The sequence below is a fragment of the Hesperophylax consimilis genome, chromosome 27, assembly GCF_061612785.1.
Source record: "Hesperophylax consimilis isolate HC1 chromosome 27, BYU_Hcon_1.0, whole genome shotgun sequence".
NCBI lineage: Eukaryota > Metazoa > Arthropoda > Insecta > Trichoptera > Limnephilidae > Hesperophylax > Hesperophylax consimilis.
The window spans coordinates 25,416,369-25,541,277 of NC_142862.1; the positions used below are offsets into that span (position 1 = coordinate 25,416,369).

The 124,909-nt window shown below is 35.3% G+C and overlaps 4 protein-coding genes across 5 annotated transcripts; 2 read left to right on the forward strand and 2 right to left on the reverse strand.

The window, feature by feature from the left end:
• The first annotated feature begins 16,169 nt into the window (after nt 1-16,169).
• On the forward strand, nt 16,170-25,446 carry mdlc (RING finger protein mdlc). Its single transcript, XM_089648383.1, has 7 exons — nt 16,170-16,278; nt 16,584-16,741; nt 17,661-17,822; nt 19,136-19,263; nt 23,782-23,843; nt 24,520-24,700; nt 25,180-25,446. Exons 1-7 carry the CDS (start codon nt 16,176-16,178, stop codon nt 25,358-25,360), a joined length of 975 nt encoding a protein of 324 aa, XP_089504509.1. The 5' UTR covers nt 16,170-16,175; the 3' UTR covers nt 25,361-25,446.
• A 4,074-nt stretch (nt 25,447-29,520) lies between these two features.
• LOC149410833 (cysteine dioxygenase type 1) lies at nt 29,521-97,071 on the reverse strand. Of its 2 annotated transcripts, none has more exons than XM_089647760.1 (6): nt 96,956-97,071; nt 77,372-77,691; nt 71,362-71,508; nt 56,512-56,846; nt 37,906-38,075; nt 29,521-32,232 (listed from the first exon to the last, which is right to left on the reverse strand). In XM_089647760.1, exons 2-6 carry the CDS (start codon nt 77,614-77,616, stop codon nt 32,197-32,199), a joined length of 933 nt encoding a protein of 310 aa, XP_089503886.1. In that variant the 5' UTR covers nt 77,617-77,691; nt 96,956-97,071; the 3' UTR covers nt 29,521-32,196. The 2 variants fall into 2 exon arrangements, with proteins under 2 accessions (XP_089503886.1, XP_089503885.1); XM_089647759.1 differs by lacking the exon at nt 96,956-97,071 and adding an exon at nt 82,587-82,779 and having other exon boundaries at nt 29,522-32,232.
• A 4,075-nt stretch (nt 97,072-101,146) lies between these two features.
• On the reverse strand, nt 101,147-110,265 carry LOC149410834 (protein arginine N-methyltransferase 9-like). Its single transcript, XM_089647799.1, has one exon. The coding sequence runs from the start codon at nt 110,003-110,005 to the stop codon at nt 107,792-107,794; it is 2,214 nt and encodes a 737-aa protein (XP_089503925.1). The 5' UTR covers nt 110,006-110,265; the 3' UTR covers nt 101,147-107,791.
• Nucleotides 110,266-110,499: 234 nt separating this feature from the next.
• On the forward strand, nt 110,500-117,661 carry tsu (40S ribosomal protein S12 homolog tsunagi). Its single transcript, XM_089648391.1, has 4 exons — nt 110,500-110,651; nt 111,561-111,784; nt 113,872-113,985; nt 116,179-117,661. The coding sequence occupies exons 1-4, from the start codon at nt 110,591-110,593 to the stop codon at nt 116,287-116,289; spliced, it is 510 nt and encodes a 169-aa protein (XP_089504517.1). The 5' UTR covers nt 110,500-110,590; the 3' UTR covers nt 116,290-117,661.
• Nucleotides 117,662-124,909: the final 7,248 nt, after the last annotated feature.

Genomic DNA, 124,909 nt, shown 5'->3' on the forward strand with positions numbered 1-124,909 from the left:
AATAAGGATTTTACTAAATAAGGAAAATTAATTAGTTGAAAATGAATGCAATTTTTTTTTTAAGTGTGATTTATTTCTCTATTTTGTTAAACTCTGATAATGTCAGTTTGGTATGACGTTTTCCATATTATTTTAAACTGAAATTATGTAAAAATCATTAATTAATTATTTTTTAAGTATGTTTTATTTCAATCGATTTTGCTATTATATATTTTGTTAATATCTGATAATGTCAGTTTGGTATGACGTTTTCCATATTATTTTAAACTGAAATTATGTAAAAATCATTACTTCATTATTTTTTAAGTATGTTTTGTTTCTCTCGATTTTGCTATTATATATTTTGTTAAACTCTGATAATGGCAGTTTTGTATAACGTATTGTATATTTTTTAAACTGCAATTATGTAAAAATCATTACTTAATTAGTTTTAAAGTTTGTTTTAGTTCTGTTGAATTTCCTAATGAAAGTTTTTAAAAATGTCTGAAAATAAATAAATTAAAATGTGAATTTTTTCAAATTTGTTTTTATTTTACCAAACAATGAATTTGTGCAAAATTTTATTAAAACACAAGACTTGTTCAATATGTGGCTAAGGTAGATTATACTACAGCTACTGCCGGGTACATTCCAGAGTGGAAGACGTGACTGGTAACCCCATGGGGAATGGCGACCATTCAGGAAAGTATCTTCTAATCTATTTACAATTTGGTACTGCCACCCCGGGAACCATTTATTGGATAACTACACCTCTGCCATAGGTCACCCCAAGTGGTTTGGTGACTGTGCCCGGGTTCATGGGGTGAGGTTTGCTCGGGTCTTGGCGGTGGATGTGTCCTCCAGCTACGTGGAAGGCCGGAGAGACAGGTTGAGGGAAACCTTTCAGGCAGAACTCTTTGGGAACATCGTCTTGCACCGCAGTGGGAGGGATGGATTCATACGTCCGTCACTCCTGGACCCACAGACCCCACCCACCCACCCCTTATCCTTCCTCTCCTTCCCTTCCTTTAAAATACCCTCCACACAGCATCTTCAAAGATGACATAGGCCTGAGGGAAAATATTTTCCTCAGGGCTTCCTGTGTGGAGCTATTGTTAAACAAACAAAAAAATGGCTCAGTAACATAACTAGTTCGAAGGTCGCGGGTTCGAACCCGGCGTGCGCAAATAAATTTTATTTGATTAATTTGTGTTATTTCACAATTAATTAATTAAAATAATATATAGTATATTTGCGGCACGTTCCAGAGTGGAAGATACTACCAGTATCGCCCTGGTGTAAGACCACCATTCAGAATTGAAACGTTGCTCCAAATGGGTTTAGCCGTGTTTAGTGACTAGATCTGAATAGCCAGGTACTTCCCCACCTTCCTCTTTCCCTTCCCCACTTACCCTCAGCCTCACAACATCCCCCAATTGGGGATGCCATATTCTCACTGGCTCCAGACGGGAGCAGTTGGGACTCTTGTGAGGTATTCACTATAAAACAATTCACTATAAAACAGTTCTGAATATTTCAATTAATTGAGGTTAATGAGGGCGTACTGTACAGGGCCCGCAAATACTTGAATAGTACACAACTGCTAACCCTGTACAAATCACAAGGGCGCCCCACGGTTGGATTTGGCAGCCACCTCTGGTGTGAAGCCCAAAAATACCTGAAAAAACCCTCGACTCTGTGCAGAAACGGGCGGTCTGTTTGATAGATTCTCCCATCTTAACAAACGGATTGCAATTTTTAGAGCATATGCTTGTTCTACCGGTATTTCTATGGAAGATGCTCCGAGGAACTAGCATCATTAATCCCTTCAGCACCGGAGCATAGTCGGGAAACACGCCAAATGCATGCCCAACATATGTACACGGTTAACATTAGTCGCATGAGAACGGGTCGTTTCTACGACTCGTTTCGGTGTTCAACGGCTCGGCTCTGGATCAAATTTCCGGCCTCTGTGTTTCCTCCCTCATATGACATGGGTCTCTTCAAGACACATGTTCACTCCTTCCTCTCCTCAAAAAGACCCTCCACACAGCATCTTCAAAGATGACATAGGCCCTGAGGGAAATTATTATCCTCAGGGCCTCTTGTGTGGAGTAAATGTAAAAAAAAAATCAAAGATTTATTCCACTAAAAAATAATAATAATATCTTTATTTAGGAAAGTTTACACATTACAACTATACATACATATTATGGTGTACATTGATTTGTAACTTTTATATTTAAGGTTATAAAATTAACAAAAATGAAGAACTATTAATACAAAATATGTATTAATAGTTATTATTATACACCAGCACAAATATTGTGTACAAAAATCGTTTTCTGAAAATCATATAATAGGTATTTTATAATAAAAGGAAAGAAAACAACTCAAATAAATCAGATTTTATAAAATATACTTCCAATAATACTGTAAACACAATACTAATATTATTGAACTTTGGTATTTTAATTGTAAATCAATCTACATTTTCAAATAATAAATTAATGCTATTAAAAAGATAGAATATCTTATAAAAGCCTGTTCTACAAAACTAATTTTAAAATAATTAATTCAACTGTAAACGTAATATAAATAAGTTTTGATTGTATAACTTTACTTTTAAATAAACCCGCAATTTTAAATATTCGCGCCAAACGTTCCAATGCATTACGTATTTTCGAATATTCAACCAATAAATAAATCTGTTCAAGTCCGTCCAAACAGAAGCTCGACAGAAGGACAAAAGATTTGGCAACATTGCATATCAAGTAAGTGCTTTCATAAAAAAGATCAACATGCGTTCATGATTTAATGATGAAAATTTTGTGAGCATATGCATAAAATAGCTGTATATATAATAGCTGACCACATTTTAAATTTATTTCACAAAAAAACATGTTGCCACGTAATTTACAGCGTTATATATCACATGTGAAAGGATGATCAAGAAAGGTGGTTTACTCAAAGATGTTCCAATAAGTGTTGTCCGATATAAATATATATATATATATATATATATATATATATATATATATATATATATATATATATTTATCCAGTTTGGTTCATATAAATCAATAATAATTTTACAAACCAGGACTATATTACAGACTATATTGCAAGGCCTCGATTCTCGACGAAATCATTCCACTCGAACAACGAGTGGTTCGACCCACTCGTTCGTGTGGAATGACTTTTGACGTTTGGCGTATCTAGTTATGTACCTTTGACGAGACTCAATAATAAGATTGTTGACCAATGTGTGTACTTTCGATGGCGATTGCGAGCGGCCTGGATTGAAGAATCGATGCCCTGGTCTCTCCTAGTCAATTCCACACCACTGGGTTATCATGTTCTCAACTGTCCAGATTACCTGTTAATAGAATTAATGCGGGTGGCTAGTAGCTAGGTGGTACATGCTACAAATTATTATTGGACATTATTTGACAAGTTGGAGTAGGACCTTGTATGTTAATGTTGTCCTTATCAGTTAATAAGGTAAACACAAGCAATCTGTTAGCCTTAATGGCCCTATTTAATGTAAAGTGTTATTGCGTGTTAAAAACGATGGTATTTTCAAATAGGAATGATGGCATTAAGGAGATGTACTTGATTGATTGCAAGTTACATTATAACCAGTAGTTATGCGAACAGTTTAGTAGACCTCGATTCCATAAAAGTATGTTTCTAATTTTCTCTTCTTTCTGCTCTTATACGTAAAGGGCAATGTTCGTATATTTGTGCCATAGATTAAAAAACTACTGGACCGATCTAATTAAATATTGTTGTGTTCGTACAAACAGGTCTTCAACTCGTCTTGGAAGGAGTTTATAAATAAATGGTTCTTTTAGATTAATCAGGGATTTATTAATACTCCGCGTATTATAAAGGTGACTCGATAGTCGACCTAACTAGTAGCTTGCTAATTGGAATCTAAAACGGTAAGTTTCTCTGGGAGCCTTCCCACTGGCCCTGGCGACTACTGGCCACTGGCTCCATCTTGCGGACTTCCACGCAAGCTCTATGCACTGCCATCTGTGCGTGCATCTATGAAGCTCTTACTTCCCAACAATAGTGAAGTCTGTTCTTATTAATGCCAGGAGTATTTAGAGAGAAGTGTGGAGGCTATAAAAAGTCGGGGACAACCAAGGAAGACTTAACGCATTATCTCTGCACTGGAATGAGATATGGAGTTAAATCGTAAAATTAAATTCGATATAATGCAATAAGGTATATTTGATAGTCAGTTTTGGCCTTAGAAGTATGGGCCACGCATATCAGATCATTGTTTGATGTGAGATATCGCTACATCAGTCGGTTAACTTCAAAATCTGACATGCACGCTGAGATATTGTAAAAGTCGTACTGGAAAATATGGGGAAAGCAATGGTGTAACCTTTCATCGGTAAGTGGTTTTAACATAATCAGTGGTCGTGTAAATTGACTTATTAATGTTAAAAATTCGTGGAGCGCGCGGCCGCCGATCACATTCGATTTGTTCGTTGAGTTCATTAGCGGTCGGAAGGATTCGGGCAACATCGACAGCCGCCACACCCCCCTTCCCACTTCCCGCACGGGAACAATATTTCACGCTGATATTGCAAGGAATGACACAATTTATATATAACTCATTTATATAATGTGCATAGTATTTTTAACAGTAACATTGTGATATACGGCAGTGAATGGTGGAAGAAGTCAGTGATGTCCGAGGAAGAAATTTCTGGGTCCGCTAGTATTTGATAAATCAAAATCAAAATTCGAATTATTATTAGATATATTATGTACCTTTTTTCAGATAAGAATTTATCTTGATAGTTAGGTACCATTATATTGATTATTCCGATTTGACAGCTCGTAAAAAGATCCATCACAAATCTGAAAATATCCAATACGGCCACCACCTGAGCGTACAAACAAATTTACAGACAGACGAAATGCAAAACGGTTGAGTTAAATAAAATAGGATATAGCTATGCTCAGTCTATAAATAAATTTCAATAAATTATTGTTGTGGTTACAGAGTTAACTGCAAGAAATTCAGCGGTTAATTGTGGAATAATTCTTGTAGAATTTGCTGCGTTCTTTTCGTAGAACTAATATTGTTAAAAAATCTGCACAGCGTTTGTGTGGTAAATAGTTGTTTTAAATTCATGATATAACATTCCTTATAAAGTAACTGTGTAGGATATCTAATTTTTTTCTTGTGCATAACTTTGAGAATCAGTTTTTGGGCAATATTAAGTGGTTCTGTTACAGTCTTCAGGCAGGAGCCACTATATTATAAGAAAGTAGACACTGAATTATGGCAAAATACACTGTTTTTATTTTTCCTTGTCTAGTACATGTCTGAGATCTTTAAAACTATAGATAAGTCTCCTAATTTTATTTACCAACATTTCTACATGATCATTCCACCTCAAAAATGTATCAATTTTTACCCCCAGGTATTTGATGCTGTTTACACTTTCCAAGGGGTTGCAGTTACACGTTTGCACACAATTGTCAATAATCAAATTATAAGAGGTAGATGGCTGACTTTTATAAGATGTGCTAAAAGTGATGTATTTGGTTTTTTATGTATTTGAATTTAGAATATTATTACCTGCATCACATTTTTCAAAAGTTTCATTCCAATTTTTGCTCTCAAATATGAAGGCAGTGTCATCTGCAAAACTAACAATGTTACCTGAAATTTTTAGACTGCATAAATCGTTTATATAAATCAGAAATAATATTGGCCCGAGCACAGTACCTTGTGGGACTCCAAATGAAATTGATTTACTATTGCTTAACATTTTATTTATTTCTATTTGATGTGTTCTATCACTAAGGTAAGATCTGAACCAACCCATTGCTTATTAATGCCTAGATATAATAATTTCTTAAGAAGCAGCTCGTGGGAAACCGTATCAAAGGCTCTTAATAAGTCCAAAAATATTGAAATGATTGGAAAATATTGAAATAATTCTACTACAAGAATTGGCTCTGGTCTGAACTTTATGAAAATTCACCCTAAATTCTCATTTGGGCAAAGACATCATTTGTACCAGGCTCCACTTCCATTAAGTCGTCAAATTCCTTGAGTACATTTAAAAAGAATGTTAAATTATTTGTGCTATCCGAGGATTTCCAACATATTCTTTCATCTGTGTCCTTTTGAATTGTGGCATAATATTTTGTATATGTATATTTTTTCATCCTTTTCCTTTTAAATGTTATTTTTGTCTCTTTCTTTTTTCTCACCTTTTAGGCCAGTGCAATTAGCGATTCGCGATCGAAGTAATTCCGGTAGTCCCAATTTTTTTATATGTTATATAAACTGGTCTCCTGATGTAAAATCTGAGTTTCCGACCTTGGCGCACCTGTGCTTGCGCCACCATTTTGAAAAAACTGGCCGAAATCGGGCCAAAATCTAGTTTTTCCCAAATATCTCATTTCCAATGCAAATTTTGGCTAAAGTATCTTAACAAGTATAATAGAACATACAATAACCTACAACTTTTTTTAAAAACAAATTTCTTCTATCTCTAATAGGTACCGAGGTAGAAAGTCGTAAAGGTGCGTATATTTTTGAAAAAACAAGTTTTTTGCGCGACTAGGTTTGGTTTTTTATAAATACCTCGTTTCCAGTACAATTTTGTGAAAAATTTATTGATGATAATTTTGTAGAAAATAAAATTTCGTTAAGGAAATAGGTATATAATTTATATTTTTTATCTCTATTACGTATCCAAACTCTAATCCACCAAAACCAGGCCAAAAATTGAAACAGAGGTTAGGTGTTTTAAACTTGGTATTCCTTGATTTTATTTTTCTTTAACAATTATTGTTCTAAGAACATATACGTTGACAACAATCGTCATGCCTGTGTCAGACCTAGCTATAAATATAGAAGATAGACTTTTCAGCATATCGGTCGCCATACATTCCCAATGAGAAGACCACTAAAATTGGCCAAGCCACTACATTTGTGCTCGCAGCTTGGTCTGACATGCCTATCAACGTAATCACAACATACATTTAAGATTATTAATACAATTAAGATGATAAGGTACATAAAAAAGATAAAAAATTGGTATTTTCGTAAAATTAACATTTATTGACATTCTTTTCTTTGTTAGTTAAGTTGTCAGCATAACAAAAAATAAAATTAATGGTAGATCAGTTTAGACAGAAGTACGAGCCCTCGACTATAGTTTCTTACTTCTGGCCCTGAATAGCTTCTTCATCTGTCTCATCACCCAAATTTGTGGCGACTGGGTCATCATATTCCTCGTCATCGTCATCAACGAAGGCTTCTACAGCATTCTCGCAGGAGTTGCCATTGCAATGAATGCAGAGTAGGGAACATTTCAAACCCGACTTTCTGCAGGTGCACTTTCCAGCACAACCTTTTTTGCATTGACATGATATGAAGCTCAGCAAGGCCTGAGGTGCAGCTTCCTTCAACATTGTTACTGGAGTAAGTAACCCAACAGCATTCTTTTTCCACCCCCATTCAGTCGGATCTTTATCGTGACCAAGCCAAGTCTGCACTTGCAAGTATGTTTTTGAAGCGTGTTGCTGGACTGCATCTTTGGTGGGTGTTAGCCTGGATAAATTGTATTTGTTCTTTTTTACTCCTTTGACAAAAATGATGTAGGTACCTTAAATTTACCAAATTTGATTTCTCGTTGCCACCATACAAAAGTGCAAATAGTTGTTCGGCAGCCAAAGTGATTGTTTCTGTCTTTGCTTTTGGGTCTTGAAATACACCAAGTTCATTCACTGAGTTTGTGATATTTGTGTTTGCCTTGACCGAACGGAGCTCCAGTTGTATCGCAACCACTTATGGCATGAAGGAATAAAATGTTTTCAACTATTTCAATGTATTTAAAACATTTGTTTGAGTACAACGTGTTAGGTGATTTACCTTTTCCAACTTTTTTGGTAATATACGTTGGGAGGTGAGAGAGCTGTGAGGAGTACCAGCAGATCAATATCCTGACCAACGATTATGACTACATCATGTTGAGATGACAACGAATTTGCTGTGTTCACTATGAGAACGTCAGCATCCTCTTCAGCTTGTACTGTCGTTATGTGGGATCGTGCAAATGAGGTTCTGAGTAGGGAAATAAAACGAGACTTGTTCTTCTCATTTCCCAGAAACTTTTCCTGTGGCACTTGTGGGTGCATGCTTTCAAAAAACAAAACTTCAGCAGAAGTTGTAACTCTGGCACGCCGTGCTCTTTCCACCCCTTTAGTGCTTTTCTTTTACATAGAATCTGGGTATCCATCGAATACCACTACTGCATTGGATCCATAATGATTTTGTACATACCTGACATATTGCTGGAAAATTACTGAAAAAGGTTGAGCACGACCCCATACAACTTTGTGCGGTTAATATCCTTCATCAATTACGTTTATTTTACTGCTTCCCAGTTCTGTATTATTTGGTAGAGGGTTGAATGATGAATAAAATATAGACTTCGTTCCTTTGCGCATGCCTTCCTCTGAGAAAAAAGACAATGGTACAGGAGAGAGTTCATATTGAATAGCATTAATGGATCTATTGCCATAGTCACACCCTGATTTTTGACACTGCTGGTCATCGCCGCAAGAGAAACTATCGCATCATTACGTTTCAAGTGTAGGTTTCCAAAGTTCTGGTTGATAACTTTAGACATAGCTAATTTCCCCATATTTTCAGCCATGTGACAAGTGACTTTGCTATCCCCGATTGTGCCACTGCTAATAGACATAATTACGTTTGTTTTAGGAAATGGTTCATGGCAAGCAAACCAATCAATGAGAGTTTGAACGTCTCGATCATCCCTCTTAATTCTTGTAGGCCTCATCTCTACATGTTGCTCTGACGTTCCTGATTCAATCCCACAGAATGACTCGATACCCTCACAAATGTTATGCAGATAAACGAATCCAGCAGTCCAACGAAGGATGGAACTGTCTGTGAAGGGAACCGGAGGGGAGGAGTAGAAGGGGGGGGGTAGCCCCCCCATACCGAAGTGCCCTCTAGTAAATTTATAGATGTATGTATTTAAAAATGCAAACAATAATCTAATAATGTGATAATAAACCGTGATAGATTTTCTGTGCGTACCTACCTAGATTTGTTTATTCTTTATATCGGTAAAAAAAACTATATAAACATAAAAACTGCACAGCTTTTTTTAAATTTGATGTTCTACATAATTGGTATCAATAAAATTTTCATGAAATTCCACTGGAAACGAGGTATTTATAAAAAACCAAACCTATTCGCGCAAAAAACTTGTTTTTTCAAAAATATACGCACCTTTACAACTTTCTACCTCGGTACCTATTAGAGATAGAAGAAATTTGTTTGTACAAAAGTTGTAGGTTATTTTATGTTCTATTATACTTATTGAGATATTTTAGCCGAAATTTGCATTGGAAATGAGATATTTGGGAAAAACTAGATTTTGGCCCGATTTCGGCCAGTTTTTTCAAAATGGCGGTGCGAGCACAGGTGCGCCAAGGTCGGAAACTCAGATTTTACATCAGGGGATCAGTTTATATAACATATAAAAAAATTGGGACTACCGGAATTACTTCGATCGCGACCCCCTTTTTGGCGCTAATTGCACTGGCCTATTTTAAAAATAATAGTTTATTACATTTTTTCTTGCAATTAAATATCAATGTATATCATGGTCACCCTATATGTTTACTACATTATACTGTAATGAATTTGCTTGGAATTACATTAATAGGTACCATGTAGGTACCCAATTCGCAAAAACGTTAATGTAACAATATTGTTCTCTTAAGGCGATGCCATACGTAGTAATGCAAAATCACGTGTTTTTGGTTTGAAAATTTGGTCGCCTTGAAATGTTTCAGATGCTTTAAGTAAATACTGCGAGTAGAATACATCTTGGCCTTTAAAATAATCGAGTATTTTTTAGATAAGTCTTTTTATAAGCCCAGAAAAAATAATGTATAAGGCCTATGAAAACTGCTTTAAAGTTCAAAATCTCCTACTTACGAACCCATTTTCGGTTATGATTTTATTGTATAATGTGGCAAATTAAGTTATTTATAAAATGATCGAAAAAAAAATATTTATGCCTGAACATCCACAACATAAAATAAAAGGCACTTTTTGGCCATGTTTTTTTCTTGCATAAATCAAAACATGCGGATGGTGTTAACCGGGAATTTAAACCTTTTCGCCATCTACGTAAGGGTTGTTATTGCTATCGGCTCAATTTAAAATATTACACGACGTAGTGCATCGCCTTAATATATATTCTTTGTGCTATTTTTTATTTTTATTATTTTGTAAAATTATTAACCTCAACACAGGCTTGTCCTAGTGGGGTTAAAAATTCTAGTGTAAAAAAGATACAACGTAAAGAAACAATAAATAAATAAAATAGCACTCAAGTGTGAACTTCATCAACCTTTCCCCCTATCCTATTAGGGTCTATAATATGTATATTGTCAATAAACTAAGGATAGGGACATTGACCTATTAGGTTCTAGGACCCATCGCCTGGTGAGGCGCCTCGCCACAGTAGGCCCAGTGAAATATTTCGTGATGATAAATTTGTAAGTACTAACAAAAAAAATATTTATATTATATTACAGTAGGATTTATTTATATTTATAATGGGTTCTTACAGATGTTCTCGAGTTGTAAAAACTCAGTTATTATACAAACAGGAAGATAATATTACTGCGTCAAAAGATATATATATATATATATATATATAAAATTATAAAATACAGATTACAAGTACAACATACACTACCGAGAAGCAAGAGACACAAGACATACAAGAGACACAACAAGCAAAAGAGATACAAGAGACACAAGAGACGCAAGAGACACAAGGGATACAAGAGACACAAGAGATACAAGAGACGCAATAGACACAGAAGATTCAAGAGACATAAGAGAAATAAGATACATAAAAGACATAAGAGACATTAGAGTAACAAGATACACTAAATACACAAGACACACAAGAGATATGTAGCGGTACGCCACTACTTCATTTGAACGGAATTCCAGAAGTTTCGATATTTTCCAAACAAGATTCTTGGATGTTCTTTTATTATTTTTCATTTTTGTTTGGCAAATTATACATAGCAACCAAATTGTTCTAGAAGCTTTAACTTATAAAAGCGGCAGCGTGAAGGAACTCGCCAGTATTCCGTCTCCAAACCGCCAGCCAAGTTGACCTAAATATCGCTAGCATTTTATTTGTGAATAATAAACTAGATTTTTATGTTGTACACTAAGATAACTACAGATACAATAGACACTAGAGACACATGAGACACAAGAGACAAAAGAGACACAAGAGAGACATGTGGCACAAGTGATAGGCATGTACATAATATAATTAACCCAACATATTTTGAGCAATAGCAGGACATTTTTTTCTGAAATTGTAAAAATTATCGACCAAAGTGTCTACTTCAGCACACTCTAACTAACTCTCATGGATGTACCTATGACATTACAGCGACATTCTCGCTTGGATATTGGATGTACCTTCTATAATATAAATAACAGTGATATTCTCGCTTGAATTTACCTACGAATAGTGATTAACTGCATCCACTCCATCGCTACGTGATTAAAGGGGTGCTTTTCATTATTTCAATTTTTGTGGAATAGAAGATTTTTTACTGGAAATTCGTGGTAATGGAAATTGCTTTAGCTTCCAATCACCCGAAGAAATATGTAAAATTCTATGAAAACGGATATTAGAATAATCTTTATTCATTAGTTCCTAATCTGAATGGTAACTGTACCAAATTGTCCAAATTGAATCATCAATACTACAATCGAATTCAATCAAGCATCTAATTTGTAATTCCAGACAATCTAGGTCAATTACAGATAGCATTTGGATATTTTCAGGTTAGCTAATAGCACTTCTCGCTGGGCAAACACTCGGAACGGGTCTAATTAGCTTTCTGGTCGGAAATAATCCCTTATAAGCTGTCAAGCGTCAGCTTTATATCGTAATGATCGTCACATTTCATTTAATTGCGTTACGAGCGCACGCACATAGATGGCAGTCCAACAGTTAAATAATAATAAAAGGGGTTCGGGGCTCGGCTAATATTTACTTCCGACATTTTTGCCTGTCAAGAATCAATCACACGAAAGTATTACGATTAATCGAAAGCGGTCGAATGTCGAATGAGGTAGGGGTGAGATTTAAAAAATGGTGATGTTATGAAAAATTTGTGGAAAAGCAGCGTTATTCGAATAACGTTAATAATCTAAACCAACAACTTCTCCAGATGCAGTGCTTTGATCTCATACATACAAGGAACAACATTAAATAAACACAAATTGAAATTGTTAGGTATGTTTGGTGACTTAGCAGGAGTGCCTGGGCTTATGAGGTGAGGTTTGTCCGTGTCAGAGGCTGGATGTGGAAGACCCTTCGACATCTCCCGCAGGACTCTCTCGACCCCAACGCATCGCATTTGGAGGGATGGTTTGATACGTCACTCCTGGATACCCTGAAACCCAGATTCTTGCGCATTTCTCTTTTCCTTCCTAGAATTACCTTTCATTCCTTCTCTTAAAAAAACCCTCCTCACAGCATTCCCAAAGATTACATAGGCTCCAGAGGGAAATGGCTTTTCTCCGGTCCTCCTGTGTGGAGTTAATGTTAAAAAATGTACTTACCTATGTCAATTACGATTTTTTTTTAAAGATTTGTTTCCATATTTTGTGTTTAATTTTTGCGTTATTATACCGTGTAGCGTTTCTTTCTTCTTGAGACAACGTTTGGGAGAGCTTTGCAGTGTCCATCTGCCCTGAATTTCATACTCCTAGGCGTTTAATAATTTATCAATAGTGTCCAACGTCGTGATAGGACTGCAAACTGCGATATCTTTACAACTGAACGGTTATGAAATTGTAATAACTTCTGGTACTTTGATTCTAGGTACGATAAAATAGACTTCGACTACCTGTCCCGACGATGAACGCTGTAACGCTGTTCGAGACGTTGGGTAAAGTAGGAGGAAGCAAACTTGGCTTAATAATCTCAAAATTGATCGAGACAATCATTTCATTAAAATTTCATATTTTTAGAACAATGATCACAATTGTAAATTTCACTATTTTTTATTCTTAAGAGGAAGCTACAAGTCAAAAATGTGTATATTCTTGATATACCTTATATTCTAGGTAATAGGCATTAAAATCGTTTGACAAACGGAGTCTAGAAAGGTTCGATTTCAAGCACAAAACGGGTTTTTATGTGGTAAATAATTTTATAAGAAAGCAAAAAAGTGAATCAAGTGAAACTGTCACAGAAAATCCTAGCTAGTTGTTTCCTTGGAATTCATAATGTACACCAATTCGTTATAAAGATTATGTGATATTAACGAATAAATTTTCTTTTACTCTTCAAAATTTTGACATTTTCGATTTGCCGCCAAAACGACATGTTCGATTTTATTCGTGAATTCGGCGGCGTTGACTTCACGCCGGGCAACGGTGGTGACAGCCGTCTTACCAGCCAGTGACCATGGTACTATGTCGCAACGATGTTGTAGCCAGTTGGAACCGTTTCAAAATGTGCGGTTTAAAAAATATATATTATTAATGAAAATATTAAAAACACACATTTACAATACACAACGATCGGAATCAGAAAATTAAACTTTAAATTTTCCACACATTTTTAACGGTACTCATAATTCCAGCATCGAAAACGCAGAAAACTAGATTTTTTATGATATGTAATAATAATAAAAGAATATTGTCAAAATCTTGATTTTTAAGACTGAACGACTTTTAAACTCAGAATGATCGGAACTGTAATTTTGCCAGCCCTGCTACAACCAGGTTAGGTACCAATCAAATAATGGTATTTGATTTGTGATAATGCAAATTGGAATTGCTAGCAGGAAAAAATTAATATATCGCCAGCGCGAAGACAGGACAGATGTAGGCAGGTATTCTATGCAAATAGGGGGCATTTATTTGTCATTTATTCCCCGATAAGATTGCGTGCAAATTAAATAATTCGCGTAACGGCGGCCGTCTGTCACGTTTGCAAATTGGTCGATTAGGGAGTTTAGTATTATTGTATGATACAATAAATATTATTATCTAGCAGCTTACTTATCTGCTGCAGGCATCTGCTCGCACGCGTTGCACAAATACGACCATAACGTTGGCATTAATTGGACATTTTGTTTGCCAACATAAGAGTGTGTTGAATTTTCTGTGCTTGCTCGGTACACGGCTATCAACAGAACTCTCTGCCTGCAATGTATCCTGAGATAATTTAAACCTGAGAACTCGAATGTAGACTCGCGGTCATTGGGAAAGTGATTGGCGGGAGCAGCGAAAAGTAGAGGAAGATGACCGATACGTTGGATACGGTCATTGGGAAAGTGATTGGCGGGAGAAGCGAAAAGTAAAGAAAGATAACCGATACGTTGGAGTGATGACAGGTGCCAGTAACGAACAAGATTTCTTTTCTGTGATTGCTTATTGCCGGAAATCGGGATATTTTCACAAACAATGAATACAGTTTTTTTTAATCAACCCCACACTTGTAATCTTTTAGGATACTGTATGGAGGGTCTTTTTTAAGGAAAGGAAGGAGATGAAGTTCTGGGAAGGTAAAAGGTATGAGAGCTGGGTAGGAATCTAGGTATCAGTTTGTCCAGGAGAGACTGACATATGAATATATATCCCTTCCACTGCGGCGCAAGGCGATGGGTCGAGAGACTAGTTGGAGAGGTCAAAGGGTCTCAATACCTCACCGGATGAACCCGGGCACCCCTGATAAATCATCAAACGTAGTTAACCACTCGGAGTGACCTATTGCAGAGCTGTTGGCCAACTTATAAATGGTTCCCGAGGCGGCGGTATCCAAAACTGCCTCCTAAATAAACATTCGTGGTTGAATTGTTTTACATATATTTATCGATAAGATAAACAGCGCATTATTTTATTGTAGGGGTGATCTCATGCTCGGCGCCTGTCAGGAATAGATTACGCAAGCTGCATAACTTGGTATCTGTGCAAATGGCAAATTTTAGGCGCAATGCACAGAGATAAGTTAGGTTAATTTATGTTATATTATTGTCATAACATTATTAACTTATGATTGGTTATCGACAGTCTTCTGCAACTCGCAGACTTTGATAACAACGACGACAGCTGTAACTGTAAAATTTTTGGTACGGTCTGACATTTTAGAATACGAAAATTGAAGGCGCTGCTATCGTTTAAAAGGTTTTAAGGTTAAACGCAACGCTCGTTGTATTCTACGTGTTCACAGATGGCGTTAATTAATTAATTTTGTTTAAATACGCTTTTGCAAGGTATTGCTTTACAGTATTAAGACAAATTATTTGTTTGCGCCCTCATATACGCAATATGAATATGAATAAATAGTTTTGTCCATATAAAAACTCAATTCTATCGAGAAAGGCATACAAATACAATATTGGATTGAATCATCGGTAAAATATTGTATTTGTGTGCCTTTCTCGAAAGAATTAAGTCTTTAAACGAACAAAACTATTGATTCATATTCATATTGCGTATATACGGGCGCAAACAAATGATTTGTCTTAATATTGTAAAGCAATACCTTGCAAAAGCGTATTTAAACTAAATTAATTAATTAACGCCATCTGTGAACACGTAGAATACAACGAGCGTTGCGTTTAAAAAAAACACAGTGGTCCAAGCGCATATTTAACAAAACGGTGTTCAGTTGTTAGTGGTACGTATAAACTTCATTAAAACGATGGAGTTCCATCAAGTAAACATTTGTAACAAATTGACAGTCTAAAAAGTACACTATGTATTAATTGTCGCTTTCCAAATAAGAAAACTACATGGAAAGGATAATTTTTGTATTTCTGAAATGTACGTATCAAAATTATTAAACTAAATGTTTTCTTTAAAATCGGGTTTTACTGTTTTCCCTTGTTTGTATAGAAATTTCAAACTCGAATGTAAAATGTGAAGAAGTTTGAAAATAAATTTCAAAGACAACGTAGCTTGGTGTATCATAACATGCTCTAAGGTTCGTAAAAAATTGACCATGCCCAACTATTTACTTGGGTACCTACTTAAAATTAGGAAAATATATTATTATCAAAATAATAACAACCCAGTTTTTAAACAACTAGCAACAATCTAATCAAAAATGGCCGACGGCGGGAGCGAAGTGTCAAACACTGGTTTTAAAAAGAGATGTTTCAAAAACCGCGGAGGAGCCCGGAAAAGAAACAAATCTAGCTCCGATAAAGGTAATTCATTCGATAACACTCAATAAATACATCTTTAAAAACCATATTCAGCTAGTTTTTGAGATCTCATTTGTGTGGTTATGTGTTTATTTACAACTGTCAAAATTCCATATACTTTTTCACTTGAAGACAAACAATAGGGATTGGAAACGTAATTTGATAATCTGATCTAAATCAACACAGAGACTCCCTTTATAAGGGTTTTAAATTCAGACGGCTACAAATCGGGCTTACTGAGTTAATTCCAATTGTTTTATAATTTGAGTATAATGAAGGATTATTTTACCATCTTTTGACGATTGCAGACTCAAGCAGTAGCGGTGAAGATGGCCACATTGTTCTGCCCGGCAGGAAGCAGAAGAAACAGAATCCCAACATCCAGAGCACGTCCAAGATAATGCCAGAGAAACTCCGACAAACTGTTGCAGCAAAAGATTCATCTGATGATGAGGATAAGAAAACAGTAAGTGACTTTTCAAACATGTATACAATTGATTAAAAATCATAGTACATCAGCATCACTGTGCTGTTGGTGGCTATAATTCCTAACTCCGGGTAAAATTGATACCCTCGGGTTAATTTAAATCCCTAAAAATTCTTTGTGGGCTTATTGGCCGTACTATGTGCAAAATTTAACTTCTGCATACACAGATTGTCCTAAAATATATTATGGAATTATGGATACTATCTATGTACAAATATATTATCGGCTGAGTCGTGTAGTTGCAAAAATATGCTCTTTAAGTAAATCTTTGAAATTCATTGAATGCTAAAATATGTAGGTCATTTGTAGGAGTCGTTCTTGAGTTCAACGCTCGGCTGTGAAATGATTTGCCGGTCTCTGTGCTTCCTTCCTCCTACAACACAGCTCTATTCAAGAATCAGTTTCACTCCTTTCCTTTTCTCAAAAAGATCTTCCGCACAGCAACCCCAAAGATGACATAGGCCCCCTGAGGGAAATTGTTTTCCACAGGGCCACCTGTGTGGAGTAAATATTAAAAAAATATAAATTAATATTTTTCGTATATCAAATTTTTTTTTTATTATTTAGACTTTTAGACATTTGACATAAAATGAAGTTCTTTTTATATTCAAGGTGTTTCAAATAGTTTTTTGGGACTATCTTCAAATTTTCCAAAGCGGGTTTTGCATCTCTAAGGTTTAAATGGCTACAAGCATCTTTTACCATCATTTCGACTTGCATAACTGTTACATTTACAAAGTTATGAAAAAATTTATGTTTGCGTTGACATCTGAAGACTTTTTCAAAAGTTGATTTTTCAAAAGCAATATTTTAAGAAAAAATATCCAATGTTTGTATGCTATTTTTTATACATAAAACATTGGCTCATATTTAATTATATTTTGTGTATCATTTTCAGGTTGGCGTAGCGTACAAGTCAGCGGGCACGGAGCTGTCCCGCGGCGACCAGAACGCCACGGCCACGTACGAGATGGACACGGAGATAGACCGCGACGCGCAGGCCATCTTCGAGAAGTCCGTCGCTATCAATGAGGGCCTTGAAGGTCAAGCAGATGACAAGGTGATACTAAAATTTATACAGAGATGTCCAGACATTATTACTATTTAATGTTCAGGCAGCATTCTGCTGATTCGCTCATATCCGTATAAATAAGTTTAACAGTAATGGAGATGTTTTAAATAGAAAATAAGTTATTTTAAATAATCCTCCTCTCCAAATAAGAATCCAACTAACTAACCATCACACTGTTTACCGCAGGGTTAGGCAGAGAGGACGGACTGCCAAACAACTCGGTCTTGGCACACACTTCTTGCCTCATTCACATTCATACTCTTCTATTATTCTGACTCTTGACAGTGCCCGACTCGAGTATCTGATTCACTTGATCGTGCCATGTCTTCCTCGGGCGTCCCCGACTTCTGCTACCATTCACATTAACATCATATATTCCCCTTACACTCCTTTCTTCGCTCATTCGCTCTACATGCCCAAACCATCTAAGCGTCCCTTTCTTAATCTTACTCATTAAGCTTACATCAGCCTTGCACTCTTTGCGGATCTCCACATTTCGCACACAAAAATTATTGTTAGCGCCTACCACGTTCAGTCCTCCATTAATGGAGTTACCTGCATTTACCCTGCTTTCAATATCTCTGTCAGCCTTCCCATCTCTCGTAAACATACTTCCTAAATACACAAACTCATCCGCCTGCTCCAAGTATTCCTCATTCACAACTATATTGCACACTGTTTTCGTACTCTCTCTTTCAAACATATTACTTTAGACTTACTTACATTCATCAGTAACTCATTCTTCGAGCTTTAAATAGGTTTATACTAGTAGCATCGATGACTTGTTGTGGAAGTTTGTTCCATGCATCCACTACTCTATTTGCAAGGAAGTGTTTCCCAGGATTGAATGCAAAAGGTGTTTTGTTTATTTTTTTGAGCGTCCACGGAGATTTATATTTTTGTTTGTGGTGAAGATTTCTTGGATGCCAGGGTTTTGTTATTGGATGTCAGACATTTTGAAAGTGTTAATCAAGTCACTCCTTTCTTTTAACGTTGGTAATCTTAGTTCCTTGAGTAGTTTAATAACGTTGACGTTGGTAACCTTAGTTCCTTCTTAAATAAGACGTTAGAAAGAGAAATAATTATTCTTTTCAGTTTGTCACAAATTATCAATCTGTACAAATTGGCGGGATTTTTTCGTTGAAAGCTTAAAAATTATTTACATATATTTTTTTTGTTGTATAAACGGCATAAAAATTAAGTTTAACAGTTTTCTTACTAATTTTTACTTCGAACAGCAGATTACTGAGAGAGTATTGTATTATCAAAGCATGAAATAATAAGCATTTTATCCTGTCCAGATTTACAGGGGAATCAACAACTATGCAATGTACTACAAGAAGAAGGACACAGCAGCTGGGAATGCCAGCTCTGGATTGGTCAGAAAAGGACCAATCAGAGCGCCCGCTAATCTCAGAGCAACTGTCAGGTAATTTTTTTTTTTCATGTTTTAAAGAAAGAAACATTCCCGGGTTACGGAATAACCTGAAAATATTTTAATAATTCCTACTATGTACAATCATTGTGAGTGGAAGATGTTGCTTGTGCAAAGATGGAGGACTTAGCTAGCAGAGGAATTGACCCTAAGATCAGTTTGTGGTTTACCTTTTTAATGAACACCGTTATTACCTAAAAATCATCTATCAAAAATATACAGGGTGGCCACAGACCTGGAAAACCGGGAAAACCGGGAATTATCAGGGAATTTTACCGAACCGGGAATTATCAGGGAAATGTCAGGGAATTTTAAAATATTCTTAAAATATCAGGGAATTCCAAAAATAAAACGAAATTCGTTATTTACGATTTGTGAAGTCCCAAAGTTGTGTTTTATTACTTTTACTTGCGGCGTGTGTTTTTTTTTTTTTATTTTTTTTTTATTGGTTTTCAAGTTACAATCCCGTTAAACTTCAATAAAGCAGTTTGTCAACAGTTTGTAACAAAAGATATGCCGACAAAGACAAACTAGATAAGTAGGTATTTTTTTATTATTATTTTCGTAAATAGCCCTTGCAACACAATCATGTCGTAAACCACCCGCCTTGGTTTTTCCCCTATACTATGTAGGTGCGAAATCTGTAAAGAAAAAGCTAGCAAAGTTACAACAAAGTGTCAAAAGGGTCGGACACCCAGTACGGTCGTAATAAAATTTAAAGATCATCATTATCAACATTTTTTCAAAGTGTCAATACAGTAGAACCTCGTTAATTTGAAATCCACGGGACATCAAAAATCAAATTTCGAATTAACGAATTCCCACGTAATTCGAATTTTTATGAAAAAATACGCCGAAAATCGATTTTATCGGCCGCCTCTTCAAATCCGGGTGGTATTTTAGCTGTAAATTCGTATTAATACCAATTATTTCTTTATTTTCGCGGCCGATTACCGTAGCGGCGGGCCCTTTAAATTCAGATATTCGCAATAAATTCGTAAAAATGCTATATTTTTACGCGTAAATCGAGATTTCGCTGCCGATTTCGGTCGCGGCCTACCCTTTAAATTGATATATTTAAAAATACGATATATTTCCGCGTAAATCGAGATTTCGCGGTAATTTTCCGTCGCAGCTGGCCCATTATTTCAAATATCTGAATTTAAATTCGTAAAAATACGATATATTTCCGCGTTAAACGAGAATTCGCGGCCGTATTCCGTCGCGGCCGGCTCTTAAAATTCAGAGTCCAAAAAAATTTCGTAAAAATACGATATATTTCCGTGTAAATCGAGAATGCGCCGCCGATTTCCGTCGAGTACGATATATTTCCGTTTAAATCGAGAATGCGCGGCCGATTTCCGTCGCGGCCGACCCTTTAAATTAAGATATTTGATGTAAATTCGTAAAAATATGAAATATTTCCGCGTAAATCGAATTTTATCGGCAATTTTTCGTCGCGGCCGGCCTTTTAAGTTCAGATATTTGAAGTAAATTCGTAAAAATATGTCATATTTCGGCGTGAATCGAAATTTTTCGACCGATTTCCGTCGCGCCGTATTTTTTAACTCGGATATTCGAAGTAAAGTTAGTAAAAAGACGATATATTTCCGCGTAAATTAAAATTTCGCGTCCGATTTCCGTCGCGGCGGGCCCTTTAAAATTCAGATATTCGAAATAAATTCGTAAAAATACGATATATTTACGCGTAAATCGAGATTTCACGGCCGATTTCCGTCGCAGCGGGCCATTTAAATTCAAATATTCGAAATAAATTCGTAAATATACGATACATTTACGCGTAAATCGAAATTTCGCGGCCGAGTTTCGTCGCGGCCGACCCTTTAAATACAGATATTTGGAGTAAACTCGTAAAACGTATTTTCTCGGCCCTTCAAACTCGGATATTCGAAATAAATTTGAAAAAATACAACATTCCACTGTAAATCGATTCAGATTTACAAAATAATAATACTAATTAGGACGATGTATAACCACGTAAAAATACATTTTTTGGCGTTTTACCGCCACGGCTGACTTTTAGATTCAGATTTACGAAATATTATGATTTATTTTCGTTAAAAATCAAATTTTTCGAATTTCACGAACAAATTTTCGTGCGCGGACAAAAATAAATTTCGAATTACGAATTTCGAATTAAAAAAATTTTTGTATGAAAAAATTTTTCTGCGGAAATTTTTTTGGCGAAAATTTCGAATTACGCGTTTTTTCGAATTATCGGGGTTCTACTGTACTTACTTTTGTTTATTTGTCTGGTCTTTTCATTTGTACACAAATTGTCTTCAGGCGATATATCATAAATTTGTAATAAGTGTATTTTGTTTTGAATAAATCATTGTGGTGCAAGGAAATAATAAATGCTTTAGATCAGTGCTCCGCAACCGGTGTGCCGTGGCACACTGGTGTGCCGTGAGCCGGATACAGGTGTGCCGCGGTCAAATTCAATGTATTTGACATTTTATAATTTTTCATTATGTATTTAATACACAATGAAAAAATATTTTTCATAATATTGTCTATTTTTCATTGTCTGCAGATACTGTTAAAAGACGTATTTACAACATATTAGAAACACTGATTAGAAAACTGTTATTGACTGCACTTCAGATCAACGAAACAACCGATATAAAAAATAAAGCACAGTTGATACTGTTGATAGCTATATTGTACTTTTCGTTGCGAGGACTTTATTAAAGAACATTATTTATTTTGTAAGGAGGTTCCAGAGCGAACTACTAGTGAAGAATTTTTTCAAGTAACCGATGATTTCTTCAAAATATATAATATTACATGGAGCAATTGCATTGCTGTTTGCACGGATGGCGCTGCAGCAATGGCGGATAGTAAAAAGGGTTTCGTCTCTTGTGTAAAACAAAAAAATCCAACGTTACAATTTATACACTGCTGCATACATCGAGAAGCATTGATGGTCAAAAATTTACCGGAGGAACTTTTGAACACGATGAATGAATGCATTCAAATCGTAAACATAATTAAATCAAGAGCCCTAAACTCGCGAATCTTTGGAATACTCTGTGCAGAAATGGGAGCCGAATATGAATCCTTATTGTTTTATACTGAAATTCGTTGGCTATCCCGAGGCAAACTTTTGGCTAGATTGTTAAAGCTTCGTAACGAGGTGTGTAAGTTTCTTTTAAATCAAAATATGCCCAAACTATATCAGCACCTCGATGATAATTACTGGATAGCCAAACTTGCATACATGGCTGATATATTCGATCATTTGAATGAACTTAATAACGAACTTTGGCAGAAAGAGTTGCAAAAAGGATGTATAGAAATGTACCAAAGGATCAACCATAGTACAATTGAAAACAAACAATTAACTGTGGATCTGGCCCAACAACATTTAAGTATGCTTCAGCAGAAATTTGGTCAGTATTTTTATTCCATTAATACGGAACAATACGATTGGATTCGAAATCCTTTTGCAACCAATGCAATAAATTCTACGGAAGCACTGCCTCTGCAAATTCTAGTGGAATTTACAGATTTAAATAATGACATTAAAACTTCACTTCTCCGAAGATCAATAAGATATTTTCTGGATTTACGTTAAAAAAGAATATCCTCACATTTCCGTGAAAGCATTCTTAACACTACTTCCATTTTCAACGACATATTTATGTGAGCAAAGTTTTTCAACGCTTGTATTAATTAAAAATGATAGGCGGTCATGCTTAAAAGGTCTTGACCAAGAACTTCGGGTTGCGCTGTCAAAAATCGAGCCGAATATGATACTTTTGTGTTCACTGAAACAAGCGCACGATAATTTAACAATTAATCGCTCATTAATTTATTATTATTTTATAATAATTATTAAGATTGCGTAAAAATAAATATGTTATATTTATATGTATAGATGTATACTTAAAAAAAAACAAGAAATTATTGTAAAATTTGTGTATATATCTATATATTTTAGCTTTTGGTGTGCCGCGGAATTCTAGGAAGAAATTTGGTGTGTCGTAGGTGAGAAAAGGTTGCGGAGCACTGCTTTAGATGACGGAATTCCCTTTATTTATGTATCTGTTCTAATTTTCTGGCGTAGATGAAAATCGTATTTCAAAAATAAAATTTTGAAAGATATGTCCTTATACCAAATAAAACATCAGGGAAAAATATAGAAACTGCCCTGGAAAACCTGGAATTATCAGGGAATTTTGAAATCCGTTTTTTGTGGCCACCCTGATATAAACAAACGAAATACACTTTTCATGTGTAGAATTATTAATTCAAAAAAATTATTTTCTGATTATATATAGGTACCTACTTTATCGCTTATCTAAATTCGCACAATCATCAGTACCAATTTTAAAATTTGAATTCATTACGCAGGAATATTCACATCATGCACTGCATCACAGACAACCGAAATTAGTATGTTTGATTGTGTTAATCAGACATTTAAATTTTACAATTAAGAAATATTAATACATAATTTATTTAATTAATGTATTTTGTTTTCAGATGGGATTATCAGCCAGATATTTGCAAAGATTACAAAGAGACAGGTTTTTGTGGCTTTGGGGGTATGTATATTATTTTTTAAAAGTGTTGTCCATCGGTTGCAATTTGAAATTTAAAATTCCATTTTGTTACCTTTCCATTTCAATACATTATCCTCGCAATTTTATTTAACCTTTCCACAACTGAAATATGATTAGCACCACTCTACGTAGATTTGAAGATTTTTATTAGCAAGTCAATGATTATTACAGTCTCTCAATGATATTGCATGTTTATGCATGCTTATACACAAGTTCTACAATTTTTGCATAATTTCTACACCCCAATTTATGAAATTTATATTACACCACTCCTTTTCGCTTCTAGATTTTGTTTCCCTCCACATCAAAACCAATTCCCTAGCTTTTGTTTAATTCTTTTGAAATGGAACAAATTCAAATATATTGTGACAAATTTACTTAGAAATCAGTACCTGTCCAGATTTTAGGACCTACCTTGTAGGATAGTACAGTTGTTAGTTTGATTTCTGCAGTGTTAGAATGAGACGGCAATAGACATTGCTCTATATACAGTACAATCTCTCTTTATACCTAGAACTCTTCCAGATCAGACGTGTATAATAAACTTGCCGTGTACTGAAGACTATTTTATAAATCCTACACTCTCACCTCTAAATAACATACCCAAATGTCAGTAACACTCGTATCGTTAAATTTAATTTGTCTGCATTATTTGTAGACTCGTGTAAGTTCTTACACGACCGCGGGGACTACAAACATGGATGGCAGCTGGAGCGGCAGGAGACGGCGGCCGCAGACTCGGGTGACGATGGGCGTTACGAGATCGACAGCGACGAGGACCGACTGCCCTTCAAGTGCTACATCTGCCGGAAGAGCTTCAAAGACCCTGTCATCACCAAGTGAGACCCCATTTAAAAAATAATGTGATCTCCGTACAAACTTTCTGAACTGTGAGACTTTAGGGAGTGAGCAGGGGAAGGAGAATAGCAAGATTACCTGGCTACTTTACTACAAATCTGGTCACAAACACGGCTAAAGCAAATTTAAAGCAACGTTTCGTTTCTGATTCGTGGTTTTTAGTAACCCATTGCGAGTAGCCAGGTAATTCCCAACCTTTCTCTTCTCCTTTTCCTCGCTATTTATGTATGTCCAACTAGCTGCGAGTCTCTTGTGAAGTGCCTTTCAAATCAAATTTTTAAAAATATGTTGCTCAATGATGCTTTCACGTTGCTTTGTAATGGACCTTAGGAAACAGTAACCAGATAAAACAGGACATGACAAAAGAATAGATTAGATTTGACACATAGCTCAGCTTGCTTTCCATGCCACAAAACTCGTTGCTAACTCCTTAACTTCTCAATGATTCCTTCCTCCGTAGATGCAAGCACTACTTCTGCGAGGCGTGCGCCCTGGCTCACTACAAGAAGTCCACCCGCTGCTACATCTGCAGCGCGCAGACGGCTGGCGTCTTCAACCCCGCCAAGGAGATCTCCCAGCGGCTCGAGGACGCAGACAGACCCCCGGCGGAGGGCCATTCGGAGGATGATGACAGTGATTAGATAATATGTAATAAAAAAGTAATTGAGTAAAAAAGATAATTATCAACAACAACAAAAACTTCCTTGACCTAACACCTGACTGTATTATATAAGATTGACTAAAGCAAGCGTCTTATAATTACATATCATCCATGGTTTGACAGAACATTGTAAAAATACTGAATTACCTACTGGAGTGTTGTATCCTTGACAATAGGATACAAACATTGTATCCTGTAAGAAAACTGTAAATACACTTTGAAATGTATTGATGTTTGAAATAACATTGTAAAAAATCTTTACCTTCTTTTAAAAAAGGTATTTTCACTTTGTTTTATTCTCGAAAAAATGAAGAAACAAAATTACGATACATATTGAAGAAATTTTAATTTTATTTTTAAGTTGAAATATAAATTTTCTGTAACGATTTAAAATGTGCCGCTTTCGGTTTGCCTCCAAAATGACACGTTTATTTTTATTCTTCAATTCGGCGGCGCTGTCATCACGCCGAGCGTAGTTTGTGACAGCCGTCTCTTACCACACATTGGCGGTTTCTATGTCGTAATGACGTTGTAGCCACACATCTGCCCTGATAGTGGACACTGTAACGTTGTCCGAAACGTAGGCTAAAGAAGCAGTTAGCGCAACACGGCATAACCCCCCAAAAAAAAGTAACAAAAAAAAAATGTTGTAGCCAGTTGGAACCGTTTCGGAATGTGCAGTTTTAGATCGATTTTTAAACCAATAATTAATTATTAACTCTTCCACAAATTTTTAACTGTATTCGTAGTTTGTAAAAATACCCTTCTACCTGGCAATAAAAATAATATTTTTTTACAATACCTACCTTTATATAAACATTACCTTAAGAGGAAAACTTTACAATTGAATATTTTATTATAAAATATGCCGTGCTGACAGAACTTCATAAGAATATTTTAGACTGGCAGAACATTATAAAATGCTTGTTTCCTAATTAATGAAGAAGATAATAAATCAACAGCTCTCAATTAAACATGAAATAGAAAAAGACACAAAGGCTTGAACCCAGATCCTCTAGTTTTATCTTGTATAATATTGCGCAGAATGGCAATGCATGCCCTGGGATTGTTTTTATAATGTACGCCGTGAACGGTGAACCGGTTATTTCTTTAATACGTGTAAGGGAAAGCTAACTAACCAACCATTACGCCGTTTCTCCGCAGGGGTAGACAGAGACGATGGACCGCCAAACAACTCAGTCTTGCAACATACTTCTTGCCTCATTCACATTCATACATACTCTTCTATTATTCTGACTCTTGACATGGCCCGACTCAAGTATCTGATTCACTTGGTCGTGACATATCTTCCTCGGGCGTCCCCGACTTCTGCTACCATTCACATTTGCATCGTATATTCTCCTTACACTCCTTTCTTCGCTCATTCGCTCTACATGCCCAAACCATCGAAGCAACCCTTTCTTGATCTTACTCATTACGCTTACATCAGCCCTGCACTCTTTGCGGATCTCCACATAGTGTTAGGGATATCTGTGATAATGATTGCATTTTTCCTTTGGGGGAAGCAGCCATACTGTTGGGAAGTAAGAGCTTCACAGATGCACTCATAGAGGGCAGTGCAAAGAGCTTGCTTGGAAGTCCACAAGATGGCAGTTAGTAGCCAGTAGTCGCCAGGGCCAGTTAGAATGCTCCCAGACAAACTTGGTGTTTTCAGATCTCACTGAGCCAGCTCCCAGTTAGGTCGACTATTGAGTCGCCATTGTAATACGCGAAGTATATAATAAATCCCTGATTTAACACAAAGAACTTATTCTTCATAATCTCCTTCCACAATGAGTTGGAGAACTGTTTGTGGGAACACAACACATACATACATCTTTTGTCTCATTTTCAACAGCTCTTTCTTACACTCTATTATTTAGTGTGTAAGAAGGAGCTGTTGAATTATTGTGATGATGCAGCAGCTCTTTCCTACACTCTATTATTTAGTGCGTAAGAAAGAGCTGCTGAATTATTGTGATAATGCAGCAGCTCTTTCCTACACTCTATTATTTGGTGTGTAAGATTTAATATTTTGTGATAATGCAGCAGCTCTTTCTTACACTCTATTATTTAGTGTGTAAGAAAGAGCTGCTGAATTATTATGATAATGCAGCAGCTCTTTCCTACACTCTATTATTTGGTGTGTAAGATTTAATATTTTGTGATGCAGCAGCTCTTTCTTAAGCAGGGTACTCACCTAACCGTGTAACATGTAACGTATCTGATAATGTATCAAGTGAGTACGTAGGCGCGAGCCGCTCGTGGGTGGAGCGCAGCGTGCTCGCAGCGACCCGCGGACGGCGGTTTCACTGCGAGCACACTGCGAGGACTAAAGGCGGATCCGGGAGCTCGTAGCTGGATACGCGGTTACCGTGGACGAGCCGTACCCACTTGCAGATTGATAACAGTATCAGTTACGTTACATGCTACACTCTTGGTGAATACCCTGCTTATCACTCTATTATTTAGTGTGTAAGAAAGAGCTGCTGATTTATTGTGATAATGCAGCAGCTCTTTCCTACACTCTATTATTTGGTGTGTAAGATTTAATATTTTGTGATGCAGCAGCTCTTTCTTAAGCAGGGTACTCACCTAACCGTGTAACATGTAACGTATCTGATAATGTATCAAGTGAGTACGTAGGCGCGAGCCGCTCGTGGGTAGAGCACAGCGTGCTCGCAGCGACCCGCCGACGGCGGTTTCACTGCGAGCACACTGCGAGGACTAAAGGCGGATCCGGGAGCTCGTAGCTGGATACGCGGTTACCGTGGACGAGCCGTACCCACTTGCAGATTGATACAGTATCAGTTACGTTACATGCTACACTCTTGGTGAGTACCCTGCTTATCACTCTATTATTTAGTGTGTAAGAAAGAGCTGCTGATTTATTGTGATAATGCAGCAGCTCTTTCCTACACTCTATTATTTGGTGTGTAAGATTTAATATTTTGTGATAATGCAGCAGCTCTTTCTTACACTCTATTATTTAGTGTGTAAGAAAGAGCTGCTGAATTATTGTGATATTGCAGCAGCTCTTTCCTACACTCTATTATTTGGTGTGTAAGATTTAATATTTTGTGATAATGCAGCAGCTCTTTCTTACACTCTATTATTTAGTGTGTAAGAAAGAGCTGCTGAATTATTGTGATATTGCAGCAGCTCTTTCCTACACTCTATTATTTGGTGTGTAAGATTTAATATTTTGTGATAATGCAGCAGCTCTTTCTTACACTCTATTATTTAGTGTGTAAGAAAGAGCTGCTGAATTATTGTGATAATGCAGCAGCTCTTTCCTACACTCTATTATTTGGTGTGTAAGATTTAATATTTTGTGATAATGCAGCAGCTCTTTCTTACACTCTATTATTTAGTGTGTAAGAAAGAGCTGCTGCATCATCGTGATAATTAAATGTTTAACACTTCAGGCTAATTTGTTCGGTTATAGAAACAACTCATATGGTCTCACGGAAATCGTTTTGTCTCCCTTACTGTTGTGATGAGAAATATGATCTAAACAGTGTTAGAAAGAGAAAACACCACGCTTTATACTCAAATCTGGAAATTAACCTCAAAATAATTAAAATTTACATCTTTATGAAACCAAAGGATCCGAAAGCAATTGGAAATTTTTTTTTTTATCAATTGTTTTTATATGAAAGAACAAAAAAGTGAGGTAACAATAGTGTTTGTTATACATTGGTCTAATAAAATGAGTGTGTTTTTTATTTATTTTTTCGTTATCAGTAACTTTATTTACAGGAGTAAATATAAAAACATAAAGTGAGCTATTTTATTTTTTATGTTTGCATTCAAAATTTTATGTTATTTTCTAATAATAAAATTTGGAAGCGTATTTTATCACCTTAACAAAGCAGTTTTCGGTTATATTCAGAAATATTCCATTTATTGGGATTTTATTAGAAAGCGGAAATACTCCGACCTTCTGACAGAATATGCCAGAGGCCTGAGGAGTTAAGAATGCATTCCTCTTGAGAGTTGTTAATATAATCTTAATTGATTAGATGAAATGAGGTTTATATTATCTTCATTAATTAGATGAAATGAGGTTTATATCATCTTCATTGATTAGATGAAATGAGGTTTATATTATCTTCGTTGATTAGATGCAATGAGGTTTATATTATCTTTATTCATTAGATGAAATGAGGTTTATATTATCTTCGTTGATTAGATGAAATGAGGTTTATATTATCTTCATTGATTAGATGAAATGAGGTTTATATTATCTTCATTGATTAGATGAAATGAGGTTTATATTATCTTCTTCATTGATTAGATGCAATGAGGTTTATATAAGCTTCAATAAGATTCCTAACAAAATTGAAGGCTTATTCCTGACAGGATATTGTGAAACTGCCTTACATCAAAAGTACAACTCTTTACAAATGTAAATAAATAAACTAGGCACATGTTTTACAATAAAAAAGCTATGTATTTGCAAAAATTATTTTTATTCATATTTACAATAAAAATTATTGATCATAATAATTATCAATGTCACATTATGTAAAATTACAAAATAATTAAATCTATTTTTTCCACAAGGAATGTCTACCAAACAAAAACAAAACATTTTTCTTATTTTATAATATTTAAGGCACCTTTTTAAAATTATAAATATCATGGAATGTAAATCAATATAGTAAACTTCGCATATCCGAAGAAATTACTTGCATCCGTAGGTAATAGAAAAGGGAGATGTAAACGTGGCGACTATCGCCAAACTACTACGACCAAACTGCACGGACCATCAAAGCGGCTATGCGTTTGATGTGTAGGTAGAAACATAGGCGGAGTGCCGCTGCGTGTTTATGTGTAGTGTGGTTGAATGATGTTGCAATATGTACCAATAATGGTTCATCTCCCTTGTTCTATTATCTATGCTTCTTTCCAGTAGTAGCAGAAAAGCTATTATTAAGCTACATTAGCAAGGAATATGATCTATCACTTAAGTAGAACGGAAACGATCAATATCAATTGTCAATAATTATATCAATTAAAGTAATTTATGCAATTGATGATTGCTAATTTATCGTTTACTGAGGCAATTGGAGCGATTGACGAGACTTCCCATTGACAGGGGGATGATATTTCGCTGTGTGATTGATAATCGTTGGTTCAATTGCTCTATCAATTTCATCGCGGAAAAAGCTTTCAAAAATTTCTACTTGTGATTGTCCAGAGTTATGGAAAGGAAAATCCAAATTTTATCAATGTATTTGCAAATTTTAGGTTATGTTTCCGCAGCCGATTGAAGTTCTTGAATGCACATTGAGAATGACGTAAGCGCATTGACAATTGACATTGATTATCTCCGGTACCTATTAAAATCATCATTCACAACCTTAAATTATATTTCGGTGCGTAGAAAAACACTTTAAATACACAATTTTCATTTGAGCGGGAATCGAACCTGCAACTTCCGGGTATAAATTCATGCATTATAACCGCCACACCGCGGAGGCGATATCAGATATTAAAGTTAAATTTAAAAAATAAATTAAAAAAACTTTTTTTTTATGGGACGCCACACGATTTCTATTACCCACAGCCAGTGGATCTATAGCAGCGATGTGAATATGTCAGATCCGGTCACTAATATAAATGTACTGGTACCATAAAATCAGTAAAATATTGTCAATTATTGAAAAAAAACTTCATGGTTGTTACAAATTGTGTTTTTTTTAAAGAATATTATTTTTGATATAAATTTCAAAAGCATTAAACCCTTGATTTCGTGTTTGCAAAACAAACACGCGTCTGCTTTACCATAGGACATAGGATAGCGTTTTTAAAATCAAATCTTTTATAAAAATCTCTCTTATGCAGCAAAAAACGCATTTACAGTGAAACTCTCTTATAACACATGTTTTTTTTTTGTCCTTTGAAAAACCTTATAAAGAGGTTTCACTGTAGGTGCAAGCAATTATGACAGTTCTGAAGCTATTTTTGCAAAGTACCGTTCACCCTGACCAAGTGACAGTATTAAATTTCAAAAGAGATTTTAACTTAGATTTATTTTTTTATTTTAAATTATCGTAGGATTTGTAGATTTAAAAAAAAAAAAAAGAATTTATAATTGAAATATGTAATATTTTTAACATGCCGAAACAGTTAAAATATTGTCAAATTAATAAAATAAAATAATCAAAAATAGCCAGTCATATTTTTTAATAATGAAAAAATTGTCCTTGTTATATTTTTAGTCAATAAAAATTGGCTTTGTTATATTTTTAGTCAATAAAAATTGGCTTTGTTATATTTTTAGTCAATAGAAATTGGCTTTGTTATATTTTTAGTCAATAGAAATTGGCTTTGTCTTATATTTTTAATATAAAATTTGGCATTGTTATAATTTTAGACAATATAAATTGGCTTTTACATGTTTTTTTGATAATAAAGATTGGCATTATCATATTTATTGACAATAGAAATTGATATTGTCACTATTTTTTATAATAAAAATCGGCTTTGTCATATTTTTAGATGGTTAAATTTTTTAATAAAGTCAATACATCTGATTAGGCTAAATTTTATGAATTGTGTAGCCTTACCAATGTAAAATTACACAAAACTAAGCAATATTTTTTCGTTGTTATGTAAAGTTACACCTGTAACATTATCATTTATTTTCCCAATTTGGAGGGGACTCTGCAGTTCAGATCTAGTCACTGAACCTTGTCGAGGATATGGTGGCCAATAGCGATCATCAGCCACAGGAGAGTTGTCAAGTAGCGAAGTGAAAAGGTGGATCATTTGTGAAATTTTTTGTTTTCTTTGAAATTGAGCGCTTTAGTTGTCCTCGGGGGCACGGCTTTCTTGGATTTCCTGAAACAAATTACAATTTCATTAATATTGAGAACCATGGCAACTAGAAAGCGAAGACAAATCAAGTGTGGTATAAATAAACGTCGCCTGTTCTAAAGATTTTATTCATTTCAGTCAATAAGCAGAAAATAGAGACACGCTTAACACATTTCGGCCGGGAAAGGTAGTTCTACCTTCTGCGCCCGCCTCATTTCAATGGCAGAAAAGACGGAATTATTCAATGTTTTTACATGAATATTATAAACCAATCTCTTTATTTATTTATTTATTTATTTAATATCAACGGTATAAATATACCATAAACAATGATAACATGTCACAGTTAAAATTGTAGAAATATTTTTAAAAAAGAATTACAAATATATGTGGCATTTGATTGTGAAATGACGTTAGAGAGTAAGTAATTTAGTAAACAAGAGATACAAGTACATAAGTTTCCATAGTGCAAATAAGGTAGAATTAGATTAAATTAATATTGATTGAAAAGATTTGATAGCAAAGCCCTCTTGTACCTACCTTGCGTGCAGTTAAATAGATCTGCGTATTTATTACTAACTTCATGCAACTAGGTACAAGCGAGTGTTTGGAATACTCAGTCCTGATATTGTTGCATTTAAACAAAATTTTAGAACGAGTAGCTCTCGTGGGTATATGAAATTCAACGAGGTTAATTAAATCAGGACTGTCTATACTACCATTTACAATTTTGAACATAAATATTAAGTCGGATATAATTCTTCGATCTGAGAGTTTTAATAAATTTAGATTTTTCATCAAGTAATTATAATTTATATTTTCAATGGGAATACCGAGTTTAAAATTAATGTGTCTTAGGAATTTATGTTGAATTTTTTCGATTGAATCTGAATGTAATTTGTAGTGGGGGGACCAGATCGAGGAGTTATATTCGACTTGACTACGAACCAGGGATGTATACAAAATTTTTAATGTTGAAATATTCTTGAAACCTCTGGAATTTCGAAGAATGAAGCCTAGCATTTTCATTCCTTTATTATTAATATTATTTATATTCGATATAAAGTTTAATTTAGAGTCGAAAGTTATCCCCAGGTCATTAATTTCTTCGACAGAGGTAAGGATTGAGTTATTAAGTTTATATGAATGAATAATTGAGTCGTGTAATTTCTATACCCGCTATATCAACTTTCATTGATTTGGAGAAAACCGCAAAAAACTGTCAAATCTCTAGCGTACATAAGTAAATGCATTAAAATTTTTTATATAATGAATTGGAGTAATAAAATTTCGAAAAGCATTTATTTTTCTATATATGTCTAGCAATAATTAAGTAATTTCGATAAATAAAATGGATATAGCGGATTTTGATACTCACTTCGTGATTTTGCAAGTCAACTGAGGCGACATGGCGGGTTTAGAAACTCACGCGTAGATCATTTTGACACACGACGTGGCGTCAGAGCGGCGGCCATATTGTATTTTGGCAAAATAACTGCTTGTGATTCGTTGAATCCGATATAGCGGGTTTTGATAGTGACTTTCTGTATGATATAGCGGATTTGGTTTCTCACTCGCAGTTTTAACATGGTTTTTGGTCGTGATAAGGAGGGTTTTGAAACTCAATTTTAGGCTCCTCTTGTTCCTCGCAAAAATGTGAACAAGATGTCATACTCAGATCATTTTGTCAAAAAATCGGATATAGCGGGTATAGAAATTATAGGATTCAATTGGTTGATTTATTCTGTAAAATTTAATTGAATAACACTTATTTATGTTCAGATGAAGTTTGTTAAGAGAACACCAATTAATTAACCTGTTCAAATTATTTTGTAGACAGATACAATCTTCAGCGCTTTTGATTATTTTAAATATTTTTAAATCATCTGCGAAAAGTAACGTATTAATATCTTCATCAAATATATTTACAATATCATTTATGAACAGTAAAAATAATATTGGGCCTAAATGAGACCAAACGGTCCCAACTATATGAACATATTTATCGAATCGTAATGCAAGTTTTATTTTTATATTTATCTTCGTGCCTTTCGTTTACATCGGTATTTCAACAAAAGGATAGCATATTATTTGTTATTGTAATAATTCAATTAGTGGAATGAGGGTTTTTATGACCGTGAAACCTGAATCAAATCTTTTCTTTGCTCCGCCCCACTCAACTCCTATGTGCAAGAGAGCGAGAGATGTCGAGAGTATTTAAAGAAAGCAGGTATGGGCAAATACTGATAGGCGGACCGTAATAAACATATTACAAGGTTAATTGAGTTGCATTTCAAATAATATTTGATTATCGTTTAGTACTTTATAACTTGGGTATGCTGAGCTACTACGTAGAAATTTTTATTAAAATATTTTTGATTTAAAACAAATTTAAAAAAATCGCGCGGGACCTTTATTTTCGCCTGGAGACACAGTGTAGCGCCAGAGCAAAAAATACCTGCCAGAAATGTGTTAAAATGCATTATTTTTCCATTTCCAGAAGCCGATTTCAGTATTTACTTACTTCTCATTATATATTATCTAATTACTACAAAGTTTTTTTTAATAATAAAATTTGCACATTAAGCTATTTTCTGTATATTTACCCATGTTTCTTCATTAAAACTTGTCTTTGGTCACCAAATATTGATTCTATAGACTAGGGAGTAATCTCATTCGATTCAGCACCCATGAAAACATAGTAAACGATACCTCACTCGACGTAGTTCATAAACATGGATTTTTCCAAAATTACCCCCCCCCTCCCATCATTCTTTGGGTGGACTGCAGATCTTCACTGATACTGCCAAGATGAATGTATGACCAAAATTTCACGAATGCACCAATTAACCCTTATTTACTTGTACTATAATCCGAGCCTCTTAACTCGCACTAATAAATCCCCTCCTACAGCCCCTACAGTAACCCGCCTCATAACTCTGTCCAACCAGGCGGCGATATAGTTCACGTTTTTTACGTGAATATGGCATCCCCAATTAGGATTTGTCGTGAAGATGAAGATAATGGCGAAGGGAAGAGAGGATGATTGGAAAAGTACTTGGCTATTCAGAATGACAATCTTCCACAAAGGTGTATCTATCACTCTGGAAAGTGCCGCAAATAAAGTGTATATATTTTTTTAATATTCATTTTTATATTAATAATAAATATTAGTGTATAAATTCAATTTATTCGGATGCACCAAGCTAGGAACCCTTTGCTTTCGATCCACAGTCTAGGACCTTAATCGCTCAACCACGGGGGTCATCATTTAATTTGTATTTAAAGAAATTAACCGATGTAATTCACACATTTCTTATTTAGAATTTGCATGCAAAGGAAGTGTTAATCACAAAGCAGGGATTTTATTTTCTGCAGATATAAATTCATTACTTACCTTCTATCATTCTGTCAGACATGTTAAAAAATATATAATAGTATAAATTTAAAGAATCAAAGGAATAAGATGAAACATTCAGGAAATAGCAAAATGGGTCTTTTTGTGCCCGTAGCGTAGTAGATTATTCTTGTGCAAGTCCCACCACCCTTTGTGTTTATATTTAAAAGTTTACCGTGGTAAAATTTGTCAAAGTTTGTTTTATTATTTATTTTTATATGAAAGAAAAAAAGTGAAGGACAGTAAGCTTTAAAATTAACTTTTAAGTAGTGGTATTTTTACAATTTAAAAGAAACAAAAAACAATCTGTAAGCGAAAAAACAATTGTAAATAAATTCCTCTATTTTTTTAAATAAAAAAATTGACATTTTTAACTTAAAAATCTTAAAGAGTCTTTCATCTGCTTTAAAAAATAGTATTTCATTTTGTGATACCTTCAAAAATAGTAAATTTGTTGGAAAATTAATGTCAACCAGGAATATTTCTAAATAAATTATGAATCTGACAGATCATTTAAAGTAACTTGATAACAAAATCAGGGGTAAAAATACTTTAGGGTTTAATATGTTTATGGGAATTTAGCACTGTGTCAACATTAAATGATATTAGTACAACCAACGATTAGGCCCAGTTGTTTTGCAGAAATTCAAATGTAACATTGTCATCAAATGGCCATTCAACGCCATTTTGTTTTCTTGACATTTGAAAGGTCCCCGTTAAACGCCAATTGTACGTGAGTTTCAGCTTTCAATCAAACTGTAATAAGCTGACAAGCTTAACAACTTGATAGTTTTCCTCTTCTGCTGATCACAATTTTTTCAAAAGCTGAAACGAACTCAGAATCTGCGTAACGGGTACTTTTCAACTGTAAAAAAAAACAAAATGGCCCTGAATTTACGTTTGATGACTTTGTCACAAGTTAATCGGCGTGAACTGGGCCTTAGTATCCAGTAACTTTACACTTTTAACTTTCCTGGCACTTTACTGAAGTACAGGGCGTTGTCGTATAACATTGTTTCTTGAAATTTGTACTGATCAATGAGCTTATAGTACATGTGGCTTCTACAATAGTCCATTGTTAACACTAATGATAATAACAATCTATGGAACGGGCGGTCTGTTTCATAAATTCCCCTATCTTAACGGATTGCAATCTTTAATGCACAGGCATCAGATAGTAGTTACGCTGTTCTAGTTCAACCGGTATTACAATGACAAATACTCTGAGGAACTAGCGTCATTGATCCCTTCGGTACCGGTGCATAGTTGGTGTTGGGAAGTAAGAGCTTCACAGATGCACTCATAGAGGGCAGTGCATAGAGCTTTCGCGGAAGTCCGCAAGATGGCAGTTAGTAGCCAGTAGTCGCCAGGGCCAGTTAGAATGCTCCCAGACAAACTTACTGTCCGAGATCTCAATTAGCCAGCTTCTAGTTAGGTCAACTATCGAATCACCATTGTAATTTGTAATACGCGAAGTATTATTAAATCCCTGATTTATCACAAAGAACCAAGTATTTGTAATCTCCTTCCACGACGAGTTAGAGAACTGTTTGTGGGACCACAACAGTTGGGAAACAATGAAACGTTGACATGTGACCCATTCGACGGCCGGCATAGTCCAGTGGTAACGCATTGGACTGCCATTCCGAAGGTCGCGGGTTCGAACCCGGCGTGCGCAAATAAATTTTATTTGATTAATTTGTGTTATTTCACAATTAATTAATTAAAATAATATATAGTATATTTGCGGCACGTTCCAGAGTGGAAGATACTACCAGTATCGCCCTGGTGTAAGACCACCATTCAGAATTAAAACGTTGCTCCAAATGGCTTTAGCCGTGTTTAGTGACTAGATCTGAATAGCCAGGTACTTCCCCACCTTCCTCTTTCCCTTCCCCACTTACCTTCAGCCTCACAACATCCCCCAATTGGGGATGCCATAGTCTCACTGGCTCCAGACGGGAGCAGTTGGGACTCTTGTGAGGTATTCACTGTAAAAAAAAAAAAAAAAAAAATTCATTCATTCATGACTCGTTCTTGAGTTCAACACCTCGGCTGTGGAATGATTTGCCGGCCTCTGTGTTTCCTCCCTCCTACAACGTGAGTCTCTTTAAGCCCATGTTCACTCCTTCTTCTCCACACAGCATCCAAATTCTTTTCCTCGGGGCCTCCGTGTGGAGTTAATGTAATTTTTTTTTTTCAAACACAGACACAAAAAATTAGTAATCTACACCGCAATTAGTAAGACCACCAGTAGTTAGTACGCAACACTACTGGAGTACAAAATGGCATCACCTTACCCTGTTTCTCTTCTGGCCGAACTTGGACCAGAAGGTGACCTGGCACTTTGTCTTGCGCCCGGTCTGCTGGTTGAACACGTGGCACGCGTCGAAGGGCGGGCAATACAGGTGCAGCGACACAGCCGGGTCCACGTGGGAGGAATTCTCCACGCGGTGCAAGCCCATGGAATCTGCAATTAATAAAATTATTATTATTACTTTTTATTGTTTTTTTTATGTAACTCCCGTCCCTCTTAAAAATCTCTTTTCAGCGGGTTGAACCTGTGACCTATTATTTTGTGGAAACGAGCAGGCAATACCAAAAATTGATAACATAAATACAGCAGTATTGATAACATAACTAAGAAAATTTTTAAAAAAGTTGGATTCTTAGATAGTTGCAAATAGTGCGCCACAGGGGTCGCCTTTGGAACCTATGTTATTTATTAATGACATTGTAAATGTTTTCAAAGATGTTAATGTTTTCCTTGTAGCATATGTGTTATGACCTCAAAATATTCCCACAATTAAGGACTACAACTTAATTCATTTATTTGAATTATTTTCATAATTGGCGCACCAATGTACTAAATATTATTATATTGGGATTTTCCAGTTAAACAACGCACGAAGTATTGATTAGGGGCTTTTATAATTCCTACAGCTACGGCACGACAACGGCAAAAACAAAACATAAATGTACCTCCGCCCCGGGAACCATTTGTTCCAAAATCAAATCAACATTTCTGGCATAGTTCACCCCAAGTGGTTTGCTAAGTTTGGTGATTTAGCAGGGGTGCCCGGGTTTATCGGGTGAGGTGTGTTCTGGATGCAGCTGCCCACCAGCTGCGTGGCGTGCCAGCATTAACTTTGTGGCTCGTCATAATTTACAATAAAATAATTGGATATTAATTTTAGTTTTCATTGATAATAGTTTGACTAGTCTATGGTTAGTAAGTAATAAGATAGATCATTGTAGAAATGTATTATATGTTGTTTTGCGCCCTTGTGGTGATTTTGCACAAAAATGGCGCAATACAAATCATCCAAATATCATTATTACTATTCAAAACCAATTCCTGACCTCAGCAGATGGTTCCAAGAATGTGGAGTCAGCTCGTTGAATGATCTGTCCCTAAACTTCGCCACATTCATACAAGGAGAGGAATAACTCTTAGGAGAGAATCTTTAACTCTGGGAATATCAATGTCGGTACACATAGAAAATGTATAAACATTATCGGCTATCAACAATAATTATGGGTGATTGATAACCTCTGAGCTTTATAAAAATATTTGCAAAATGGAAAAACACATCTGTTATTAGTGAACAATAATATGTCTTGCATCATCTAAAATCCAACATTTTCACATAACAACTAATTGATACTTCGAATAAAGATTTTAAGATGAAAAAATATTTAAAAAAAGATAAGTCAAAACAGCAGCAAGTTAATTAAATAAATCCTTTCACAGGAAGCAATAACCTTGTGGACTGATTTTATAAAAGAAATAAAACTCTTTTTTAACTTTAATTTAGGGTTATTGGTAAAATAATTGTAAAGAAAATGATTGTAGTCAAATGATCGTAGTCAAATTATCGTAACTCTCAAATGATCGTAGGCAAATAATAAGCAAATAATTGTAAGCTAATAAAATGTGAAGAGGATGAAGAGACTCCAATTCACCTATGGTGCCAATGTCCTGCCCTGGTGGGAACTAGGCTCAGATACCTGGGGAGACATACAGTAGAACCAGAAGACATAGCCACATACCCAATGACAGCCCTGGGGAACTTTATTAAAGGGACTGGGTTGTTGTTAAAGGAATGAGGTAAAATGGGAGATGGCACAATGGGCCTATGGCCTAAGTGCTCACGGGAACTACTTGTAATAAGCTAATAAAAGTGTCTGCGTCTCATGTTAAAGTAAAAAGATTTGATATGATTTCATTCGTAATCATTTATTTTATGAGATAACTAGCTGAACTCCCCAGCGTTACTCGGGCTTCACACAAAAGTTTTCATAATCAGACTTAGACAGTGACCTTTCTCTTGTTTTGAAGGTCAAGTGTGCAAATTATCATCAAACTCGGAATAAAACTGTAGATTTGTATGCAAATCAAATCAGCGCCGTCCGCTCGCCCACTCGTCCACCCGTGACAATCAACTTTATATAATAGACGTACAGTTTACGGTCAAATGTGCTTACGTTCAAATGATAATTACAATCATTTTACGTACAATGTTTTGCATAGAATCTTTTTGCTAACGAGCATTTGATTACGATCAAAACGTCAGTTACCTTAATTTAACACTGAAGAGATAAATTGATAGAGGTGTGTAGGGGGCGTGACCAGAGGTGATTCCTTGGTATGTGCATTTGTGCATTGCACTGCTTGTCTTCAGTCTTCACATAACTTATAACGATATTTGTGCCCCGGTCATCAATATACAAAAGTACGCTCCAGTAATTCCCGCCACATCATTATTTGAGCTATCTTCATGTACAAGACTCCCGCGCAGGTGCAAACGAGACGTGCATATTCCCAAGTGCACAAAACTTTGTTTTACCACACTAGAGAGACGGCATCGGGCGGTATCGAGACAGCTAAAACTGAAACTGATTGAGTCTATTTTCTAAAATATAAAGTGATATTTTAGTGTGGTGCGTAATTTATACGACAATTGTAAAGGGGAAAACTACTCTTTTAAAATATTCAGTTTTTATAAACAAGTAAAAACCTTTTCTAGTTATGGCTAAGGACGGCGAGGAATTCACGCAACATTGTAAAAAGGGACGGCTATTCATAAGCAGATTTCATTATGGAAGACTAAAATACTCGACTGCAATGTGAGTTGCCTGCAGACTGTCTGATTCATTTATTAGCAAATCACTGATACGTAGACGCCCACAACCACCCCACCGCCCTGCTCATGTTAGTTTGTTCCCCGCACCTTTTAGTTTACCTGTGTACATTTCTTTCTTCAACCATTTTCTTTGGTCTGTCTAGGGCCTAGGAGTCGAAACGTATTTAGCAATGCATAGTTTTAATGCCGACTAGCTCCTCAGACCTCGGCCATATTTCGACAGAACGTCCAAGTATTTCCACTTATAATAAAATCCAAATAAATGGAATATTTCTGAACGTATCCGAAAAGTAAAAACTGTTTTTAAAATGTTTCAAATATTATTATTAGAAATAAACATATTGAAAATTTTAATGCAAACCTAAAAAATAAATAAAAATATCACACTTTACGTTTTTTGTAACTAAAATTACTGAGGTTAAAAATTCTAACGTTAAAAAGATACGATGAAAAGAAACAATTAAAACAAAAAAGTTGTTAGAAAGAGAAAACACCACGCTTTATATTCAATTCTAGTAGTTAACCACAGAAGAATTATACTTAGTATAATTCTATAAGAATTGTACACCTCTATGATATCAAAGGTTCCGACTGCAATTTGAGAACAATTTATGAAACAATGAGGTGGCAGTAATTTTTATTATTCATTTGTCTAATAGAGTACGTGTTTTTTTATTAATGAGGTGGCAATAATTTTTATAATTAATTTGTCTAAAAGAGTATGTGTTTTTTATTAATGAGGTGGCAGTAATTTTTATAATACATTTGTCTAACAGAGTATGTGTTTTTTATTAATGAGGTGGCAGTAATTTTTATAATACATTTGTCTAATAGAGTATGTGTTTTTTATTAATGAGGTGGCAGTAATTTTTATAATACATTTGTCTAATAGAGTATGTGTTTTTTTTTCGATACCAGTAATTTTAGTTCAGAGTTTAGACAAAAAAGTAAGATGTGCCATTTTGTTTCAAAATGTATATGTTTATTTCTAATGATAAAATATGACAGAGTATTTCATCACCTTTTAAAAACAGTTTTTAGTTTTCGGATACATTCAGAAATATCTCATTTGTTTGGTTTTTATTGAGAAGCGGAAATACACACAAATTCTGATGGCATCTTTAAGAAGTATAACGGTAAATATGTCAGAAGCCTAAGGGGTTAATTGTGTTCTCTGTATGTATTGAGCAGATCTGTATATCGCAATATTCCCCAAATTTGGTATGCAACAGTTCCCTCTAGCTCGATAAAAAATGTATAGCCCCCATCTTTGAATTAAAATAGATTAACAAAATCCTTTATAATAAATTTTATTTACGTAGATGTGGAGATCCGTAAAGAGTGCAAGGCTGATGTAAGCGTAATGAGCATGATCAAGAAAGGGACGCTTAAGGCGATGCCATATGTAGTAATTCAAAATCATATGTTTTTGGTTTGAAAATTTAGTCGCCTAGATGTGTTTCAGATGCTTTAATTAAATACTGCGAGTAGAATACATCTTGGCCTTTGAAATAATTGAGTAATTTTTAGATAAGTATTTATAAGCCCAGAAAAAAATAATGTAAACGCCTATGAAAACTGCTTTAAAGTTCAAAATCTCCTACTTACGAATCCATTTTCGGTTATGATTTTATTGTATAATGTGGCAAATTAAGTTATTTATAAAATGATCGAAAAAAAATTTAATATTTACGCCTGAACATCCACAAAATAAAATAAAAGGCACTTTTTGGCCATGTTTTTTTCTTGCATAAATCAAAACAGGCGGATGGTGTTAAGCGGGAATTTAAACCTTATCGCCATCTATGTAAGGGTTGTTATTGATAGCGGCTCAATTTAAAATATTACACAACGTAGTGCATCGCCTTAAGATGGTTTGGGCATGTAGAGCGAATGATCGAAGAAAAGAGTGTAAGGAGAATATACAATGCAAATGTGAATGGTAGCAGAAGTCGGGGACGCCCGAGGAAGACAAGTGATTCAGATACTTGAGTCGGGTCTTGTCAAGAGTCAAAATAATAGAAGAGCATGTATGAGACGATGTATAAATGTGATTGAGGCAAGGAGTGTGTAGTGTGACCGAGTTGTTTGGCGGTCCGTCCTCTCTGCAAATCCCTGCGGTGAAACGGCGTGATGGTTAGTTAGTTAGTTATTTACGTAGTATTAGTTCCTCAACATATTTCAATGTGTCCATTCATCGTTATTCATGCGACGTCTTCAATTTACAAAACAGATTTCAGAGCCATTTTTCAGTGCTGAGCGTAGTGTGTATCATATACAAGGAGAGGGATTTTATTACCAAATTAAGGGCGCGCAGGAGCGCCAAGAAATTTTAACGATAGGTATTTGTAAAAATTATTTCTATTTCGTTCATCTCAGCGGGGACAGCAAAAGCGCTATCGGTGTATTGGTGAACCCCAATGCGTGTGTGTGCCTGCTGTTGACTCATCATCTCAGTCACATCGCAACTTGTGCGTAGGTATATACATGTGACTGCCTGCTCCGAGCTCATCTTCTGCACACGCACAAGTCTTGTCAAATGAGACTTGTGCGTGCGTGTATACAGGTTGCTGCCTGCTGCAACAGATAAGTCAATACGCGTCGCGACTTGAGCGTGCGTATTCCTATATAATAGATATCTTCTGCGCTCATAGTTCATTCATCTTGTTACTATTAGTAAAGTAAGATGCACGCTGTTTTGGTTTAGTAATATCGGGAGATTCATACCATCTTTTTTTATAAAACGGCAGCATAGGCGCAGTAGGTCCTTTTTTAATTAAACATATAAATATCGCTAAAAATGTTGTTGTTTTTTGGCTCTCCCTGAATAACGTAAATTCATCAGTTTTGACTGTATGCATAAAGTGCATTAGTGCAAGTCGGTACATTTGTTAACATATCTAGTAACCTATAATAAATATTATTCTACGTCTTAGGCTGCGTATACACACGCCAGCCGAACAACGGATTATGGGAAAGGAACGAAGCAAAAGCAAACTGCCCGAAACGCTGCGCCGCTTGCGGTTGCTTCGTACCTTTACCATAATTCGTGGTTCGGCTCGCGTCTCTGTCCGCAAAGAGTGGCGTGCACTGATTTTTCAGTGGGCTAGAATCCTAAGATTGAAAATACGACATTAATGATGTTGTCGTAGCTGAAAATTATTTTTTTTCCGAAATTTCAATTTTCAAATTCTGTACACGCCACTATTCGCAAATATATACGTAGCATAATATATGTGTATTCATAAATTGAGTTACATAAAATCGACTACTATATTACCTACCTTCAAATCAAAATTTTTTTCTTACAGATAAATAATGGGTAAAAGAAATGGAAACAAAGCGCGTTTGTTTTTATCTACTAGACGAAAAAAACCGATTATTAGTATCAAACGACAGATTCATGTTGCACCACGTTCGACATCTAGGTAAGTCGAAATATCGCTTTCCTGTTACTCTTACTACTGAACCTTCCCAAGGTTACCTTTACGTACGTAAAGTTTTTTTCCCGTAAGTTGCTCACATAAGAGAGTTATGGCAAAATTACCAATGGGTATCGTTTACATTGATAATTTTGCCATAACTCTCTTACGTGAGCGACTTACGAGAAAAACCTAAAGATTTATGCTATGAGAGCCGTGTATTATGTAGCATGTATAACTGGAAAATGGGATGGACAAATTTAAATAAATAAATCATTTGCATTTACAGGGATATGGATGTCATCGATACTACTTTTGGAAACTTAACTACATCTTCACTAATGCATGAAACTTCCATGAATGAATCGTTTGCTCCAAATATAGACGAAAACGCAAGTTCATCATCATCAACAACGCTTGATGATTTGGTGATAGAACCAGACCATATTGATGAAACCCATAATTTCGAAGGTCGCAGAATTGTGGATATAAATTTTTTTTTTCGGAGATATCAAATATAAAGCACGAACACACCAACTGCACATTTTCCGATTTAAAATTTGTGAAGGAACGACGAAATGGTCTTCTAAGCCAGTATGTTTTCGAGTGCAAAATGTGCAAGAAAATAGAATACGCACACTCCGAAGACCCGAAACGGAAAATGTCTATAAATACTGCTATCGTCGAAGGAGTGATGTGTACAGGAAATGGGTATTCACAATGGAATGAAATTTGTGGGGTTTTAAATATGCCAAATATGGATTTTAAGACTTACACGAACATAGAACAATGTTTAGCGCCAATAATTGAAGAATGTGCCTTAGAAGAAATGATCGCAGCTGGTGAAGAAGAAAAAAGGCTAGCCATTTTAAACGGTGACGTAGACGAGGGTGGCTATCCTTTGGTAACGGTGGTTGCAGATGGCTCCTGGGCAAAGAGGTCGTACAAAAGTGGATTTAGCTCCTCATCTGGCGCAGGGTGCATAGTTGGACTACGAACTAAAAAGGTTTTATTTCTGGGAGTGCGAAACTCATACTGCTGCATATGTGCTAGAGCTACTAAACTACACATAGTTGCTTCTGAGCACAGGTGCTTCATAAACTGGTGTGACAGTGCTAATGCCATGGAAGCCCACATTATAGCAGAAGGGTTCTCGAGAAGCATGGAAATGCATGGATTGAAATTTAACAAACTGGTTGGTGATGGCGACTCCAGCATCATGAAAAAAATAATGCAACAAATGCCATATGGTCCTAACCTTATAGTACAAAAAATAAAGTGCAAAAATCACTTACTCCGCAATTTTTGCAACAAAATGAAAGCACTTGGAAAAAAAACAACAACGCTAAAGGCTTTGTACCAGTTCATATAAGGAAAAAGGTTGAAGCAAACGTTTTACGCATGAGAAGAGCTGTAGTTGGAGCAGTAAATTACAGGAAAGAGCAAGAAAACACAGTACAAAGTGATAAAATAAAAAATTTGAAAATGGACATAAAAAATACCGCAAATCATGTGTTTGGTGATCATAAAAATTGTGAAATGTGAATGGAAAAGAAAATGAAAGCCTAGCAACAGAGCAATTTTCAAAAAAAACAAGTTTGCAGGTATCCGCTTGTGGGCTATTTATCGATAAAACCAAAAACTTTTTAGCGGCAAGTCCGGATGGCCTTATCGGTGAGGATTCTATAATTGAAATTAAATGCCCTTATAGTATAGCAAATATGTCACCAGAAGAGGGAATTGCACAAAAGATAATTGATTACTGTAAATTAGAAGACCATTCTTTAACATTAAAACGGAATCATAATTACTTCTACCAAGTACAAGGCCAGCTACATATTACTCGTCGTAATTATTGTTATTTTGTTGTGTGGAGTCCAAAAGGTTTGCTGTATGAAAAAATTGAGATTCACGATGAAATCTGGCAAAAAATAGTTCCACTGTTAGAAAATTTCTACCACCAATGCCTTTTACCAGAAATAATTGACGGTCGCATACCAAGAAATTTACCGGCGAGGGAAAGGTCTGGACCATAAATTGTTTTAATTTCATTGTGTAGATGTTAAACAGTAATTTTTTTTACAATAAAGCGTTTAAAAACAAAAAATATTAGATCATTGAAGAAGATTGAAAATGTCAAGTGATGTAGGAGGTATTCCCAAAAGTGCATTTTTCTGTAATAATATAACGTATTAAAAAAGTTAAATAAATAAACTAGTTATGTGTATGTACCTAATATGTAGCACAATAAACAATATGGTGCCTCTTATACATAGATTTCAATATTCATTTGTATAATTATAATAACATAATCGATTCAACAACATGTGGTAGATGCATGTACCACTGAACATACGCTGTACCAGCATTCCATCAAACGATCAGTGGTGTATGTACTTACCATCACACATTTTCTTGTAAAATATAATTTTTTTTTTTTTAAATCTAGAACAATATATTTAGTCAAATACAAAAGTTTTTTTTTGGTTCGGTAGTTGTATCTTAAAAAAAGTGTCCTGTAAAGGGATAATATTATGTTGAGTACAACCTTCAAAAGTTATCAAAAATATTTTAATTAATTTTTGTGTTCCATATCCAACTCGGCAATACGGAACGGAATCATCTCGGGGTCTGTCTGTAACAGGTGTTTTTTTTTTTCAATTTTTTCCATTCATTTATTTGACGTAAACAAATTAAATTTGTCACAATAACTTTAGTAAATAAGCTCGGTAAGTATTGGCACACTCAAGATAAGTCACCAAACAGAAAAATAATTTAAAAAAAACATCGATAACTCGGGACATGACAACACTAGTGGACTAGTGTATCGATATAATTATTGAGAATGTCACATCACTTCGTTGACTGTATACGTATTCAACAAAACCCTCTCCGCCCCCCCTCACCCCCGAATACTGAGAGAAAGAGACACATGCACCTCAGCCTGATAATACCTAAATAAAATTGTCAAAATCGAGGTTTTGTAGTCCTCATTTTTCTACTCCAAAACTGAACCGATTTCCAAGATTTTTTTTACTAAATGTATTGGAAGAAAACATTCTATGTCTGTACGTTTTTCTTTTTTTAAAAATACATCGTCTTATTTGTATACTGAACGTTTGTTGATGGCGTTAAAAAAAGGCAATTTTAACAATTTTTGAAGGGTTATAACTCCTATAAAAAGTAACTTATCAAAAAAATCAAAACGTACCAACACGCTTGCGGTCAATATTCATATTATGTAAAAAAAATATTTTCTCTAGTGTCAAAATCCAGAGAGGTAAATGAGGAATACGTTTGTATGGAAAAAACACCACCCGGTTTCCTCTTAACACACAACATATCAGAACAAACTGATAACCGGGTCATATTGGTCTGATAAACGAGAAGTTTCCATTCAAATAAATCAACCAAATTAGTCCAAGATTAATTCATATTAATAATATTTACTTGCTAAATAAAGTCAACTATGGACAGAATATCTAGTTTCAACTGAATGTTTTAACATCATTATTCTATACTAATGTTAATGAATGACCTGTTAGTGTGTTAGATTGTTGGCGTGTTGATAATTTAATGTTAAGCATTTAATGTTAATAATTTCAAAAAATGTGTCATTGTACATAATATTACTCTTGCTACATTGCAAATTATAATCTTCTAAATCCACTCGAGGGAATTTTGGCCAAGTTTGCAAAAACGTTTTGAGCGATCGCTTATTTATAGATGCTAAAAATATGGGATAGACGGAGAAATCTAGATGGATTCATTGGCTTTAAAACGCAGTAAGCAGTTCATATGTTTCCATATTAACACTATATAGTCGGGCATTTTACCGCCAAATTGGGGGCGAAGCGCGGGTATTTTTTTAAATTTTAGTGCCAAAATTAGACTTTACGAAAAATATTCATATCTTATGATCTATTTGATATTTTTCGATGAAACTTTCAGTGTTTTACTTTAAAAAGATGTCTCTATTTATTTACTTAGCAATGTATGTGTAATTCTTTTGTTTATGAACAAAAACTTTCTACTTTCTTGGGAATCATAGAAAAACAGTATTTCACAATCGAAATAACATATCTAATACATATCTAAAAAATAATATATATTACAAGATTATTTAGAAATTTTCAATACATATAAAAAAAACTATAACCTAATAGTGCTTCAATGTGTGATAGCGTTCGAAACACTTTCCTTTATGCAGGGGCACATTGCAAAACTTGCACATGTAGCGCGTTTCACTGTGTAGTTTGTGAGCGGAACATACGCGACAACGATTTTATTTTTTTGTGGTGATTCAAACTCATTGTATTGACAGGTAAATAGATTGGGTACCGACGACAATAGAAAACACATGACCCCGTACCGGGCCGTACCCATTTAGAACCCCTTGTTTACAAGTTTCCCGCTCCTTACCGCTTTGCGCAACAAAACGAGTAAACTCGTCTCCCGCGTCTTACTGTAAAAAGACGTATGACGAGTTTTCTCGTTTCCCGCCAAAAATGTGTAAATATCTTGAGGAATGATGTTAATTAAATAATACGGTAAATGTATACATATATAAAACCAATCGCTTAAGTGTATATTCATGTTAAGTACTTACAATCCTTGGTTAAAAATCCGGAGATCACAGCACAGGCACTTCCTCATCTTCCCCTTCCTATTTACTTCTTCTCTCCACTATTTTCAGTCTCACAATATACCCAGGTTGGGGATGCCATAGTTTCACTGATTCCGGACAGTTGGAAGAAGTTGGGACTAAGATTGGACAAGGGATTTGTTGTGTTTTTATGTGAAAACCGCCAAGAGTCCCAACTGCTCCCAACCGTCTGGAGCCAGTGAGCCTATGGCATTTCCAATTCGGGTATGTTGTGAGGCTGATGTTAGAGGGGAGGGGAAGGAGATAGGGAAGAGGAAGGTGGGGTAGTAAATTAATTTAAAAAAAAACACAAATTCATAACTAACTAACTAAACATCACGCCGTTATCTGCAGGGGTAGGCAGAGAGAATGTACCGCCAAACAACTCGGTCTTGGCACACACTTCTTGCCTCATTCACATTCATACATCGTCTCATACATACTCTGGTGTCGCGAAGCTGCGACTCCACTATATATTTTAGAGGTGGTGTGATATGCCACACGCCCAAAGAACCAGTCCCAAACTACTCCGAATGATAGGTATGGGACGATATATGCATCCGACAAACCCGATGGACAGTGCAATAATCAAAGGTATAAATCTGGGCTTCTGGAGCACAAGATAAGCCCAGATTGGAAAGCAGGAAAGATGGACTCACCCGTTGATGACTATCACACGTCTCCAGGAGTATTAGTTGATTTCACTTCACAAATTATAGGTATATTCGCACTGTCTGATATTAATTATCACTCCGAACTCTGATAAGCAACTGACACCACTTTTCAGATTTTACATGTGTTGCAACAATATTTTTAATATGGTGACATTTTGGGATGGGTAAGAGGGTAGGTAGGACATTTGCAGGATTTGGTATTGACATTACACTTGTCCTTTAAGCCTGTGGATGCATACCTAACAATCCCATATATATTGCGCGAACATTCTCCCGGCGTTGAAAGTACCTTCCGAAATTTTAAGTACTTTCAAATAAAGTAAAAAATTAAATGTAAAACGAAGTAAGATGAAATATAAATATTCTAATCAATACGCTATTAATATTACAAAGTTAAAACGAGAATTTATAAAATAATGAAATAAAGAAATAATACTTATTGTGTAGGCAAAGGAGACAATTTTACGACTGGTCGTTTAAAGTTCCCGGAAGGGGTCCTTACGCGTGCGACACGAACCACTCCGTCTTTACCAGGGAACACCTCCTCAACAACGCCCACCGGCCAATAAAGTGGAGGCGCATCCTCTTGATGCACCAATACTATGGTACCTACTAGAATGTTATTCGCGGGACTATTCCATTTTTTTCTCATCTGCAGAGAGTGAAGATACTCTATATGCCACTTCTTCCAATAAGATTGAACGAGGTGGTCCAAAAGCTCTTTCCTTTTCAGTAGACTAATGCGTTCATTAGTCAAATCATAAGCAGGTAGATGCTGAATCGGGGTAGACATCAGAAAATGAGCCGGAGTAAGAGCTTCTGGATAATGAGAACTGCTTAATAAACATAATGGCCGTGAATTAAGTACAGCCTCTATTTGTGTCAGAACTGTGAGAAGCTCTTCATAACATAAAAGTTGAGTACCCACAACCCTATACAGATGCGATTTAATGCATTTAATATTTGACTCCCATAATCCTCCAAAGTGAGGAGCGCGGGGTGGAATCGTCTTCCATTCAATTCTCCGAATGTTAAATTCATTGCGAAGAACTTCTTTAGTTGAATTTGCCTCTAAAAAATTATATAAGTCATCCAGACAATTCTTTGCGCCTATGAAATTTGTCGCATTGTCACTGTACATACACGAAACCGGTCCGCGTCTGGATAGAAAACGCTTAAATGCGTTTAAAAAATTGTCCGTGCTTAGATCTGATACCACTTCCATATGTATAGCCTTCGTTGTTAAACAAATAAATAGACATATATATGCCTTTTGACTTTTTACCCCACGACGCCTAGAAAGGGTTATATTTATTGGTCCGGCAAAATCTACACCCGTATGTGTAAATGCCTTTGCTTCCTGAACTCTAGCTGTAGGTAAATCTGCCATTAGCGGTATAATATTAGAAGGTGCAGTTTTAAAACAGAAATTACAAGCATGTACTCTTTTGCGTATTAGATTTCTCCCCGATAAGATCCAATAACGCTGTCTAATTATTGACATAAGGAGATGTGCACCAGTATGACAATTCACACGATGGTGAAAGTCTATAATTATATCGACAATATGATCCTGTCTTGGCAAAAGTACTGGATGTTTGTTTTCAAAAGGTATATTCGCGTTTGTTAATCTACCACCTATACGTAACAAGCCATTATGATCTAGGAACGGGTTTAGTTTTCGGATTGAAGGTGAGCATAATTTATCCCTCTGTATCAATTGTATATCGGCACTAAAATACCTATTCTGTAAAGCTTTTAATACATTCATTTCAGCAATGTTTAATTCCGTGGAATTTATAACTGTTGAGCGTGATAACTTTCGCATAAATCGTAAAATATATACCACAATTCTCAGCAGTTTTGGCCATGAGGAAATTTTTAAAGCGAGATTATATATCGGAGAATTTTCCTCTATTGACGTTATCGTAAATGTATGCGATTTTTTCAATTCCAAAGTATTCTCCTCCTCTCGTGAGGGGGAAAATCTTTCGACAGGCCACTCGGATACTGGGTTCGCAGCCCAGGGCGGACCGTGCCACCAAAGAGAATGATCGACTAGCTGTGCAGGCAGTAGTCCTCGTGATAAACAATCACTAGGATTGGTAACGCCATCTATGTGATAAAAATGTTTCGCGGGTAAATTTTCCTGAATTTCACTAACTCGATTAGCTACAAAAGTTTGCCACCGGTGCGGGGACGAGTGAATCCAAGAAAGTGCTATTTTTGAATCTGAAAAAGCAAATATATCGTTTATCGAAACGCGATTTCTATAAGTATCTATAATAGATCTAACGAGTCTAGATAAAATAAGCGCAGCGCATAATTCCAATCGAGCGAGCGACACTGTTTTCAGAGGGGCCACCTTGGATTTAGAACATATCAAATTCATTGTAGTGTTGCCACCCTTATCCGTGACATGAAGATATATTACACAACCGTATGCTTTCATACTCGCATCTGCGAAGGCGATAATATTTATCGTGCAGTCCTCCTTTACTCCCAAATATCGAGGTAAATTTAAATTAGAAAGCATCGGTAATTCTTCCTTGAATTTGACATATCTATTAACAATACTTTGGGGTAGTTCCTCGTCCCATCCTACTTTCTCTAACCACAGCTCTTGTAAAAGTAATTTGGCATATAAAATTACCGGAGCAACCAAACCTAATACATCGAATAAACGAGCTATTGTGGAAAGAATTGATCTTTTACATATAGTTTTTTCCTCCGTCGGACATATCATAAATCGAAAACAATCAGATATCGGATCCCATTTTAATCCTAAAATGCTACATTTATCCGAAAAATCCATTGTCGCGCGGTGCGACTCTGGTAATTGGGCCAGTAAATGAGGAGAATTACTCGACCATTTGACTAATTCAAATCCTCCACACTTGAACATCGCCATTAAATCTGTAGCCAAAGTGATGCCTTCACTTATAGTATTTACAGAATATACAAAATCGTCCATATATAAATCATTAATTGCAACTTCCGCCGCTTTCGGATAACGATTTCTCTCATCGCTCGCTAGCTGCCGTATAGTTCGCATTGCTAGAAAAGGTGAACAGTTCAAACCAAACGCGAGTGAATTAAATTGATAAACTCCAATTTGTTCATCTTCGTGAAATCTATAAAGAATTTTTTGATATTTACGATGGCTTTCCGTTACCATTATACGTAGATACATTTGCTTAACATCTGCGGTTAATGCTACAGCGAATAAGCGAAATTTAATTAAAAGTGTAAATAAATTAGATTGCAAATTTGGACCTGTATACAAAGTATCATTAAGTGACAACCCTGAACTGGTCTTTGTACTTGCATCTAATACAACACGAGTTTTTGTTGTTGATTTATCTTTACGAATTACTGCGTGATGAGGAATGAAATATCCCTCATCAATATTAGATGAAGACGGAACTTCAACCCTCATATATCCCTTTTCCAGATATTCAGAAACTACTTCATTATAACTGCAATGCAATTCTGGCGAAGTATTAAATTTCCGTTCTAAATATTCATATCGACGCTGCGCGACACGGCGCGAATCACCTAAATTATTAGGATCTATCTTAAACGGTAAAGATACAATATACCTTCCCGATTCATCCCGTTGGACTGACTCGAGGTACATTTTCTCACATTCTGCATCTTCAGCACTCATCAACGACTTAATAGGCATGTCTTCCATCGTCCAAAACTTGGATAACGCATTATATAAATCTACATTGGTTATGGGGCCGAACGTCCACGAAACCTCCGGCGTACACGTAGGTATTTCACCCATTACAATATACCCGAATACTGTCTGTATAGCCGGTGGTGCATTCGTATTATGTTTAAAACCTTATTCCCCAGCAGAATATATGGAAATAACTGTGCACCTAATAAGATATCAACATCGGATGGAACGTTCCAGGATTCATCCGCTAAGTTTAAACCCACTAAATGCTCACATGACTTTGTGTCAACATGTTGTGTAGGAAGCTTATCAGTTATTTTATCGACAACTAATAGACTAATTTTATAAGTATCTTCTGAAACGCGGGATTTAATTTTTAACGCAACGTGTCCCAATATTGGTGTCTCTACTGAACCAACACTTTTAACTACTGAATTATTTAAAGGAATTATTTTAAGATTTAATTCATTACAAGTGTTTAAACTGATTAAATTTTGTTGCGAGGCGCAATCAATTAAACACCTTACGGTTACTTGATTATTTTTATTGTCATAAGCAAATAACTGCGCGGTTGACAGTAGTACATTCGTAGCTATATTACCCGCAGAAAAATTATTATAATGTTTATTATTACGCGCTATTAATGTAATGGCTTCGTTTTTCGATTGACTTTCAGTATTCACCGTGCTCTCAAAATGCAGAGCGGTGTGATGTCGTTTTTTACAAATTCTACAATCCGATTTAGATGGACATTTCACAGTTTTATGTTTATCGCTTAAGCAGTTTACACATAAATTATTTAATTTCACAAACTGAAAGCGAGCATTTGGTCTTAATTCGTTAAATTGTTCACATTTAAACAATTCAACATGATCAGAATGATTACATTTCCGACACCTGTTACGATTATTATTACTTGACTTCGGTTCGACCACAGCGAATGAATGCGTAACTTTGTTTTTATTATTAACAACTTTATTATCATTTTGCCCAGTTCGTTCTAGGATTTTAACATGCGACCGAATGTATTCTATTAAATCGGTATATGTAGGTATAGCTTTCTCCCGTATAGACATTTCGAAATTTTGCACCAACTGTATATCTAATTTTTTCAGTGCAACATGTAATATTATAAAATCAGTTAGGTCATCAATACCTAATTCCTTGAGTGCAGCTATGGAAGACGCAAACCTTTCGATAAAATTATTTAACTCATTTGGGTTACTAGGTGCCAATAATTTTAAATTCAAAATATTGTTCAGATAAAAGGTACCTAGCACGCGTTTGTCCTGATATTTCTTTTCGAGAGCTTCCCAAATTAAAAAATAATTTTGTTCGTTCGGAAGTATTCCCGCAAAAACTGATAACGCCTTTCCTTGGAGTTTCCCTATCAGATATTGCATCTTTTGCGACGTATTCAAATTTTCATTTGAGTGAATGTTTAATTTAAAAGCTTCATAAAATATCGACCAATTCTCTTGATTACCATCGAACGATGGCATCTCGATCGGTGGGAGTTTAATTAATGGTGAATTATTTAACTTCTGTCGATCACGTGATGAATCTTGCTTTGCTATAATGCTTTCGCGTATAGAAACTACAAAACAGTACTTATTTTCGAATTTACTCCATAAATCGAAATTCATATTGTAATTTGAATCCTTTTTCAACTGAAGTGTATGAAATTCATCACACAACGTATTAAATTGTGCATAATATGTAGCTATATTAACCGTTTGTTTAACAAAATCCTCCGAACTTCTCGTCTCCCTGTCCGCAATACTTTTCCCTTTCTCATATAATTCATTAACACGATTATGCATCAAATTAATCTTCGATTCTAGTAACTTGATTTTAATATCCTGAGTACTATCGCTAGTCGCCATGATTAATTGTATGTAGGAATTTAAACACAACAATAATTACAAATGCAACCTAGTACATACAAATTAACAAAGTATAAAGAGGAAATAATATTTATTTATAACTTTAAATATGTTAATTTTAAATACCCCGTTGGTAATCCGGCTCGAAAGAACCAAAAATGGTGTCGCGAAGCTGCGACTCCACTATATATTTTAGAGGTGGTGTGATATGCCACACGCCCAAAGGACCAGTCCCAAACTACTCCGAATGATAGGTATGGGACGATATATGCATCCGACAAACCCGATGGACAGTGCAATAATCAAAGGTATAAATCTGGGCTTCTGGAGCACAAGATAAGCCCAGATTGGAAAGCAGGAAAGATGGACTCACCCGTTGATGACTATCACACGTCTCCAGGAGTATTAGTTGATTTCACTTCACAAATTATAGGTATATTCGCACTGTCTGATATTAATTATCACTCCGAACTCTGATAAGCAACTGACACCACTTTTCAGATTTTACATGTGTTGCAACAATATTTTTAATATGGTGACATTTTGGGATGGGTAAGAGGGTAGGTAGGACATTTGCAGGATTTGGTATTGACATTACACTTGTCCTTTAAGCCTGTGGATGCATACCTAACAATCCCATATATATTGCGCGAACATACTCCTTTATTATTCTGACTCTTGACAGGTGGTCCTATGTCTTCCTCGGGCGTCCCCGACTTCTGCTACCATTCACATTTGCATTGTATATTCTCCTTACACTCCTATCTACGCTCATTCGCTCTACATGCCCAAAAAATCTAAGCCTCCCTTTCTTGATCTTACTCATTACACTTACATCAGGCTTGCACTATTTGCGGATCTCAACGTTTCTCACATAGTTTTACCACACATTCACCTCAGGGATCTCATTTCTACAACATTCAGTCTACTTTCATCCTTTCCCTGCCGGTTCTGCCAGTAAATTTTAGACTATAAAAATATTACCACTTGTTATTTCGGCTACTGGCATTATACCTAGCTCTCTCATTCAAAATTTAGGCTTATTAGATCTGTCAAAAAATTTATATATAAAAATGCAAAAATCAGACATTTTAAATACATGATGGATTACGAAAGATTTTTTAAATATTTATATTGAGGGATCAGTAGGATTTATAGGCCCTGTTAGAAGTTCTACCGAGCCGAACCCTCTGATATGAAAATATCTGGAGTCGGTGAATTATTTTCCTCTGAATTTTCCTCTGTCGGTGAATTATTTGAACTCTGGTGAGTTGACGTGTTGTTCTTGTATTGTTTTGTATTTATTTTGCTTATATAATGCACTTGCATAATTTTGATTGACTAGATGATCATTTGTGGAAAAGTGTGTGGAAGGGTTTAGTTTTTCCTATGGGGAAGATTTAACCCGGACATAAAGTCAGAAAAAAAAAAAAAAGAAACTCACCATTAATATAACAAACTCCGTTTGTCTCCAATCTGAATCTGCCCAGCTCTTCCATTTGTATCTCCTCATCCATTATATTGTCGCCATCTTGTCCGTCACCGTTTTCGCAACAGCTGTCAGGTTTTCCGCCATCCGCCATCTTGGGATCGTTCTCTTTCTCGGCCTGTTCTGCTTTCCGGCGGCAAGTTTTCAAATCCGCGGCGATGTTTTCCACGTCGACAACTCGTCCATTTCCGTTTTCACATTGGTTCCCCTTTAGGGTACAACAAATTTTTTCGTCCGGGGTTATCAGTTTGTTTTGGATGTTCGGATCGCAGTTTTCAGGCCAGGCGTACCTAGATAAAAAAATTCAAGGGTATTAATTTCAGTTTTTCTTTATGCTCGCTATGAGAGATATTCACGTCTGTCAAGTTCCTATCTGATAGGAGCCCTACAAAGAAAACATTACTATTAATATTACCATTACGACTCCTACCAGAGAGCAACATTACAGACGGAAATAGTATCTCTCTTAACAAACTTCAGAGGAACATAGGTTTTAGTAATAAACGTGATTTAAATTTTATACAATAATTGATAAACAGCCTTGTATGTAAAAACTTTACTAATAAAAGTAAAATACACTAAACTGACATTTAACAGCCTTAGTGGGCTATATTACTATCCTCTTGATACCTTATCCGTAGGATAACAAAATAAACAAATATGTATTTTTTTTTTTTTTTTTAAATGTGAATACCGCATATGAGTCCCTACTGCTCCCAACCGTCTAGAGCCAGTGAGACTATGTCATCCCTAATTGCAGTATGTTGTGAGGCTGAAGGTAGCGGGGAGGGGAAGGAGATGGGGTGGAGTTTTTTACTATGTATTTTAAATTTTGTTTTAGTCCTTACGTATTTAAGGTTTTCTCGCGGCCTTATGTAAAAATACAGTTTTCAAAGCAGATACTTCATTTTTCAATATTTTTTGAGCCAAATGAACTGTCTTTCCTGATTTCCCGGCGGGAAATATCTAGAAATCTATGTTATTGGAAGGAATTGATATTTTTTCAATATATACAATATATTCAAATATATGCTGGTGTGTCGTATCGTAATTTTAAATTCTTTAGCTCGTTAAATCGCCCACCACTATACAAGCAACATTTTCCGCTATAGTAGTGGTAGCAGGGGATTATCAAATAACTTGTAACCCAGATTGTCTCTATTTCTTTAAAAAAACAAATAATGCTTAAAAAGTACAATACTCTTCTTGAATAATAATAAATCATTCACGTTGCTTAATGATACGGAGACAAGAATATACTTTAAATTGTTTTTTATTATATTCAAAACCTTATCAAGTTTAAGAACTGAATTAAAATCTTGAAAATTTATTCAAAATGTTAATTTTAATATAACATGGATATCGCACCATAATTATACGATTTCAATATTGATGATTTTTTTTTCTTAAGAGAAGAATTGTAACCGGATGAATTCATGAATTAAAATTCCAAGGATTCAGACATTTTTCTCATTTTCCAAGTAATAAAGTGTTTTTCGGTGCTCAATTTTTGGAATAAAATATATTAAATCGTTCACCGATGAACGTGTTTATTTTCTAAAGAGAAATGGCCACATTATTTAAATGAGTGCAATAAAAATGTATATTATCTTCGTTATTATGCCAAGCATAAATTCATTTATTCATTTAGACACATAATAAAGCTAGCCAGGTATGAAGGGAAACTAAAGCCAGTGCAAAAATCATAGATAATGATGTGATGAACTTTCACAGTCAATGGAAGATTTAATAGCTTAGGAGTCTGCTTTACAACTTAGATTGTTGCAGTGCGATTTTGTCTAAGAGGCCCGAACCGGGTTGATTATTAGGAATCTGGTTAAAGCGGGATTAAAGGCCCTTAACGGAGGGGAAGGAGATGGGGTGGAGTAAGGTGGGGGAGTATCTGGCTGTTCAGATCTGGTCAATAAATTGTGATGAAAACACAAATAAACTTTATTTGCGCACCCCGGGATTTGAACCCGCGACCTTTGTCTTGTTAGTTGAGACTCTTACCCCTTGACCACGGGGGCCGTCAAAACATACTCGCAATGGGTAGAAAACCCGGCTAACTTATCTTATAGTCACTAGTCACAGGTTAAGTACCGAATAGTAAACTCGGACTTTATACATAAATAAACAGTAAATCTTAAATCGAAAATATACGTTATCCTATGGATAAGCTATCGAGAGGATGGTGAAATACACCCTTCAGTGTGTCTTATAATAGGCATAAAAATCATTTGGTAAAAACTGTCACAAATAATCATTGACATAAAATAGTCGTTTTTTAAAGTTGTTTCAGTAAATATACAGAAAATAGGGACAAGTTTAGAAAGCACATTTTATGAAGATCTTAGATGGGACCTACATATCAAAGGTATCACGGAAAAACTTATATATTTCTTTAAAAATCTAAGAAATGTGGTAAATAAAAAATACATGAAAAAAATCTATTACGATTTATGTCATTCTCGTATTGCATATGGAATTATAGGATGGGGAACTGCTATATCTAAGTATATATATATAACCTGAACACAATTCAAAAAGGAATCATAAAGACCATGCTGAAAGTACCCATAAGAATGCCTTCGATTGAAAATTTCCCCGGTTTTGATGTACAAAATGTACAACAAATATATGCTAAAAATATACTATTGGAACTATTCAATAATTCTGAATCCTCTACAATACCGCGTATTCATCAAACAAGGTCAAATCGCAATGACACAAAAAATATTCCAGGACATAAAACCACATTCGGACAAAGAAATTATATTTATTTTGCGACGAAACTCCACAACATCCTTCCCCCTGATATAAAGCGAATAGAAAATTCGAATGATTACAAATCAAGAATAAAAATCTGGCTGAAAGAGATTACATAGAAAACAAATAAAACTAAAATATTGGCAACTATCTTTATCTATGATCGCAAGATTCAACCCGAACTAAACGAACTGATTGGAAAGTTGGAATGAAGAATGAAGGCAATTTAGATAGTTCTTATTCGAAGTATGATACAGTTAAATATGACCGAAGGAGATATGGTTCCATTAGCTCAGTTGGTAGAGCGGTGCCCCGGCAAGGTGAGGGTCCTGGGTTCGAGTCCTAGATGTGACTGTATCTTTGCCTGATTTTTCTGTTTCAGATTTTCGTTTAGGAATTGCTAATATTGTCTTCAATAATTCATTATTACAATTTGAGGTCTTACTCACTAAATAAATAATTAATTATTACAATTTGAGGTCTTACTCACTAAATAAATAATTAATTATTACAATTTGAGGTTTTACTCACTAAGTTATTCCAAAAAATAAATAGATAAAAATTAAGCAAAAATGGTGAAAATATTTAATAAAACACGACTCGTTTGAAATAGAGCAAAAATCACTCAAAAGCTTTAGTTGCATTTAAAGATACACTTTGAATTTTTAATGCGTATTACATATTAAATAACAGAACAAAACGTGTTTTTAATAATTTTTGCAGCTTACTTTGCGATTTTTTTTCTACCGAGGGAATTTCATATAATTAACATTTCGGCATAAAAAATGTATAGATATTCTCTTCAAAAATAACATTTATTTTTTTGTAACTTAAAAAATTAAAGAGTTAACGAGAAACTTGTTATAAATCGGTAAAAATTTGGTATGCGGGGCTTAAATAAGAGAAGAAAAAAAACAAACTACGCTAGTCGCTTCCATTCCTTAGTGACTAATTTTTTTTTTTTATTTAGCTGTAAAATTTTTATTTCGGACTCAGATTTACTAGAAAACGATAGCAAAAATCAAAAAATTTATACAACAAAATCGACTAATCGAAATATGATGTAGATTGACCAGTTCCACGCACAGTTTCCTTGTATCGGGTAAATAACATTCTACGACCCTAAAAAGTCGAAAACATGTTTTTATCAATGCCACGTTTACGCGTCATTTTGGTACGATTTTCAACAATAATAATGATAATATTATATTTTTGTCACAACACTAAAAGTTACTTGACCTGAAAATGAGAAGCGTATTATCTAAAATCTGTTTATCTGAAGCTTCAAAACTCTTAAGGCTCCGTAGTAAGCGTTCAAAAAGAAGAAGCGTTCAAAAAGAAGATCGTTTGAAAGGGAGATATGTTAATATGAATGTTAGAGGGAGCGCACTAATATAAAAAAAAAAACGATAAACGAAAATATTTAATAAAACACGACTCGATTAAAATAGAGCGAAAATCTCTCGACAAATGCTGAAGTTGCATTTAAAGATACACTGTGATTTTTTTCATACTTATAACATGTTAAATAACAGAACAAAATTTGTTTTTAATAATTTTCGAAGCATACGTTATGATTTTTTTTCTATCGAAGGAATTTCATATAATTACCGTTTCGGCTTTACAAATGTGTAGATATTATTTTCAAAAACAACATATATTTTTTTGGAATTTGAAAACTTAACATGTTCAAGAGAAATCTCTAAATAGTATAAAATAAAGTAGCTTTTCGCGTCTGTCTGTTAGTACACTTAGTTCTTCTAAACTACGCAACGGATTTTGATAGGGTTTTCACTATCATTTAGAGAATTTCTCCCGGAAGGTTTATATATATAATACATGCATATTACATTTATAGAAAGTAGAGAAAAATCGATGTTTTGTAATCAAGTCGTAAAATATATTTTTGTGCGCTTACATTGCTAACGCTGGCTAAACCTTATGAGATACATCAAAATAATGTACTACGGAATTGTATATCTTTAAAAGGCCTAAAATAAAGTCCACGATGGTATATGTCTATCTCTTAAGGATAACCCCCAACAACGCCAGGTACAAGTCAGCTACTATGTTATAAATCATTCTTGAATTTCGAGGTTATTTTCGCCTCAAAACGTCATTCATGTTCATAATGAACTATGGGAGCTTTGAAATATCAGTACGAAACGACAAATTGTTCGTTACATATTTTTCAATTGAAAGAAAAAAATGGTGTTGAAACTAGGGCAAACTAGGCAAAAAAATAATGTGTATATGGCCCGGACGCACTTGGCAATCTCTTGGAGAACAGGACTTGAATAATATAGTACCACCTACTTCTACCTACCTACTAGCAACGCTCATCAACTTATCTGTGCAAGATATGAAAGGAAAGATGCTAGTACGCACATTCATGCGTAGATTAAATTAAGTAATCAAGTTAATATACAACAAAATAATAATTAAATAAAAAAATGAAGATTATAAAAAAACAATTATATTCTTATCCGATAATGTTCCTCCATAATATTAGAGATTCTTAGAGATGTGTGCGGACGATGAAAACATGTGTGCGGACAATTCTTAACAGATACGGTTAAGAATACCTTAGAGCAGAAGTTCCCAACCTTTTGTACTGTAGAGCACATTCTAAAATATTTTTAGGGTGGCGGGCATCACCTATTTTTAATTTTTTTAACTCGGGGCAGCAATCGCAATCAAAATGACAACAACGCGGTTCCAGGCGGGGAATGCTATTTGCACATCACTACTTGTACACTCCGAAAACCTGAAGTGAGCCGATTAACATTTTTAATTAATGTTTATAAAAAAATAATTTCACTGCCGAATAGTGGCAGACACTTACGAATCGTTCCGCGGGCACCATGGCGCCCGCGGGCACGGAATTGGGAACCCCTGCCTTAGAGGGAACATTGCCTACAAGTACTACTTAAAATACGTAACTACCTATTTTATCATTATCATTAAAAAAATAAAACAATCCAATTACCTAACAGTTTACAATGAAAATCGCTAATTATGTATATTTTTCACAAGTTTCAATATTAGATTCTTTTAGTTAATATAATTTACAACTGAGAAAAAAAAATAGAGCATTTCATAACAAATTATTATAAGCAATAATTAGTCGCCTGAAATATCCATACAAATTGAAAATATCTCCCAGGTGCTCTTAACCACTGAGCTAAGTCGGCTTATTCCCGCGTCGGGAGATATTTTCAATTTGTATGGATTTCAGGCGACTAAATATTGCTTATAATAATTTGTTATCGTCTGTGCTATGCATAAAAAACTTTGTCTTATAAACATAAGTTTATCACTAAAAAAAATAACATTTCATGTTTTCAGTACGATCCCCGTTTGCTTAATAGATCAAAATGCCGGCCGCCATATTGATTCGTAAAAATTGCCACAATCGTCCGGGCACTGTCCACAATAACGAGACAAGATATAAACTACACGGCATAGTTACCCACAAAACATTCAATATGTTAATTCATAGATTGTAAATAATTGATTCTACGAAAATTATAGTGTATATTATGGTGATTCTAGGGCATTCCAGGGATGTAAGAAAAATATTGGTTGACATTAGATTAACAATATAATAATTAACTAACAATGTACGGTGTCCGGAAACTCGTAGTACAAGCGGGAAACTAGTGAATCTACATCACATTTGTCCATAATTGCCTTACACCGATTATTACAAAACAGTTCGTTACATATTTTTCAATTGTTCAATGAGAAAAAAAAATCGACCCCTAGAGTCAAAAATATATAGTTTAACTGAGGATAGTGCCTTCCGTCTCAGGGACTGGAGTCAACCGCACTAACAACCACGCCAAATGCCGATCGGGTGATCGACATTTATTTCGTAAATTAACTGCTGTAATGTTATACGATTTCAAATAAATGCGGATATCTCCGCGTGTGTGTACGTGATTGCCGCCAAAATTCTATATAATGCATTGTCATCGACAACGAGTATATCTGCCGAGTTTCAGCTCGATCGAATGTCGGGAAGTGGGTTAATTTCAGCTTGCAAGATTTGCACTAATTCCTTACCGTAAACAAAAGGAAAATTCGAAAACTACTTTACTAGAAGTGACTAGAATGCTGACGCCACGTACAACCTATCTCTGGGACTACTATATATCTGCATCCATGGTGTTCATTATTTATGTATAATACACTTATGAAGGATTCCGATAGTGCATAAACAATAATAACTATAATTAATAATATACTAGATATTAGGAAACTATTCATTAGGCTAGCTTTAGACTTGTAAGTTATTTGGTAAATTTACGACTTCTAGCCAATGGGCATATTGCATTTTAAAAATCCAATACGCCCATTGGCCAGAAGTCGTAAATTTACGAAAAAACTTACAAGTCTAAAGCTAGCCTTAAAAAGATCATTCAAATAAACTGCATAAAATCCTCACCATGCACGTACCTCACATAACACAAGGGCAAAATCACAGAATCAACTTCAAGTGCCAAAAATTAATTCAACCTTTGCCAAAAAGCACGAATCCTTCCTAGAACCTTACATCTTCAACACCTTCCTAAAAGAAACCACTTACTGCAACACTCATAAACACCCAAACAGTTTACTTAAACATTTCAACACATGGTTACTACACAAAAAAGGGCATGTATCAGCAAGTTTCTAGCAATCCCTTCTTAGTCTAATTCTCATTCCTTATTTACAAACATGTGTTATTTACATTTATAGTGATTTACTCTTTCTTATTAAAACTGCTTATGTTTTACGCATGCCTAGTTTATCAATACCTAATACTGTTGTTTAAACTATTTTTTGATGTTATTATTATGAGATTTAGAAGATACCATTTTGTAAATTTAAAGTTCCTACGAAATTCCTGTTTTTATGTAACTATATATGGAATGCTAACTAACTAACTAACTAACTAACCATCACGCCGTTTCTCCGCAGGGGTAGGCAGAGAGGACGGACCGCCAAACAACTCGGTCTTGGCACACACTTCTTGCATCATTCACATTCATACATCGTCTCATACACATTCTTCTATTATTCTGACTCTTGACATGGCCCGACTCGGGTATCCGATTCACTTGATCGTGCCATGTCTTCCTCGGGCGTCCCCTACTTCTGCTACCATTCACATTTGCATCATATATCCTCCTTACACTCCTATCCTCGCTCATTCGCTCTACATGCCCAAAAAATCTAAGCGTCCCTTTCTTGATCTTACTCATTACGCTTACATCAGCCTTGCACTCTTTGCGGATCTCCACATTCTTCACACGATCAAACATGGTTTTACCACACATACGCCTCAGGGATCTCATTTCAACAGCATTCAATCTACTTTCACCCTTTCTCTGCCAGTTCCATGCCTCACTTCCATACATCAGGGTAGGTACCAGCACTCCATTGTGGACTGCTAACTTCGCTTCTTTGGACAATTTTTAAACAATTAGAAAACAGAAGTGAAATTCGAATACTACTTTACTAGAAGTGACTAGAATGCTGACGCCACGTACGACCTCTCTCGGGGACTACTAGGTATATATTTGCATTCATGTTGTTCATTATTTATGTATAATACACTTATGAAGGATTCCGATAGTGCATAAACAATAATAACTATAATTAATCGAATGGCAATATTTATTATGGATCTGTTTTTGTAATGTTTGCAACATGGCAATTCTTGCTTTACCTGCAATTAGGGTTAAAATGCGTGATCAGTAGCAAACAACTGCCAAGTTTGAATGCTAATTTAACGACACTTAATTAGTAAAGCTGCGTTCAGATCGGGCGTCTTTTAACGCGACGCAATTATTTCCATTCGAAATATGTATGGATTCTGATGAGGGTTCTTTACATATGAATACAATGTTTTATATTAACTACTATCATAGACACCTCATACTTCGATTTATGACAGGTCTTATACAAGCCTAGTGTTAGTTCAACTATTGTTAAACTGGTATATATTTCTTTTGAATTATGCATTGTCTTACTGCACTTATATTAAGGCGATGCCATACGTCGTGTAATATTTTGAATCGAGCCGCCATCAATAACACTCCTTACGTAGATGGCGATAAGGCTTAAATTCCCGCTTAACACCATCCAGCTGTTTTGATTTAGGCATATACCGGATTTTTGATAAATTTTACCAGTGTGCGTTTATGGGCGTAACTGGGTAGATATAAATCTGGCGTTCGGCTTTCTCTGATTGGTTCTCAAGTTTTCTATAACCAACCCGAATAGGCCGCGCCCCTTCCGAATTCGAAGGTCACCTGGAATATGAGATGGCCTTAAGGCGATGCACTACGTCGTGTAATATTTTAAATTGAGCCGATATCAATAGGTAACAACCCTTACGTAGATGGCGATAAGGTTTAAATTCCCGCTTAACACCATCCGCCTGATTTGATTTTTGCAAGAAAAAAACATGGCCAAAAAGTGTCTTTTATTTTATTTTGTGGATGTTCAGGGATAAATATTTAATTTTTTTCCGATCATTTTATAAATAACTTAATTTGCCACATTATACAATAAAACCATAACCGAAAATGGGTTCGTAAGTAGGAAATTTTGAACTTTAAAGCAGTTTTCATAGGCCTTATAAATTATTTTTTTCTGGGATTATAAAAAGACTTATCTAAAAAATACTCGATTATTTCAAAGGCCAAGATGTATTATACTCGCGGTATTTATTTAAAGCATCTGAAACATTTCTAGGCGACCAAATTTTCAAACCAAAAACACATGATTTTGAATTACTACGTATGGCATCGCCTTAATAACTGCATCACTTGCAATAATGTTTTTATGTTCATATTAATTGTTCTGTAATTTATTGCTATTATTATCCTGTTTACCACTTTACGCTTGTAATTCGATTATCACTGTATTGTAAAAGTCATTTTATGGCGTCTGAATAAATAAATAAATACTGCTCAGAGTTAGCGGGACTATTGGGCATCCGCAATTGGGATGTTTTGTAAAGCTGAAGGGAGTGGGGAGGGGAAGGAGATGTGGTAGAGGAAGGTTGGTAAGTACCTGGCTGTTCAAATCAGATCTTGCCACAGAACACGGCGAAAGCCTCCGTGGTTGAGTGGTTACAATCCTCGGCCAATGGTTGCGGGTTCAAATTCCGGCGTGCGCAAGTAAATTTTATCTGATTCATTTTTAATGTTATTTCACAATTTATGCATATTAAATAATAAATAGTATGCGGCAGAGTAAAAACGTTGCTTGAAATGGCTTTGGGCATGGTTGGTGACCAGATCTGAATAGCCAGGTACTTTCCCACCTTCCTCCACCCCATCTCCTGCCCCTTCCCACTACCTTCATCCTCACAACATACTTCGATTGGGGATGTAATAGTCCCAACGGTTTCAGACGTTTGGGAGCAATTGGGACTCTTAGAAATTAGTTATACATATAATTTTTATTTATTTAAATGGAAACATACTATGTACATCAACAATATCTCACATTGAGCAACATACACAATTAAAACAATTTTTTGTTGACGTCAGTGTTTTGCGAATAAATCAGTGCTAATCATTTGTTTTGAAAAGATACCAAATAATATATTCATGTTATGTGACCGGGGGCACGTACATCAGCAGATCAAATACTTTTGAGTTGTTTTTTCGATAACTTTTGGAAAATAAAATTGGAGAGAACAAAATTATCCGAGTGCTAAAGCAAATTATAATTATTTTAATTTTAATTTTATATTACAGAAACAAACAGTACATGATTTACAGAGATGAAACAATATTCAGGAATAAGATATTTCATATTGGGTACCTATGATATGTTTCCTTGTAATGTCTGCTAAGTGGTATGTTTATTCCTCAATTACCAGGTGACGTGTGTAGTTTATAGGCGTGTGTGTGTATGTGTGAGTGTTTGTGTGAGTGTGTGTTTGTATGTGTGCGCATTGAATAGTTTAAATTTTTTTTAGTACAAATGTTAACTAAACCAGGCAATTTGGCTGTCCTAAAACGGGAAAATTTCCTAGTTGGACAGCCAAAGCTTCCTTAATATGTGTGTAATTATTTGTATCTAATAAATAAATAAATAAATAAAATAAATAAATAATTGACATGATGCCACGTTTGAATTTGGGCAGTGAATCCGAAAAAATGTCAATGTTAGAATTGACAAATATTATTTAGAGTATGAAGAGCTCGGTTAATTGTCGAATTAGATGCTGCATTTGTTTTATAATTAATCGTGTGGAATAGCACTGTATGTCGTGTACGTCTCAAAGGTATGTTAAAGTTAATAAGGGACAGAAGTTCGGTACAGTCAATGTCATTGTTTAAAATTCTGTGTATAAATATTGAGTCAGCTACTGCTCGTCTTCGCTGCAAAGTTTCAAATGTACACTCAAAGTTATTGTTGAATTTGTAGGTAAAATATTTTATTAATTTGTTTTGGATACGTTCTATACTATCTATGTAAAGTTTATAGTGTGGATTCCAAATAGGCGATGCATATTCCAGTGTACAGTACAGTGTATTATACAGGGTGTATCGGCACGTACCCGACAAACTTTAACCAGCTATTCCTTAGCACATTTGGAGTAAAAAATGTTATGGGCACTTTGCTGTCCGGTAACATTTTTTTTTGATAAAAAATTTATTATTCATATTTTCACCACATGTCACCAATGTTTTATCCTTTGTCAAAGTTTGAAAACTCATCTGGCAATATTTTGTTCGAGTTTCGTTGAATAATGTACGTACGTACCTATGTTGGCGCGCGTTTACAATCACAACGAAATGGCACGGCACCATTCATCTCATTTTTAACTATTATTATTTAGTGTGTACGAAAGAGCGAGGACACTTTTTGACACACTTGCTAATAACAGCTGTTGAACACGAGATTCAATGCAAATGACAGTGACTGGAGTGGGGATTCTTTATTTATATTTTGTTTTTAATGGAAAAAAATGTTACCGGACAGCAAAGCGCCCATAACATTTTTTACTCCAAATGTGCTGAGGAATAGCTGGTTAAAGTTTGTCGGGTACTTGCCGATACACCCTGTATAGCAAATTATTTGCATACAAATTGATGGAACATCTCTAAAAGCGACGATTCAACTAGACCTAGGAGATACCATATTACAAGACTTAAAATGAGAACCGCATATCGCTGGGATTGTCAAAAGAACAAATTCGATAACATATTTAATCAGTAAAACCTTCCTTGACCTAACATCGGACTATTTTTTAAATTCTTCAATATAAACACCAGATAAACTGTCAAAGCAGTTTGTCAGCAGGTCATGTTCACAATATTAATTATATAACGAGAAGCCACAATCAAATAGATACAGAAGAATAACATTTTAAGGGACTACAATACAAATATATATACACACACTCAAAGGCAAACACCATACTTAAATCGGTCTCATAGACAATTTATACAATAACATGCACACAATCAATGGATTCCAGTGTATTTGTAAACAATACAGGGTTTTCCAATAAGAGGTGTTATTTTGATATTCAATCGTAAAAGATCAATGGTTTCGTTGCTTGTGTGGCACGTAGCGCCGTCTTGTTGAAAGTAAACGTTGTCCAGATCAATACCATCCAATTCCGGCCATAAAAAATCATTAATCATCTCTCGATAGCGCAATCCATTCACCGTAACTGTTGCTCCAGCCTCATTTTCGAAAAAGTAAGGTCCAATGACTCCGCCGGACCATAAACTGCACCAAAAAGTCACACGTTGAGGATAGAGAGGCTTTTCAACAATAACTCTTGGGTTTTCCGAGCCCCAGATGCGACAATTTTGCTTGTTGATGAAGCCACCGAGGTGGAAATGGGCCTCATCACTCAAGATGATTTGCATTTGATTAACTCAAGTGAATTTTAATAATTTTAATGCGTTGTTGAAGCGTCAAAATGTCAAAAAAAAACAGCTTCAAAAGTAACATCTACCGAAATAGCGGGCTATTCAAAATAACACCTCTTATTGGAAAACCCGTATAAAATAAAGTAGCTTTTCGCGTCTGTCTGTTTGTGCGCTTAGTTCTTCTAAACTACGAAACGGCTATTGATAGGGTTTTCACTATCATTTAGAAAATTTCTTCCGAAAGGTTTACATATATAATACATGCATATTATAGTTATAATAAGTGGAGAAAAGTCGATGTTTTATGATCAAGTCGTAAAAATATATTTTCGAGCACTACATTGCTGACGCTGGCTAAACCTTATGAGATACATACATCCTAATAATTTACTACGTAATTGTATATCTTAAAAAGGGTGACCGGGCATCTCATCAAATGACAATTAAACACACCTACAAAAAGTGATATAAAGTCATGAAAAGTTATGAAACAAAAACTAGGTTAAGGCGATGCCATACGTAGTAATGCAAAATCATGTGTTTTTGGTTTGAATATTTGGTCGCCTAGAAATGTTTCAGATGCTTTAATCAAATACTGCGAGTAGAATACATCTTGGCCTTTGAAATAATCGAGAATTTTTTAGATAAGTCTTTTTATAAGCCCAGAAAAAAATAATGTATAAGGCCTGTGAAAACTGCTTTAAAGTTCAATATCTCCTTCTTACGAACCCATTTTCGGTTATGATTTTATTGTATAACATGGAAAATTAAGTTATTTACAAAATGATCGAAAAAAAAATAAATATTTATGCCTGAACATCCACAAAATAAAATAAAAGGAACTTTTTGGCCATGTTTTTTTCTTGCATAAATCAAAACAAGCTGATGGTGTTAATCGGGAATTTAAACCTTATTGCCATCTACGTAAGGGTTGTTATTGATAGCGGCTCAATTTAAAATATTACACAATGTAGTGCATCGCCTTAAATAGGTTACATAGGTAACTATATAATAAAAATAAATTAAATGATTTCAAATAGATACAGATATAAAAAGAATTAGGTTAATGTCTTAAATCGCAGTAATGACTGGTTGCCGATCAATTCGACAAATCTTGGGAGAAATACTGGTTTTTCTCGATTCATTTCCGAAATATTTATACCACTTCCATTCAATCACAGTTCCATGGCTTCACCTTAATTAGTTATTTTTGTAATAGCGGTAATTTGAAACAGTAACGAATCCAAATGACATATACTTTTGGGTTAACCCTTTACGAGGTCTTCAATTGGCTACTTATTTTGATACAGTTTTAAAGATAAGAAAGGATGAGAAACAAAACGTGCATATTCATTTTTTTTTTAAATTTTCCCCCTTTTAGGAAATTATGTGGTGAATAATCTCCCAGACCAGATACAGAATAGCACCAGTATATTTTTTACATATTATCAATGGCCTACCGCAAACCAACACATGTTAAGAGGAAGCTACAAGCCAAAAATGTGTATATTCTTGGTATATTGTAGGTAATAGGCATTAAAATCGCTTGACAAACGGAGTCAAGAAACGTTCGATTTCAAGCAAAAAAAACTGGTTTTTATTTAATTTGTAAATAATTTTGTAAGAAAGCAAAAATGTTAATCAAGTGAAATTGTCACAGATAATCTTAGCTATAATACTTTATTTTTAAAAAGTTGTTTCCTTTACGCGTTTATACATTTCTATTGAAAAAATGATTTTTTTGTAGTTAACATTAATATTTTTTATTGAATTATTTATTTTTTTATTGTTCTTTTACTCAACCGAAACAGTAGGAAAACCTTCAAGTTATCTAAAGCATATTTTTTTGTATTCATAATTCTGACTTACCCTTGGTCTTTTCGATCGTTATTGTGGATTTGAAGGACACTGCGTTGTCATCGCTGAACAAGCTTCCGTAATAGATTCGAATGAAATACACTGAGGGAACATGTTCACTGTAACGGTTTTCTTAACAGACTGCCGATGTATAGATAAATTGTTGCAAATGTCACTTATGTATGTACTCCACACTGTCAGACAGGGACAGGTAATTAGGTAACAGGTTGGGTGGGGAAATGCAGGAACACATGTTAAAGGGAAAAGCATTTATGGAACTAACCTCACTTCCGACAGTTCTCCCTTGAGTATCTTCATAAAGCAGTGAGCATCAGCGTGGTCGTGTATGGCCGAGGCGTGTCCCTCTCCCCAGCAGAGCACCATCAGGTTGAACTTCCCGTTTCCAGCGTCCACCAAATTCCGGGTATATCTGCAGACCAATAATAATATTAAACGTCATCATAATAATTATAAATTAAATGAGATAAAAAGAATTTGGCATTCTCAGACTATAAAAAATATTACCATTCGTTATTTCGGCTACTGGCATTATACCTAGCTCTCTCATTAAAAATTTAGGCGTATTAGATCTATCAAAAAAATTATATATAAAGATGCAAAAGTCGGTCATTTTGAATACATGTAGGATAACGAAAGATTTTTTAATTATTTATGTTAAGGGATCATTAGGATTTATAGGCCCTGTTAGAAGTTCTACCGAGCCGAACCCTCTGATATGAAAATATCTGGAGTCGGTGAATTATGTTCACATTTGATCTCTGGTGAGTTGACGTGTTGTTCTTGTATTGTTTTATATTTATTATGCTTATATAACGCACTTGCATAATGTGGATTGACTAGATGATCATTTGTGGAAAAGTGAGTGGAAGGGTTTAGTTTTTCCTATGGGGAAGATTTAACCCGGACATAAAGTCGGAAAAAAATTATAATATTGGACAATTTGTACAGCATTAGTTATTAGCGGCGGTAGTCCTCTGCATAATCGGCAAAAACCCTGACAGAGATGATGACGGCGATATTTCTGAAAACTATATTTTTTGTTCTATGGAATTTTTGTACCGAGTAGCGGAAGAGTTCGATAAACTAAGCAAGTTTAGTCGATAGAACTGTCAAAATCGCATTACCTAATGATTAAGCTACAGAGAGTCGACTAATCTTGAAATCGATGAAATTTTGCACACTTGACCTTCAAAACAAAATGGAGGTCACTGTCTATGTCTATACGAAATTTAGAAAAACTCCGAAAATTATATAAATAAGAGTGTCTGTGACGGGCAGACAGGCAGCGGGCGGGCGGCATGGCTTTGTTTTTTGATACAAATTTACAGTTTTATTCCGAGATTGATAACATTTTGCGCACTTGATCTTTAAAACAGGAGGAATTTCAGTGTCTAAAAGTCACCCCATCCCCTTTAAAATCCCATTAAAACAGAATTTCAATATTTCTTGATGAAATTTTGCACACTTGACGTTTAAAGTATGAAAAAAATTACTGTCTATATCATTCCCGGGTTACGAATAACCTGACAATATTTTTAAATCTCCTACTACCATCACAGTAAGCGGAAAATGTTGCTTGTGTCGGTACGAAGGACCTAGTCAGTCGAGGAATTGAACACACGATGCCTGGGTGGGAATCAGTGTGATACCAACTCAGCCAATGAAAACGGTCGTAAACTCGGTCGAATTGTGTGTTAAGCAATCAAAGCACCCTCCTAACTTGTACGGGATTTTACAAAGAATGTTGATTTTTTTCAATTTATTCTTATTTATTAAAACATCTTAAAAAAGTTTTAGTTATTTTAAAAAATAAATAAAAATATATTTTTTGGAGGTTTGAATGACGGGACACTTAAGTCATGCCTTGTGATCTAGGAGGTTTTGGTTTTATTTATTAGTGGATGAGTTTGTGTATTTAGGAAGTATGTTTACGAGAGATGTGAAGGCTGACCACAGACATAGGAATTAATAGACGAGAAGATAATGGTGAGGGGTAAAATCAACTGTTGAAGAACGAAGGGAGTGAAGCTGACTGTGATTCGTCAATAAATCAATCTGACAGTAAATAGGCATCTCGTATTATAATATCACCATTTACTTCTTAAAGTAAAATCTGCTTTGGAATGAATAGACATTTTTACATGGGAGCGCAAATTACTCGCCACGTTATGAACAAATTTGCGAAGTCCAAATTCGGCAAAAAAATTCGGTTCATTTTCAGAGTCGAATATTTCGTTTAAGTATTTAGTTAAGACACTTTTATAAATGTTCATAATTTACTTCCCAGCAACCAACCAGCTTTGTGTTTCGCGTCCAGACGTTTCTCGATGTGATAGTAACAACTGATTCATATTATACGATGTGAATATGCTTAAAATAAAGTAAAATAATGCTTATATATGGAATGTAATACGACAATTGGGTTTATTCTCTTTTTCACATCTATTTTTACAAGTTTTCATAGTACAAGTCAACATTTTGCCGTGTTATTTCGTAAAATGAACCGATGATGCCTCGACCATAGTTCGCACAAGAATGATGACGTCACGTTTTCAAATTTCACTTGAGGCCATACGCGAGCACAGCCGGCTCCAATGGAACCGGTATGGGGAGTGGGGATAATACGCTTTTAATCACTTAGGGCAGGTCTACTAATATTCATATGTCTATGAGGCTGACAGAGATATTGAAAGAAGGGTAAATGCAGGTAATTCCGTTAATGGAGGACTAAACGCAGTTGGCGCTAACAAAAAATTGTCCAAAGAAGCGAAGTTAACAGTCCACAACGGAGTGTTGGTACCTACCCTGATGTATGGAAGTGAGGCATGAAACTGAAAAAGAAAGGATGAAAGTAGATTAAATGCTGTTGAAATGAGATCCCTAAGGCGTATGTGTGGTAAAACCATGTTTGATCGTGTGAGGAATGTGGAGATCCGCAAAGAGTGCAAGGCTGATGTAAGCGTAATGAGTAAAATTAAGAAAGGGACGCTTAGATGGTTTGGGCATGTAGAGCGAATGAGCGAAGATAGAAGTGTAAGGAGGATATATTACAAATGCGAATGGTAGCAGAAGTTGGGGACGCCCGAGGAAGACATGACACGATCAAGTGAATCAGATACTCGAGTCGGGCCATGTCAAGAGTCAGAATAATAGAAGAGTATGTATGAATGTGAATGAGGCAAGGAGTGTGTGGTGTGACCGAGTTGTTTGGCGGTCCGTCCTCTCTGCCTACCCTGCGGGGAAACGGCGTGATGGTTAGTTAGTTAGTTAGTTGCTGAAGTCACTTGATATATAGCCCGTTTGTAAATACTACGCAGTTTATTTAATTAATATTTCAGAAATAAATGTACAATATTGTTATTCGTAAACACGTGACAGAAATAATTCAATTTAAATTCATAAGAGAACAACAGTACATGAACCAAACATTCAGGGAATTCGCTGATTGATTAGGCAATGTTTATTAATATGTTTTATAAGTTTAGACAATTTATTCGAAGTAAGAAATTAATGTACACTTTGACTAGATATAAAAATGTAAGCAAAAATATAACTAAACAAAAACATACAAACAAAACAAAAAAAATACAAGAAAAAAAACGAAACCACTCAACTGAACCCAAAAATACCATGTAATATAAGAATATATTTATAATTATTTTATAAAAAAAACACTATTTAATATATTTATAATTACTTCATATTATCCATACTACTAAATTTTAATAATGAAATCCTCAGCACGGGAGATCCCAGTGAGAATGTCATTATATCTGTTTTTTATAAGGAAGATATTTATTTATTTATTTATTAATCTTAAGTTAGCTCACATCTTCGTGTGTGCTAATAGTTTTATAAACATATAAACATGTACATTGTTTGGCAAACATAATCTTTCTTTAAATATTTCAATAAAGTCACAAAAAAGAAACATTAATAATTGATCAATTGACCACCCTCGTATAGATAGATTATTACTATTATACTCGTATTATCCCCTGTTTTAAGGGGATAATACGAGGTTTTTTAAAACGCTTAGACAAATGTGAAATTTCGGCGAATTTTAAAAAGAATACGAAGAAAATATGTTTAAACGTACTGGGTAATTTAAGAAGAATTTTGGAGAACATTGAAATCATTGACCACTGTTTACAAAATAATGTGTACGCATTTGAATGGGCTTTGTGATATGATTTAAGATTTTCACGGCCAAAAGTATTTTTGTTATTTGTTTTTGGGGTGTTATGCCGTGTTGCGCTAACTCCTTCTTTAGCCAACGTTTCGGACAGCATTGCAGTGTCCATCATCAGGGCAGATGTGTTATTTGAGGTTGTGTTTTTTTTGGCATTTTTAAAGGAATTTAGCATATTTCTGGCATATTTTTCCCATCACTCTAGCATATTTTGAAGTAGTTGAGTTGGCAACACTGATTAAATGATCTGTAATAGATCGACAGACAAAGTCCCACTGGGTATGACCATTATTGTTTTAGCCTTTGGAATGCCAGGGGTAATTGCCAGTGGCCCGCCGTACGCCGACTAACACTATTTTCGTAATAACTTACTTGTTTTTTTCTGCAAAATTATTGTACCGTCTTACCAGATAATTTTATATAAGAATCTATACTATGTAGTTTCCCAGCATAGTTACATACATTCAGAGAAAAAAATCTCTCCAAGTACCTTATTGTAAAATCCTACTTTGGCTTTGTGCTTATTAACATTCCTGTATATTTCATTTTTTCCTATTTTTTGGAATAACTTAGTGATTAAAACCTCGAATTGTAATATTTTAGTTATTGAAGACAATATTAGCCATTCCTAAACGAAAATTTGAAACAGAAAAAATCAGAAAAGGATACGGTCACATCTAGGACTCGAACCCAGGACCCTTGCTTTGCCGGGGCACCGCTCTACCACTGAACTAATGGGACCCTATCTCTTTCGGTCATATTTAACTGGAAATTACTGCTACTTCGAATAATAACTACCAACATTGTCTTCATTTTTCTTACCGCACAATTGGCAACTATCTTCTATCTTCCTCCACCAGGAAAATATACTGATAATTAAGATATAAGCAGACAAATGAGTACATATAGACAAAAATATAATAATAAATAAATAAAAATAGTGGTGTAAACAACAGTTGGTTATTTTCGTGTAAGTTACCTGTATCTGTAAACAAAGTTGGTTAATTTTGTGTACGTTACCTGTATCCTTAAACAAAGTTGGTTATTTTCGCGTACGTTACCTGCATCTATATACAAAGTTGGTTATTTTCGTGTACGTTACCTGCATCTATATACAAAGTTGGTTATTTTCGTGTACGTTATCTGCATCTATATACAAAGTTGGTTATTTTTGTGTACGTTACCTGCATCTATATACAAAGTTGGTTATTTTCGTGTACGTTATCTGCATCTATATACAAAGTTGGTTATTTTCGTGTAAGTTATTTGCATCTATATACAAAGTTGGTTATTTTCGTGTACGTTACCTGCATCTATATACAAAGTTGGTTATTTTCGTGTACGTTACCTGCATCTATATACAAAGTTGGTTATTTTCGTGTACGTTATTTGCATCTATATACAAAGTTGGTTATTTTCGTGTAAGTTATTTGCATCTATACAGGGTGTATCGGCACGTACCCGACAAACTTTAACCAGCTATTACTTAGCACATTTGGAGTAAAAAATGTTAGGGGTACTTTGCTGTCCGGTAACATTTTTTTAATAAAAAAATTACTATTCATATTTTCACCACATGTCACCAATGTTTTATCCTTTGTCAAAGTTTGAAAACCCGTCTGGCAATATTTGGTTTGAGTTTCGTTGAATAATGTACGTACGTACCTACGTTGGCGCGCTTTTACAATCACATCGAAATGGCACAGCACCATTCGTTTCATTTTTAACTATTATTATTTAGTGTGTACGAAAGAGCAAGGACACTTTTTGACGCACTTGCTAATAACAGCTGTTGAACGCGAGAAACAAGGCAAATGACAGTGACGGAGTGTGGATTTTTTATTTATTTTTTGTTTTTAATGGAAAAAAATGTTACCGGACAGCAAAGCGCCCATAACATTTTTTAGTCCAAATGTGCTGAGGAATAGCTGGTTAAAGTTTGTCGGGTACTTGCCGATACACCCTGTATACAAAGTTGGTTATTTTCGTGTAAGTTACCTGTATCCTTAAACAAAGTTGGTTATTTTCGTGTACGTTACCTGTATCTATAAACAAAGTTGGTTATTTTCGTGTACGTTACCTGTATCTGTCGAACTTGGCGTATTTCCGCCACTCCGATGGATTAGACTTGTAGCTCAACATTAGCTGGCTGACGTGGTCGACATCGACCCGATCTGACGCGAACACCTTGTGCAGCTCCCTCACCAGTTCGTCCAGCGTGTTCACCGTCTTTGCAAGCTTCACGGGCCCGTCCGCCATCTTTATTTCGGACGCCATCTTGGACTCTATCCCCACGAATGACTCGTTGCGGGTGCACACGTCCATTATTAGGACTTATTTATTTAAAAACAAATTTCACTATCACTTTTTTGTTGTTGTTTTGTTTCTTGTGATGGTTTTCTGAAACAAGATGAAAAAGTTTTGTCATTTTTTAAATATGATTACAGAATGTACCAGGACCTACCTGACTTGCTTTAACTTATTCATTTAAAAGACAAATAAATTAAAAGGCTCTTTTGCAGACTAGAAATGTGTCTATACCTTTTGATTAAAAAATACTATTCAGTTTGGTTGGGTATTTTAGCCACAAATCCAAATTTATGTTTTGTATGTCGGCGCAGCAGTTAAGCTTGTTACACACGAGGAATATAAGACGTAGGCGTGGCCAATCTCACGATATCGCTCGCCATATAATCCAACGCATATATTCAACATGTTTGACGTACTAGATTTACGACAAATTATACATAAAAGAAACTACTAAACTATTTATGACAAAAAAAAAACAAATTTCAACAAACACAAACTATCATTGATAAACCAGTTAGACAAGCGTACAAAAAACATAAAAAACTCCGACGGTTAGCACAAGCTTTGGACAAACGACACGACAAATACCAGGCAATAAAAGTATTCAACAATATTTCACTCGGTACAAAAAATTAGGGAAGTAAAAAAAATTCAGATACAAAATAAAAAATTGGATTAAAGAAGAAAAAAAATTACGAACATTTAATCGTAAAAGAATAAGACATGTATATATGTTACAGTAAAATGGAGACCTCAACACAAGAGAGTTCCATATTATCGAAAAATAAATTAAAATGTAAATGTTCGTTTGTTAAAAATTTTAAATCTCCAAGAGTTCTTTACCGATTGCTTTGAAATGTTGACTTAACGTTGCATTCGAATACGCGGGTGTTTTTATATACATATATTATATGGATGTCACATGCGACAGGTAAAAAATCTATTTCTCTATCTGCACAGAAAGACTGAGCCACAGCAACGCGTAGCGGGATACAGCAATCGAAGTTATCTAGTTATCTAGCTAGTTATCGAATTAAAAAAATATAAAATAAAAAGGAGAGTCGTCACAGACGGTAATCTGATTATTATTATCTTAATGACTGTACAGTTTAGGATTGTTATAAACGGAAGTGGTGCCCTCTGTTATTTTTCAAAACCGCAGCAGCGTGTTCTAATCTGCCAGTAAATAATATTATTATCTCTGAGGGTTGTATGGGATTGTATGACCACGCCCACAAATATATATTACATTCCTCGTGTGTAGCATGCTTCGGAAAGAATCCCAATAAAGGGGTATTATAAAATATGCAAACATAACATTCCACAAAAACCCAAGTCGCTTTTTAAGCAATTTAGCTGACTCAGGCAAAAATAATTGCAGGGTATAGATTCTCGGTAGAGCAATAATTATCTGAGGTAGGTTATCCTTATACCACTGAAGAGATAAAATTATAGAATTGTTTTGTGAGCTTATCCGTGTGCTGAAGTAAGCTCTCTTTCCCTTACTTCTGATGAAATTTCAAACTTTCATCGATTCAAAAATGTAAATGTTCGTTTGTTAAATCACCGAAATTTTTTCACCGATTGCTTTGGAATTTAGAAGCAACGTTGCATTCGAATATGCGTATATATTATGTTACTTGTGACAAGAAAGAGGATGCTGTTTTTAAAAAAAAGCATCTTTTAATATTAATATTAATGTTTTTAATAATAATCTATTGAACGTAAAAGCAAAACGCGCTCTATTGTTTTTCTATTTCAGCCATATCAACGCGTGGGTATAGCTAGTTTTGTTGTAACATTTCGCGCCTTTTCCTCTTGTTAACATTGTTAAAATTGCGTGCCTTTTCATTTGTCTACATTGTTATAAAATTGCGTGCTTTTTCCTTTTGTCAACATTGTCATAAAATTGCGTGCCTTTTCCTTTTGTCAACATTGTCATAAAATTGCGTGCTTTTTCCTTATGTCAACATTGTCATAAAAATGAGTGCCTTTTCCTTTTGTCAACATTGTCATAAAATTGCGTGCCTTTTTTTGTTAACGTTGTTATAAAATTGCGTGCCTTTTCCTTTTGTCAACATTGTCATAAAATTGCGTGCCTTTTTTTGTTAACGTTGTTATAAAATTGCGTGCCTTTTCCTTTTGTAAACATTGTCATAAAATTGCGTGCTTTTTCCTTTTGTCAACATTGTCATAAAATTGCCTGCCTTTTCCTTTTGTCAACATTGTCATAAAATTGCGTGCTTTTTCCTTTTGTCAACATTGTCATAAAATTGCGTGCCTTTTCCTTTTGTCAACATTGTCATAAAATTGCGTGCTTTTTCCTTATGTCAACATTGTCATAAAAATGAGTACCTTTTTCTTTTGTCAACATTGTCATAAAATTGCGTGCCTTTTTTTGTTAACGTTGTTATAAAATTGCGTGCCTTTTCCTTTTGTAAACATTGTCATAAAATTGCGTGCTTTTTCCTTTTGTCAACATTGTCATAAAATTGCCTGCCTTTTCCTTTTGTCAACATTGTCATAAAATTGCGTGCTTTTTCCTTTTGTCAACATTGTCATAAAATTGCGTGCCTTTTCCTTTTGTCAACATTGTCATAAAATTGCGTGCTTTTTCCTTATGTCAACATTGTCATAAAAATGAGTACCTTTTTCTTTTGTCAACATTGTCATAAAATTGCGTGCCTTTTTTTGTTAACGTTGTTATAAAATTGCGTGCCTTTTCCTTTTGTAAACATTGTCATAAAATTGCGTGCTTTTTCCTTTTGTCAACATTGTCATAAAATTGCCTGCCTTTTCCTTTTGTCAACATTGTCATAAAATTGTGTGCTTTTTTCCTTTTGTCAACATTGTCATAAAATTGCGTGCCTTTTCCTTTTGTCAACATTGTCATAAAATTCCGTGCCTTTTTTTGTTAACGTTGCTATAAAATTGCGTGCCTTTTCCTTTTGTCAACATTGTCATAAAATTCCGTGCCTTTTCCTTTTGTCATAAAATTGCGTGCCTTTTCCTTTTGTAAACATTGTTATAAAATTGCGTGCCTTTTCCTTTTGTCAACATTGTCATAAAATTGCGTGCTTTTTCCTTTTGTGAACATTGTCATAAAATTGCGTACCTTTTCCTTTTGTAAACATTGTTATAAAATATCATATCTTCAATAAATAAACTATATGAAAAGACTTTTTGAATAACGCAACACAATGATATTAAATAATAAAACAATAAAGTCATTTTGTTCCTCTGGTAGCTGCGTTGTAACTGACCCCTCTTTCTCGCAAATTATGCATGTAACTGAAGTAGAGTCTAAAAACTACAGCGCAGCTAGTTACAGTTGTAACAACGATCAATAAAATGACATGTCGTTTATAAGAAAGTGGGTGAGATGACTACGACAGACCATCGTAGATTGAACTTTGTTACAGATAACAATGCAGGTGTAAGCAACAAACCTGATCAGAGGCGTACAAATAAATAATTAATTCAATACAAATACTATGAAGAAGATAAATTACTGTCATTGCTTGTATGGTGTTGCTTAAGGGAACCAAAATAATACAAAATCGAAAGGTAACCAAATAGGACGTTCTTTTTTAAAACCAAAAGGTAACAAATCTGAATGATCTGTTATTTAAATCAAAAGGATACCAAAATAAATGATCTTTTATTTAAATCAAAAGGTTACCAAACTGATTGATCTTTTTAAAACCAAAAGGTTACCTAACTGATTGATTTTTTTTAAACCAAAAGATATGACAAATATCTAGTAACTGTACAGTTATTTTTTTACAATAATTTTAAAATATAGGCCTGAAAATATTTCAATTTCCACGATATTACACACAACATAGGCAATAATTATTTGTGCCTAATTGGAAATCATAAGAAGAAAAATCTTACTATACTGAATTTGTTCAATAAGTTTTTTAATAATTTTGAAATATATCTATTCACATATTTTTTATTATAAAGAAGAATGTGAATGTGAGTTTTAATAATATATTTTAAATAAATCTACAGTTTTATTCCGAGATTTTGCACACTTGACCTTCAGAAGAGGAAGAACCTCCTTTTCCTACTTCTTAAAGTAGAGACTCGACTCTTCTTGATGAAATTTCGCACACTCGACGTTCAAAATAAAATGAAAATTACTGCCTACAACTGATTACGAAAAAACTGTGCAAAGCTCAGGCAAGAAATGACCTGTGCATAATTACTTATAGAATATTAAATTATTTTTGGTAATTTCAATTTTTTATCCAAGAAAGCTTTTTTCCAATGTTTTATTTTTTTATTTCATAATTACAAAAATGCTGGACCAAAATGTTATTTTTAAATTCTCATTTAGTGATAAATGATTTCCAAAATTATGTTTTAATACTAAATGACAACATGCAAATTAAAATTACCATAGAAATATTATCTAGCTTCACAGCATAATAAAATGATGATATTAAATGGACTACTTGCAATGCTTAAATTACATTTATTAAAAAAAAAAATACAAATATACCTTTTAACTACCTGACGTGTACCCGGCGTTACCCGACTTTTCTCTACTTTCTATACATATAATATGCATCTGTTATATACATAAACCTTCCGGAAGAAATTCTCTAAATGATAGTGAAAACCTTATCAAAATCCGTTGCGTACTTCAGAAGAACTAAGCGCACAAACAGACACAAATAGCGAATTTATTTTAAAATATTTAGAGATAATCATAATTTTGAAACAATTTTTATTTCCTCATTTTTGGTTGCAAGTAGCCTTCTGTTTTTTTAGTCAAAGTTTAAAAAAGGAGGGGAAACAGATGGAGAAGAAGAATATTAGTAAGTACCGGCCTATTTTTATCTGATAACTAAACACAGCTAAAGCCATTTCAAGCAAAGCCAACGTATTGCTTTTCACAAGGGAGAACATCTGCCATTAGAATGATTTAATTAATATCAATTCCATCACAAATAAACAGTTTAAAAAATATTTACCTAAAGAGAAATCCTTTACCAAAGAAATATGTATTTTATAAACTTGTCACTTTCTTCTTAAACCCGCCACAACCTTCTCGACACGTCTGCAACTTTATAATATTGTTTATTATTATTAGCGATTCGAAAACAAATAGTTGTTTGTTACGATGTATAACGAATAAGAGCAAGAACACGACCTCTCGGTAGCACAGTTTCAGTTCGAGTAAGAACCAAGTTAAACGGAGGAAAATCAATCAGCCGGAGAGTGGTGAATTGATAAGTGATGGTCTGCTCGAAACCAAATGGAGATTAACAATTAATATTATATGAGTGACGTCATTTTGTGGAGATTTTAAACTTCCAAAAACAAATTTGTCGGGAACCCAAAATAATCTCTATTTTAAAGGATTTAAGATTTTTAATGAGCTACCAACAGATGTTAAAGAAGCTAAAAGCCTTGCTGCTTTTCGTGGGTTATGTCTAAAAACTATAAATTATAAGTCTTAGATCATAGACATATGAATATTAGTAGACCTGCAGTCAGAAGTGATTAAAAGCGTATTATTCCCCACTCCCCATACCGGTTCCATTGGAGCCGGCTGGGCTCGCGTATGGCTTCCCGTGAATCTTGAGAATGTGACGTCATCATTCTTGTTCGAACTAGCGTCGAGCTATGGTCGAGGCATTTTATGAAATAACACGGCAAAATAGTGGCTTGTGATATGAAAACTTGTAAAAATATATGTGAAAAAGAGAATAAACCCAATTGTCGTATTACATTCCATATGTAAGCATCATTTTAAGCTTATTCACGTCGTATAATATGAATCAGTTGTAGAAACATATACTATCACATCGAGCCAACATTGTTCGAATGTAGCGATTCTCAAGTGTGCGCATCGTTGTTACTGGGAAGTAAATTATGAACACTTATAAAAGTGTCTTAACTAAATACGTAAACAAAATATTCGACTTGACTTCGATTTGCGCTCCCATGTAAAAATGTCTATTCATTCAAAAGCAGATTTTACTTTTAAGAACTAAATGGTGATATTATAATGCGAGATGCCTATATACTGTCAGATTGATTTATTGACGAATCACAGTCAGCTTTACCCCCTTCGTTCTTCAACAGTTGATTTTACCCCTCACCTTTAATTTCTAGTCTATATATTCATATGTCTGTGTCTTAGATGTAGTTGTCCAATGTAATAGAAATAAGTCGTTAAAAGGTTTATACTAGATATAAAAATGTAATTTTTTTATAACTAAATAAAAACATACAAAAAATTATTATTGTTGATCATTAAAAAAAATGCGTGTAAGCCAAATGAAAAATGCCAAATGACAAAAAAGACATGTCTTTGGTGACTTTTTACACGATGAATACAAGAATAAAACTTACATTCCTAATGAATACACGGAGAAAACTAACTTTTCTAATGAATGCACGGAGAAATCATACTTTTTTGATGAATACACGGAGAAAACTTACTTTTCTAATGAATAGACGGAGAAAAATTACTCATAAAACGTATTGCTAATTTATTAAGAATCTCTTCAAATTATTCGTTACCCGGTTAAAAATGGGATTGCAGGCCCCTAACGAATGAACTGATAGGTTTCCTGATAAACTATTAGTAAAATACCAATGAATTGTCACAATGTCAAAACACGTGTTCACAAAAATCCTAACGTTTTCGAATTATATATTATTAAGACAAACGCAAGTGCATGAACGCGTGTTTCGATATTATTACGAATTTACTAAAAGTGTATCAGGAAGCGGCTTGCAGTCCCGTTTTAGACCAGATTACCAATAACTTAAAGAGATTTTTAATGAATCAGATATACTATTTTTTTCCGTGTGATTCTGCATTGATTTCCGCCGCAACCCAGGCCAGGAAACTGAATTGAACTGACCTCTATTTCTAGAAGGTTCTCATACAGCATTTTTGCAAAAAATGTTTCTTTTCGCAAAAGAAAAGTATTACTCCGTTTATTAAATATGATTGCGGTAAAAAAACGCACAAATCAGCAGTATCAACAACATTCGCCGTTGCTCGATGGCACTGACTTGATCACGTGACACTACAAAATCCGTCGCCTTTACTCTAGTCGGACTTGAATTATAACGAGTGACGTCACAAAATAAAATGTCAGCTAACACGCAGTCGGTCTTACGAGCAGACCACTTTTCTTGGCATAAACCAGAGAGCAAAAGTAAAAAGAAACTGGACGTCGAACGCATCGATAGTTAGAGCTGCCGCCTCAGAACCGGATTGAGGAAATTGCTCTTGCGTCCAAACGCCTGGCCGGGGGGGAAAACGACAAGGTGCAATAAAAATGATAACCTTATGTAGTTTTTACTGTGGCGCTCTCTCACATCGAATGTGGGCTATCAGCAGGGTAATCTTTACCATGCAGACTGCAGCGTGAAAACTCTGAAGAACTGCACATTGCACAAGCTATAAAGTTTTAAAGTGTTGTCCCGTACAACGTCTTCGATCAATCTTATTTTTATTACATTAACGCCATATTCAGGCCCGGGGGAAAATAATTTCTCTCGGGAACTATGCATCTTTTTAGAAAAGGAAGGAGTCAACCTAGGTGCTGAAGAGATCCATGTTGTAAGAGGGAGGAAAACAGAGGCCGACCAATCATACCACAGCCGAGCTGTTGAACTCAAGAACGACTCGGTCTCATGTGACAAATATCAACAGTGTACAAATGTTGGGCACACATAACAAGAACAGAATTCCCACCTTATTCAGCTATTCTTTGAGGGTTCACTACACATCCTTCAAATTAGAGAAAAATGCCAGTGGTTGAAATACATAGGATGAGATCTTTCAGCAATTAAACGGCATTGCACACATTGCACAACAACGATGACACTTCAAAACGTGCTTTGTGTTTGATCCTGTCCACATTCATACAATATAGTAAGTTTTGGTTCCTATTTTGTTGTATTAACTACACATAGGAATTTTCTGAATGTCATTTTTGAGAATGCTATGTGAGGGGACTTTTTGAGGAGAGCAAGGAGTAAATGTTGTAGGAGGGAGGAAACGCAGAGGACGACAAATCGTTTCACAGCCGAGTTCTTGAACTCAAGAATCAATGTTGGGTGCGCGTTTGGCGTGTTTCCAGACTATGAACCGGTATCGAAGGAATCAATGACGCTAGTTCATTGAAATACCAGTAGAACAAGGACAACATTCCCACTAACTGACCGCACGTTTCTGCACAGAGTACAGGGTCAGCAAACTGAACTATTTGCAGTATCCGCGGGCCCTGTACAGTTAACAGAGGCTAACTCGACTCATACATCAAAGGAAGGCTTGTAGGGAAGATTGCTTCAGTTTTTTTTTTTAATTTTATTGATTCTTATTTGCCATAAAGTGGTGAATCATTTAAATTTACTGAATTTAAACCTAGGGTTCTTTATACAGATAGAACGGCGTCATATGCGCCTCACATTTTTACCTCATATGGGTGTTTAAAATCTGACCTGGCTATTATAGACTTAGATGCCTTTTATTTTCTCGGAAGGGGAAATTTTTTTTACCTAAAAACCCTACTAAAATTGCACGTTGTCATCGTCATTCTCATCAGCTCATCAGCAGACGACCGCGGCCATATACTACATAAGTGTCTGTTTGTGTCGTATTGGGAGGGAAAATCAGCAGCGTCCTTTCTTTAGGAATTCCTCCGCATTTGCCTGTGGAATTAAGGAAAATAGCAGAAAACCTTAATCGGGAAGAAGTTGAAGGAGACTAGATTGTCATTTCGTAACTATTAACCAATCATAGCCAAAAACTGTTCTTATCGGATTCTTAAATGTAGTGTGGGACTACTTTATTTCCCCCCACATGTGGCAATACTAACGCAAATTAATCCGCTGCTATACGCAAGCGAGCATGAGAAGAGGAATCTTCATTCCTGTTTTAGCGTTCGATTCAACCGCCAGTACTACCACTCTTTCTGCCACCGTCGCCGCGTTCTGTATAAATTATAATATTCGTCCTCACGAATAAACTAAATCAATTGTGCAGACAATCGTTTCAATCTCCCATCTCCTGAACACAATTTACGTTTTGGGAAGGCGCCGTAAATTACAGCTAATTACAGCCCTATACAACAAGTATAGTAGTCCCACACAGTGGCGGCGTAGGGTAGATTGGCACCCGAGGCGGTTTTGTATTGAGCACCCCTACTTAAAATAAAACACCGAATACTAAACACGCTTACGAGACTTTATTTTACTGAAATATTCGTTGACATTATCAAAATTTATTTTCCTGTCTCTTTCAATTGATAAAATCTAAAGATTGGTTAGTCGCGCTTGGCTCATTGTGGATCTTAAATAAGATTTTATTAATTTTAACTTTGAAAAGCTTCTTTCACATGAAGCCACCGAAACACAGATTGTCAAAAAAAATCTTAGACATAGCGCTAAACTTGGAACTGACTCAGAATAGCCCCATTTTACAATGAATCTGAGGAGCTCCAATGTAGTCCATTGAACTGCTTCGTGGGCAGAAATGTTGGCGGCTTCTAAATGGCGCCTCAATCGTAATATCTCCAACAAGATATCCTCTGCTGAAAATTCATCATAAATTTTTAATAAATTTGGAACCATTCCACGAAGATCTCCTTCTGGTGATGTTACCAACGTTTTTGTCTGAACAACACTAAATATAACCAAAATAAAATCCATTGCCCTGTAACGATGGTCTAGTTCTTTGTAAAATCTATCGTGACATTCTAACATTGCTCTCTGCAGCTCGTCTGGTAATGTAAGACCAGCATCTCGGGCCATTTTCGCAGTGAGCAGCGCAGCAGTCTTAATAGGGAGATTTTGAGCGCATTATGTAGGCGTCAGACACAGCTATAAAATATAAAAGATGATTGCACGCCAAATATCGCTCTCCATACAATTCCATGAGACCTGTCACACCTAGCGCTTTTATGCGCAGATGAACCATAGACAGTACACATCTTGCGCCGTAACCGCTCCTGAAGTGATTTATGAAAAGTTATGTACCCCCACTCCGCGGTGAACAGGGGACGGAGCTGCCTAAACGGGCGGATGACAGCTGTCAATTCAGTACAAAGAAATGGAATTTCGTGGCAGCTCTCTAATTCGTCTGACTCCTTCCCCTACACTAGGAAGAAATATTTTATAGCGTCGTGTGACTGTAGAAAAGATAAGCGCTCGCGGTTCAAAAGATATCTGCTTGCGCTTTTATAGCTGTGTGTGACGCAGGTCTTATTTGGCTGCTGTTGTATTTTTTGGTCAATGATATAATCAATTCCTTACACTGTAAAATATGAATAGCGACTGTTTATATCGCAAATAAATAAAAAATATATATACCTCTAATAATTGACACTTAACGTTTTTAACATTTTCGGAGTCATCATCGTATTCCACTCAGCTAATCGATAAATTAGAATTGCACTTAATGACTTTGGGTAGAAAAACACCGCGGGCCTAAACGTCAGTCATCACACGACACTATTGACATACGTGTATACGCATACGTACAATACACCTGCACACATCATAATAATATGTATATTACAGTATGTACCTACAGACGAGGTAAGCGACTTGAATGAAGCAAATCAGGAACCTATGCAGTTGGAGGCGTCGCTACTGTAGATTTTGTGAAATTAAATTTTATTTCATTCGTTGCATGTTTACATTCATCTCCTCATGTAGGCAACAGTATTTTTTTCTATTAACGCCTCTTTATCTTGAAAAACACGAGAAAGTTCGTGACCCCTATCAGTTTACGTAGAAGAAATCTTGTTACAATAATGTTATTTATTTATATACAGGGTGCATCGGCTCGTACCCGACAAACTTAAACCAGCTATTCCTTAGCACATTTGGAGTAAAAAATGCTATGGGCACTTTGCTGTCCGGTAACATTTTTTTTCAATTAAAATAAAAAATAAAATTAAAAATCCAAACTCCGTCACTGTCATTGGCATTGTTTCTCGTGTTCAAAAGCTGTTATTAGCAAGTGTATCAAAAAGCGTCTTCGCTCTTTCATACACACTAAATAATAATAGTTAAAAATTAGACGAATGATGCCATGCCATTTCGTTGTGATTTTAAAAGCGCGCCAATGTAGGTACGTACGTACATCAACGAAACTCGAATAAAATATTGCCAGATGGGTTTTCTAACTTTGACAAAGGTGAAAAGAGGTTGAACAGTGGTGAAATGTGGTGTGGACAGCAAAGTGCCCATAACATTTTTTACTCCAAATGTGCTAAGAAATAGCTGGTTAAAGTTTGTCGGGAACGTGGCGATACACCCTGTATATATAAAAATGGCAGTTGAGTGAATCTACGTTTTCTACTAATCTTATTTTTTTTAATTATTGAATTTTATTTTTCGAAAACTATTTTTTTTTAAATCCTTCTACTGGTTACACGGACGAGTAACCGCTAACCTTGCACGTCGACCCTAGATGTTCAATTACTACTGATTTACTACGTCTTTTGTTAAAAAATAAATTTAAAAAGAGTCACCGGAGACCAAAATTTCATATACATTTTTACTCCAAATAATAATAATATAATATCTTTATTGTGACAAATTTTCAAACTATAACTATAGTACTATAGAAATACATGAAAGCCTGTTTTGTGTACATTGGTTTATAAATTAGATGAGTATATAATTTTATCAACCGAAAGTAATATTTAAACAGTAGGTAAAATAAATGTAAATAATAGAAATGTTAATGTAGTTATGTGTTAAGGTTTATCATAGCCCGCCTCACCAGGCTTAGCCTGTGTTGACGCAGCTATCTACCAAGTTTATTTATAGTACTATAACGTACCTACAATTTTATAAAAATACGAACACTCAATAGTTAGGTAGCATTAATATCAATACATCATTTACCAAGTAAGTTTTTAGATTCTCACGGCCAAAAGCATTTTTGTTGTTTGTTTTTGGGGTGTTATGCCGTGTATGCATCTTCGGATCTACCGGATCTGCCCTGATGATGGACACTGCAACGCTGTCCGAAACGTCGGCTAAAGAAGGAGTTAGCGCAACACGGCATAACACCCCAAAAACAAACAACAAAAATCATTTACCAAGTTCGTTTATAGTCCTAATAATATACCTACAATTATATGAAAATACATACAATAATTAGGTTGCATCAATAACTGCGAATTTGGATGAGTGCACCGGTAAAGTAAAAAAAAAAAAATAAAGGCCCTATCATTACTTTTGATCCAAATGTTTACGCATATATAATGTCAGGAAAAAAAAAAAACAAAAAAAACTTCAATCATCAATTACTGCTTATTATATTTTTTTAGTTTCAGTTTAAGTAGTTTGAACAGAAAATTTACGAATAAAGCATTATCTTTATAACACCCGCATTATTAGTGTCATGTGGGTTACAACCTTTAATTCGGTTCTTTTGGAATACCCGTTACTAATAAATCGATTAACCCCTCAAGGATAATTTGTTCGCTTTTGCAAACAAACAGCCAATACCCGAGTCGATTTGTTCGCTTTTCAGAACAGCACATAGGATCTTATAGATCGTTGTGTCTGCCTTACTGTAATGGTTATTTATTATTTATTTATTAATTTTCGGGAAATCGACAGTTTACATTTATTTCAGTTTGTACATAAGTATTATAAAACCAAAATAAAACAAATAATGGATTTCCTCCTTGTGACTTTAACTGAGACAGCATACCTAATATGGAATAAGTTATTTAAATTTGTGAGAAAGGAATATGAATTCATAATTTTATACAAAACGAAAGATTACATAAAACGAAAAATTTACGACACAAAACATTTATCAATACATTTATAGCCATGGAGAGAGGTTGTAGATATAAATCAAATCATAATAGAAATATAAACAATAGAGATATAACATTATTCACAAACCATCAGAGAAATATTATTTTATGGACCTCTTGTATTTGGTAAGTTCGCAATTGAAAATATCCAGCTAGGATAGTACGCTATCGTAATTATTGCATAGTCTGTTCAGGCGAGAATTATATAAATATGATTTTTTTTTATTCTTCCGATTTTATGTCCGGGTTAAATTTTCCCCATAAGAAAAACTAAACCCTTCCACACACTTTTCCAAAAATGATCATCTAGTCAATCAAAATTATGCAAGTGCATTATATAAGCAAAATAAATACAAAACAATACAAGAACAACACGTCAACTCACCAGAGATCAAATGGGAAAATAATTCACCGACTCCAGATATTTTCATATCAGAGGGTTCGGCTCGGTAGAACTCCTAACAGGGCCTATAAATCCTACTGATCCCTCAACATAAATATTTGAAAATCTTTCGTTATCCTACATGTATTCAAAATGACCGACTTTTGCATCTTTATATATAATTTTTTTGATAGATCTAATACGCCTAAATTTTTAATGAGAGAGCTAGGTATAATGCCAGTAGCCGAAATAACAAATGGTAATATTTTTATAGTTTGAAAATGTCAAATTCTTTTTTATCTCATTTCCTAGATCTGTGTATTTTCTTATTTTTTCATTAACAGATTTTTGAATATTACAGGAATTTGGAATAGCGACATCAATGATATAAGTTTTTTTTTTTAAATTTTGTCATGTAAAACTATATGGGGTCTATTATGACTAATCGTTCGGTCTGTTAGTATAGTTTTATCATAATATATTTTATAAAATTCGTTTTCTAAAAACGAATTTGGTTCGTATTCATAATATGGTATTATATTACGGCAGTCAATCAAGTTATGTTTAGTTACCATACTTTGGTAAATTATTTTTAAAACTTGATTGTGCCTAAATGTATACTCGGACGGTGCTAATATAGAACTTCCCGATATAATATATTCTATAGTTTCCAGAAAAGCCAAACATTTTCTACATAAATCATCAATTTGATTTGTATTTTTGATTATATGCATCCTATAATTTTTAGTATTAATGACTCTATCCTGAATGGCAATCATAAATCCTTCTATTTTTGCGCTCAGCTCTCCAATACTCAACCATTTGTTTGACGAAAATTTGACAACAAACGTTTGGTTGAGATTATTGAAGTGTTTTGCGTGTAAAATTTTATTTGACCAGGAATCTAATAGTTCCTGGTTGGGATTTATAAAAATGTTGGCATTCTCATCGTATAAATTTAAAGGTGTAATATTTCTATCTGCCTTGCAAATTATTTTGTGCATTTCCGAGCTATGAGCTTTCCTATGGAAAAAACTTATTTTGACTATACCTCTACCTCCTAAATTTCTAGGTAAATTAATTCGTTCTATAGCTGAATTTGGATGATGGCAATTAAACTTTTTTAGCGTAGTTCTAATTAATCTTTCTAAGTTATCTATTATAATTAACATATGTTATAAATATGATCTAAAATCTAAACAGTGTTAGAAAGAGAAAACTTCACATTCAAATCTACAATTTAACCACAGAAGAATTAAAATTTACACCTCTATGAAATCACAGGTTTCGACAGTAATTTGAGAAAAATTTATGAAACTTTGTGATTTTTTTTACTAATTATTTACATGAAACGACAAAAAAGTGAAATGACAATAATGTTTATATTACATTGTCAAATAAAATGTGTTTTTTTTCGATATCGGTAATTTTAATTCAGTTTCAACATTGATTTAAAATCAAATTCAACACAGTCTAGCCTAGTGAGGCAGGTTATGAGAATCTTCAACTTTATCTAATTGCTATTCTATCTATTATTTTACAAGCAATAATTATTCGCCTGAAACACTCATCCACATTGTAAAATCTCCTGATAAAAGATACATGACGCCAACGGGACTCGAACCCGTGTCCATTGTATAAAGCTGGTTGTTTTCATGTGAAAAAATGTAACAAGCAGTAATTGTTGAATGAAACACTAGTATATATTGAATTATTTCGCGGATAAGAGATAAGCCGCCATAGCTCAGTGGTCAGAGCTGTCGACCGGAAATCGAAGGGACACGGGTTGGAGTCCCGTTGGCGTCATGTATCTTTTATCAGGAGATTTTTCAATGTGGATGAGTGTTTCAGGCGAATAATTATTGCTTGTATAATAATTGTTACCCTTTGTGCTATGCATAAAAAATCTTGTCTTAAACATTAGTTTACCAAAAGAATAATAATTAGCTATTCTATCTATGTACATGTTTATAGTTGCAAATTTGTCAAATAAATAAATTATTATTTTTAGTGTTTAGAAGAAAAAACGTAAGTTGAGTCATTTTAAAAACTTTATCACGTTTCTCACCTTTCAAATACAGTTTTTAATTTTCGAATACGTTCTATCTGAATCGTAAATACAGACAACTCTTCGATTTTCTGACAACATCTTTAAGAAATATAACGATCAATATGCAAGAGACTCGAGGGGTTAAACTGATTATTTAAAACATGTCTCCCCTGACCGAGAGTAGCATCGCTGACTCACGGTTCAAAAACAAATGCACGAAAATAATAATGGACCTACTAGGGTTCATAATCTCTAAATACAGGGTTTTCCAATAAGAGATGTTATTTTGAATGGCTCGCTATTTCGGTAGATGTTACTTTTGAAGCTGTCATTTTTTGACATTTGACAAGTAGAAACTACGCCATTAATAAAAATGGAACGATACACGCTTCGACAACGCATTGAAATTATTAAAATTCACTTGAGTGAATCAAATGCAAATCATCTTGAGTGATGAGGACCATTTCCACCTCGGTGGCTTCGTCAACAAGCAAAATTGTCGCATCTGGGGCTCGGAAAAACCAAGAGTTATTGTTGAAAAGCCTCTCTATCCTCAACGTGTGACTATTTGGTGCGGTTTATGGTCCGGCGGAGTCATTGGACCTTACTTTTTCGAAAATGAGGCTGGAGCAACAGTTAGGGTGAATGGATTGCGCTATCGAGAGATGATTAATGATTTTTTATGGCCGGAATTGGATGGTATTGATCTGGACAGCGTTTACTTTCAACAAGATGGCGCTACGTGCCACACAAGCAACGAAACCATTGATCTTAAGATTGAATATCAAAATAACACCTCTTATTGGAAAACCCTGTAGTATAAAATAAAGTCGCTATCGGCGTCTGTCTGTTTGTGCGCTTAGTTCTTCTAAACTAGGCAACGGATTTTGATAGGGTTTTAACTATCATTTAGAGAATTTCTTCCGGAAGGTTTATATGTATAATACATGCATGTTATATTTGTAGAAAGTAGAGAAAATCGATGTTTTATAATCGAGTCGTAAAAAATATTTTTGTGCGCTTACATTGCTAACACTGGCTAAACCTTATGAGATACATCAAAATAATATACTACGGAATTGTATATCTTTAAAAGGCCTACAATAAAGTCCGCGACGGTATATGTCTATCTCATAAGGATAACTCCCAGAAACGCCGCGTACAAGTCAGCTAGTGTAATGTAATTAAACACACAAATTTCGGCTATCGGTGCATAAGTGCATTTTTCCAAGTTCAATGAAGCCTTAATTTTCAAAATAGGAATTGATAAGTATCAAATCATATTATCAGACAAGTGATAAGGTAAGTAACAAAATTATTTTTTTAATTAATAATCTTTATTTTAAATGTGTATTTCATTTGTTTAAGTGTTTTACACATGCTTAGATGAATTATTAATCGAGTGAAGCTACGTTTCTGAAACAACGCGCGTAGTTTTACTGAACTAGTTTCAGTGGACATAATTTCGCGGGCCGTTCATATAACTATAGCATTCGTACACACAATCATATTATTTGTCGAAATCCTTTTCATAAGCGGTGCTACATTTTTCGTTCGATTAGTATGAATATAACGTGTCTTGTATTTTGTATAGATGTAGTAATTTTTCAAGTTTACTAAATGGAAATTTCTTCTTTTGAAAGGCAAATATTTTTAATGAGAAACATCTTAAGGGGCTCCTAGGGGGTAAAACCGACTCTTGCGTAGCAAGTGTGGCAAGACGGGACGACGCTCTTGCACGGAACAACGCTCCATTGCTCTTTCCTCCGGCCGCAAAACTCTGTGAGGTACATTTGATTCTATTCTCACTAAAATTGCCAATGGATCTATTCTAAACTAGCTTTACCCCGCCACGCATTGCAGTTGCTCAGTCTGTCTGAATGTTAAGTGCACAAACTTCGGGAGGTGATTCTACATGATGGTAAAAGTAAAAAGATAAATTACTTTTTTTTTTTCCAATACAAAAATATTTTTTTACACAAACAAGTCAACTGTGTTTTACCTGAAAACAATCCAATCGAGTCCCGTTGGCGTCATGTATTTTTTATCAGGAGATTTTTTCAATGTGGATGAGTGTTTCAGGCGAACAATTATTGTTTATAAAAATAATTGTAATCCTTAAACGTTGGAATTTCGAAAAAAAAAATAATTTTTTTTTGCTTGTAGGTACTATCATGTAGAATAACCTCCCGAAGTTAACGCACGTTATTCCCGGACACCTTGTATAATTATTTGCGTACCATATTTTAATAATAGTTTTAATATCAAAAATATAAAGACTTGTTTTCTTTCATTTTATTTTACTTCAATAAAAACCGTTTTCGATGTTTTACTTCTTACAGGCGTCGTGTGACGAGAAAATAATTTATTTTAATAAACACTTTCAGCTTCACAAATCCTACAATTATAATATCCCGTGATTTTTCACGGGTCTGCGATTATAATGTCATAATTGCCGGGATCAATCCCGACATACATAATATAAAACTGGGCTAAACCGTAAAATGTTACGTAAATAATATTAAGATAAGAGAAAAATAAAACATAAAATTTAATTAACGTGAAAAAACCCAAAAGAGTTAATAGTAAACAATATAAACAAATGCGTAAAATAAATATATTGTTTACATCATTTTTCAAGAAATACGAAAAATAAACAGGAAGTACCAAGACAATACCTCTTCTACCGCGCAACCGACTACAAGTTGCAAATAAACCATTGTTCATTTATTTATTGTTTAATTAAATGTTTTTATTAAAACAATGTATTTTTTTAGAAACTTAAAAACTTACAGTATTCGCGAGAAATATGTTATAAATTAGTAGAATTTCGGAATGCGGGGGCTTAAGATCTGGTCACCAAAGATGGATAAAGCCATTTTAAGCAACGTTTCAATTCTAAATCTAAAATACTGAGAGCATTTTGTAATTGAACAATTAAAACAAAATAACAAGTTATAAGGTGGTAGTTTTTAACATTTTCACCGTGGAAAGAGAATTTTCTTTCCTTTGACAAATTTAGCAGATGAATTATATTTTACACCACATTCAGCATAAGGTTCCAGTAGCAAAATAACAAATACCCAGTCTTGAATTATTTTTTATTTAAATTTTGAGCCAAAAATATGTTAATAATTAGTTGCAAGATGATATTGTTGATTCTGAAATTGAAATATGGCGCTTAATAAATAGGTCCGAATGGTCGGGTGCACGACGTAAGTGAAGCAACCGTGCACAAAAATATGGGAATAATTAGTTGCAAGATGATATTGTTGAGTCCGTCACTCCTGGACACACCGACCCCCCAGATTCCTACCCACACCTCATACCTTTCTCCTTCCTTTCCTTAAAAAAAAACCTCCACGCAGCATCCCCAAAAGATGACACAGGTCCTGGGTACTGACAATACCTAATACATACAGCACCGTTGAGGTTTTTACTAGCGCCAGACGCCGTTTCTCCCATGGTCAGCCCTGGAACTATTGATACCACTGGCTGGTACCTACTTAGTAAAAAAAAAAAAAAACAGCAAAAAATGGTACAGAACATGACTTTCGCTTTGACTCCGAATGGTGGAATCGACTACCACCACACCGCAACTTCGACTGTGTATCTTTTGTTGTAACTAAACAATATTAAAATGTGAGCCGTTTTTAAAAGCACGTGCGGTATTTTTCTATCACAAAATCATACAGTCAATAAAACGTTTTGATTTACCTTTATTACTATAAAAGGAAACTATCTGCATTTAGGAAATTTTTAATTACGTAAAATAATATAAATAATCATAGTAATTGAGGTGAATCAAAAGGTTTTATTAAAAAAAAATCGTATGAAGCGTGGCCAGCGATCCAGAATAATAACCAAAAAAATGTAGATACCTAACTGCAAAAGCTACGGTCAATGCGTTATTGCACTATGTAGGTAGAAATATTTTTATAATGTAAATTATAAATGAAAATAGTTTTATATTTACTATCGAGAATTATTAATAGATCCGTCAGGTTAATACCAGTAATGACGCCGATAGGTCAAGCATCTTCTCATTTATGAAAAAATAAAAATATTCAAAATTTTTATAAAAATACAACTCACCCAAGAAACGTCGTAGACAAAATCAATCTTCATAACACTTTCACCGGAAATTTTCTAATTTTCAAGTCAAGGCACATTGCAAGACTTTACGAAGCGAATGGAAACGCTTTTAATTCATGTTTTAAGAGAATAAATAACATTTTTAGGCCCAACAGATTTGAAACCATAGGAGTACATAGGAAAAAGTATCAAAAAAACCGCTGCGAGTTTTCAATGTTTGACAGATAAAAACCATAGATCATTTTGAATATTGACCTATATATTAGGGATGGGCCAGTCGAAACATTTTCATGATTGAAATATCCCGTTTCGAAATGTGGCATTGCAGTTCGAAAAAATTGACAGATTTTTTCCTCTGATAAAACTAAAACGACGCCTTAATTTCACCCCTAGAGATAAAACACCTTCTTATGCTTATTATCGAGCTTCATTTCTAGTGACCAGCGTTGGACATAGGCCTTGATATGTCCCTAGGTATATACATGACTTGAATTCACAGAAAGACCAAAGCGAACACGTGCCCCAGCATTTGTCTCTGTGATTTTACACGCAGATGGAGGCGGCAGTTCAGATTTTATTAGACCTAAATATTTTGTCAATAGTTTCACCGGTCCCTCAATAAAAAAATAAAAAGCCAACTTGAAAATACACCCATCAAGTCGTAATCCGAAATGGGTGTATTGTTAAACCAGCAACTCGGCAATAAAAACCTTCGCCCAAGGCTAGGCTATATTGTAATTGTTTGAAGGTCTTTTGTACAAATGTCATTTTAGCATCTTTTAAAATAATAATAACGACTACGGTGAGAATGTCGATGCCAGCGCCACGGACTCAAACAACGTACCCATAGACATATGAATATTAGTAGACCTGCCCTAAGTGATTAAAAGCGTATTATCCCCACTCCCCATACCGGTTCCATTGAGCCGGCTGGGCTCGCATATGGCCTCAAGTGAAATTTGAAAACGTGACGTCATCATTCTTGTGCGAACTATGGTCGAGGCATCATCGGTTCATTTTACGAAATAAAACGGCAAAATGTTGACTTGTGATATGAAAACTTGTAAAAATAGATGTGAAAAAGAGAATAAACCCAATTGTCGTATTACATTCCATAAGTAAGCATTATTTTACTTTATTTTAAGCTTATTCCCACCTATTATATGGATCAGTTTTAGAAACATATACTATCACATAACAATGTAGCGATTCTCAAGTGTGCTCATCGTTGTTTACTGGGGTAAGTAAATTATGAGACATTTGTAAAAGTGTCTTAACTAAATACTCTGAAACTAACTACGACTCTGAAAATAGAAGTTGCCTTACTTTGCCGAATTTGGACTTCGCAAATTAGTTCATAACGTGGCGAGTAATTTGCGCTCCCATGTAGAAATGTCTATTCATTTAAAAGCAGATTTTACTTTTAAGAACTAAATGGTGATATTATAATGCGAGATGCCTATTTACTGTCAGATTGATTTATTGACGAATCACAGTCAGCCTTACTCCCTTCGTTCTTCAACAGTTGATTTTACCCCTCGCCATTAGCTTCTCGTCTATTAATTCCTATGTCTGTGAACGTACCGAAGTGGTGTAAAGCCGAACCACTTTAGTTCCAGCACCCCACGACAGGTGCGCTACGGTCGCCGGATTGCGCAGCTCAACACATTCCGCAACCAAAACAGTCAAGAGTACCCAGTCAGAGGGTGATCATCTCGCCTCCCCTTGGGGCGGCCGCCGAGGCGCCTCCGCCCAGGAGGCTGCCCTCTCGGCGGTCACTATCTCGCCTAGTTCTCGACAGTTCACATTTCCGCACTCGACAGTCATCATCTTGGGAGTCATCATCCTGCTCTCCCCCTTGGAGCGGCGCCGAGGCAGCTGCCGACCAGGGAACTGCCCTAGCAGAAGTTACCGTCTCGCCTCCGCCGAGAAACTTCCTGCTCTCCCCCTTTGGAGCGGCACCGAGGCTCTTCCGACCAGGGAGCTGCCCTAGCAGAAGTTACCGTCTCGCCTCCGCCGAGAAACTTCCTGCTCTCCCCCTTTGGAGCGGCGCTGAGGATATCCCTACGAGGAAGCTGCCCTCTCAGGAGTCGCTGCCTGCCGACTCCGCCCTTCGGATCCAACCCAAGTTGCCGCTTGTGTGTGTCGGTGATAAGTGCGAATGTGGAGATCCGCGGCTCCAGATAAGAACTATAATTTACAACTAGTATTAAGCTAGATTAAGATTAACCCTTCTTTATACATTTTTTTAAAATAAATTTTAAGAGTGTTTTGTAACTAAGTAACTTCTTTTTTTTGTAGTCGTTCCTCCTTATCTTTTACATGAATAATATTAAATAGAAACTTCCCTTAAGTATAGTTATAACAGCCTCCCTTATTTTATTTTTCCAGTGTTCTTGGCAGCTCTCATTCTCAAGTCTGCATTATTTCTTTAAATAAACAACCCATGCCCCACAATCATTAAGAGTAATATTGGGTCGGTTGTGTCCAAATGATTCATTCAAAGCAATGGTGTATCATCGGCAGACTACCAATGCGATAGCATCGGATTACGCCAGCCGGAATACTCTGGATGTTCGAGAGCCTGGAGACTTTTCGGGAATATTCTCCAAGACACCGCACCGCGGGAGCACCTATATGAATGCTGCTTAAGTAATCTGCAATACAGATCGTAGACAGTACGGCGTGACTCCTTTTCTCTCTGAGCAACATTTCGAGTACGAACTCAGTGATGTAAAAAAATCTGCTATTTGTGTAACATAAATAACTTGTGTAACAGCGAATAAATATTCAGAAAATTTTATTAATAACTTTTATTTATCTCTCTACCATCTTCTCTCTAGCAGCACCACAGCGGAGCACACCCACAACTTTACAATAAATCTGTAACGAGAATGACTCAAAAAGAGACCACTGCCTGGAGCATTTGGGTTGCCGGCACGCCAACTTCAAATGCTCTTAGAGTTTTTTCACATTAAAAAGCCAATTTACATGACTTTTTATTGTGGTAAAACCCTATTTACGAATAAAAGTTTATACCATCGCTTTCTGTATATTTTCCAATACGAATTGTACAATATCTCAGCGGGCATGTCGGCACTTAACATCGCCGGAGACCTGTACCTGCTTGTAGCCGACTGAAGCCCGTGGTGACTCACAGTGGACAATTGACCGATGTTTGTGGCCCATACTTTGAACGCTGATGTTAGCTCTATCTATATACCTCAATGAATAAAATAATAATATTATGTTTTTGTTAATGATAAACCTTCTACCGGTACTTACTTACATATTGTGTGCAGGATCATTGTAACAAAAAAATGAAAATGCTTGTAAGAGAACCTTCTAAACCATTATACCAATATTATTGCTTTTGAAACACAAAACCTCCCTGATACAAAAGCCAGCAAGCCTATTGGTTACCATATCTTCATGGATGCTGTTCGGAGAATCTTTATGGAAAGAAAGAAGTGAACTTAAGATTCGTTTGTAGGAGGGAGGAAACACAAAAGCCAGCAAGTCTATTCACAGCCAGGTTGTTATCTGGTGTTCCTTCAATTGTTCACAGGGGCCAATAGGATCTATCCTTCAAAGTATCTATCTTTGAAATACCTGTAAAACATGCAGAAGTTTAAATGATCAATTTGCCTTAGCTTTACCAGTTTGCAGAATTTGATGACCATCAAATCGATCATTTGTCCTACGTAAGCTCCACACAGTAGGCCCTGGGGGAAATTATTTATGCCATCTTTGGGGATGTTGTGTTAAGTGTCTTTTTTAAGGAAAGGAAGGAGAGTAAGTTTTTGGAAGGAAAAATGTACGAGGGATGGGTAGGAACCTGGGGGTTTTTTTTTTTTTTTATAGTGAATAAGTGTGTCCAGGAGTGACGGATATATGAATCCATCCTTACAACCACAGTGCAAGGTGATGGGTCGAGAGAGTCCTGCTGGAGAGGTCCAAAGGTCTCCCCAAACCAGTCTCTCTCGATTAGGCAGACCACACAGTAGGTGGGCAGATGCATCCAAGTTTGTAATGTCATTGTTTTCAAAAATTATAAAATTGTAATCAGGTGACAACGCCTCAACCTAAGCATTGGTTCTTACTACAAAATGGAAGAAAATTTAATTTGATGAAAAGAGATATTGTAGAAAAAATTAAATAATTCAAAAACGAATGATTATAGACATTTATTATTTGGTATACATTAATCACCACTAACGACATCTTCAAACAGTCAAAGCCAACCCGATAAGTCCTCCATCACATATTCAGTAATTAGTACACATTAAGAATGTTCATAATCCTATCATAAATTAACAAACACATCAAAGTACAGTATATAATAATATATTATTAATATAATGGTAATACTGCCGTTCTAAGGTCAAAATCAAAATATTCCAAATAAATGTCAAGATGCCGACACAGACAAAATGAGATACTTCTCTAATAAATGTCAAGATGCCGACACAGGCAAGATGAGATACTTCTCTAATAAATCTCAAGATGCCGACATAGACAAGGTGAGATACTTCTCTAATAAATCTCAAGATGCCGACATAGACAAGGTGAGATACTTCTGTAATAAATGTCAGGATGCCGACACAGACAAGACGAGATACTTCTGTAATAAATGTCAAGATGCCGACACAGGCAAGATGAGATACTTCTGTAATAAATGTCAAGATGCCGACACAAACCAGATGAGATACTTGTCTAATTTCATTACTACTTTCACCTTTTCAGAATGAGGTTGGGCTAATTTATTTTATTTAAAATGTATTTATTATATTTAAAGTACTAGTAACGACGGTAAAATTAGTTTTTCGATATCTCCAAAAATGACGAAGTTACGAGCTTTCAATGTGAACATTGATAAAATATATGCAATTGTATCTCATGACAGTATAATTCATATACCACCATGCATATACCATGATCTCGCAGGCTTTTCAGCCGCTCATCAGCATTTTGATGGCTTATATCTTCGGTATTTTCCAAAAATACAGTTCTGTGCTCAGAATGCTCTAATTAATATGATACAAATGTAAATAACACGAAATTTCGTTTGGGGGACAACCTAATTCAATGGCCTTGTGCAATTGAATTCTTGGAATAAACATTAGTGACAATGTTTGACAAGCAACATAATGATGGCAGTAGAAGGATTTCAAAAATATTGTCAGGTTATTATTTGTAACTTAGGAATTTTATCCATCTTTCAAAAAGTTAAAATACATACTAAGTCATTATTTGGCACAAAATCCAATCACATAAATGCTCATTAATGGCAGAGCTGTGCAGAACCTATTTTAATACAGAAATACACTGATTACCTGACTTTTACACACATATTTTATCATTATAGGCTAGTACAACATCAATCATTTAAATATATTCAATAAAATCACAGACCAAAGAAGACATAGAAGTTTCAGAACACCTTCGTAACCTTCACTGGCTCAAGTGCCCAGAAAGAATCCAGTACAAACTGTGCTGGGTGGTGTTTAAATCCACCAATGAAATGGCCCTACCCTACATCTCTGAACTATGCGTCACGGAAAACACTGGTCTGAGGCAGTAAACTCTTAATCAGCAACATCATCAGCTGTAGGCAGACTGATAGAACCTAAGCGCAAGCCAAATACTAAGTTTGGTGATCGCGCTTTCAGAGTATCTGGGCCGAAGGCTGAGAATAAACTCCCCCCGGAACTAAGATCCATAACAAGTCCAACAGAACTCAGGTCTAAACTAAAAACTTAGCTTTTTAAGCTGTCATACCCTTAAATTAAATATACCATTCCTAAGAGAAAGTCCAGTTATATTCAATTTTCCAATTATGTCCTAAATCCTGTATCCAAATTTCGCTAATAAATAATTAGATAATGTTAATTAAGTGTTAATCTCAAGTGACCTACCAGGTATGTATTGTACTGTATATTATCTCCATAAATAGTTAGTAATAAAATAGATCACTGTAGAAAAGTATTATAAATTTGTACAGCGCCCTTGAGGTGATTTTGCACAAAAACGGCACTATACAAGTCATCCAATTATTATTATTATTATAGATATGCCCTATTGCAAAATCTTGATATCATTTCGACTAGCTGGAGGCAAACCACGTGACAATCTTTTTGGCACCAAGAAGGTTCAAGCAAGTCTTAAATAAACTATGAAATCATTCGTACTTTAACCTTCGATGCACATTGACCCTGCGCAGAAAAGTAGAGTTTGTTAAAGAAAGATAACCGTTTGCAGCGCAGTCCATTGTGGGACTTTTCTGCGCAAAGCGATCTCTCATATTTGTGCAGCAGCGAGTAAATTATATTTGTAAAAGTATTTAACTATATACTGTAACAAAATATTGTGTTTTGTAAAAAGTCAAACCTTTCTTCGCCCGATATGGGATTTTCAATTATGCATATTACGAAGCTAGCAATTTGTTGTAAAAAAGACTAGTAAATCGTTAGCAAATTTTATTTTCAAATACTAAATTGTGATAGAACAATGCGAGTTGCCTGTAGACTGTCAGATTCAATAATTGACAAATCACTTAAAGGGAGACGCCCACGTCACCTCTCCGTTTCGTGCAACTTGATTTGTTCCCCCTCACCCTTATGGGCAAGTCCATGGTTTCTTTGGTCTGTGAATAAAATATACGAGGTTGGTACAACAAGTATACAACATTAGAAGTGTATACTTTTTTACATAGGTACCTACTTTGAAACACAATAATGCAACATCAAATATCTCTGGCTTAATTCGCGAAATGCGTAACTACCGTTGGTACACAAGTATACAACATTAGAAGTGTATACTTTTTTACATAGGTACCTACTTTGAAACACAATAATGCAACATCAAATATCTCTGGCTTAATTCGCGAAATGCGTAACTACCGTTGGTACACAAGTATACAACATTAGAAGTTTATACTTTTTTACATAGGTACCTACTTTGAAACACAATAATGCAACATCAAATATCTCTGGCTTAATTCGCGAAATGCGTAACTACCGTTGGTACACAAGTATACAACATTAGAAGTGTATACTTTTTTACGTAGGTACCTACTTTGAAACACAATAATGCAACATCAAATATCTCCGGCTTAATTCGCAAAATGCGTAACTACAGTTTGTCAAATTTTACAAGAGGCGCAAAAAACTTGAAGACAGGTTATTATTTTTGTTTATGTTCAGGACATACCATATTTTTCTGTATTTATTTTCATTTATTAAACATTTTATATTTAAACCTTTCTAGTCTTAAACGGAGTTAGGAAGTTTACTTCATTCTGCAAAATGGCGCCATGGACATTTTTACTAATTTGTGTTTAAAAACGAAGTGGATTTTTAAAAAAATTTTACTATTCGAAGCAGGACTAATTTTATCACCAAATGACATTGAAATCTTATTTTCAAGAAAAGTGGAGTTACGCAGTCTAAGAATTAGGCCGACGATATGTTTCTACGTATTTCTATTACTATTTGTAACTGTTAATTTATTAATTGTACAAGTTCTGTAAAATATGTATTATGATTAAAACCCCTTAAAAGACTTTCCACGCGCTTTCTTTAGACCGGACTGGTTTTTCACCCCTGCTACGGACATCTTAAAACTGGGACATCTATATAAATAAAATTATAAATGTTCGTTTGTTCAAAATCTTAAATTTCAGAAAGTTCTTTACCAATAGCGCTGAAAAATTCAAAGTTTGTTGGGATTAGTGGCGGGAGTGTTTAGACAGTGCTTTGAATGGTACAAGAAGTCGGGGACACCTGATGAATAATTAATGCAATATCTCTGCAACGCAATGAGATACGGAGTCGAATTAAACTCCATGTAATGTAGTAGTTTAACAGTAACATTGTGGTATACAGTAGTGAATGGTGGAAGAAGTTGGAGACGCCAGAGAAAGACATTAGCAATAGCGAAGCTAGTCCGCTAGTTTTAAAATGTATTATTATTATTTACAACATCTGCATTTAATATAATAGTATATTAAAGTATAAGTGGATAAACAGGTCTTTAAAACACGCGCGATTTTTCAAGCAAGTGTTTAAAGACCAGTTATCCACAAATACTTTACGCTATTTTTTTTTATTGGTACACTTTGAAAACATAAATATTGATATTATTATTAAAAATTTGGAAATAAGAACTATTAATGAATTCGTGATGTGACATCACAATATCTTGTTGTCATGGAAATGAAAAACACAAACATTAATTTGCAATCTGTCACATAAGATTAATAGTTGACATCACAGTTTTTACTAGTTATTGTGTGTTGTTTTTTTTTTTTTTTTATTCTTAATTTTGGCTTTCACCCATTAAGAGTGATCTTGGCCATACATTACAACATTTTTCTTATTAATAAATACAACAAATTACAGAATAAAATTGACATGATTGACAAAACAACATTGATAAAACAACAGTAAAATGAGTTCTAACATTCATAATTTAAATACCAAAGCAGAATCGCGGTTAATACCTGAAAAATCCAAAGACGTTTATAAAAAAGAATATGAAAGGTTCATAACATGGATGGAGGAGCAAAACGTAGTAGATGTTGATGAACGAGTTGTGCTTGCTTACCTTCAGAAAATGTCGGATTTATTTGACGTTTAAAATATTCCTGTCAGATTTATAGTTAAAAGTTGACATTTAGACTTCACATTTTCTTGATTTGTTTATATTGCCATGGTAACTTTAAAAAACGCGCGTTCCATAAAGTGCGATTTAAACACGCTAGAGCGTACTTTAAATGAGTAAAAAAGGGCACCAATAAAAAAAAATATACTACACATTAATTTAAATTAAATTAAACATTGAATTTAAAGTCAGAAAACTAAATACATTATACTTCTATCATGCAACATTACAAATTTACAAAGATAATATTCTAAATATAAATTCACCTTTTGAAAACAATCTCAGACAAACGTCAATCCTCCCAACTCCAAAATGTAAAAAAACAATTGGGCAATTCAACTATAAATATCTTGGGAGTAATATTTTTTTAACTCATTACCAGAAAGTATCCGAAATATAAATAACAATAAAATTTTTAAACTTTATGTTAAAAAACACACTGAAAATATAAACTGAATACTTTGGCATATTACATAAAAAAATAACTAACAAAATTACACATCCCCCATATACACAAACCTAGCTTTATTATGGTGGCACATCGTGCATGTATAAAATTAGGTGAAATAATTAATATATTTTCTGAAAATTATGTAACATTATTTTTTGAATAAATATTTAAAAAAAAAAAAAAATAAATCGAATACGTTTTATCTTATGAATATGTTAGCAGATTGGATTTGTACTCCCTTACTTACCAAACACGGTGTAAATATTATGCGCGCATAAGTTCAGAACAGTGAAAAACTTGACTTGTTACCAAAGCGTCTGTGTGACGGGGATTTATTTTTATAAAAATCTATGACATTTAATGTACAACTGATTTCTACAATGAAATTCCAGCAGAAATCAGTTTATTATTCATAAATTCAAAAAATAAATTATAATGTAAATTAGCAAATAAATATTAATCTATGTACATATTAGAGCACACTACAATGTGATCTAACCATAGACAATAGAAACAAAAGAAGATATGGCATTAAAGACACCATCATGAAATATTCAATGAAATAAGCAAAACATTCTTCACTAATCCCTAACCACGCCTCCACCCCCACTTTAACACATAATATATGTTCACCCATAATAATATTGTAATATTAAGTTATTATATGTTTTGCCCCGAGGAAAGAACGGTTGTTCAGAAAACGGTCGACATTAATGTAAAAAATATAGTGGTTTAAAACAAAGTAATATTGTTTCATTTAAAATATTTTTCACACAGCAATATCATCTTCCAATTAAGATTAAGCCCGTCGTCCCCAGGTCGGTAAGCAATCAACACAAACCAAATGCTGTAAGACTAAACAGTTTCACACTAAACTGTGCTGCGGACCGTTACCTTACTATAATGAACTTAATTTTCTGCGCAGGTTCTTACTGCACTCGGTTTTTGTCGATTGCTTACCGACCCATAGGACGAAGGACTTGTTTTTAATTGAGTGGTTCAAAGCGTCAGGCTTGAACCCTTGTATCGCAGTTTGCAATACAATTTCATCTTATGATGACGCGAGTGGGAAGAATTCAAATGACGTCAGGTTATTTGTAACCTGGGAATGTTTGTATAAAACTCTCACACTAATCCGCCACTCCAAAAAGTGGGCAAGGGTTCAATCAGTAAAAGCGGCTGATTATAGTGTATATATGTATACAATCTTTCGTAAAATTTCCAATTTTTGGTTTAAAGTTAAGATGTCATGTTTACGCTTGCGAGAAGACTCCATTTTGTAAACTTATTCAAACAAAAAATGTGGCAAAATCTTAGAGTAACAATTACTCTAAGCACAGAACAAAACAAACAGAAGCACATGCAACAGTTATGCTAGATTACATAAGAGGGTTAGTGGAAATGTCATAAGACAACAATAATTATAAAATGGTGATTAAGAAAACCCAACTTGTAAGTATACGAAGCTTGGCACTCAAGTCTAGACAAGTAATGGACCACCGAAATTGACATACGAATACTGGCAAATTCCACAGCACCATTTTGCGCTTTCAACTTTGTAATTGTCGGATAATCCAATGTCAGATTACTGAGAGAGAACTGTATTTATAATAAAAGTAAAATTCCTTTTAAATAAGACAGAGAAGAGAATCCCACAATTTTCTGTACTTTTATCAATTTAAACTTTGTCTACCACATCTCTTCATTCGCAAAAGTTGATTTTAAAAATCTACAGCAATTCTAAGATAACCATTTTCATCACAGACCATTAGTATACTTCCATTTTGCCTGGCAACACCAACCAAATCAGTCTCCAGCAGGTGAATAGCGCTTGCGGACCAAGACTCGGGAACATTAGTCGAAAAGGACTCTCCATTCTCCAACATCTGGATTTCAAACCAGCACATCACCGCATTCATGGGCCCGTCTTGCAGCAGTTCCACATCCACCGTGCTATTCCCAAGCCTCTTGCTAACGTTCTCAAGCAGCACCGCGTCTTTAGACATACTTGTATAAGGTAGCATACTGATATCAGAAACGAAATCCTGACCGATCGAATATATATTCATGTACTCAGCAATATTGTAGTTCATCACGTTGGCGTTGTCCACTCTGTTCAGACGTTCGAATTCTTCAGAGTATATTACTTTTGCCATCAGTCTTACCTTGTGTGGCATCAAGAGACCGTTCAACGTGAGTTTGTTTGAGCGCATGCCTCTCGCCATGACAATGTGTTTGATGTTCAACTCGCCAAACGCTTCGTTGATGAAGTTGCTGATGATAAGATGGTATCTGCGGTTGTCGTTGTCTAGAACATCATCGTATTTTGTGTAGAAATGTATTCTTTCCGCTGCGATTCCGTTCAGTTCGCAAATGCGTAGAATCAGCTGTTTTTTAATGTCAGTTTCCGCAACGCAAGTTAGGCGCTCGATGCCGCGCGCCAGAAGCAAGAAACCAGTGATGGGGAACGGCGAAAGATCTAAGATTTCAATGTGATTATGAGTGCAAGCTTGCGTGAAGTGAACGCATGCAGCGCTTGCGGCGGTATTGCACGAATTCACCAACACGGAATCATTCAAACATCGTATGATGTTAGATTCCATCGGGAAGCAGTCTCTGTGCGTTTCACCCCTGAATAGCTCTAATTTCCCACCGTTGCAGGAGATTTGAAGTTGGATTTCGGCGCCTATTTTAACCGGCAATGGACGGTTTAGATAGAATATAGCCTGATCCCATGCTCGTGCTCTACTAGCGGCTCTTGGATCTGTTGTTAGGGAAATGGTTTCCGTGAGATGCAGATCAAACCAGACAGCGTACGCATGGATATAACCATCTTTGTTGATTTTTACTGTAACATCGTCGATTCCTAAATAGCCGTTGAGCAATGCTTCCATCGTAGCTGCATTGTGAAGGTCAACTTCTAAAAATTTGACAACATCAGTGATGTAGGTGAGATCTCTGAATAGAGTTAAATCTTCGGAATCATACGGCTCTTGACTGTTTTTATAAACATTGACTCCATGGAATTTAATCGCGTCTTTTAAACTGTTGTCTAAAAATATGTGTTTTTTTGCCAACGAGTTACTCTGCACTCCGCAAATGTACAAACTCCCAGACTTTGGTATAACGACGTCAGTGGAAAGGTTCTGCATCAGGTGTTTTCTGGCGTGGACCATTGTTTGCAATATTCCTTCTCCGAAGAAACCGGCATCGAATGTTTCTGTGACTACAGCCGAGACGAGTCCTTCAATTTCAGTTGAATTCAGGTCAGTGGACATCTTATTCAACAGGGTATATGTTACATCATTGTCTTTGAAAACTGCAGCAGAAATGTTGGTCAATGTTTCACTGGAATCAACGGCTACGATCCTCTGGGCTTGTGCCTGGGCAGCAAACAAGGAAAGCAGCCCTGTGCCACAGCCAATATCTAACACTGAATACTGTGGTGTAATCTTACTTAAAATAGCTTCTTTAAAAGCGCTGTTTCTCACATTGTCGTTGAGCATCTTATAGTGCCAGCGAGAGACAAGAGTGTTCTTAATTTCGTCCAATTCCCTCTGCCACAGGGGAATGTCGGGCTCCATCATGTAGGCCTCCCGGTAAAACGAGAACGCTCTGAAAGGCAGATTGATCGTTAGAAGATGTTTGGCGAAAATTCGCTTTAATTTTGCACAATTCGGGTACAAGCGCAGTGCCTCTTCGTAGCATTTAAAGAAGTCTTTGACGCGGTCTTCTTTGATCAGGCTGTCGCCTATGTCATCAGATAACTGGATGAACATTTCTAAATTCCGCTCCCTTAATTCTGGACATACGGTAAGGGCTACCAAAAAATGAGCGAACGCTCTGCCTTTGTTATTTCTAGCTACACAAAGATAGGCCACCTCCAGCGACTGCAAGGCTGCCGGCAGCGATACGTTCGTTTCCCATTCCATCATTGCTGCTTATAAGATCCTGATTAGACAAGACGAGAGACCAAACCAATCTTTAAACGCCTTCTCTGATCTGATCTTCTTCTTCTTTAATCTGAAGGAGTAGATATTTGTTAGATTCACAATTTGGCGAAAAATAACACGATGAAAAATGCACCAAAAAACCGTAGCAACACTATAATCATTATTCGAGAACCGCAGTATTATTGAACAATGTTAGACTGTGTCGAACTGTGTTGACAATTTTTCGCAGAATCTGACATTTAAAATTTTTCAAGTCATAGAGAAGACCATAGAAAAATAAAATGTGTTTCGAATTCCATAGACAATTTTTCAGAAATTTTACCACTAAACAAATTTATGGATTTACATATGTACGCTCAAATCACCCCTAAAAACCAATTTTTGTACATAAACACAAATTTTATTCTGTGATTTATTTCAATTTCATCATTGTAGTCTATAACCTTCGTTCTTCGTTTCTAAGTTCTGCGCCTTCGGCGGCAATGGCGTCGTTTTCGTGAATATTTCGTATTTCGTCCTCTTCTCTTGTCAATTTTGTTGTGAATTTGGTTAAGTTAATTTTATCCAATGGCAGACGTATTGGATATCGAAAACTCTGAGGAATTTGAAGTTGACGATGAGGGGGAACGTAAGTTTTACTATTTTAAATAATTATTATAGAATCGAGGTGAAGAAAACACATTGGTTGTCTGTTTTATTTCGATCCGAATTTAGGTTAGGAAGAGCGGTTTACCGTTTTCGTTTATTTTTAATTTTAATTAACATTTTCACCTAGTGTCCATCTTTGCACGTATCAAAATGTTATTTATTCTCCAAAATGTAGACATTTTTATGAATCACCTCGGTGTTTACATGATAAACAAATCCAGGAATATGTTTTTGTTTGACGTTTCATACAAAGTTTTATTTTAGGGCTATGTTTTACTTGCAGTAAATTTGAACATGAAAACTAATGTTGATAAAACAGTGTGGTAATTATTTACCTAACCCCCGTACTCTTAGCCACATATTATGGAAATTACATTTCGTTTCAACAACTACTACAAGAAAACCACTTACGTGTACAAAATGGGTTATTGGGTTCTTAGTTTGGGTTAATTAAGTAATTTATGCGTTCTTAGATTGTAACAGAACTTTCACAAACGTTAATCCATATTGAAAAAATCCGAAATGGCGGCATCGTTTTAAAAGGGAACTTTTGAATGTTGAAGATAAATGAAATTTGAATGCATCTTTTACCATATCTCATGACGTAAATAGTTGTTTGTTGTAGTAATTAAGTTTAAACGATGTGTAATTACATAATTTGTGCCTATTAAAAGTGCAGCGGTTTGGGAAATATTTACCCAAAGAATATGCATATTGAATGGGTGCCATAAAATTTTTAATTTATTATTTTTGTTATTTCACTTAATTATTTAGCATTTCGACCACTTAGAATAATAAGGTTCCATCTGATACTTGAGATAAACTATAACAAAACTGCGCTGTATAAATTAATTGATATTATTCCTGTAAATTTATCTTCCCGTTCCAGAGGGCATCGCCCGCCTAAAGGAGAAGGCACGTAACAAGAAGGGGCGCGGGTTTGGCGGCCAGGAGGCGGGGGCCACGGAGGCACGGCGCGCCTCGCAGGGACGCTACGAGAGGCTGCGACCGTCGGGGGGCGACGGTGCCGACCCGGGACCCCAACGCTCCGTCGAGGGTTGGATCCTGTTTGTCAACGGGGTTAATGAAGAGGCGCAGGAGGATGATATTTTGGTAATTATTTCTTCATAATTTTCATCCTTGATTTTCTTTTGAAAAATCTATATATTAGAAGGATGTTTTATTGCATGAAATTTTGCACACAGATTTGCACACATTGTCTATATTGAGATGTAGAAGAAAAAACTCTATCCCATTTTCTCACCCCTTAACATCTGGAAAACTGTTTTTTTCGTTTTTTTTCGCCGACAAACCATTCATCCGTGTTGGCATTGGAATTTTGTTCTAGCTGGAATTATTTGATATATTATGCGAATTAATCCTGTATGCCATGAGAAAGTGCATAAAATTTTTTAACAAAATCGCTTGTGCTTGAAACACTTTGGAGTTCATTCTTGATTTCCCTCAGAAAGTGTCTAGTGTTCCAAAAGTTTTTTTTTATTTCAAATGTGTCTGGCTTTCACCCTTCAAGGGTGTTCCAAGCCATCATTTTAAATTATGGAGAGAGGGAAGGTGACTTGGAAGAGATGAGATGTTAAATGGAGGGGAGGCAATTTTAGATAAGGCATGACATAAGAGAGAATATTTGTTTATAGAGAAACAACCAAAAAATATATGATCTAAAGTTCCCACTTCTAGACCACAGAATGTACAAACTGAAGAGTCGAGCATGTGAATTTTTTAAAAGATGAGAAGGAACAGAACAATGCCTAATCCTCATTCGAACAAGTGAGGAAATTCCTTTTTTGGAGAAATGGGGGAATTGTTGAGACAACGGTTTTAATGGGATAGTCTTTTGTATTGAGGCATAGCAGGCTCCCTTGGATTGACTAGCAATGTGCCAATACTCTTACCAAACTTGCACAATCTATCTTTGAGGATGGAAAAAATATCAGATAGGGGAATGTGGTTTATGAAGGTACCAATAGGGTTGGATGCGCAATATCATTACCCACGGTTCCAAAGACTAAAGCAGAATAGAGCCTGGGCAACGCTGGGTGGCTTCAGCTACTAATAACATTATATTTGCCCACTTATTAAATAGCATAAAACTGCGCTATACAAATGCTTTATTAATGGGTTTTCCAATAAGAGGTGTTATTTTGATATTCAATCGTAAAGGATCAATGGTTTCGTTGCTTGTGTGGCACGTAGCGCCGTCTCGTTGAGAGTAAACGTTGTCCAGATCAATACCATCCAATTCCGGCCATAAAAAATCATTAATTAACTCTCGATAGCGATCCATTCACCGTAACTGTTGCTCCAGCCTCATTTTCGAAAAAGTAAGGTCCAATGACTCCGCCAGACCATAAACCGCACCAAACAGTCGCACGTTGAGGATAGAGAGGCTTTTCAACTATAACTCTTGGGTTTTCCGAGCCCCAAGCCACCGAGGTGGAAATGGGCATCATCACTCAAGATGATTTGCATTTGATTCACTCAAGTGAATTTTAATAATTTCAATGTGTTGTTGAAGCGTGTATCGTTCCATTTTTATTAATGGCGTAGTTTCTACTTGTCAAATGTCAAAAAATGACAGCCTTAAAAGTAACATCTACCGAAATAGGGGGTTATTCAAAATAACACCTCTTATTGGAAAACCCTGTATATACTAGAGGGTACCCAAAAGAAACCGAACTGATGTTGCGGAGGGCTTAGTTTTTCTAGTACCGGGTTCTTCCGGTAGAATCATTTACAGCTACCATTCCCCATCAGTATGCTTCAAGCACTGCGCTGGAGAAGTCTTCCTTTCGGCTGGTGTGAATTTTTTTGTGATGGTTGTTTTGTGTGCTCGTCGTTTTTGCGATGACTGATTTTCTGACCTTGTACTGAAGTTGGAGGGATGGATTCATACGTCTATCACTCCTGTATACCTTTTTCCTTCCTAGAACTTCCTTTCCTTAAAAAGACCCTCCACACAGCATCCCCTAAGATGACATAGGCCTGAAGGAAATTATTTTCCTCAGAGTCTCCTGTGTGGAGCAAATGTAAAAAAAAAAACTTGAAACACAGTTCTGCATTTGAAATTTAAGCAGATAATCACAAAATATGCCTACATAGCTTTTTTGTGTTCTTCTTTATTCTATGTTCCGAAGAGTTCCTTCAATTCTGCAATAAATTAATAAAAAATATATTTTCAGGATAAATTCGCCGAGTTCGGAGAGATAAAAAACCTTCATCTGAACTTGGACAGGAGAACCGGATTCCTGAAGGGGTACGCCTTAGTGGAATATGAAACCTACAAGCAGGCACAGGTGACTTATATTTTATTTTATTTATTTATTAACGTTCGTTACAACAAATGTAATGTAATGAAATGTGAACCGAATCGCAAAGTTGTATTTTGCATATCTAAGCCGGGATTGCTGTACGGACAGATATAACATTCCTAGTTTGTAAATTAAAGGCTGTAATTTTTCTTTCTTTTTATTAAAAATAATGTTTTATTGTGGGAGGCGGGTGACGGCCTTCATGGGTGAGGGGTAAAGCTCTCGTCTCGCATACATAACGTCGTGGGTTCAATTCCCTGCATGCACTGCGTTATTTGATTAATGTGTGTTAATTCCCAATTTATTCATATAAAATAATATACAGTTGAACTTGGTTATAACGATCACGGCTATTATGAGCAATTACACAACGATATTAAAGTTCAGGCTTTTCTTCATATAATTGTTTGCTGTTATAACGAGGTCGATTCACTGGTTTGCCGTGCAAATAATTTTGTCAACACAATTTCTGAATACATGAATGGGTCGCTGGGTCTGAAAAAAAACAAATAATTGGAATTAGTCTCGAAGTGAGAAGTACACAGGGGCGGCATAGCGCTGCGGTTAGCTGCCCGGCGCACAATGGAGGCTGGCTGGAATTTCCAATCCCGTTAAGAACGGTAATGTAAAATTGTCAAGAAAATCTGCGAAAGTCATGCCAAGTTTGAACTTTGCGAATTTGTTCCCTTTTTACGTCTTTTTTTGTATAACAACGCATCGTCAATCTTGTTTTAAAAACCAATAAATATGTTTATTGAGATACCTAGTTATGTGTATACATCCTTGCCCGGGGTAAATTTATGATAATGATCCACAACTTTGTCAGCAGAGGAGCCGCTTTGCCTATTTATTAAACAGGCCGTAACCTACAAATGATTTTGTTTTCATTGAGGGGGAGGGGGTTGACAGCGAAATTTAAGATTTAATTCTGTTGATTTTTAGAATTTGGTATTATGCAAACCGGTTCTTCAAATTTGGTTCCATTTTGGGCATGCAGCGTAAATTAACCAAACTCTTAACTTTAAAATGTTCTCAGCCAGGATTTTCAAGAATTACGCCAAACATTTTTATTTTTCTCTATAGCAAAGTGGGCCGAATGAAATTGACATGCAAGCCGTGGGTTGTGCATCAATGGTTTCTGACTTACAGCCGAAAGCTAGTTATTTATAACAAGTGAGATTTTACAAGCGTTACGATAAGCACAAGCTAGTGATAATAAAATAGACAATTTAGTGATATTAGCTATAATGCGTTGATTGTTTTGAATAGGAAATTGAGAAGCATGAAATCGAAAACTTTAAAACAATCATTGTTAATAAATTTCAGTAAAGCTTAAACACATTAAGCTATATTATGTGTTAGAATGACACACTACACAATAATCTTCCTCGGGAGGGTCAGAACAATTGGGAAACTGCCGCGGAATATCATTTCTTTGTATTGGATCTGTCACTTTGACAGATCACGGCAGATATTTTTGCAACGTCCACACTTGAAAATATACTGTACATTTGTGCGAATATATTGATTAAAAAACCTATTTTGGATATTACGAGTAATAGCTATAAGGAGCAAATTTAGTCAGTCCCCTTGTGCTCGTTATAACCAAGTTTGACTGTATAGTATACTTGCGGCGCATTCCAGAGTGGAAGATACTCTCAGTATCGCCCTGGTGTAAGACCACCATTCAGAAATAAAACGTTGCTTGAATTGACTTTAGCCGTGTTTGGTGACTAAATTTAAAATTCCGGTACTCCCCCACCTTCCAAAACCTACAGCCTCACAACATACCCCAATTGGGGATGCCATAGTCTCACTGACTCCAGAGGGTTGGGAGCAGTTAGGACTCTTGTGTGATATTCAATCCGGGAACTATTAATTATAACGGGATAATTAACACCTCTGCCATAGGTCACCCCAAGTTGCAAACTACATTTGGATATTTAGCTGGGGTTTCCGAGGTCATGGGGCGATGTTTGTCCTGGTCTCGTGCGATGGATGTGTCTTCCCACTAACTGTGTGGCGGGCCGGTTGAGGGTGACCCTTTTACCACTCCAGCCCGACTCTCGACCCAAAGAGTGTGTGCCAAGACAGAGTTGTTTGACGGTCCATCCTCTGCCTATCCCTGTGGTAAACGATGTGATGGTTACATATTTAGTTATAAATTTACATTTGCAGAGCGCCCGGGAAGCAATGAACAGTGCAGACATCCTCGGCAACACCATCTCCGTGGACTGGTGCTTCACCAAAGGGCCCAACAAGCTGCACGCCCGCAGCAAGAGGCGGTAGACGTCCACATTTCACCGCTGTTCCAACCACCATGATACGGCTCCATCAGCACGACTTGTCACAGACACCAGAGGACAAGCGGACCTACTCCCTTCTGTTGACCATCGTAATATTGTTCAAAATGTAACAGATCTGTCTTGAGAATTATAAAACTCACTGAACCAACAGATAAACTGCCCTCTAGCTCAGTGTTCCACAACCTTTTCTCACCCACAAGGGAGATTAAAGTTCTTTCCAGAATTCCGCGGCACACCAAAAGTAAAAAAATTGGATACTTTTCGCAAAACTCTGCGTCTGACTCAACACGGAAACCTTCTAGTGAGACAGGCATGTCAAATACTATTTTTATTTTATTTGTTATCAACATTAATAGATAAGACACTTTTGTTTTCATATTGGAGATAAACCATTCTCTTGTTCTGACTGCAACTATTCATGTTCATTAAAATGTGATTTGAAAGCGCACTTTTCATGTTGACAATGGAAATAAACCATTCTCGTGTTCTGACTGCAACTATTCACATTGCAATGAAAGTCTGATTTAAAAAATGCCCCTTCATATTCATAGCGGAGGTAAACCACTCTCATGTTCGAAAAAGTAGCTAAAACTATTTTCGTGTTCGGATTCCAGCTATTCATGTTCAAAAGAGTCATATCTGCAAAGGCGTATTTAGACTCGCAGTGGAGTAAACACTTCTCATGTTCTGATTGCAGCTATTTGTGTACACAAAAGTCATATTTAGACAAGCACATGCTAACTTACAGTGGAGAAAAACCATTATCATGTTCGTAATGCAACTATTCATATTAGTTGCTGAATATTATGATTCAATCTAGCCAAAACTCTGGGCCAGGATAGTCAACGTACATCAGTGTAAAACAATAAGGATTCATCGCAAGTTTAGCCGTCACCCTTGGCTTAGAATGGTTTCAGTCTAAATGGTGCGAAATATTCATTGTTTTGCGCACAAAACAGGTTCTGCAGTTTTGCCTTTCTGAGAAAGAATATTTTGAATAACTTGGGTTGTGGAGCACTGCTCTAGTTAAACATTTCGTCACATGGATAAGGTCCCTGCATTTATCGTATAAGCTTATTGTAGAATTACACTGTCCTCAATCTTGTATTTTCTACATCTGAATTAAACTGTTTCAAGTCACATTTTTCAAAATAGCAGGACCAAAAACTAATAAAACTCACAAACCTTACATTATTATTCTATGTCTATTATCAGTAAAATGTAAGCAAATAAAATAGTAAACGGAACATGAAAGCGAAAAATGTTCGCATCGTTTTGAAATAAAACCTGATGATAATGATAGTCTATAACTTATTATAAAAATTTGTATTTTTTTCCCAAAATAAATGATTTTTTTTGTATAAGTTGTTTAATACATAATCATTAGAGCTACAACCCTTGGAGAGTCCTGGTCACCTGTAGAAAATGCCTCCACTACTGCCAGTGTCCTAGTTCTTCCTCCAGTTCCTTTCATCTAACCATCCGAGGCCCTTCTACACGTATATGCAAATATCTAATACTAGAAGATTCAAGTATCTTGGTAACTACCGCCATAAATCTGCGCAAATAGAAGCAAACATTGCTGACATTTTGTAATCTCGTCAGAGACATCAGGCTCCCGCGCCTAGCCGGGCGAGGTTCTTCCCACTCACTCTGTCGAGACTTAAAAATGGCATTACACATTTTGAAATGATGCTTGTGCGTTAGATCAATGTTAGGAACAAAATAGTCGACAAAGAATGACAGCTATAGCAACTGTTTGGTTGTAAGTTGGGTTACGGACTGTGCGCAACAAGTTGTTTGTGACAGAGTACATAACATAGATACCTATTATAGTATACTGCATGTGTGCCCCCTGTGGAAGGGCCTAAGTAAAGGACTCCCAGTATTCCGTCACACTGCAGGCTTATTACAGAGCACTCTTGTGCCATCATCCATCCTTGCCACATAACCTGCGCAGCGGAGCTGTTCCAGTTTTATAAATCTTGTTGTTTACAGTTCCGAAAATTGGTATAGCTCTTAATTGTTTATTTTTTATGTGAATACCGCACAAGAATTCAAACTAATACCAACCGGTGACCGGATAAATCATCAAAATGATAATTCATCACATCTTTAAAAAGTTATATAAAGTCATGGAAAGTGATGAAAAAAAAACTTTATTGACTGGGTTAAGTAGGTTAGGTTTAAATTTTTTTTTTTTCATCGTTTCTAATGACTTTAAATCACTTTTTAAAGGTGTGTTGAATTGTCGATGTGTTCATTTATTATGGAACCATTCCAACCATATGGGGCATATTGTTAGGCTGAGGGTGGTGGGGAAATACCTGGCTATTTATATCTGGTCACCAAACATGGTTAAAGCCATTTCAAGCTACGTTTTAATTCTAAATTGTCTTACACCAGGGCGAATATGACATGCATTTTGAAACGTGCCGCAAATATACTATAAATTATTATGACACAAATTAATCAAATAAAATTTATTATTTATTAAAAATATTTAAAATTATATTTTTACAAGACAAGGTTTTTATGCAAAGCACAGAGGATAACAAATTATTTTAATTAATATTTATCCCCGTTATTCTCGTTTATCTTTTCAATTTATATTTGTGTTTCAGGCTAATAATTATTGCTTATAACTAGACATCGGATTATATGCACTAACAAAGTGCCAAAATATGCATGCAAATATGCACTAAAAAATGCACGAAAAACTCTTGATTTGCCCAAAATATGCACAATGCAAAATCAAAAAACCATTTATATTTTAATTAAAGACCGTACAAAAACAGCGAAATATTCTTAAAATTATGCATAGTGTTTATGACAATATACAACTAAGTATTTTTCCAAATTTTTTGAGCTCAAATTTGTGACGTTTGTCACCCAGTATTAATTTGTACGCCGAAAACGACCTCTCTACGTCAACTGACGTCATTGGACAAAATTTAAAATTTGGCGCCATTTCTGGAGATATCTGTTTAGGTAGGGTATAACCTGTGCCGTTGATGTAGGCATTAATGTTCTTCATATCTTCAAGACTCGGGTTTTTAAGCAAAATAGAGTGTAACTTTTTACGAATCTTTTCTGATATTGAATTAGGAAGGGCGTTGGCGAGTTCGATCATTGTTTCCAGTATTTCTATTGCTTTAATTAGAGGAAGGTTTTTTGTTTCCAATTTTTTATGGTATCTGGTAACTTGTGGAAATGTGTTGAGATGAGGGCGATATTCTGTTTAATGGATGCGTCTTCAAATGCTAGCTTGCTTGAATGAATTGCAATGGCCTCAGAACTGTCAAATTGCATAACTACCTACTTGTTTTACGGCCTCAAAATTTTCAGCATAGAATAATACTGCATTTAGCCAAGTACCCCATCGTGTAATTATGGGTTCTGGCGGCAATGCTAGATTTGGCAATTGCTCTTTATAAGACTGCACACGCGACGGTGCTTTTAAAAACACTTTTTTTGTAGAGGAAATCAATTTATTAACATTCCCATACTCTTGCCGTATCTCTTCTGCAAGGCGATGAAACCCGTGAGCTAAGCAGGTAATGTGTAGTAAATTTGGATAAAAAGTTTGCAAGGCTTGGCCAGCTTTCACCATGTATGGCCTCCGCGCTCGTGCCCTACGCGTCATCGTCACCTAGCTCCCTATACGTAGGAAATAAGAAAGTACATTGGATGCTGTAAAAATGAGATCTCTAAGGCTCGTGCGTTGTAAAACTATATGTAATTGTGTGAGAAATGTAGAAATTTACAAATAGTGCAAGAGTAATGAGCAAGATTAAGAAAGAGCCACTTAACCTTTCCGGGAGTAAGTTACGTAATGCTGGCCGTGCTCTGGGGAGTGAGTTTTTTTTACATAAATTAAAAAACATTTTTTGATTAAATTTTGTGATAGTATGCAAAATAAATAAGAGCCGATATCTCTGTCGATAATGATGTAAAATGTTTAAAATTGGTGTAAAGTTACAGGAATATGCCCATAGATGGCAATACGATGCATTTTTACAGAATATGAATATGCGACCCCTGTTGTCCATAGCCATCCATACTCCTTTGGTAAAAGTGTGTACCGTCGTTCATTAACGTTCAAACTCCCGGAAAGGTTAATGGGCGTGTAGAATGTATCAACGAAGAATGGAGTGTAAGGAGAATATATGACACAAATGTTAATATAAGTCGGGGACGACCGAGGAAGACATGGCACGATCAAGTGAACCAGATACTTGAGTCGATGTACAAATGTCAATGATATAATGCGTGTGTAACAAGACCCAGTTGTTTGGCAGTCCATCCCCTCTGCATGCCCCTGCTGATTGATTGTGATTGTTAATTATGCTGTTCTTCCGACTCCTATTATAGATGTCCATAATGAATCTTACAATTTTAGATTCTTTTTTAATGGATTTTCAAGGATTTCATTTGTGATGCATTCAAACGTACATTTGCCCTTCCTATACCAGCTCCATTAACCTGATATTCTCATCTTCTCGGGTCAGGCTGTTGCTTCGATGCAGCGCCTCCAGGCTTCACTGTGCTGCGCTACTTCAGCGCCCTCTCTCCAGCCTCTACTAGAGTTGCTTATGCCAACTTTTTCCGGGGCGGCCACGTGGGACGTCTTCTTTCTAGAATTGCCGCCAGCATTTTATGAAGAATTCGAACTTCTGGCGAATTTAGTACACACTTGTCGAAGCCACCTTATTTGCCACTTCTCTATGAAAAATATCACCTAATATTTAACAAATTATTATAAGCATTAATTACTCGCCTGAAATATTCATGCAAATTGAAAATATCTCCCAAGTAAAAATAAATGCCGCCGACGGGAATTGAACCAGCACCTTCTGATGTCCGGTCAGGTGCTCTGGACCACTGAGCTACGTCGGCTTATTCCCAACCCATCAAAAGGTGCGGGTTCAATTCCCGTCGGTGGCATTTATTTTTACTCAGGAGATATTTTCAATTTGTATGAATATTTCAGGCGAGTAATTAATGCTTATAATAATTTGTAATCCTTTGTGCTATGCATAAAAACCTTGTCTTATAAACATAAGTTTATCATTAAAAAAACCTAATATTTAAACATTAACCAGTGTTCAATTTTGTTACATGTGAATTTCCATTCATATATAATATGTATTTGGCTAATTTATATAGCGCCATTTTCGTGAAAAATCACTTCAAGGGCGCTGTATTTATTTATTTAGAATCAGTGGGTAATGGAGGCACTTGGTTCTAATAATTACAGATTTATTATCTCTGTTACATTGTAGGTAGATGGACTTTAGTAAAATGTATACATTGAGAATAATAATTATTGACATTTATACAAGCAAATATTAAATATATATACCTACATAATACGTAAATATTTTCTCATATGAATAAGTTAATAATAATTATAGTCAATGTATACATTTACTAAAGTCCATCATACATAATACATTTAGAGAGTGAAAAGATTATAACTGCTCCAACCAAATTTAGTTGATTACCTATTGAAAACTTTATCTTATCTATATATAAAAATAAAAATATAATTGTTAAATTGTTCAAAATCTTAAATCTAAATAAATTTTAACATTTAAAAAATATGGGCCGGTACATCCAGTAAGGTGGAGATAGGAACCTGGGAGGGATCTCATTGTGTTGGGAGGGTCGTGCCATTTTCAGTCATTACCATGGCTTGGTCCGGACAACACCGGGGCTTCGTCGTCTGATTTTCTTGCTGCTGTTTCTTGAAAACAGCCTTTCTTTCGTCGTCACCCAGAGGACCTTCCGGGTACATTTCTATATTGCGCAACATGATACCGTCCCTCACCGTAATTTAATCGCGAGGTGGGTATATTCGCATATTCGAAGAAATTCTACCCTAAGACCTGGGGGTTTAGGAAAACCCAAAACGGTAAGAATACCCGAAAATTTAAAGAGAGTGAGAGAAGCTATTAACCTTTCCCTTACTGTGCTAAAAAAATACACGCGTTCCGGTACTGTGTAGTCAATACACATCTCAAAATAAGCGATTTAATATCGGAAAAATATGAATATTCATAGCTAATCGATAATGTTTATTATATTTTATATCAAAAGTGATAATAATTGTAATTTAATTGCTGAAAACATGAAAAAACCATCGGCAGATGCTAAAGAAACGTGCGAGGGATCCACATCTAACGACGGTTCGCGGTCAACTGGCTAGCGGCTGGCGGCTGGCACAAACACAGCTGTGCGGTCGTAGGTATCAATGGTCTGAATCAAAAACTACAACTGCAGAAGTGTGGATGTCTCATGTTCCCGCATAGCGAATTAAAGCGGGACATCAATAGCGTGTCATTTCCTCGCACACTCTTCGCGTATTAGTATCACACGGTTGATTGTATTGGTGTATTTGTTCCTGATTTTTAACAAAAAACTCTGATTTTTAATTGAATTTGAAAAATATGTAATATATTATTTTTTAATTCAGTGCATAAATGTATAACGGAGGAATACCTAAAATCTGAACCCAGAATATATTATATTTATAGAGTTATTAAAGTTATTAGAAGCAATGTGTAGTAAATACACATCACAGATAAGGAAAGGTTAAATGGTCGCCTAAGCACTCTGCCTGGAAGCATGCAATTGAATTGGTCATTGCTGACCGCTCACAAAGGAGCATTTTGCACCAAGACTTATCATTCCGCCACTACAAGATTATGATTGTCCAAGAGTTGAAGCCTTCTGACTATAATCGTTCTCAAGAAATGTTGAACCAGATTCATGCGAGGTTTACTTTTTTCAGTAGTGACGAGGACCACTTCCATCTCTGTGGAGCGGTGAATAAACAAAATTTTCAGTATTTGGCTGAAAATAACCCAAGGCAACTTCACGAGAGACCTCTTCACTACCTAATAGTGACCGTGTGGTGTAACCAGTGTGTTTTGGAACCTTATCAAACTAAACTTACGGTTATTTGAAGTGTTCCAAATAAATATTCCACCTATTGTCGAACCTTTATCAACCCCAATTAAGCGTAGTTGGAACCTTGTCATTTAAAACAAAACAGTTTATAGGCGTGAGGTGATGCTGAATGTTTTTTTCCAGTATAGTTTAATCGAAAATAAACTCCCCGGTGGCAGAATCTCATTTTTTCAAAAACACCGTTTCCAGGATTTTTTTTCTCTCACCTAACCCATATGTAAATGCATGCACCAATATAATATAGGGTTTTCCAATAAGAGGTGTTATTTTGATATTCAATCGTAAAAGATCAATGGTTTCGTTGCTTGTGTGGCGCCGTCTTGTTGAAAGTAAACGTTGTCCAGATCAATACCATCCAATTCCGGCCATAAAAAATCATTAATCATCTCTCGATAGCGCAATCCATTCACCGTAACTGTTGCTCCAGCCTCATTTTCGAAAAAGTAAGGTCCAATGACTCCGCCGGACCATAAACCGCACCAAACAGTCACATGTTGAGGATAAAGATGCTTTTCAACAATAACTCTTGGGTTTTCCGAGTCCCAGATGCGACAATTTTGCTTTTTGACGAAGCCACCGAGGTGGAAATGGGCCTCATCACTCAAGATGATTTGCATTTTATTCAATCAAGTGAATTTTAATAATTTCAATGCGTTGTTGAAGCGTGTATCGTTCCATTTTTACTAATGGCGTAATTTCTACTTGTCAAATGTCAAAAAATGACAGCTTCAAAAGTAACATCTACCGAAATAGCGGGCTATTCAAAATAACACCTCTTATTGGAAAACCCTGTATTATGGAGAAGATGACAAATTTGAGGTACATGCAAGTATAAAAGTTCATGGGGACAGTTTACTATTTCGTGACACATGTCATAAGATTGAGTCATATCTTCCTGGGAGATCCCGTCATCCTGACACTGCTTTCTCTTTTCATCTGATCTGCGTATCCAAAACATATAATGATAAATTTGGGGTATTTAAAACTCCCATCAAATCACACAATCAGCGCCTTTTTGATATTTAACCCTTAGGATACAACCAACTTCAATAGCAGTTCAGTGAAATCATGACTACCTTCGGGTGTACTGCAATGTGCAGTGGGCAGAACTAGGTTTTAGAAGTTTTGAACGCATTTCAATACTGTCCATGAAAATTCCTAAGTAAAACATTGACATTGTAGATGATGCCTGTCAATTATTTCAAATATAATATTTGTCTTTGAGATATTTACAAAATATTAGCTGTCTTTTAAGGCGATGCCATACGTAATAATGCAAAATCATGTGTTTTTGGTTTGAAAATTTGGTCGCCTAGAAATGTTTCAGATGCTTTAATTAAATACTGCGAGTAGAATACATCTTGGCCTTTTAAATAATCGAATATTTTTTATATCAGTCTTTTTATAAGCCCAGAAAAAAATAATGTAAAGGCCTATGAAAACTGCTTTAAAGTTCAAAATCTCCTACTTACGAACCCATTTTCGGTTATGATTTTATTGTACAGTTTGGCAAATTAAGTTGTTTATAAAATGATCGAAAAAAAATTAAATATTTATGCCTGAACATCCACAAAATAAAATAAAAGGCACTTTTTGGCCATGTTTTTTTCTTGCATAAATCAAAACAG

What these genes read in the sequence shown, in the direction of transcription:
- mdlc (XM_089648383.1), top strand. Translation starts at nt 16,176, where the DNA reads ATGGCCGACGGCGGGAGCGAAGTGTCAAACACTGGTTTTAAAAAGAGA. An exon ending in AAGGTCAAGCAGATGACAAG is followed by an intron (nt 17,823 to 19,135) that starts GTGATACTAAAA and finishes TATCCTGTCCAG; the next exon opens with ATTTACAGGGGAATCAACAA. An exon ending in AAAGACCCTGTCATCACCAA is followed by an intron (nt 24,701 to 25,179) that starts GTGAGACCCCAT and finishes CTTCCTCCGTAG; the next exon opens with ATGCAAGCACTACTTCTGCG.
- LOC149410833 (XM_089647760.1), bottom strand. Translation starts at nt 77,616, where the DNA reads ATGGACGTGTGCACCCGCAACGAGTCATTCGTGGGGATAGAGTCCAAG. An exon ending in GGAGAACTGTCGGAAGTGAG is followed by an intron (nt 56,847 to 71,361) that starts GTTAGTTCCATA and finishes TTTTTTATCTAG; the next exon opens with GTACGCCTGGCCTGAAAACT. An exon ending in TCGGCCAGAAGAGAAACAGG is followed by an intron (nt 32,233 to 37,905) that starts GTAAGGTGATGC and finishes AATTTGTTTCAG; the next exon opens with GAAATCCAAGAAAGCCGTGC.
- LOC149410834 (XM_089647799.1), bottom strand. Translation starts at nt 110,005, where the DNA reads ATGATGGAATGGGAAACGAACGTATCGCTGCCGGCAGCCTTGCAGTCG.
- tsu (XM_089648391.1), top strand. Translation starts at nt 110,591, where the DNA reads ATGGCAGACGTATTGGATATCGAAAACTCTGAGGAATTTGAAGTTGAC. An exon ending in CGCAGGAGGATGATATTTTG is followed by an intron (nt 111,785 to 113,871) that starts GTAATTATTTCT and finishes ATATATTTTCAG; the next exon opens with GATAAATTCGCCGAGTTCGG. An exon ending in AAACCTACAAGCAGGCACAG is followed by an intron (nt 113,986 to 116,178) that starts GTGACTTATATT and finishes TTACATTTGCAG; the next exon opens with AGCGCCCGGGAAGCAATGAA.